Source organism: Fundulus heteroclitus, chromosome 1 (assembly GCF_011125445.2).
Source record: "Fundulus heteroclitus isolate FHET01 chromosome 1, MU-UCD_Fhet_4.1, whole genome shotgun sequence".
Lineage (NCBI taxonomy): Eukaryota > Metazoa > Chordata > Actinopteri > Cyprinodontiformes > Fundulidae > Fundulus > Fundulus heteroclitus.
Window position 1 is genome coordinate 10318827 of NC_046361.1, and position 141238 is coordinate 10460064.

The following is a 141238-nucleotide window of genomic DNA, read 5'->3' on the forward strand; positions in this document are numbered from 1 at the left end:
AATATGTGCAAAGCTGCTAGGGACAGACAGAGCTGCAGCTGTGACAGAGTGGTTCTACTAAGCATTGAGTCAAAGGCTGGAGACTAATGTGTGTCACACTGTTTAGCTTTTAATGTGTAACATTCTAAAAACCTTGTGTCATTTTCCTTTTATTAAAAAAAAACATGCACTAATTTATGTGCTTCTACAAAATAAAATAACCAAAGCTTTTGCTGATCCCACTTTACTCAATGGAACAAAGCTCGGTCAGATTAAATGAACAGCAGTTGGGTGGAGTGCAAAACAAATAGGTGTTCTGTACATGCATCACATGGCACACAAGTTCATAAATTATTTAATTCTTACAAAGGAAAGTCATTTATTATTTCAAGAAACATTTTAAAGGGCGAGTGAGTTGGCAGCCGGCTTTGTCTGGCAGCCTAACCATGCTCTAAAACCAGACCCAGTTTGTTTAGTGTCATACTGACATCTTCTGACAAATGGAAAAACTGCAGTCCTGATGGTGACGCACAGTCGGGTAACATTAACAGAAAAATAGCTCAAACGTGTGGAAAATGTTGCAAATATTTAAGGCGTATGAAATCTAATAAGTTAATAATACGTTTTAGATCATTGTGGTATGCAGTGCTGTGAAAAGTTATTTGATCCTTTTACAGATTTCTTCTGTTTTTGCCTATTTTGCTAGACTTAGATATTTCAGATCATCAAACACATTCGAGTATAACACAAAGGTAACCTGAGGAAATATAAAATGGATTACTTTATATAATTAATTGAGATGGGGAAAAAAATATCCCACAGAACCAAGCCCTATGAGAAAATAAGATTGCCCCGCCCTTGTTAAAGCTTGAATTAACTGTACTTAACCAGCTTTTCTGGAAAGCTGAGTGTGGTTTCACAAGCTACGCCCAGATTAGTGCCTGACCTGTAAAATTAAATCAAATAATTTTAACAGAACCTGTCAGACAAGAGGAAGTAGGTTAAAAGATCTAAAAAATATATATATCAAGACATTTTGCCCTGATTTAACAAAAACAGTCAGTCTGGAACGGTTGGCATTTCCAAAGCTTTTTGGACACCAGTATACCCAAATGAGAGCCGTTTTCCACAAATGGAGATTGTGTCTCAGTGTTCATGATGCAACAATATCAAGGAGGACTGAGCAAATATGGCATCCATGAGAGAATTTCAAGGCGAACACCACTGCTGACATAACGGAATGCAAATGTTTAGTATGCTTGCAATAAATATCTTGCTGAGCTGCAAACTGTTCAGGAAAATATTCTGTGGACTAACAAGACAAAGTGGAAGTTATCGGGTGATCTGATATATTCAAGACATGATTCCAGCTATCAAACATGGTGGTGGGAGTGTGATGGTCTGGGCATCAGTCTTTCTTATAACTCTTAGATGTGTCTCTGATCCAACCCATCAGAATTAAATGGATAATCTACCTCCTCAAGCATGCAGACAAGTTCTATAGAACCTTGTTTAGGATCTACTTGATTCAGATCTGCTGCAGCAGAGACACTTCTGAATGTACTGGAGTTTGACGCCCCTGGTCCAGGGCTGCCTTGCTGCATCAAGGCCTGAATAATTTGCTGTGATAGTTGGAACCATGAATACTGTGTTCTGCAAAAGGAAATCTAGTAGCACATCCGGCAATCAGCTTGGGACCTTAAGCAGAAGCACATTTAGTTTATTTAACTAAGACAAAAAAAAAATTGCAAAGAAAGAAAAAAAAATGCAAGATTGCCAATTTTTCGAAGTACTGTGCATTATAAGCTGCAGAAAGGAATATGTTTGAGGATCAAACTGTTTGAAACATCTGATTTAAAAAATAAAAAGAAATCACAAAATGCAGAGTCATGGACCATTTAATGATCTTCAGAAGTAAGTTAAACAACCATTTATGTTACAGTTTAAAATGTCCTCATGGAGGAACAGCAAAATACACTCAAAATGAAGGTTGATCAAAAGACATTTCTCATATTAATCACTGTTTTAAGACTGTTTTTTTTTTCTTTCATTTGTATATCAAAAATTATAAGTGCCTTCAACATTACCATGAGTTTTTAGCTTGCAGTTATAGAAATATTTACACCACAAAACTGCCAAGCATGGTTTTACTTTCAGCATCGGTTTCACACTCTTCATCGCCCGTCTTTTTAGACTGCTTTGTTTTGTTGCACTAAACAAAAATAAAGACCCTGAATAAAGACAACTGTAAAGTGGGGCTGTGGGTGGTGGGGGGGGGGGGGGGGGGACACAGAAGCACAAGTTAGAGACGTGGATATTTACAGCTTGGCTCAAGGAGGAAGGATGGAGGCAGGTGATCAACACGTCCGTTACCGACATAATGTCCAGCTTAAGTCACATTCTTGCCTTTGTGATCCTACCTTACAATTTAAGATTTGAAAAATAAAGCATGTCATACAACAGGTGGCGCATGACTACATTTAGAATGGAGTCTTCGAGATATGGAGGGAGTGGGTTTCAGACAGCAGGGGGCAGTACAGGACAACATGGGGATTGACAAGACAAACGCAACCTCTACAGTACAAAAGGTTCCTTCAAATGAAAACGCAGCTTCATTGTGTAAAAAGCACTGCAGTAATAGACTCATGTCAATAAACAAACAAAAAAAAAAAACATTTTAAAAATGAATCAATGTGCCCTCTGAAAAGAAAAATACAAATTTAAATATGAAAATAGGTTTAGATCACTTATCTTTTTTCAACACACGTGCACGTGATGAGCATTTGCAACAGACATTTGGCACAAAATCTTGTTTTTTTTCTGCATAACCCCCCCCCCCCCCCCCCGCAACTCACATTCTTCCCCGGTTAAAACAATAAATGATTAAAAAATAAATAAGAAAAATGGAACAGAAAAAGTATGCTTGAAGAAACAAAGAATTCACGATTTGTCTTGTAAAATAATTTGCTTGGTCTCTCCAGTTTCGCTTCAGTCTTTAAATATTTACAATATCTACAGTTTCACAATTGTCCACAATACCCTTAGGCTTACAGAAGATGCAAATGAAAAGAAAATAATTAAATAAGTCTTTTTACTGTCCCCTATTGAGGCATTGCGTGTAAAATATACAACTCTACGGGTCCCATCTGAGTTCCTTGGGGCAGGGAACACATTGTGATGGAAACTTAAGTTTCGAAATGTCACAGAAACTTGCAGAAGGTGAAGGAGGGAAAGCGTTGTGGTTGATGAAGCCGAGAAGATTTTCCTTCATTCTGTAGGCAATAACTTTCTTTGCTCTAGCACGAGAAAGACTGACAACTGGAATAAATTCATAACATGGATCAATTTATGCACAAATATGTACACAGTTCATAAAGTTTTGTCAACATAGTGCAATGGATTCTCAAGTTTGAAAAGAAAATGAAACAAAAAAAACAATCACAATCACTTTTATGAAGGTAAAAAAAACCTATTTGTAGGTCTCCATCCACAGCTTTATGTATGGTATGAATTACAAAAGGCTATGCAGAACAGGTCCAAAAAATGGCAAAGAAAATGGAAAGCTGTAATCCAAAATGATCATCAAAAATCGCTGTTCAACCCTTTGCATCCTATTTAAAAAAAGGTCTAGTTTTTGGAATTCATCATCACTGGGTGATTTAAGGACTTGGTGAAGTGAAGGAGAAAACTTGAGTCCAAGAAAAACAATTGTTTTTTTTGTTTTTTTTTCCTTTCAGGTCAAACTCATGAAGATGAGACATTTCCAGTTTCCAAAACTGGTTCAATCCAAAAGGGCTGGTGTTGGCATTGTTTTTAAAAAAAACAGAGGTAATTAAACAGAGGCTATAACAATCATGAGGTGAGGGGAAATGCTGGAGATGCTGTTGAGAAGGTCCGGAGCCAGGCGCGAGAGGTGGCTCTCCGAGAATTCACACGGTGGGAATATTTGCACCACATAAGCTGCCTGTAATTGCAGAGACGAACATAGCATGAGTAGAAAAGAAACATCATCAACAGAAGGGACATGAAAAGATGAAGAGATGCCAAACCTGATTAGAGCCAGGGTTGGGCACATTGATGATGCCAGCTGCCTGTTTGGCTTGCAGGTAGGTGATGAAGCCACTTTTCAAAGCTTGGGTTTGACCAAGGACATCTTCTTGGTCTCGACCACAAGGTAGAGCCAGGAGCAAACAGTAGTCATTTTCCATCTGCCATAAACAGGAGGTTGGCATTGGTCAACAGAATTTCTAATCTATAATTCTGGTTGATCCATGCACTTTATTCAAGCATCCATCTTCCTGGCTCTCAGCTAAAATAATAAAGTACTCACAGTCATTCTGCGTGCCACACTGTCCAACTGGGAAGCCTCGAGTCTCATCCTCTGGACAATGCGGAGAAGAGAACCTCCCTCTGGGGGTGGAAGGGAGCGCTGGGCCAGCACGGTGTTTCCAGACACAAAGTGTAACTGGACAGCCGCCTGGTCGTTCTTCAGCGCCAGGAGGCCTTGCCAAACTATAGGATATTTCTGCAAAACGTTTAACAAAACAGGAGGCAGTCGTAAGCATAGCTTCGCCTTTGCTACAGACTTGAAATTGCTTTTCATGTATGATAAGTAAAGATGCACAGGGAAGTTGGACACTAAAATCTTTTTTAAGCTCTGTGAACGCACCGTACACAAAGCTCTACCAGGTTTTTGTAACTAAGACCTTTGTAAGACTCGAAGTTAGCCATTTTCAACATCAGCGTGGTGTTTGTAAAGGACATTAGAAGGAATACAGAGATGATAAAAAGTAGTTTAAAAGGAAACTATATTTTGTACAACACATGGAGACTTGACGGTGGTTCATTCAGGCTGCGAGAGTGAGAGCGGGACTTTTAGCAGATAACAAGAAGGCTGTATGGACAACAACAAAGCTGCTCTGTTATGTGTTTTAAGAGTTCAACCTTTGTCTGCGAAGACATCTTTGATTTGGAAAAGTTGACAGCCATTAGGAAATCTTAGACATAGGGTAAAGAGAATGATGTTTCAGCAATGCTAGGCGCGCTAACCATGCCAACCTGCTCGCTGTCAGATGATAAATTCCAAATTTCAACTCAATTATTTTCCTCCTCATCTTAAGATGGTCGTAAAGATGCTGTTCTTTCTCACACAGTTTGGTGTTGCCACTGTTCCTAATATTGAAAATGATGAGAACCAACTATAGGTAGTATAGAAAAATATTTTGACTGTTGCTCCTATATCTTCTTATATTGTAGCTCTCTAATGAATATGCGGATGGTTCATAAGATTCTCTTACTTTCAAAAGCTGCACCATGTCGATTGACCGATGTAGGGAATGTTCTAGCTTGGTATCGTGTCGTGGCTGTTGTGAACTTGATGGGGGTACTGTTGGCGGAGGAGTGAGGAGGAAGGTGCGAGGGCCTTTCTGTAGAGACAGATCTGGTTTGGGAGTGAGACCCATTGGTGACATTAAGGGGGACTGGTATGATGGAGACACCGTTTCTCCTGATATTCGGGAAATGTGTGACAGCTCAGAAGAGGCTGTGTGACGAAGATGAGGGCTTTCAGGTGTGGAATCACTTCCTCCCCCGTGGGACTGAGGTACTTTTCCTCTGTTTCCCAGCTCATGCTCTGCTGGGATCTGATTAGAAAAAATCATATAACATTCAAAGATCAGTACTCAGTTGTGGTTTAACTTTGAAAGTATCCTAAGAAATTACCACTTGATAAAAATGCAGTATGTTACCTGTGTAGAAGAAATGCCTTGGTTAGCCAGATTGTGTCCTGGAAACTTGGACGGGAAGCCCCGCATTTCTCGATATACTGGGAAGGAGCTTGCTCCTCCTGGATGCATTAGCTGAACTCCATGAGGGTGAGAAGACATTAAAACAGGGCTAGATGCGTGGACTCCTCTAATTCTACTTTCATTGGGGCTCAAATGCATTAGCTTTCCTTCTGGTGATTTGAGAGGCTCTTTTGCTGAAAAGTCAATGCTCTTTACCAGTATAGGACTTCTTGAAGGTCCAGAGATATTTGTTGAAGATGTTATTGCAGTTTCCGAGTTGCGGGACTGCCTTGCTTCTACAGATGCCTGTTCTCCTAGCTGCTGGTGCATGAGTATGCGCTGGTGAATCTCTCTGTATTGGTCCATGCGAATGCCTGGGTGGAGCCCTCTGTGGTCACTGTGAACCACCATTACATCCGATTGGAGATTGGAAACTGAAGGTCTACTGTGAGCTTGGGTAAAGTGTCTTGGCTCTTCTTCACTTACACTGCTTCCACTGCCACCGGACATCGATCTTTGGGGACTTGAATGAGACTGCAAAACCATATCTCGAATGACATTAGGCTGTGGTGTATTTGAGCTTTTTGTAGATCCTGGGTGTGGCGAAGGCAGGCAGTCTCCTCGCCTTCCATAGTTTGGCATAGGAGGGTTGTTCATTCTGACGTCATGGGCCAATGACTGAGTGACACTGTGAGGCTGCATTATGACAGAGGACTGTTCTGGGTGGGAGTGATGCATGCTGGAAGGGTATGTAGACAGCGCTGGCATACCTTGACTTAAAACCACAGAAGTTCCAATAGGAGAGCTGCTTGATGGACAACTTTTGACAAAGGGTGAAGGGGAGTGACCAGCTGTTCGTGGAGAATGGGGTTCTTGCTTGAGGTGTAAAGCGGACCGATCATTTGCGTTGCCGGGGCCAGGACTCATGCGTGTTCCAGGGATAGATGGGTGGTGTGATGGGTGGTGTGGACTCATGACCGGGCTCAGGTTAGAATGCTGAACAGCTTTGCTAATGTCCATCTTCTTTGTCAATGCCTCTGTCACCAGTCCTCTTTTGCCAAGCTGCTGCTGAATTACAGCTTGATTGTACATCAAAACTTGAGGGGAACTAACCGGCGGCTGGAACATTTTCACCACACCCGATGATGTTGTATGATAGGGCGTTTCAGATTTGTCACATACAAGACCCTCTTGCTTGATACTGGAAATGACAGGTTGGGAATTGTAGGACTGATTGGTCAAAAGGACTCCTGCGTGCCCATACCCAGTTGGAGCTGAAGGAACTTTGGGATTGGGCGACTGAGATGATGAAATCACGGGGTCTTGCTTTAGTTGCGATTTGGACACAGATTGTTGAAACTCTACATCACCTGGAGGAATCTGACTAATCTTGGCTCTCATCCTGTGCGGCCCCTCTGTTTTCTGTCCAGAATAACTCAGAACTACGACTCCTTCTGATGTGTTCACCCTCAGGCCAGGACTAGAACCTGTATGGTAGGGAGTAGGCTCAACAACAGAGCGCCCTCTAGAAACATCCTCTGCCATCTCCACGGTATGGCAGCGGTTATTCTCATTGGAGTTTGATCTAAATCTTTGCTTAGGAATGGTCAGGCCAGTGTTTCGATTGCTGAGGGAAATTCGGGGCGTTTCTTCTGTGTCATAAGGCATTGGAATTCTACTTATTACTGAGGTAGTAGGAGACATGATCGTATGTGGCTTCTTTTCCCCACAATTCTGTTGGGATTCTGTGAGTGGGGATGGCTTATGGTGCAATGACTTGGGTGGTAGAGGTGGCCTATGTTCAGGATGCAACTGTCTCGAACCAAGTGCATCAGTGGGATTTTCATTCTCTGACATCCTTGAATGATCCGATATAGCAGACGTTACCATTGTAGTAGTTATAGAGTTACTATTTGATGCAGACACATATTTGGGCTCCATTAATATTTTTCTCAAGGTGCTGGAACTAGGATCAATGTCGGAGGCCTTTGTGTCAGGGGGCATTGGGGGATTTGCTGAAGGGGTTACTAGTGCAGTTGATGGCGGTTTGGAGGGAGTCACTACTGTGACGTGACAGGATGGATTAACATAGATTCTGCTTTCTTCTGATCGCTGAGGCCAGTCAGGAGAAAGAGGCGTTTTGGCAGGGCGCAACAGGGGTACACTAAGCTGGGAAACTGGTAATGAATTAGCAGGGCTGAAGGTAGGGGTACTTGATTCTGTCTTTTGGGGAGGCTTTTTAGAAGCAGAGCTGTTGCTTTTGCCTAAATGAAAGGCTGATTCCCTGGGAACAGGCTGTTCCACTTCAGGCTGCTCTGCCTCTTTGGGGTTGTCTACAGTTATAGCGCTTGTGACATCACGTCTACAAGTTGCCACGGCAGTGACCACAGAAGTCACTGACGAGACTCCAGCTGTAACAGTCACTGCTTTTGAGTCAGTTGTTTCTGGATCTTCTGGGATTGAGTCGGGTAGCTTTAGGGGCGATGGCTCTGACTGAGAGACTTCATCAGCAGTCTCCCCCTTTTTGCTAGCTGAACCTTTACGACTTCTTGACTTCTTTGGGGTTCTGGCTCTAACTTTAGTTGTCTTCTTAGGTGTATCAAGAAGAATTGGTTCTTCAGATGTCTTTAACGCCGACATTGACGCTTTTGGGCTTGAGGTTTGAGAGTCATCATCTAAGTCTCCAGCAAGAATATTGTTAATTGCCATGTGTGTTTCCGGTTCCATGATGTCATTGGAGGAGGACGAGGAGGAGATTACAGATTCAGGGGTTGGAATAAGAGCAGAGTAAGTAGGAGCCGGTGTGAAGCTTTCTGCATCCCCACAGGTTTCTTCGGCTGTTATGGAATCAATAGCAGCGGCAAGTTCTGTTTCACTTGCAGGATTTGCTCGCTTCTCCTCTTCAACTTCAGGTTCAACTATGACTGGGGGCAGTGGAGTAGGTTGCCCAGAAGGTGGTTCTTTATAAGGTCTCTGAGGCTGGTCGGCTGTAAGTTTGGCAATATTTTCAACTGCCTGCTCCAGTTCCATCTGTTGTGCTAAAAGAACAGCAGTTGGATCAGCGGGAGGTTCAGATTCTGATAGTGTGTCCTCATTTTCTTGTGTGCTAATCTCTTTGGTGTCTTTTGTGAAGTCCTTTGCCTGTGCTTCCTCATTCTCTTGTACTTCAGCCTTGCCTTTTGTAAGATTAGCTGCAAAGGTATCCGACTCAAGATCCTCAGAGCGAAGTAAACCTTTTACGTCATCAACGCTAACACGGATTTCTAGATTTTTCAGACTGTGTGATTTGTCTTCAGGTAACTGTTTAGTATTCCGTTTCAACCTTGGTGTTTTAATTTTTACATTCTTTTCAGACTGTTTTCCCCTCTCAGAGGAGCTGGTGGCTTTGTTCTCGACATCTGGATCTATAGATATTTTTTCTACAGGATCTTTTGAATCTTTTTCTTTTCTGAGCACTGGCGAGCTTGGGTTTTCTGCAATGTCTGATGGCTTGCCAACTGGTTCTGAGCTAGCTTTGGGCTTCAGCTCTAATTCATCATTGCTTGACTGATTGGCTTGTTCGGCTGAAACTAATTTGATCCCAGATGATTTGTCTATTCTACTCACTCTTCTGTTTGGAGTAGAGGATGTTAGCGGAGTTTGTTGGAGTTTTTGTATACGAGGTGAACGCCATCCCTCAGAGGCTTTCACAGCTTCTGCAGTATTCGATGCCTCTCCAGGCTCTGTGTCTGCCTCCACTGTTTTCTTCTGATCCCCTTTCACTGGTGATAAATCTGCAACTCGTTTGACACCTCTCTTGGGAGGGCGCCCACGCCTGGTATTGGTAGAAATTTGAACCTCTTGGTGTGTTTGGTCTTTGTCAGCCCCTCGTTTCCGCATGCAGCGTGGTGACTCTATTGTTTCTTTTCCAGCTTGTTCATCATCATGTAGAGTGGCATAGACAGACCTCACATTCCTTCGTCGTGTTCTCCCAACAATTAAACTCGACTCAAGGTTTTGCTCTGAATCTGATGCGTGTACGGGAGACTTCGATGTGGTTTTAGATTCACACAATAATTTAGGAGCTTCTGCTCTGGGTGATGATGCCCTTTTGAGTTTCTCTCGGTCAATCCGTTCACTTTTCCGCGTCGCAGGTTTTTCCTTGCTGATGTTGGCTGGTTGTGTCCTACGTATTACAGCGGGGGTTTTTGCCCTTTTACCCTTGGGTTGTCTGCGAGCAGGTAATCGTTTCACCTCCGCCACTAGCTCCGGCATACCTGCCTCACTATCAGTCTCAATTTTCTTGGAGTCCTCAAAGCTTTCTGTCACCTGGTTTTCAGTTTCAGTCTCTGACTTACTCCCTTCCAAGTTGTTTTCTACCTTTGAACAATCAGAGTAAACAAATTCCATTGTCTCTTTTTCAAAGGCACTTGGGGAAACAACAGGTGTGTGAGGCTTAGCTTCCACGACATGTTGTTCAACCACCAAACTATTATCACCTTCCGTTTTGGGTTCAATTAACTCTGCTTTTGTTTCAGTTTTGGTTTCTGATTCAGAAATGGCAAGTGTAGGGGTTACGGTTACTTCAGGAGCAGCTGATCTGATGTTTTCTACAGGAGGAGAATGAGATGGACATAACTCGGGCGCTGGCTCAACTTTTTCTTCTTTGACAAATGGCACTGACTGATCTGTGGATGGAGTTAAAACCTCCTTCTTCTCTGTTAGGCATGTTTCTTTGGGGGAAGGGAGAAATGACATTTTTACAGTTATAGGGGGGCTAGGTGATTTGTCACTAGCCTTCAGAGGAGGCTCAGGTTCCTTATCAGACGTCACATTATCACAACTCAGAGTTTCATCTCTTTTAATCTCCATTACCACTAGGTCACTTTCAGAGTCAGTTGGGGGATGGTCCTTATCTTTTTGTTGCTGAAGCTCCAAAAATCGACTATGGAAAAGCACTATGGGCTCTGTGGAAACACCAGCTCCTCCGGTTTCTGAATGTGTCTCTATAGCACCAGCCTTGGTAAAAGGGCTACCGCTTCCGGTTTCTAAATCTTGGTCTTTACGTTCAAGGCGCTGCAGTCGGCGTGAGTCCTGCTCAAAGATGGAGCTGTGCAAGAAGCGAGAGGCAAATAATTCCTGACGTTCCTGGTCCTGTGGCTTGAGTTCCTCCTTTTTGTCGTGCAACTTTTCTACAGAATCAGTACGGATCTTCTTCTTTTTCATGTACCAAGAAGGAATAGGTCGAGGCGCTAGCACTGCCTTGTCCTTTTCAGAGCAACTATGAGACACCGGAAAGCGTGAGGGGAGAAAAGACCAATTATCTTCCCTTGAGGAATACAAAGTCTTGGCTCTTTCAAGGAGTGCTTTTGTGTCAGGAGTTATTGTTTTGTCTAATGCAAACGAGTAAAATTTATTCTTTTCCAAAGAGGCTGTAAGCTTGAGGTCTGTCATTCGCTCATCACGATCCCTGAGAATATAGGACAAAGAGCTGCTTGATTTGGGAGAAATGTGTTTGTTGTCTCCGTCGTCGTCTGAATCCGATTGCAACTCTCCTGGTTCCAAATCCTGGCTAAGGCGTTTACAGATATTTTCCCGCTTTAGAGTATCACCTGGGAATGTCATTTCCATTCTAAGAGAATCTGACTTTATTCTCCTTTCCCAATGTTGCATTACTTCATCATCAAATCCAAGCAAGGATGTTTTTAATTTTGGGAGCATATTGTTAGAAGACTGGAATTTTCTGGTTTTCAGCCTGAAATGATTTTTTAATGATTCTGGGCGTAAATAGCTTTCATCTGCCATGGGAGAGCGTTTTTGTTCCTTTTTTGTAACGGACAGAGAAATGCGAGCAGTCTCATCATCCTCGTTTTCTGAAGACTGACCACCTCCTATGGAAGACGACATGCCATAGGTGTCTTCATTAAATTCCTGGGAACTTGAAAAGTCATGCTCTCGTTTTACTTTCAGGACTTCAAGGTCAAAGTTCTCCAGTTTCTTTCGTTTACTAGAAGAGAACTCATCATTGGCAACGTCCTGATTTAATTTACCTACATCGTGGAGGATGTAATCTTTTTCCGAATCACAAGTCTCATTGTTTGGCGACTGATCAAATCTGGCCATTTTATCAGAATCCCTAAGCTTGGTTTGCAGCCATCGACTTTGCTCAATTTGTTTTGTGCAAACATTAGACTGGTTAATGTTCACACAATGTTCATCTCCATCATAGTCTCTGCACTTTGTACTTCCATGTTCATTTTCAGCCAAAATCTGTTTCTGTTCTTTTAATTCATCCATATCAAAGCTGCCATCATCTGATATCTTTGTGAGACTGGAGCCATTTTCACTTTTTAAACCCTCCAAATCCATTCTGAGGTAGGGCGAGTTCTGTTGTGACGGAGATTCTTCAAGCAGCTCCCCAAAATGTGAGTGCCCCTCCAGAGGCGGGCCTACAGATTTGCCTTCGCAGTCCCGCCCATCTTTAGGACTGCTCACTGACACCACACACACAGATTTATCTTTGTGTAATTCTTTTTTATGTACCCCTCTTATCAGAAGGACTTTCTCCAATCCTGTCTCCTTTGCATTGTTCCACAGTTTGTAAAGTCCAGCCTTACCAGTGTCCTCTTCATTAGATCTCCTTTGTCGATCGGTTCTCCCAGATTCTTCAAAACGCCTTTTTCTTGCAGCTAAACGATCAACATCCAGAGAAATGTTGTTCTCAAATCCAAACTCTGATTTTCCGTGTTTTTTGGGTTTGATTTTACCATCCTTTTCGGCGACCTCTACTAAGCTGTGTATACTTTTTTCTCTTGGCATTTTCCCATGCTTGTCACCTTTGGATGTTTCTGAGCGGAATGAAGGACTTCTCTGGTCAGCTCCAGGCGATGCCAATTTAGGACTGTCGCTGCCAGCCCTCAATGTTTGCTTTTCTTGGACAGCATGACCAATCAATTTTCCTTCTTTTTCTTTAACACGTGTTAACTGCACCACACAGGGCAGAAGGTCTAACCTTGCTTTGCTGGAGCTTTCCTTTGATGTTTTACTGATCTTACTCCGTAGTCCAGACTCGGGGCTAACATCTTTTTCGAGTTCTGGTTCTATTTCCAATGTCTGTATCGTCGGCGATGTGACTTTAAGCTTCTTAAGTCTTTGCTTCTCACTTTTTTCTTTATCCCCTCGCTCCTTTCGTCCTGTTCTCTTCTCCTTTTCAACCAGACTTGCTCTTTCAATTTCAAAAACGCGATCCTTTTCAAGTTTATCGGTTTTGTTATATCTTTCGGCGCGCGCCTTTTCCAGTTTTTCAAATCTGGGAGGGGAGACGGAACTGCAGCTGCCACTTCTGTCAGAGGATCGGCAACAAATCCGCCGGTCTGAATCACTTGGTATTCTCTCAGAGAGTGATGGCGACGCTGTGGGGCTGACGGGACGGCGACTGGAGATGTGAGACGGGCTTTGGCTACGCTCTATGGTCCTCCTTCCGTGATCCCGACCACGATCCGTTTCAAAGCGCTCCCTCTCTCTTTCTCGTTCCCGTTGCAAGTAGCTGTATTTGCGAATGTCCTGCTCATAAGGATCAGCTCGGTATTCCCGATACTCTCTTGGGTCCTCAAAGTACTGTGGATCATAGTAATCTCCTTGATATGGGTCCCATTCAGTGTAGAACTCCCGACTCCTAGCGGGGTACTTCCGCCGTGGATCATCACTATAGGTTCCAGGTGTTCGAACGTTCTCGTAGTATTGTCTTTCTGTTTGAAACTCGTATTGGCCTCGCCGATCATCTCTGCCAGGAAAAATACCAAAATTGTTTTCATTTTGTTGCTGAAACTGTATTGAGGTCAAATTGTCCTTAAGAAAAAACCGATACAAACCTTCTTTCAGAAAGAAACTCATAAAACTCTCGAATGTCTTGCCCAGATGCCTGCATTGAACGATAAAAAGCCATCTGACTTTCCTGATTTGCAAAGTCCACCTGGAGACAAAAAAAGAGAATTCAGATGCAAAATAAGTAAACAAAGCACGAAGATTACAGGAGAGAACTCCATAATATGATTTTCAAACATGGCTTCTTCCACTTGCCTTAATTTTGTTACCCCCCATCTTCCAGCCTTTTGTGTCTTTGACGGCTGCCTGGGCATATTCAATGTTGTTGTAGAGGATAAGGGCCATTCCTTTCATTCTATCAAGTACAACCTGACAGCCACAGGGGAAACAGAACAGAGACTGGTTAGATTTAAGCACAAATGGGGCATTAGGGAACAAAAATGAATATGCTTACCTTGACAACATGCCCATAGCGGCAAAAATGACGAGTGAGAAACTGCTCTGTTGTGTTTGAAGCCAATCCATCCAACCAAACACAGGTTGTGGGCATGCTCTTTCCAAAGCCCAGCTGGGAAATAAAAGTTAAAATATCAGATTGGAACTTGGAGTGAAGCACAAATGTAATAACACTATTAAATGAAATCAGCATATGCCTCACCTTTAGTCTGTTGTTACCAAGATACTCGCCATCCATCTTTTTCATGGCTTTGCAAACACTGGCGATGTCGCAGTATTGCAGAAAAGCATACTGTGGGGCGCCATTCACCTTCTTAATGTCGATATCCTAAGGGAGCAATGAAGAAAGCCGGCATCTGTCAGTAAACCACAATTTTGCTAAGCTTGCCACTGCAACAAGCCTCGAAAACAGAAAAGAAACGTACCACTATTTCTCCAAAACGTTGAAAGATGTTTAGCAGGTCATGGTAAGTGGTGGTTTTTTCCAGGTTTCCAATAAATAATGTCCGTGTGGCTTTAGGATGAAACTCATCGATCCTCTCATCCAGTGGTCGAAATTCATTTTCGCTTTCTGTCTCTGGTAGGTGAAGATGTGTGAGCATTTGAGTTAGTTTTATTTACATTTATTTATTTATTTTGTTTGCAGAGCGGCTTAAAATGAAAACTCACCAGGGCCGTTCCAGGCCGTGACATCAATTTGCATTCCGAAAAAAAGCTTCCCCTTGGAGGCGCCGAGCGCTTTCTCTTGGTCTTCTGGTTGGCGGAAAAAGACGAGTCCATAGCGCTCCTCTGATGCGCCGTGAATTTGCACAGATGTAACTTTTCCATGTTTTTTGAATTCATGGAACAAACCGTCCTTGAGGCTTGTATCTGTGACAGGCAAATCAAATGTGACAAGTTAAAAATATCTTCCTAATTCTTGCAAATGATTTTTTTTTTTGCAATGTAAAACTATGTATTACCTGACATTCTGTATAAAAAAGGATCTTATTTATTTTAGCAGCACTACATTACCTACCTGTAGAGCGCACAGGAAGATTTTGGACCTTGATGCCAAAGCTTTTACGTGGTTCATCCTTGTCCAGGGAGGATAACGGAAGAGCTGAGGGGGCAGGGACAGCAGCAGACTGAACCGAACGGGCCGGAGAGTCGTCACTTGAGCTGCTGCTAGAATCACTGCAGCAAGGCAAGCACATGAAATAAAATGATTAAATGCAATCTTTTGCAAGATCTTCTAACAGATTTTGAACGGGACATACGAGGGAGTTTGATTCAGAATCTGTGACTGTGCTGGACTGCACTGTGAACGGGTTCAATAGAAATGAAATGCATCCACGTGTCCAGTGTGGAGACTTTGTGTGAATTAGGGTGATTCAACTAAACTGAGCTGTATTGCTTTGTTTTGTCTTTATTTTCTCAACAGATGCACAAGGAAGGCCTGTCTCGCTGTTTTTGGCTTCATTTATCCAAGGAACATTTAATGGGAATAAACATCAGCAGCGCTATGTTGCATCTAATCAATTTACACGAGTCCACTGATGCGTTAACACCCAGCGGACGGGTCTCGCAGAACATTACCGAACTCGGATGGTTTCATTAGAAGCATCAATGTTTTTTCTAAAAAAAAATAAAAAAATAAAAAATCATGCCTTGAAGTTTTATACTGTTTTATTGATTTAAAAAAGGGGCCGTCGTTTCTGACATATCTCTTTTGCTTTAGAACTTTTCGTCTTGGTTTTTATACACCAGTGAACAGACAATGCCATGACATGATTTTGTGACATTGACTCAGTGACAAAGAACAATGTTTTTTTTTCCCTCTTCAAATAATCAAAAGGATGTGAAAAAGGTAGCATACTGATATCTCTGATCAACTAAATGGATGCCTGAACGTTTTTTGCAGTGCTGTAAATTCTGATAAATGCTAATAAAAAAATAAAGCCTCCTCTTTTAAGGGGAAGCTGCACACCTTGTGAATCTTTATTTCATATTTATATGGAATATCTCGTAATCCGCGAAGGGAAAAAAAAATAAAAAGCACAAGTGGCAAATTTCTGCCTGCCTCATGCACCTACTCAAACAATTCCCATGTCTGTCTCAGCTTTCTAGGCCCTCTGCTGTTTGTTTCCTTCTCACTTTCTCCTCCTGCGCTCAGACACTCCCGGAAGTGCCGCTAACGGAGCCTGGCCTGTGGGAGTGGGCAGGCAGCCAGCAATGGCCAGAAATTTCCAGTTCCAACTGGATCTCACGGAGGGGGGGCGGCGGCGGTGGGGGTGGTTGCAATTACCCATACACAGAGGTAGGCAGTGCGAAAAATACAGCTGCCATCTCCTGATATTTCCCCCCCCCGTGGCACTTCCCAATCAAACCGCATGTGTCGCTGCTTCTCTTTCAAAGCCACGTCCAAAGGTGAGCCAAAGCATAAAGAAAATAAAGCAACCGGAGAGGAGCTAAGTAGAGTATTTTCCCATTAATGGAAACACCTGATTATTCTGATCTTAATCTTTTTATTTATGTAGAAGAACCTAAATAAAAATGTTTTTAACAACATCTTAATTGCAAAAAAAAATTTTAAAAAACTCAACAGAGCTGGATGGAAACGGCCAAATTAAGAGGTACAATCTAGACTGAAAATAATCACTCACTGCATGATGCTAGACATTTTGACTGTAACACTAAGAGCAAAATTTGGGGAGAACGACTTCATTTTATTTCGACGCTCGATGTTTGCCACACTAGCCAATCCGCTAACTGTTAAAAGAGAAATCATTTGCTGCAATGACCTCTGCCATAGATCTGCACAAAGAAAGAGCCTCAGCAAGGGCAAGAATCATTTAGTGATTTACTACAAGGAATTGCAAAGAGGACATAGTGGGTCATCGTTCATTGGTGGTGTAAAAGCCGTGGTCCGCTGCGCTACACAACAAAACCAGAGGCACACTTAAACCTTCACCCTCACACACACACACCCCCACCTCCACCCCCGTGAGCCAAGTTAAGTAAAAGCATAAACTGACCTTGCTAATCTAAGTGGACTTTAGCAGCATGCAAATATTTATGATACAAAGAGAGCGCTACTAAAATAGTTACCCACATCCTTCTTAAACAGACCACCACTTCACAACTCTAAAGACAATCTTACCGACAGCAATTTAGATTGAAGTAGCAGGATTTAAGATTTTGACTTTGCATATATGTGAATGGAAAAGTAATTTTTAAAAAAAAGGGTGTATGCATGTTGTCATAGGCGGTGTGTTTACTTGGCATGGTGCGTTTTAAGATAAAATGTTATGACATGCAGAGACACAGTTCCTGAAGTGCCGAGACCTTCACTTTTTCCTGCGTACCAGCATTTCTTATAAACACGCCAGTATGACATGTTGGTGGCACCACCCGCACACTTCTGCTGATTGACATAAAGTGGACATTGGTATGCAATGTTCCCATAAGAGCTCCTCGGAAATGATTGAAATCAGGAAACGGGAACGTTGCTATGGTTCTGAGGTCATTGTCTGACAACTTTTGGATGAGTTTGAAACGTGACTCACGATGAACAACTGTAAAATCAAGACAAAGGGATTGAATCAGAGGCACGGTTGGGTACAATTAACCTTTGCCTGGCTGTTGGTCAGAGACGTGGACTATAACCAGAGCTAAGGCAGCAAACCTGCTCATTTGGATTTCAGCCTTCGCCATGCAAGGTGTAACCAAATGTTATACAGTTTAATTTTTAGGCCCGGTAAGTGGCCTAAATGTACTTTTAAAATACAAAATAAATGTGTCTTCATTGTGTATCGCTCACTAAATACTATTTTTTTCTTTACCAAATTATGTCCAACAGAGGTATAACAATACATCCAGCCTATGAGATCAGAGGAACGAGATTTTGGTGGGCTCTTTGAGAAATCTAAAAATCTCTTCTTTTCTCGACAAGAATAAAGGATCTATGATCAGTGTAGAATAACTCAACTCACGTTGGACGGGTCACTACAGCGCAGGTTTAAGGCTTGTTAAACACCCTCTTCCTGATGCCAAAGAAGGAGCATTACAAATAGTCTAAACAGATTAAAGTTTTTATAAAGCATGGTACGCACTCTGCAAGAACCAAGACGTTTTCTCTGACATGTCTTTTAGAAAAGAATGGCAACCTTCCATTTCTCACAGTTCTCACGTTTTGTATTTTTTCATTGTTTTTATTGCTGCTTTTTGTTTTTTCGGGCTTTTGCATTGTGACGATTCACGTATAACCTGTAAGCGGGAGCCTTAAGTCTGGAGAATGTAACCTCTTGAAAAGAGCAGCCGAAAAAAAAGCATATATTTTAAATCTGGACATGTTAGTGAATACTTTCTATTTTTACAGAACCAATATACTAAAATAACACTTTACCTAATAGATCTCAAACAAAATAGGAAGGTTTTAATTATATGTCACAAAAATTTGTAAATTAATGAATTTAGTATTTTATGGTTTTTACAATAATAAATCTTAGGCAACATTCTGTTATATATGAGTCCCCACTAACCACTGGCAGGAATTACATTTTTAGACATCTTACACAAGTCTTGTTTGAAAATGTTGTGTAGACTTAAAAAAAAAAGAAACTTGCATAATTTCCTGAGGTCATTACCGCAGATGAAAGCATTTGATGAGGAAGCAGCACTGCCAGAGTCCCTATAAGATGCTTAATACAATATCTCGGTTCAGCTCCATGCTGAGAGCGTGAATTCACAAGGGACGAAAAGCTTGAGCGCGTACTTCACTCACCTGCCACTCGTACTGCTGCTGGTACTGCTGACTGAGTCTGAGCTGGAGGAGCGGCTGCGAGAGCCTGACCCACTGTGGGAGCGTGGAAGACGGGTAGTCTGAGTCACCAGTCTCTGGGGAGAGGGATTCCGCGAATGTGTTGAGTGTGGAGATCGGCTGCGACTGTGACGGTACGACCTCTCCACGCGTCGTCCCCGGTCCTCCCGGTAAAGGTCCCTGTGAACCACACTGGCCAAAGTAAACGGTTCCCTGGAACGGGACTCATAGCGAGGCTCCGGTGCCTCAAACCGACAAGGACTCCTGCTGTGGGAGCGGTAGAAGCCAACGCCGCTGGAAGTAGATCCTCCGCTTCCTCCGGTAGACGCCCCTGCTGATCCACCAGCGCCCGTGTTTGCAGAAACGGGACCAACTATAGTTCCACTGACGCCTGACGACACGGTTGTACCACTTCCACCAGCGGTACCAGACCCACTTCCAGCATTGCCAAGAGTCCTCTCTCTTGCGTCCCGGTAATAGTCTGTTTCATAGTGCCGTTGACGGTCGAAACTGCTACCGGGACGCTCATGGTGTCCATAGGTGCTGTGATCGTACGCCCGATCGCGACCTTCCGCAGTCCTAGCAAACACGAAGAGAGACCGAGTTACTTAGCAGCTTTATCTTTCAAGATCCGTGGACAATCAACATCATTATTATAAACAGTGAGAGGGTCGTCATAATTAGACACAGGGAAAGACGGAGCAAAATGTCTGAGAAGGTTTGAGAAAGATTTTTGCATTTCAAGGGGAAATCTATTACTGATCTACTGACAAAACTAAAACAAGGGTTAAATATTTGCCTGATAAGACAAGTTAGCATCAGGTCTTTCATTTCTTTCCCTTCATGCCTTAATTATAGACTAAACTAGTTTCCTCTGTCATCATATAAGCAACCAAAATGTGGTCCTTTGTACATTTCTAATGAACTTTGAGATGATACCAGAAGATTTAAGCCTATGTTCAAACTGGTGTTTAAAAACAAGTTTTTAGAATTTACAGGCTTTAGCATCAACAAAATCCTTATACGCAGCTGGAAAATATTGCATTATATAAAAAAAATGTCTCAACATATCACACTGACCTCAGATTTGTTTGTTTTTTTGCACAAGAGATATTTCTTTTCTAATTGAAGAAAATAGCCCACTGCCATGAAATATTAGATTATTTAAAAAGCAAAAATCAGATTAAGTGTTTAAAGATGATCTAGTTAAAGTGGTTTAATATCATCCAGGATCTACAAACAAGCCATTTCAACATGTTTTATCGTTCTGTTGGGGATTCGTCTTGAGCCTGCGACACACAAGTTGTTCAGTCCTAACGTTACACAATCTGACACCTTTAGTTCCTCTACAAAAAAAGAACCCTCTTCAAACCATCATTTGTCGACATCTGCATTAAAAACGGTTTCAATGAGGACACACTGTTCAAACCTGAAATGCCTCCCGTCTAAATACAGCAATCAGGATTTAAATTGGCGTTACAAGTGCTGTGTCATTACGGGAGTCGCATAAAAAAAAACTCCCCATAATGAGCGGGACAGGACAGCAATCAATGCTTTTTGAAATCAGATCAAATTATAAGCAGCAAATTAGCCACGTTGTTCCAACACAAGGCCGAAAGTGGTTCCGTCCAAAGTCACTTAATATCCTTGTTCTAGTGGGAAATCACAAAACAGACCTGTGAGTTCTAGATTTGGGTAAAACAAGAAAATGAAAAATAATAATAATAATTGAAGTAAAAATAGCGAGATTAAGGATGATTTCATTTTCAGAAGGAAACGACAGGTAAGTATCATCTTGCTATATAGAGCAGGTTTTTGTCAGAAGCAGTCTTTTTAAAGATTGAACAACACCGCAGTGAGTAGTTTGAAATATTAACTGCCTACTCTAAAAAAAAAAAATACAATTAAATTATGAAGGCATAAAAGACCATAAAACCCAACAGGGCACTAATACTTCTAACAATAACGTAGGAGCAGGTCTTCTAGAAGCTACACTATGGCAAATGTAGTATTGCAAAGCAAATGTATGCTTTCTGTGTGTTTGGAGGGTTATATCCAAAGTTGTATGCTTTAGAGATAACACACTGGAAAAAGGGAACTCAAAGTAAGTAGAATTTTCTTAAAATGTGTGTATTCTTCCTTGATTTCAGCAGGTAAATAAGACTATTTGCCAATGGAATAAGATTTTTGCACTTAAAATAAGAACTATTCATCTCCATCATCTTATTATCAAGTACAGGATGTCTAATTATCTTATTTTAGGGGTAAAAATACTCATTCCATTGGCGAATTGTCTTATTTAGCTGCTCAAATAAAGGAACAATATACTCATTTCAAGAAAATTGTACTTACTTTTAGTTCCCTTTTTGCAGTGCAGTCCAGTTGTTCTGGGACTGGATCATTTTCAGAACGTACCACTTTTGTTTCTAGACCCAATCAGTCACAAAAACTAATACAGGCACTGCCCGTTCCACAACTGTGACTGGTCCTCAGGGCGTTTACGTATAACTTTATCCTTTTTACTTTCAGCTTTGGATGAACCTACTACAGCGTTATGTCTTGAAATGCAGCATTTGTGTTAAGAACCTCGGGTTAGGCATATGCAAATTATAGGAAGGTTTAAAAATGATCCAACTTACTTAGTAACCAGCAGCTAGTTCAGAAATAAAAACAAGATGGAATTGCCTAAGTAGTGAACATGATATAAAAAGAGTCTATTTCGACCCTATTTTCTGTTTTTTTTGCACATTCTGTGTCAAAAATACAAATAGGAGTCTGGCCTATTTTTACATTTGCAGAGTGGATGCCGGTCACACTTATGGAGCGCTCTCACGCCTGCTGCAGTCGCCTGTATTGATCGCAATAGAAGTGTCACGTTGTAGCAGCTGCTCCACATGTTAAACGTTAAGTATAATTCAAGGTCGCATTTAAAAAAAAAAAAAAAAAAAAAGGATGACTTGCTTTAGGTCTTTCCATGGTAACAGGCAAAATATAAAGAATGAGAGAAAGGAATGAATTTCATCATTTTCCAAAGATGGCTCCATCCTCCTGTCCTTCCCAGCTAATTTCTCCTGTTCAGGGCTGCAGTGAGATGGAAGTAAGTCCCCTGGACAGAGTGTACACTTGCTGTTCTTTCTATCTCTACTTACAGTTTTCATCCAAAAGCTGGATTTTTTTTTTTTTTTTTGTGTGACAGGTTTTTACAGTTTTTCAACAAGAGATTTCAACAAGATGAAAACGTGGAAATGTTTAAAGGGTCATTCCAGATGGATTTGAATCAAGCAATTATTTTACCATACAGCCTCATTTAATTGTGAAGCTCTCTGCCTGCATCCTTCGAAGCTCTAGAAATCCATAGAACGGGTGATATTAAAAGGCTGATGATCTATTCCTCTAATGATGTTCTTACGCACGCATCTTCCTCGGCGTCACCGGGTATCATACGATGTAATGAAGGGGCATCTTGGTAAATGATTAGTGAGCGCTCAGCCTGGCCTTTGCACCAGACGCCTACATTTTACTGCCATTGATGAGACGACTTTGGTAGAACCTTTGCACTAAGAAAATAAATCCTTTTATGACCGCTCTTTGTACTCACACGGGCAGCCTGAAAACAAAATATTTAGGACGATAAATGCAAGCCTTGCTTAAAATAAGGAACACCGTGTGAACTTTATACACTGCCCTGGATGTTCCGTGTAATTTGCCTTAAGGAGACTAGCACCAAGTCTTTTCAGCGCGCCATACATAAAAAGTACAAGGGGTCAGGGGCAAGCTCTGCTCCAGCCTATTTGATTCGATCGTCTGCGTTCTGGATTCATGAATAACATGTATGGCACAAGGATGTCTGCTGTGAAATTGATGGATTACCCTGACCCCCAGATGCTCTCCAAAATGGTAATTTGGTGGCGCGGGCCCAGGGCTCAACAGATACCCTTCATTTTCAGGTCGCAAAAAAAAATCTGGTTTTACATTATTCATAGAGCTATTAAAAAAATATTTAAAAAATGCAATTGTTTTTTTTTTTCCTTTCTTTCTTTTTTTCCACCTTCGGACAGATTTTCCATCAGCGCGTGATTATTAGTCCACTCGGGTGCATGCTAAGCACATCAACTGTTTTGGTTCTACGTGAGCAGCATATTCATGAGGATTCATTCCTGCTGCATGATAAAAGGGACGCTTATATATGTGGGCTCAGTCATATAAGAACAATGCATTTAAAAATGATTTGAAACTGTTATACCACGTTACTGGCTAGATATTTGAACAAAAACGGGTTGATGTACTCTCTCCCCAGTTGTTCTGACACACTAAATAATAATCTACAGTGATATGATTGTAATATCCAACTACTGAGGTAAACCCTGTTGTAGTATTCTCTCAGGAAAGACACCTGAAATTGAATTTGGAAATAAACCAGCTGAAAAGAGAGTTTGTCTTTTGTGCTCATCCTGGTTATAAATCAGAGTAATCCATCAAACTGACAATTTGGTGAGTCCGGTGCTGAAATGGATGTTGTGCTCGATGACTTGCAACATTACCTTATGCCTCATAATAAAATCTGCAGCCATGGGGAAAACAGCGGGTGAAAAATTTGAAAAACCAATATGACTGAAGCTCCGCATAGCTTCAAAAGGAGGATAATGATCAACATTATACATGGGATAACCAGATTTCAGAACGTTCTTGATAGCAGCATCAGAAAATCTTTAGTTAATTTTTAATATATATATATATATATATATATATATATATATATATATATATATATATGTATATATCCTGCCTCTCGCCCTTTGACTACTGGAGATAGGCGCCAGCACCCCTTGCGACCCGACAAGGGATAGATGTGTTAGAAAATGGATATATATATATATATATATATATATATATATATATATATATATATATATATATATATATATATATATATATATATGTGTGTGTGTGTGTGTGTGTGTGTGAATATGACTATTCTTAAATTATCTTATTTTTGCTCACATGATTTTCCAAGATTTTGAATTTACCCGTCGTTCTGTAAATATTATAGCTTTTCACTAACTAATTACTAAGCGAGAGGCAAAAAAAACGCATTGTAATTCTTGAATAACTCTATGTTTATTTTTCAGAAATAATTAAAGTTAGTAATCTGCACATTGTATTATGCCTAATAAAGTTTATTTTGAGTATAGCGAAAATATTCATAACAAAAATAACTGGCATACATTCGAGTAAACACATTGAGACAGCCCTGTAGATTCTTACAATTACTTATGCTTTTTAACATTTTGACAATTAGATTTTAACGTGCAGTTACTCAAAAACACATCCTATTTAGGACAGATTCTAATTAGTGGAAAGTGTTTGTCTGATGAAGGTCTGTGAACGAAACGTTGCTTGTTAAATCTCAGGCAAGTTTAAGAGTGTGTGGGGGGAGTTTCTGGGATCGGTTTGATGTTCCACCATACAGCAGTTTCAAGAAATTAACTTTAAAAGTAGATTGGATTTACAGTGATTAAAAGAAAAGAAAAAAATCACCTAACTTTGATTTGTTAAGAATTTTGTAAAGAATTGTCAGTCTCACTAGTACATCCTTTCCTTACATCTCTTTACAAGCAATTCTGGTAGATTTTATCTGCTATATATATATATATATATATATATATATATATATATATATATATATAGTAATTATTTCGTTTTCTTTCTTTTTGTTTTTACTTAGTACTTGTCAAAACCTGCATTGATTAAGGATCCATCAGTGTCAAGAGAGCCGGGAGCCAGGAGCTGAGGGATGGGTAGATTGAGAATAGGAAGAGAAAGGAAAACAATACAAGGTACGTATTTCAAAAAGTAGTAAATCTATGCACCGGCTACTTTGGTTAGTGAGGAAAATGGAGAGAGACAGGGGTTCAAACTAGGGGGTTAGAGAGGACAGCTAAAATACACAGGGCAGGGCATACCAACCTTTTGAGAGAGTGGTAACTTGACCTATTATTCCAAATACAATTTAGGGAGATAGAACTTTGTGAGCAAAAACTGGGCAAAAAATGCTGAGTGGAGGTGGTACAACAACAAAAAAAAAAAAATCTGAAGCACAAATGTAATCCTCATTTTTAGGCCAGCCAGACTGTCCAGTTATGTTCAAATAATCCTTCGGTGATCCAATTTAGGGTTTCCTTTTTTTTTTTTAATGGTGGAAAATGTCTGAGCTCACATATCCATTTAAACGTGCTGGGGCAAAAAAAAATGTCTCGTTTTAGTCCAGTTAAATCCAGAAACCCATCTTCAGGAAGTTGACCAAATGAGTGTGTCCTGATGACTGCCCTCGATTTTTTTTGCAAGTCTTAAAATCCCCTTTGGTAGCAATGTCCATGTCAATGTCCAGTCAAGATCATTTTGCACATAAGGAAAATTTTACCAGGGCAGATTAGGAGTAAAGAAGACGTAATCCAGATTAATGTTCTTTCTTTCCACGGGTAGAGAGCACTAATAACAATCCCGGACCTCCTTGATGTTCATGACATTTCTTCCACAATTAAGAGTTTGTGTGCTCTCCAAACTTGAACTGGCTCCTTTGCAAATGTGGTCCACGGGTGCAACTTGGTCCCCTAGTTTTGTCCGATTCTTTAATTGTATCCATGGTTTGGGTATAGTTCCACAGTTAGAAGAGGAAGCGTTAATCCACAAAGGCGAGGTAGAGTTTACTCCATTAGACAGATTATTTAAACGCTCCAGTCAAAACCTCCAGCATGTCTCTTTATTCATACGATCCAAATGTAGTCCGAGCTGATCCTCAGCTTTTGCAAAAGGAAAAAAAAATAAAAAAATAAGCTCCACAAAAAAATGCTTGGGGAAAAAAAAAACCTCTTTTGCTCACTTGTTTTTGTTGTCTCTACTGTGCTGACTCATCAGTAGAGGTCTCCCAATGCTCAATTTGTAATGCCCTGATTAGGTATGATCCCAAAATGAAACGAAAAAAAAAAAAAAAAAAAAAAAAGTACACGAATAAATGGAGAAAAAGGAAAATGCAAACCGTACCTTTAGTATGAAGGCATATTCTTCACATGCCGTGCCATTGTTAATCCAACAGTAGGGAATGAATATCCTTTGTAGGGTATCCACATAACTCCAACCCACGAGAGAAGTGAGCCCCTCGGTGAGGTGAGAAACCAAATCAGACTAATCCAGACAATGGGGTCTTATACATGTAATGTGTTCTGGTGTCTTGGTTGATTTGTTACATGAAGAAAAGATGGGTGAAATTAATCCATCGAAACAGGGCAGGTAACTCCACATTTAGAGAAATCCCAGGGATGGCCGCTGGACCACTCTCTCTCTCTCTCTCTTTCTTTAACTCCCTCTCTCCCTCTTTTTTTCTCTCTCTCCAGTAATTTCCAATAATCCTGGGAAATTTTGCGGTATCCAATCTTTGCCCCGTGTTTTCCCGCAATTGATCACTCCACCTCAGAGAGATAAGCAAGATAACACACCTGATCCCCGGCAGCTGTTTTAACTCCTATCTGCTCAGGACAGCGACCGATGCGCTCACACACAAACATGCGTTCGTTTAGGAAACCGATCTGCGTCTAACCACTGAGTGTGACTCCAAGAGCTCTGGCTACGCTTTGAGAACCTTACAGATGATCCCAATAGGGTTTCATTCCTTAGCATGTGTTCTACTCTTTTTTCCCTACACAAGTAAATGAATAGGTGGTGGAAAGATGCTTGGCAGGAAAGGCGTTTACCACAAACCACGGTTCGCTCTGTCTTCGGAAGGGCGAACGTTCTCCACTTACCCGTCTAGCCTGCGTTCATAGCGTCCATCTCTGCTGTGAAGCGACGTGGGGGCCCCATACACGGCCCCCCCTGTCGCCCTTGTGAACCCTGACACATCCCGGCCACGTGAGCCTAAGGACAGACTATCGTCCAGCCCCCTCGCTGCACTAGGAATTGTTCCTGGTTCATTGTAATCTGTGCGTAGGTCTCTGTCCCCCATCTTGTTGATTGCATTGTGAGCCTTCTGAGCACTTTTAATGTCCACGAAATCCACAAAGGCTGCAACTCCACCCTCTGAACCTCGCTTGGGCAGGACCTTGACGCTCTCCACTCGTCCATATCTGAGGGGGGTGGGGGGTGGAGGGGGGAGACGACGAACAAAATGCATGTTAATCATCAAGGTTACACATCAAAATTCATTATTGCTTACAGTGAAAAAAAATATACTCAGTTTTATTTGTTTCAATAACAGTTTATTTTATGATTTTTTTTTAAATGCATGTGTATGTGTGCGTGTGTGTGTGTGAGAGAGAGAGATACAGAGAAACACAGTGGTTTGGTTAGTATTGCTTTCCGCTCGGTCCTTAGTTCTTACAAGGCAACAGTAACCCAGCAACTAGACTTGAACCTTGGAACGTTGCACGTTAATAAACACGTCGTATGCATGAAAAAATACTCAGGAACGTGTTAGACGGACAGGGAAATTGGGGAAAAAAAACACATTTCCTGAACAAAAAAAACTCTACTATGTTGCCGAAATATGTGTTGCTGATTTTAAGAAGCCTAAATATCATATTTTTAACCAACTGTAAACTCTTTCAAATCAATCCAACGCACGATTCTGAATCTTCAGCATCTCGACATATTTTGTTCTGTAGAGTGTTTTCAGCTGGAAAATAAAGAGGTCGCACAAAATATTTTGGTGTGATGCAACATTTTATGTCGATAGTTCCAAGGTTTCAAAGCATTTGAGGGTTCTCTTAAAGGGTTATAAGCAGTAAATATCTTACCCTTCCCTAGAAAACTCTCAAAGGCATCTTCATTAAGCGCAAATCCAGATTAGTTGGTCCTGTAGGCTGACACTCAGGACCAGTCCAAGAAGGTCCAAGGTCAAACATGACTTCTACCTTCTTATACCTTCTTCCCCAATTTCAAAAAGTCTTTGTGATTTATGCGAACAGTGTTTTATGAACCTTTAAGCCATTGTCACATCTGCATTGGGAAGTTGTTTACACAGAAGCTGACAATTATGGATGTAGGGGTTGGTGCCCCACCAATGATCCTTCTATGTAAAACCCATTCTGACAACAAAACATAGAAAGTGTTTCTAGACACTGTAACCACCTAATAAATAAGTGGAAGGAAAAACTGATGTTTTCTTAAAGTGATTTCTGTTCTACGCCACTTTATTTTTTATATTAGAGCTACCCTGACCAGAGATACCATATAAGTTCCCTTCAGTGCATGTCATTAACACAGGAAGATCATTAGAGGCACACCACCTCCTACTTCCTATTCTGAAACACATAGGCAGCAGCTTCTGTTTAAATAACAGTCTGATGTAAATGTGATTACGGTTTCGAGGTTCTTTAAAGAAACCACTACAATGTCTTTGAGACTGGAGTAGTTTTAAGATGACAGAAGTCCGTTTTGGTATTGGCCTTCCTCGAACTAGCCATTAGCTTAAGCATCCAAGTACTAACTTGTACTTAGACTAATGAAAGATTCATAAAAGGACATTAACTGCTTATTAACTTTTTTAAAAGCCTCACTTGAAAAATCATGCACTGACTTTTTACAATTATAATCTACTCCTGATGAATAAAGCTAAAGTTATGTTCAGAGCAGATATTTGGCCTGATCGGTAGGAGAATCTTATTGTATTGAAAGCTTTTGTAAAATACCATATTCACCTGCCATTTACACACTTACATACACACACACTATATATATATATATATATATATATATATATATATATATATATATATATATATATATATATATTATATATATATATATATATATATATATATATATATATATATATGCATACATACCCACACCCACAGGGTTTATCCCATCAAATTATAAGCCTGGCGAGCTACCAGAAGGCTACCCCCCAGCCTCCCCATCCAGTCTAAGCGTCATTTATTTGAGCGTTGTTAAAGTTCCCGCCCGGAAGACAACCTCCCAGTGGACATAGGCTAATGCGCTAGCTGTTACTAGCTCTGCACACACTCCATTCACGCTGTGCCCCTCCTTCAAGCTGCATGACGCAACTCTGTTACTTTATTAGGAGCAGCGTGTCCCTTGTTGCTTGTAAATTTAAGACAGCGATACCTCAAATTAAAGCGATGACCGGCACTACTTCATTTTCCACCGCACGACTGACCGTGTTTTTTTTTTTTGTTTGTTTGTTTGTTTTTTGTGAGCAGAAACATTTTCCACACATTTGTCTTTCTTTGGATAGAAACGTGTAAGTCTTCTCTCAGCCAGCTGACCAGCAATGTGCAGCACCCGCTGGCAGAGGGGTGGGGCTAAAGGCAGAGAAAATTCTGGACACTTCATTTTCTGACTTCCCATAAAAAAATGACTTTAATCTTTAATTAATTAGTAGTAGTTTTTTTATTATAACTTAGTAGAACCACTGTATATCTTAACACCGGTACCTAACCCATACTATAGTATTAGTTGGGTACTATGGGTGCTGGTAAATAAACATGCTGGGCAGCATCCAGTCCACCCACTTGCCTTTAATAAAACTGTGAATGAAATTAACTCTGTAAAGGGTTTAACGGATGCCAACCTTATTAAATCGTCAAGCCCATGCAACGAATGACAAAGCTTCCCTTTTTAATGGAGCGACGTCTGCTCGCAAGTAATCAGAAGTGCGTTGCTTTGCCGTTTGACCCAGTCAATCGGGTATCTATCAACGTATTGGCGTGCCGGGTTCCCAAAACAAGCGACCAGCCCCCGACGCCATTTTAGAAAGGCAGTTCACACTGCTTACTCATTGTGCCGTCCCCCATCTTCAATGACTTCTATCACACACTGGGCTGTCATGCACCTGCATACCCCGACTGACTACCTCTGGGTTAACGCAGGAGCTGAGGTGGCATTGCTGAAAAAGGACTCGCCAGCCCCCCCACACTCCGCTGCTGCTGCAATACCAAGCTGCCAGTCAAGTCACCACCATCCCCCCCTCAAAAAGGAAAAAAAAAAATCTATCTTTACGCACATCATACCAAGGGATTATGTAAATAAAACGGCATATAGAGAGGCAGCCCCCCTGACTGAGCCTTCTGCGGAGCGGGCTATAGAATCAGGCATGCAAGCTTCTCTTTCCCCTCACCGCATCAACCCATGCAGGACAAAAACAAAAGCTTTCCGACACCAAGCAGGATCGTTGCGTCGCTTTCAAATACGAGTGCACGCTATGTGTTTGGCACATATTACGCGTTTCAGTTTCATTGCATACATTTCTGTGTATACGTGTGATCCCGTCATGCGGGCGTTTGTGAGTGGGTTTTATCCGATATGGCGGCGTCTGTGAAGTCAAAACAAAACGCTACGTTTAGGTAGAGCATCATATTTTTATTTATTTTTTATTATTTTTTTTGCATGCAGTAGTCTGCTTGTTTCCAGCACATATGCGCGGAGGAGCGGGCTGCTATTTCCTTGACAGCCCAGAAAAGGGAAGCGAGAGCGCGCAGACAGACCGCGATAGCCCGCAGACACATTCATCCGCCAATTTACATGTTTTTTTTTTTGTTTTCTAGCATTGTGATTTTATTTTGTTACTCCAGTCCAGAAAAAAAAAAAAAAAGAATATGACGACAAAGAACCAAACGCGGATAAGCGTTTGAAAAGGGGGGTGTTTTGTGGTGTACCTGAGTTACAGAGAGGAGGATAAGGGGCTAATTTAAGAAAATATGGATCTGATCTGGCACGACTCGGAACACGCTGCGGGGCTGTGCGAGTCGACGGCAGCTGCTGCAGCTGCTGCTGCGGGGAAGCAACGCGCTCTTCATGTGGGGAGAGACCGACCATTTTTCCTGCGCACCAAAGTAAACACCAGGCAGCCCGATCCGCTGCCACACACTGCGCTCCGGGCGCTGCACGCCGGCGGCCGGGAGGAGGCTGCAACAAAGCTGCGGCGTGATCGGAGCGTCACTTCGGGACGGACGTTTCTGTTTGGCGGCAGAATCCGCCTTTTACGCCACGGACTCTGAGACTTTTTGTTTGTGTGCGTGTGTGTGTGTGTGCAGAGATCTGGTCGGAAGCGGTGTCTGTGGCACCGTCGCGGAGTCGAGCCAAACACGAGAACGTCGCTCCCACAGCAGAGGCACAAGATGCTGGCTGTGAAACGCGCTGCTTTTTTTTTTTATTATTATTTTATTTTTTTACAAATGCTCTCCAGACCCCCTCTCTGGAAGGCTGGTTTGTTTACATTGCCCGCCGCGTCTTTCGCTGTTGCGGGGGGGGATCGGGACCAAAGGTGGGCTCCGCTTAAAGTCAGTCAGTAACCTGGTGGGAAATGTGCACCCACCCAACACGAAGGGGGGCAAGTTATGGCAGGCAACGAGTGAGTGTTCCGTGGCCATATGTCTGCGAGTGGACGAGTCTCAACTCAAATTGCGGAGAGCTGACAGCACAGTTGCCAAATGGGACTTCGCTACAGGGGGAACCTCCTGCTTCATCCCGATTTCACACACACACACACGCACACACACGCACGCACACACAAATCTCACAGCGCAGACAGATGCTGGCCGTGCAGGGTAACATAAAAAACAATAAAATAACAATAAAAACACCTCCTAATGATGTTCGTACTCACCGCTTGAAGTGCTCGATAATTTTCTCCTCTCGGACATTTTCGGGTAAATTTCCCACCCATAAATGTCTGGTTTCCCGGACCATACTGTGTGCTCCTGCTCCCCGATCATACAGATGAGTTTGCTGTGTCAGTTCCCCCCCGTGCAAAATACAAAAGGTCTGCAGAATAAAAGCCGGGCGAGAAAAGGACCGTAGCCTGCTTGACGCAAAGCATTGACTGCTCGCTGTGACCCGATGTAAACCATTAGGCTGGATCCCCCTGCACGCTGGTTGATACTCTTCGCTGCGAGAGGCGCGAGCTTGCACTCTCCTCGCGAGCGCGCTCCGGTTCTGTTCCCGTGACTAGGCGCGTCCCTGACACCACGCGACCTTTGGGTGTCGAAAGAAAGCATGTAGCTTCCTAAAAAGATGCAGCAACTTCGCTTGTAAATGAGAGGCACACGGCGCAGGCGTGGCTTTGTGTGTGAACTTCTTTTCTCTCTCCACCCCCCCACCCCCTCCTCCTTCTTCCCGATGAGATAGTGCCATGCCCGTGCGCATGCGTGAGAAAACCCCTGGTTGAGCGATGGTGCTTTGACATCTGAGAAGCTCACAGGAGGATCCCATCACTGCCTGTTAAATACAGTAAGGCGAGGCGGGTTGAATGCAAAGTAAACGAGCCTATGTTTGATAACTCGAGGATGAGTCATTATTTTTATGAAGTTACTTGTATCCTGTGTACTACACACATCTCCACGATTTAAAAAAAAAATATGCACACGTTTTAACACGCCAACAGGGAGTTAGACTGAAGGTGTCTATCATTTGCCATTCAAAGCAAAGACAAAGCATCACTTGTTGAAGCCGGGATGAGCTCCAACTTTAGCTGAATCCGAGGGCTGGGGGAGAAAAAAGGTTGGTGCCTGCAACTGATGATCACAACCCAAAACTTAAACTTAAAGTAAGTTTCAACCCGCAAATGTTTGTCTATGTATTTTTCGCTTTTTTCTGTACAAGTTTTTTCTGACAACATAGCAAAACAGAATGATGGGTCTGGTAGATTTGCTGTACATCAAGTGGGATAATACAACCGAACTATCAAGATGAGCAGCATCTGGTCTCGGCAGCAAAAAGGGGTAGGACACGACAATTACGCAGAGACCAAAATGACTAACCTGGCCAGGCAGATTGATGACGTGTAACACTCTACGTTCTGCACATTATCAATCTGGGACTGCTCCCATCGAATCCGATTGGCGATTCAGCAGAACTCTTCGCGCTTATTGGGCAAAGCGACCTATATCGCTCACCTACCACAGGTTGCTTTTAGCCAATCATGGTATCAAATTAAAACGTCATGGGAAGCCATGAGATGGCAAACTAGCCAAGGCACCTCTTTCTGTTCTTTCAGAGATGAAATTGTGGATTCTGACAAAACAGATGTGGTTTGGCTGTGGGCTCCGCAGTTCTTGCTTAAACCACAATACTGCAACGTGATTGGCCCGAACCATCTTGCAGGCAATGTTGCAAAAATATCAAGGGGAAGAAGAATAGAAGAAAGATTAAGGTGATTTAGGGAAATTAGCTTGACTATTCTTAGTCGTATGTTAGATGATATGCCCTGGCTCGTTGTCTCCGTACTATCTCACCCCTAAGGTGCTTCATCAGCTGAAGTCAGGGCTCCATGCAGACCGGTCAAATTCCTCGACATCAAACTCACTAATTTATGTCGTTGTGAACTTCAGATCCAACTGAGCGCCTCAAAAAACTATTCCACAGAGTCAGGAGCATAATATTGTCAACAATTCATCAAGCATTCACTGAATCTAAGTGGACACCATAACCCTTCGTGTACTAAACGTTGCTGACTGCATTGCGTTAAGTGGAAATGTTGTCTTCCTGGCAACTGCCAAACCAAACTTATCCGCTGGATTGCCAGACAGAGGGGCATGCTTTGTCCCTCCAGAAAGCATGTCTCCAGTCCATTCAAAGCATACCTTACATTCCTCCATCCAACACTTTGCATTGCACCTGGTGATATAAGGTTTGGAATCAGCTGCCCAGCCATGGAAACCCATTCCACATGGTTCTATAGGCTCTAACTCTGAAGGCAACATAAAGTTTTCAGGTTCGTAGCGATTAGCCTGTCAGAAAGTTATTCCTCAGAATCCACCGACTGCCACTTCATGGCTGAGTTGTTGTTTTCGTTCTCAATTACTTCTAAGTTGTTACAGTACCACAGTTGACTGTGTGGAATATATAGTTAGGAGGAAATTTAACAACCGGACTTGCTGCACAGTGGCATGCTATCATGTTACCAAGCTAGAATTCCACTGAGTTCCCGAGAGCTACCCTTTTTTTCCCCCCCTTTTCAGAGATTTGTCTGCATTAATGAGGAAGTAAAAAGGCTCTGATCACCAGTTATCAGAGCAAGTTGAAACCTTCTAAGCCTTCAGATGTTAATGTGGAAGTTTGTTGTCCAGTTTGTCTTGTACTGTATCTGACCTGCTGCTACTATTCCAATGCAACGTGCTTACCTCTGTAACATTTTCCCTTTGGCTTTGCAAGGCTTTTTTCCCATCTTTTTGAATTTTTTGTTTGTCTTGTTCATGTACAGCTTCTTATTAATGAAAAGTGCTTTATGAATAAACTTGCCTTGCCTTCTAACTTGATGAAAAAAAAAATTAACTAATGTCTTCAACAAGTTCTGGTTTACCCTCTTTATTCTCAGCAGCAGGTGGTGTTTAGTTTTCAAGTTTTAAATGACCCCCCCCCCCCTCCCTCTCAATTCTTTTCCAAAATAAAGCATTTGTTTTGTCTCTTTTAAAACTGTTGGAAGGGGTGCGGGTCTTTCTGCACATTTTTTTTCAAACATTTGCAGTTTTTTTCATTTTGCACCAAATACTTTCAGGTATCAAAGGGGACATATCATGCAAAATCCATTCTTTTTAACCCTTAAATACATTTTCTTGTGTACTTGGAGTCTCTAGGAATGCAGAAAGTGTGAATCTAGTCTGTCAAGGAGCTGCATAGATATCTTCATATTCTGTTTGGGTCATATTTTTCAAGCTTTTCAGTTTTCGCTGTTTTCTAGAATGTTTTTTGAACAATTACGTCACAGTATTTGCTAAACAACTTCTAGCTTATCGATTGAATCCGCTATTTTTATTTCACTGAGTGATTTTGTGGTCCAAGATAAAAGATGTGGATAAGTCGCTGGTTGTTCATTACACCGTCCCCCAGCATACTCCAAAAATGACCAAAAGGGGTAAAGTGGAATGCTCTGCGACCTGAAGAGGGGCGGGGTGTGAAGTGACTTCTTCAGATTTAAAGAGACAGCACCGAAATTAGTTGTTTCAGATGCACCCTAGAACAGGATAAAAAAATTACAAGGAATTCTGACCAAAGCATTGCTGTTCCACTTTATACAGACCACAACTGAATGATTTCAATGTGCAAAAAAAAAGAACTGAAAAGCATGATGTCCTCTTTTTATGGAGCCTATACTGGCTGTGTTAACACCCAGTTTTATATTGAATATGAAACCGGATTCTGAAAAGGATTCCCAACTATAGCTTTAACATAAATAGGGTGTAATATAAAATTCTCCCAAAATAAAATGAATCTATATGTGAGATTTGAGCATTTCTGAGTGCCCGTGTCCTTAATTCATGCAGCTGAATAAAAACAAAAATAAACTGCTACTCAATGACTGAGTACATAGGTATAAAATGGTTTGTTTACACTTACAACAGGTTTGGGCGAAACGGTGTCTTGGTCTCCATAATGTCTAATGGTACAAACTCCTATAGAAAACATTGTCAATTCTTTGCTGTAAGCAACTGTATTCACGGTAGAAGAACGAGAACAGGAATCTCCTGAAGAAACTCTGAATATTGAAAAATATCCTCTCCTCGGTTGCTTGCTTCCTCATTCACAGATAGTATGTGTGCTAATTAATGATATGCATTGCAGATTAAGTGGGGCGGCAACACGCGGGTGCTTGGTGTTGCATTTCGGCTCCACTGACAGTTGAACTGTTACTGTTGCGAGTTTGATGCACTGTGCAGGAATGGAGTAGTCATAATATTTGAAGCTCATCTGACCTGCAAGTGGAGGCGGTCATGGAGCAGAGTTCACCTGCAGGAGAAGCAAACCAAGGAGAACATGCTGCTTTAGACCACCATGCTGTTACACCTCAACAAAAGGAGAGTTTTGTTGAAAGCACTTACACGGGAGGCTTTATGCTGTCTCTGTTTGGTCAGTGCAAACAAAGAGAGGCAGGCAGCAACCTTAGAACATGTGGGGTCTTTTTTTTCCCCCCAAGATTTGTGCCAAAGACATTAAAACGCCTGTGAGGCTACCTCTACTGCCCATTCAGAAGGTACAACACCTTTGTCCCAGGATTCATCTCCAAAGAGAAATGTGAGGCCTTTGTTGACGATCTATGATAAATATTGTTTAGAGTTCTGTTAAAGATAGCTAACAGTTCATCGTTGTAAGAGAGGCTGACTAAAACGTTACATGTGAACCCAGTAAATATGTCTGCGTCCATCAGGTGACTTTGGCTTAGGACATGGCATGAGAGCTGCCGAAGAAACTCTGTATTACTTTAAGGCTTCCTTTATTGTGCATTTCTAGATTTTGATCAAAATGTCTTTGGTTTAAATGTCTCTGTCTGTCTGAACTGAACCCAGCTCAACACCTGTAGAGTATTTCAGATAATGTTGCCAGAGATTTTATTTTCCCTCATTTGTTTTACCCTTTAGTTTATAATGATATATAATTATAAATGCAAAAGGTCGATGTAAATTGATTGCAGATGTAAATATGGGACCTGAAAAAACAGAGACTTATGGATGGGTGGATGGCTGGCTAGATGGATGGATGGATGCTACTTTTAGACAATTGACCAAGAAAGATGTGGAGATGCAAACATGTTTAACGGTCTCATTTGTTTCTCCATACTTGTCCAGGCGTGGGCACCCTGGATGACTGATTTGTGGGAAATCCCCCCAGTCTGTGAACTGACAAGGTAATTTAAGAGGCCAATGTTCATACTAGATTTTGTGCATTACAAAAAAGTAAATGTTTATAACACATCATCTTAAGAACTGAGGCAACAATAAAGAAAGGAATTGATATTCACAAAGAAACAAACCAGCCAAATAGTGTAGCAGAAATGCTAATAAGAGCGGTGGAACAGATTGCAGGATGGGATGCTGACCAAATCTTTTGCAGAAATATTTGAGAAGACTTGATATGTGGACCCATACCTGTCTTTAGAAAAATACATTTCTGTAGGAAATATTACTGTGATCACGTGTAAAACACAATAAAGTTGATTTAGTAAATTGTAATAAGGCTTGTTTTCATTTGGGTGTTTTCATTATGTTTCCATTGTTGTATTCCTCATTATTACGCAATACAAGGTGGCCTGCAAGACAAATAAAGCTTGGATGTTTAAATAAAGAACTTTGACCAAGTCTCAGCTGTTCCGTGTTTAATAAGTAACATGGAACTTTCTCAATGTCCAAAGGTCTAAGGCAATACAGGTCAGATGTTATAATAACATGTCGTGTATTTCCCTTAATACACAACTAATACAATATTTATGCTATTTTCGCTATAAATATTATTTTTTTTATCCAGAAATGCCCCGATTTTTATTACCCCCTTTATTGTCACGTCAGTGTATGATGCATAGAGCTCAGTCCAGGGCAGCATGAAACGGTTTTATGCAGAGGTGTTTTGAAAAAGCACTGTCTCCATGGCTCCACATCTTTTTGCTTTTGTTACTATATTAAGCATCTGAACGCGTTGTGCGCATGCGCTCGGCGTGCCTATCAGAGGCCTCAGAACAGTCTGGAACTCGCCGGAGGAGGCGTGAAGAAGACTCGCTCGACAGTCGCTCTAGCACCCTCGCTGCAATCGGTTGGGCCTGGACGTCGTCTTTCCCATACCTACTGAATGCGTCCTGATGTGGAACTTTATACCATTATAAATCCATTAAACCCATGGGAGTACAATTTACTATCTTGGTGGATCGACAAGACCACACCAAAAAGCAAATTTCGTCATCTGTGCTTTTCAGACTTGGATTACTATGGATACTGGACCGTCAGGCTCACACTGTTCCCCATGTTAATTTTTTGTATCATAATTTTTGAGAAGAAACTGGAGTGACATGTCAGAAAATCTTCTCTTTCAGAAAAGCCTCTCTTGGAATATGTCTGCCCTCAGCTCTAAATAAAGACACGTCTTCATACCGACGTCAAAATGTGGATTTCATTCGATGTGGGTGTCAGAACATAAAACACGAAAAAGACGACACGCTTTGAATATATGTTGCAAAGACGAGAACGAACTCTTAATGTCTGTTGGGCGTTAAAACAATGTTTGGTGAAATTAGCCTAACAAAAAATGTGGATTCCTTACTTGAAAAAAAAAATAATTTCCACACCAAAAATAAACAAAGCGTCTGGGGGCCTGGCTCTTTGTTCTACGCCATTTTGTGAAACTAACGACAGTAACGGTTTCGTCAGCCATTTTGCCTTTACGTTATAATGTGAAGTAACCAGCAAAACAACGCAGTTTACACGTAATGCTAAAAGCTGCTAGCAAATATAACAGTAAATAACAGTTACTGAGATGGTCAATTACGCTACTTTCTGCCTAAGACGAGTAATTTAAAGGTAATCGGCGTTTGTACGCAACAAAGATGTCAGTTTACCTATTTATATTCAGATAATTTAACGGTGGGCAGATTCCAATGACAGCGACAATAAAAAAAAACAATGAGTCCACGACGGGTTTTCTCAGTTTATATGCTCTCAGTTTCATAGTAAATGTTAGTGTATTGTGCGGCTTTAAAGTTATTTTTTTTAACTGAATACTTTTGTTACTTCACAGATTAGAAAAGTGAGACGTTTTTTTTCAACAGTGAACAACAACAGAAAAAAAGAATAATAGGGGCTTATTTGCTCTCATTTTAAAGATACTGTTAGGAGCAAATATATTTGTGTGTAGATATCTGTTTTATATTATTCTAATATAATATTATTCTAATATTTTATATTATTCTAATATAAAACAGTATATCAGAATCATTCTGAAGCAAATCACACACACCCCAAAGTTACAATAAAATATGTACAAGACTCTTTAGTCACAAGTTAAGCCATATTTCCAGAGCTGTGAGTTTTACTATAAATTCAAATACACAGTTGTCCTCACAAGTAATTTTCTGTCTTAAATTCCTACCTTCATCAATAAAAACAAAAGCACATGTTTAGAGCAGTGATTTATTGTTAGTGTTATAGAACAGCTGCATTAAATAACATAAGAATAGTTTTATGAAAAGATCCAGCAATAGGCTACAGGTCTAAAAAAAAACAAAAACAAAAAAACTGGTCAATAATCTGATGTTTGCTTATGACTTCCACAGAATAGTCCATGCTATCTTTGACGCTGCTTCTGGTGTGTTCGTGACGTTTGTCGACGCGCTGTCGTTGCATAGTTTGTAAAATCTTCTTCATCCTGTGTGTGGAGAGCACATGATAGAAAACTGCATGAAATACAAGATTAGGAGATATATTGTTTAGCTACAGATGTAGAATATTTCCCAATAAGTCTTTACATTCTAGCCATTTACAGGTAAATTTGCTTAGAATACTTAGGTTATAGCAATGCTTTAGTGAGAAAATGTAACTATATTCATAAAACTGCTGGAGACAGGCACCAGCAATCTCTGTGACCCTGCAGCTGTGGATGGATGGATGGACAAAAATGTTACTTTGACACCTACAAAAATGCGATAGCAAAAAAATGTAATTCCTTTTAATATGATAGCAGCATTTCCTGGAATACCAACTGAAGAACATTTCAACAACCAGACAATAAAAAAATGAGGGAGGAAGGGGTTAAAGGAAAGGAAAGTGGACTACAGACTAAAATTAATGATGTTTCAGTCAATAGTTCAAAAACAACAGTCAAAGGCATCTCTAAACAAGTTGGGGGTTAAAATCTTGATTTGAAACAACCCAGGGTTTCAGGATCTTTTGCAATTTTCTGGGTGTCTGCTCCCGATTAGTGGAGCATAAAAACTGAATGCTGCTGTTCCACGTTTGGTTTGATTCTGAATCTGGGAATGCAGAGTACACCTGACAAACTAAAACACCTGTGTGGTCTTGAACATTGATATGCCAGCAAGAAATCTTGAATATATTTAGGCCTTAGCCATTCAGTGGTGTATAAACTAAAAGAAATAAGGCTGTTCTCTGAGGTACTAGAGGCCAGTCTACGTATAGAACAAGGCTGATGTGCTCTACTTTCTAAGTTTTAGAGTGGGCAGAAGCGTTCTGGATCAGCTGCAACTGTCTGGCATTTTACACAATTTTGCAGCAATCAGCTCGACTGAAGATTAACACACTGTTGTGTTTTTCAAGCTCCTCATTGGGACATTAGTTCTTTAGTCTTGGAAATGTTCTTCAGGCAATAGAAGGATCACTTTGTAGTGGTCCTTATGTGTCTCTGTAAGTTCAGGTCAGAGTCCATAACGCCACCCATATGTTGGGCTTGATCAGTAGTTTCTAACTTTGCCAGTATAAGATTACCAGCACTAAGAATACCATGGTTACACAATGTAACGATATTTACACAAATTAAAAAACATGAAAAAAAAAATCCTAACACTGATCAAATTACTTTTTATTTAAAACACAAAGCAAAGAGATCTTCAACATTGTGCTAATATAGCTTAACTAGGATTGGATCAAAGAACACATAGATAAAGAGCCAGAGGTCTCTGCTCCAATCTCTGGACATACCAGGCTGATAAGAGGTGATAGCCCATGTAGAAACCAAGATCAGTCACCAGTGGAACCCTCAATTTGCATTTCATGTCACTCTAATACACCTTTAAGATGCACAATTAACACAACTTAACTGAACAGAGCAGTATTTGGCACCTGGTCTTAATGCTTATTAGTGCTGGATTAGCTCTGCTCCTGCAGTTTTAAATTCAAGATTCTTAATGTTCTAATATCATTATCCAAAATATGATTGAGGTTTGAACTTAACTAATTACTGAAATCTACTTCTTGGTATTGTCTCACTAGATTCCACTTCTTTTCCAAGTGAGCGTATTCCAAAATAGTTTGGTTTTTAACATGCTCTGTGTTACCTGGAAGGGCTTTACAAATACATCAGTTTCGTTACAGTAAAAATAGATCTGCGAAAGGATAAGTAGGCTTGTTTTTGTACAAGTTAGAGATTACTCTGACCTAAATCTGTCATGGGGCTCTTAAACCCCCCCCCCCCCCCCCCCCCTCCTGGGATAAAAGTTCGAGACGTTCTTTTCCGTCCCGGGACACAGTTTGATAAACACGTTGGTATCCTGCCCCAGTTTACTTGGTCTCCAGGGAAAAAAAAAAAAAAAAAAAAGACTGACCTGTGAGGATGCTGCATCCAGCAGATCCATGTTTGGGATGAGACAGCTGGCCTCGCCGAGGAAACATATTAGGATGTGGAGCACGTCGGCCCAGCGCCCCACAGTCAGCATCAAGACCATCAGACCCCCGAGACGCACCACGACTGCATTGAGGAGAGCTTGGCTGCTCGGCAGACGATGCTGCTCTTCTGTGGGATCAGGATTTCAAAATACTGGAATGAACAAGGAATGGGTGGCTGTACCCGGCGGCAAAAACATCAAATAACCCTAATTAATTACATATAATTAATTAACAACCCCCAAAAAAAAAAGGGAAAAAATTAATAAATAAAGCATGGATGTTTTCCTTATGCTCAAAGCCATGTTTGTGGTATCTTAACATTGGACACCTTGTAATGCAGAGTTTCAGTGATTTGACATGGCCCTCACCCTGCATGTACACCACCAACAATGTGTAGCAGATGGTCAGCGGTGTCCAGAACCTCAAGGCCTCGGTGGCAGAGAGAAACTGCTGGTTGATGATCGACACAGCTCCCAGGACGGCCACAAAGAAGGCGATGATCATGGTCCTGCAAAGCATGGGCAGCAGATGACATCCTGATGTGAGCAGGCTGATGCAAATGCCGCAGTAGCGCTGGGAGCTGTGGAGCTTATACAGAGCAACGACATGGTGCAGGAGGGCCGCTGCCTTCTTTGCCAGGTACCAGCTGAGGGCCGCTGCCAGCAGGAGGCTTAGCCAACGCTGGGACGCCCCCTCGTGGAGAAAGTGCATACTGCAGCTGATGGCGCAGCCCAGGGAGAACTGGCTTTGCACTAACAGCTGCTGCAGATACTTCCTGGTTTCCTGGGAGGGGGAGGAGAGGATATGGTAGATCAATCACACCACAGGGGCTGTTTAATTGCACGCCATAACTCAGCGTGAAAATGCTAAAACCCACCAGGACACCACTGGGATCCTGGTATATACTGTTAAGTTTAATCATATCATGTTAAACAAGTAGGCGGCTGGTGCAATGTTATGGTTTTACTCTTGGTTCGCAAAACGTTTCATTCTGTCTGATAAATACAGATACGTGTGATGTTAGCTATACACAAAAATAATCACGGTCTTTGATATTCTTGTGTGCATTAAATCGCTTCCAGTGTGTGATCTGTGTGGACGATGTCAGCATAAGTGCATCAACAACAAATAAATACACGTTTGTTCTCAGCTTTAGCTTGAGCTACACTCAGTCACACTAGGTAGGCATGCAGCCCGAAACTATCATTCAAAGGGGACTGACCGGCCAGGCAAGATGAACGTTATTATAGAAAAGCACCCAAGAGGCCAATGCTGACTCTGGAGGAGCTGCAAAGATACACAGCTCTGTCAAACCCATCTGTTGACAGAAAAGCCATCACTTCAAACTCATGCCTTTACAGAAGAGTGGCAAGATGAAAGCTATTGTTGACAGATAGCCATGTGTCGTCCTAATTCAAATTTCTCATAAGCCGAGTAGGGGACACAATGATCTTTGGGAAAAGGGACCCTAGTCAAATAAAACCAAATTTGAACTACTTGGCCTGCATGCAAGACGCTACATGAAGCAGAAATTCATCACCGAGCATTTATTACCCTGAACTCACCGTGAAATAATGGCAGTAGCAACATCATCTTTTGGATGAGCTTTACTTGAACAGGGACAGGGGAGATGAAAAAAAGTTGATAATGTGAAACACAGAGCAATCCTGGAGGCTGCAAAAGACTAGGATTGTGTGGTAAGAACTGGTGTTCACACATGCTGTCTATCCAGTCTGACTGAGCTTGAGCTATTTTTACAATGAAATAAACATGGACAAAAAGGTCACTCTCTAAGCTGGTTGGGACATACCCCCCCCCCCCCAAAAAAAAAAAATAAAAAATAAAAAAGCCACAAACAAAAGGTGATTCTGTAAAGTAGTGCATGATGGGGCCTGAATACAAAAGGTACAACACACATTTCAGATGCTATTGGTTAAAAAAAAAGTTAAAACCATGTATCATATTCCTTACAATTTTACAATTATGAACAAATTTGTGTTGTTCCATCTCATAAAACCGCAATGCACTCTTCCTGCCCCATGAAAAAAAGGAAAATGAAACAAAAAGTCTGGTTTTCCCTCTAAATGCTCCAAAAAACGAATAAGAACAGCATGAAACTATAGTTGTGTAACTGTAGAAGTCAGTGTCGCTGAACCTGAACGTCGGAGCACACTGTTGGATGGGTGCCTGCTCCAACACGCTTGATTTAAGGAATAAATCCTCACAACAATTTGCGATCAACTACAACTTAAACCTGTTTGCTGATCAAGGAAGCATGTATAACATGCAGCTCGGTGTGACCCAAGGATTAGAGCTGGGGAAATTGATATGAATAAGACAATTTGGACCGCTCATCATGAGGCCTACCAAGGATCCCAAAAACACCGAGGCAAGCAAAGCTGACAAAGTGCTGCATCTTTTGTGGGATTTCACAAAAGGATCAAATACAATCTGGGTTTGACAGACATCACTGGGTTCTGTCACTAAAGTGCTATTACCTTACCGGTCCAGCTGTAAGCAGTCCAGAGACGGCTCGCAGGCAGAATTCCAGTACCACCAGCGACACCACTCGGGACCCCACTACGGCCAGTATCCCAGTCACAAAGAAAAACTGGAGCATTCCAAAAAGTCCATGCTTAGCCCTCACCGGCTTGCTGCTTGACCTCACGCTCGACGTGCCTTCGTTGTGTCTTTCATTCCAGCTGCAAATTATAGGAAAGTTTACACAAGGGACACAAATGATCAGTAGAAAAAACAAATTCAAGCCACCGCAGAAACATGACTGCTGTATCTCAGCCAATGAACACATGACGACACTGAACAACAATGAAACCTTGCATGTGTATAAGGAAATGTTCCTCACCTCTCCTCTAACAATAGATGCACTCTCAACAGGGAGCACAGCACAGAGATCCCACATGCCCCCACCAGCCCTGCAAATAACCCAACACGTTTAAATCAAAAAGGTTGATACGTCTCTAGGAGCAGATTTAGAGATATTTTAAGCTGAAGGTAAAAGAGGCATCGGTTTGGCCTCTAGTGTTCTTATTAGTCCCTGTGTTCCAACCAACAAATGTTTTGTTTTTTTATCCAAGACCTACGGTGCTGTATTCACAAAGATCACTAGCCACACCCATGCCTCATCACTCTCTGACCTGTAGAACCCCTAATTAGAACCCGTCTGACCACCCGATGCTGGCTAAAACACATCAAAAAGCAAAATGCTGGTGAAAAAGCAACACATCACCCACGGTCCGCACAATTCAGTGGATGAGAAACAAACTCACTGACATCTATGAGTGCGGAAAGGGTTCCAGAGGCTGTTTCTGTTTCTGTCGTTCACAAAGGGAGAAAACGTGGAACGGTACTGAGCCTTCTCACGTTTACCAACAATAGAAAACATCTTGATTATCCCTCAGGAATTTTTGGGGGAAATAATCTGTGGGGCCTTTTTGGACCTCAAACTAAGTGTTTTAGATGAATAACATTATACTGACAGGCAGACATGATAGTGGTGGTGTTACGATTTGGAGATTCTTTACGATCATGTAGTAGGTCCATAGACCAAAGCACACTCCATCCATCCATCCATCCATCCATCCATCCATCCATCCATCCATCCATCCATCCATCCATCCATCCATCCATCCATCCATCCATCCATCCATCCATCCATCCATCCATCCATCTATTTTCTAACACGAGCTGTCAATGGACAAGAGGCGGGGTACACCCTGGACAGGTCGCCAGTCTGTCGCAGGGCAACACAGAGAGACAAACAGGACAGACAACCATTCACGCACACACTCACACCTAAGGAGAATTTAGAGAAGCCAATTAACAGTCATGTTTTTTGGGCTGTGGGAAGAAGCCGGAGTACCCAGAGAGAACCCACGCATGCACAGGGAGAACGTGCAAACTCCATGCAGAAAGAAGGCAAGGATAGGACTTGACTTGCTGCATGGCAACAGCGCTACCCACTGCTCCACTGTGCAGCCCAAAGCACACCATTTTATGATAAATTACCTTGCCATACTTTTAATAGCTGCATAGCTCCTACTTTGGACATTTTTTTTCGTCTGCCTCTTACGTGCTACCAACAGTAACAGCTAGTCTTTGATGTATTTCTTGAAGTACCCATATTTATTGTATGTAACACAAATTTCATAAACATCCAAATAATGACATATGTTATGTAAGCATTTACGTTATTCAATTTGTTTGCCATGGTTGTTGGGTTCCAGTTAACAGCAAAGAAAGACAATCTGCTGCAGGAAACTTTCATTAAGAATGAATTAAAACTAAATGAATGACGACCGTACCTTGAAGTAAACCGACCAGAGGATTTGTGTCCAGAATCAGCCACCCTGGTAGCAGGTAGGAAGTTGGCAAAAATGATTTGAAGAAGGAAAACATGTTTTATGAGTTTCACAGGAATACATGGATGACAAGCTTAATAAATCATTGTAGGCTCCTGAACGTATTGTTTCTCCGATCAGATTTCAGAAATGTTGGAGTAGCTGCCCTGTTCTTATTTCCTGTTGTTGCCTCAGCGTTGAGCTTTGCTCAACCCAAACCATTTTCTGTGACTTGTACCAAAGGTCGTCTGAGCGCTACTGGAGCTGTTTGAGTCACAGCAAGATAATAGAGGTTATTGCACTGTGACAAAGACTCAAGAACACTCCAAATTATTCTGACAAAGACGAGCGACTATAGGGAATTGACATATTTACAGCTTAAGTTTATCAAGATTTTAATGGCAACATGATCTTATATACTTCAAATCGCCCTCAGTTAACTGCACATTGCCTATTCTGAATTTAAAACAAGCAATGTTTACGGTAAGGTACAATATATATATATATATATATATATATATATATATATATATATATATATATATATATATATATGGGGGGGGGAGCTATTTCATTGCATATGTGGATTTTTTCTGGGCTCCAATTTTCTGCACCAATATATAATATAATATAATATATCCATCCATTTTCCGAACCGCTTTATCCCTCATGGGGTCGCGGGGGGTGCTGGTGCCTGTCTCCAGCATTCACTGGGCGAGAGGCGGGGTACACCCTGGACAGGTCGCCAGTCTGTCGCAGGGCAACACAGAGACAAACAGGACAAACAACCATTCACGCACACATTCACATCTAAGGACAATTTGGAGAAGCCAATTAACCTAACAGTCATGTATAATATAATATAATATAATATAATATAATATAATATAATATAATATAATATTCATCCATCCATTTTCCAACACGCTCATCCCTATTGGGATGGCGAGGGTTTGCTGGTGCCTATCTCCAGCTGTCAATGGGCGAGAGGCGGGGTACACCCTTGACAGGTCACCAGTCCATCACTGTATAATATAATATAATATAATATAATATAATATAATATAATACAGGGAATATATAATAAAGACAATGGTGTGGGGTGTATAAATACATTCTAATGAATTCAAAATAGTGCAAACACAACTTTAGGCAGAATATTTGTTGTTCATAACAGAATGAAATACACTATTATTTATCCCTGAAATGTCCAGGGTATCAGCAGCAAAAAACTAATCTAAAAAGTAAAAACAGCAATTCTTACTGTATAAATGTCTGGTGCGATAAAGTGTTAAAATAGTGCTTTTGATAGTGAAACAAAAACAGGCTGTGTACTACAATATGCAGATAAAACTTAAATTAGGACACCCCCCGCATTTATTTCCTCTTTAATTGGCTAAGATCTAACACAGGTGGGGCACATCAGCTGCACATTATCACTGCATCATTACTTGAGATTTTGAAGGACATTTATCCTGTTTAAACTTCAGACATTTAGTTTAGTGCTCTCCTGCAGGTTGAAGAAAGAGTCAACACCGTGGTCAGACTCTAAGGCGCTGCCTGAGTTCTGCAGAAAGAAGATTGCAGCAGTTTATAGGTCTAGGGATCTAAAGAGGTCTCAGCAGAATTTCAGACGAACCATCTCACCGTACAGAAAATGGTCTGAAAGTGGCAGATACTTACAGTAAAGGTAGCCATACTTAGGTGCAGGAAAGGAACCCCGTGCCAGTTGTAAAGCATGGAGGTGGACGCGTCATGAGAAAAAGAGATTTAAGCTGAAGCAGACCCAGACCGTGCAACAGCACAATTACCCAAAACATGTCAGCAAATCCACCAATGACTGACCAATGTCTGAGAGTTGAAACGTGGAAAGTTCTGGGCCTAGTCAAAGCCCAGCTCTTGAACCCATTGAGATGCTGCAGACGGAGGTGAAAGGGGCCGTACATGTAAGAAACCCCTCAAACATCTCCCAGCTGGTAGCGAAGAATGGATGTCAGACTGGTAGACGGTTATAAGAAGCTACTCTCTGATGTTATTTCAGCCAAAGAGATGTTAACTTTTCGTTTTTTATTATCACTCAGCTCTTTTGTTGGCAGCCTTAACAAAGAAGCCGGAGACTAGTTTTCAGAAGCCAAGGTCTAATTTATTTTGGCCACATATAAAGTTGTCCAGCGCTGGGCTCTATGTGCAGAAAGAGCACCGTCACTAGAATACAATACATGCAGTATTTTCCTTCTTGGACGAGAGCGCCCCCGTACTACAGGCTGGACTTTGGCACACAACGAGATCTAATTGGCCCTCTGCACACTTTCATTCAGGGGAATGTACTAGAAAAGTGTGCGTGTCATGTTAAAATGGTAATGTCTATCTTCAAGCCCTCAGGGTTTGATCAAAACTCCTCCGAGCAACTCATCACCTATCTGATATAGACATATATTTGTCGCTTTGCTGATTAAACGCTTGAATTTCCCCACTGAGACATAATAAAGCATGTTTCTTTTCCATTTCTCTATTCTGTGCCTTCCTTTATTTGACACTGCCGATCCCCTCCACTGACAGTATGATCAGTGGAGTCTGTTAGAAGCTGTTTTGTCCCATTCTGGTGGAGATTTGCTTCATGGCGTAGTAACAGGACAGTTAATAGATGACTAAGAAACTGTGATTATTTGAACAGCTTGTTATAAGTTTGTTCTCCAAGTGGCTTTCAAATCAAATCCCCCAGTCCTTCTGCTCTCTATTGTTTCTTTTTGGCTTATCCTTTTTAAATGACTGTGTGATCTTTAGGAAAGTGGCTGTTTAAAAAAAAAAAGAAATAGGAAAATCTATAGCCAAAGATTTTTCCAGTGGAAAAACAAATTTGTTTTGCAAATTTGTCAGCTTTAGTTATAGAGCGGATAATTCACATTGTTGTTAGAATGTTGTGCAAAGGCCTCAGATGTACAAAGCCAACAGCTTTGATATCATAAAATATTCAGAATTAAAACATGTGAGAATGTAATAATTCCCGTCTTCTTCTGTTAACAGACACCACCAATAAGCCATCATCTGTTGGAATTAAAGTTGCCTCCCATGCAAGTAAATCACCAAGAACACTGCAGCTACCTGAACGGTTTTCTAGTGCTTCAACACTTCCAAGGTGACAAGTTTAGTTGTAATGAGGGTTCTAGTAATGTCCAATCCTGCTCCCACCACTGCAGAGCTTGCACAGCACTGGCAGCAGGCGAGAGGGTTTGCATCTGCATGCACAAGAAAAAAATGTAAAAAGCCCCCTTAGTCCAGGAAAACCATTAGGGACTGACTTAGATCCTGCAGGAAGACTGCTGCACCCATTTTCTCCCTTGAACCCTCCTTTCCACAAATTGTTTTGGTTCCACCATGAGTCGGGTTAGTTGACAAACAGTCTATTTCATTTATGGGGTTTGATCTCATCCGTGTCCAAGATCATTGCCACGAATAAATTACAGGATTCTTTTTTTATTTATTTATTGCAAATCAATATTTTAGACTACCATCATGAATGATGAAATTCTAATACATCATGACTTGGCAACAAATGAAGAAATTTACATTTCTTGGACTTACCTACTGTAATCATAATAAATGCATCATGGAATTTTGTAAAGTACAACAGCGTTAAAAAAAAAAACTGTACATTTAAGTCAGACAGAACAGAACAGAACCATTTAGCACATATTGAATTGTATTCATAACACCCAAAGTTGAGTTACTATTCCACACCCACACACAAATAGGCTTTCCAACCAGCATATTTAATTCATGATTCATCAAACGGCGGCCCAATGTTTCAGTCTGATGCACAAGGCAAGATGCAGCGAGAGGAAAGCACCTCAGATATATTCCATGACGAACAGCTAACATTTCCTGACGGCGTCTCTTCGTAAGAATCAATCTTTCGCCGACAGGCTGAGATAAATATTCAGCTTATTGTGCAGCTGTCACCGACGCGCTTGCCCAGCGTGGTCTGTCGTTTCTCACTACGTTTTCTGGGCTCTCTCCTCCACGTAGAGCTGCATCTGTGAAACAAACACATATGAGGAAGAGTAAACAGTGGCACCTAAACACACGCCATGAACGACGATTTGGCAAAACAGCATCACCGGAGGCCTTTGCATGCTCTACGCATGTAAAGATCACATCGACATTTGCATCTGTTTTTCCTTTCAGCTCACTTTAACTATGTCGGACGTCATGGACTTCAGCGGAATGAGTCTCGGCTCCTTCATGTGAACTTCCTGCTCATCGGCGACAATCCATGGAAAATCCTAGAGGCAAATGGGCGAAAGCGACTAAACTCTTGAAAATGGTTGTTCTGTGTTTACATATTACAGCAGCTGACTTCCAAATGAACAATCGACACTTAGACTTAGACAACTTTATTGTCATTTTGTATGTACAGAGTGCATACAGAACGAAAAACACCCTCAGAAATATGTGGTTTGGATTTATTTGAAAAGACCCTCGGAGCCTCACAAGAGTATTTACACCCCTTAAACCTATTCACATTTGGTAACATTTCAGTTACAGTGTATTTAACTGGGATATGATGTGACAGACCAGGGGATTCACAAACATCAGGTTCAAAGGCCATAATCTGACTTCTAGATAAGGTCAAAAGTCAGGAAGAACCAGTGATGAATAAATTATTTTCATTTAATTTTGTTACAACTACAAGCAAAAGAAATGCAGCTTCAAACGCCATCGGCTTAATTTGGTATACGGTCCAAAAACTAAAGTGCATTTGTCTGTAAACTAAAAATGTTTAAAATAAAACTGGTCCTGAAGAGCAACTAAAGACTGAAACAAAAACAACAGAGGAAAAACGCAAAGATAAGCAGACAGCCACCTAATGTGAAAAATGCCACCGCTTCTCAAATTCTACCTATTTAGACAATTCCATTAACAAAGTAAACACATTTTCGAGCGTAAAAAGGGGGTTGTACTATCTGATTAATGAGGGAGGGGAAATTAACAGTTCAATAACAATAATAAAAAGAATAACTTGAAGAACCATTTATTTCAATGTTCTTGCAAAGTTCTTTATAATCTGTCAGCTAATCTATCAGTATTTTCATGATAGAAAGAATAAGCACAAATCTCAACCAGAAGTAAATAACGCATAATTTTTGTAAAGAAAAACCGTACAAACTATCTAGCTTACCCTCAGGACGCTTTTTGGGTTGTTAGTTAGTTGTGGGTTTTATTTGTTTAGTTCCGTTTTGACAGTGACTAATTTATTGCTCCCCAGAGTCCAGTTTCCAGACGGTCTTGTTTGCTCTAACAGTTAGTCGGGTTTTATAGAGCTGCTCTACTGCTCTAGCAACACTTCCCGTTTACTTCTAAAGGACTGTCTGACTGATGGTTACAAGAAGACGCACGCCTCGCCCCTCTGAGGGTCTTTGCACAGGTAAATGTTTCCTGAGGTGCTAGTTGTTACGACTTCCTCGTCAGTAACGGGATTTTATTCAGGTGCATCAGGGTAAAGGGGCTGAACAAAATAAATCCAAACCACACATTTAAGATTTTGATCCATCACAACAACAAAAAAAAATCTCAATACAACACAAGATTGTAGTTTCCAAAACAAAACGTGAAAAGGTGTAGGGGGTGTAAAGACTTCTACGGGGCGCTGTATACCCAGTGCTCACCTTAATGACTTGAACCTTCTCCATGTTGCGTGTAGCAGCATCTCTGGTGTGCACAAGCACCGTGAAAGAGCAACCTGAAGCAACAACACCACATTTCACTGTTTGTTTTTTCTGTTAGCGACCTCCTAATTCAACATCTTAGAATCACGCAATGTCATTCTAAATCTTTCTGGATTGGGATGTTATGATCGTCCTTCCTGTTACCTGGCGGGTTGTTGTTTAAAACGGCGTCACACACGCTGATCTTCAGGATGAACGCTCTCAGCAGCTGCTCCACGTGTGACAGCAAAGTGTCTGAGCTGTGACAAACAATTACCGCAGTCAGCGATCATAAACGGCCTTAGAAAGGATTTCACACCAATTAGGGCTGGTCTAAAAGGTGGTCGGAAACCTGACTGAAAGTAGAGGCGGTTGGGAGATCTCAAACACAAATCTCTCGACCGGATGATGCTCTTTGTCCATGATGACCACGACCACCTTCTCTGCATCGTTCTAGGACGTACAGATAATAAACCATAAGCGTGACCAAGTAAAGCGATCCCGTCAAGCTCTGGGCTCACCTTACCTTCTCAATGAGCGGCTTCACACAGTGTAAAGTATCTTGGATGTACTGATTCAGCTCAGGGTGACAGGACATCTAAAAAAAAAAAACATGGCAAAATCAAAACAGCAGCGTCAGACGTTTAAACAAGACCGGCGTTAAAGGTGATGTACATTCCTCCAGAAATCTCTACCTGCACAGGTACGTTGTATTTCTTTCTCTTCTGAAAGATTCCAGAGGGATAGACATCTCGCACGTACAGGATGAGGTGAATGGCAACCTCCAGGAACTCACACAAAACGTCAGCAACCACTGGAAGAGAGGAATAACCTGAATGCACTTAGAGAGGATTAGTGTGCCAACATGAACCAAACGGACATGGGAAGTTGTTCAATCACCTTACATCAGTCAAATCAACAGATCAATGAGAAAAGAAGAAAAAGCTTTGTTGGAAAATGTGAAATTATTCTAGGTTTTCAGTCCCAAAGTTGGCTCCCTTCCACCTAGAATTTCGGTGGGAAAGCAACGGCCTGACCAACAAGCACATGTAGCTGAAAATGAATGTAAATGTGACGCGTGTGTTTTTGGCAAGTATCTGCACTCTTCTGTCTCCCAGAACCAACCTGTTGGGCCTATTTCTGATGACCTTCCCTTTTAATGTGACAAATAATTCAATATATATAAAAAAAGATTGAACTACCCCTAAAAGAGTGTTGGAAGCTATTATTGTAAGCCTCCTTACCTACAGATACTCCAAAGTAACACCCAACTGAATCTGCATACATTATCCATTATAAAAAAGCAAGGATATATATATATATATATATATATATATATATATTACTATCTTGCCCCTAGTAACTGTTTTGTTTTCCAATAAATTAATAAATGTAACCTTATTCTAAATATAATTACACAATAAAAAAAGAATTGTTGTTTAACTCAAAATGTTAACTGTACTGTTATTGGCACATTAGATCATTAAAAATCCAAAAGAGAAATATTAAAAACCAAAAGATATTAGTAGGCGTTCACTTAAGTCTTTCTGATAGTTTTCTAAAGGCAGCTTTACTACAACAGTAGAATAAAATCCTGAAATTATGGCTTTTAGTTTCAGTGCCACCCCAAGAGTTTAAGTGGCTCCATCTGGGCCCCACCCCCCCCTATGAAACATTTCTGGAGGCGCCACTGCTATTAATACCTTTGCTAGGATCTGTACAGTAAACAACAGGAAAAATGAAGCCACTGTTTCAGCTCACAGCCACATGTTTATTATGTGTAATCTGTGTTTTCTTTATATCCAGACTGGACATAGAGCGCTTTCATTCAGCCCCAAACCTTTAGCCTTCAAAAAGCCAATCAAAAGTTTATTTTTAGCCAATCTGGTGTTGCTTGTAAAACAAAACAAAAAGTAAACGCCTGATCTTTCATGTATCTTTACCATTTTCTTGCTATTTGAAATAAGAATAAAACAGTTAGACGGAACTCTGTCGCTACAAACTAGCACGATGTTCTATTTGATAACTAAAGCCCTGACAGGTCTTAGCTTGATTCATGCTCAAATGGCCTTTATTTTAAAAAGTGCAAACAGCAGCTATATTTAACAAGAGCTCAGACCTACACACCTTCCAATAAACCGGTTTTATTACTGTGGCTGTCTTACCTTGTCCAAAGTTAAGGTCTTGCCTCGTCAGAGTTGTCATTTTTTTTTTTTTTTTCTTAACAAAGATCGAAGGGGAGAAGAATGTTCCTGCAGATAGCGATGCGTAAGGCGCAGCAGTTCAGTTGCTTAACATTCCGCTTTTTGTTGCTTAGTAAAAAAAAAAAAATGTCAGCTGTTAAAATGACTTCCTAAAACCGGAGAACAACAGCAGCAAGCAAACAACATAATCAACATAAACGTGTATATTGGTGCCTTTTTAATAAACAAAAGCGCGGCTAATTTGGTGCATACAGTAACAGCAGCTTCCTCGCGCGTCTGAATGACGTAGCTTATTGTTTTGGGTGGCAGCAAATAGTCCCCCAGTGATGACGTATGTTTCAGCGCTGAAGGCTCTCTTGTTTGTCTCTCGTCCTAAATTGTTATTTTAACACGCGATTCTTTGGCACAATTCTTCATTTCTTTGTTTTTTATGTCATGCAAAGTATTTTTATGCAAAGTATAAAGAGAAAAGCAAATGAATTATCTACATCTTATGTCATCGTAACCAATGCATAGCAGATTGATTTTGGTCAAAATCATTCTTAATGCTGGCTTTGCCTTTTCACTGAAAACAATCTCACACTCAGCTCACAGTGATGCGATCAAAGAGGACTTTTATTTTGAAAAGGTAACAGTGCTGATTTTGCAACCCGTTCAGAGTTGGAGGCAAAGATCACCCATAAGCCGCAACACTGTGTGAGAATTTAGACGAGCTTAGCTTCAAGCTGATCTGTCATGTCGTTATAACAATGAGGTGACGCATTCAGATGGTAAGCACTGTGGTCTTTAATTGAGAAGCTCCGCCGTGCTCCACCTAGGGACAATCTGCGTGTGAAATTTCTGTTTTTGTAAACACTTAAATTGTTCAACATAATTGAACTGAAATAAATCGTTTTACTATGAAAGTAAAACACACTTAATCAAGAGTTACTTGACTTGAAGTCTAAAAGGATTATCTGCCTACCTTGAAATGTCTAACAGACTGGAGGAATGTTCACTTTTCAACTACATTTTCACTTCTTCATTTATTAACTACCAAACAGCCGGTCATGGTGCAGTTTGCACATGAGCCGCTGTAAAAGCACTGCTGTGTATAACCTTTGTAAGGGCACTAAGAAGCAACTCGCCTTGCAGATTGTGAAGTCATGTTATTTTTGGAGTTCATAGCTGGGAGCATTTCAGGTAGGAGGACGCTTGTGAAGCAGGAAATACAGAAAGATGCCTAGACGTCTGGTGTTAAAAACGTCTCCATGTTGACGTTTGCAGGTGCAGCGGGAATTGCGTTTGGACATCCGTTGGACACAGTGAAGGTTACATGGAGCTCTGAAACCAATAAATATGTCATTATGTGAAAATCATCTTTATTATGAAACAATGTTGTTGTCTGTAGGTGCGTCTGCAAGCAAAGTCTGTGTATAAAGGCATATTTGACTGTGTGGCTAAAACATACTCGAACGAAGGAGTAGGTGACACATTTACCACTGTTTTAACATTATATTGCTGATTAAGCACAAGCCCTTTGCAGATAGGACTGTGATGATGATATTTATACCGTCTCCTCTCTATACATCAGCTCCGCGGATTCTTCAAGGGCATGTCCTTTCCGGTTCTGACCACTGGCCTCGCCAACTCCGTTGTCTTTGGCTCATACAGTAATGCTTTAAATTACATCTCTCAGTCTGATTACGATCTCCCCAGCCGCTGCAAACAAGCCTCATCAGCACAAGTCTTCACTGCGGGCTGCTTATCTGGCATCGTGCAGGTAAATTTGCTTTAGGTTTATTGGTTTTCACTCAAACATCCACTTGCAGAGCCTCAGCTGCAGTTCTATAACCTTGTTTCTGTTTGGGCATGGGCATCTGAGTGAAGATTGTTCTTTTGAAGTCCCAAAAGTCTGAAAACAAATAAAAAGCATAGCAATTGGGATATGAATCTTATTATATCTTACGATCAAGGGGAGATTATAAAGCTAGAAAGAAAAAATCCTGGAACTTCTGAGTTGCTTTAAAGGGGATATATCTAGCAAAATAATATTTTTTAGTCCTTAAATAAATTTTGTTGTGTACTCTCTAGGAGTGCGCAAAATTTGAATGTAGTCTCTCCAGGTGCTCCTTAGATTTCTTTATATTCTTCTTGGGTTTTACTTTTCAGGCCATTCAGTTTTCTCTGTTGTCTATTAGGTTTTTTATTATTATTACGTCACAGTATTTGCTGCGGAACTACTGACAAGGTCATGGACATCCTGCTTATCAGTCTCGTAAATCCGCTTTTTTATTTTTTTATTTCTCTGAGTGATTTTGTTGTCCAAGCTAAAGGATGCTGAGACGACAAGTAGAAAAGTCACCGGTTATTCATTACACCGTCCCTGAGCATATTCCAAAAATGGCTGACCGGGGTGGAGTGGAACGCTCTGCGCCCTGGAGGGAGGTGGGGTGTAAAGTGCCTCCTTTAGATTTAAAGAGACGGCACCCAAACGAGTTGCTCTCATATGAACCCAAGAACAGACCTGTTCTGAATGCCAGTGTAGCTAAATTAATGAGGAATTCAGAACAAAGCATTGCAGTTCCACTTTATATAGTCAACAACTGAAGGATTTCAATGAGAAAAGGAAGAACTTAAAAGCCTGATATATCCACTATAACACCAGGACACTGGACTTAGTTCCCTTTGGTCACATTCATCATTGCAGAGACCGGGGCAGAGCAACTTAGGAGGAAAGTCACAGTAACGCTCTACAATACTAAACCTCCTCTTTCTAGCTCGACCTTGATCAACAATTCTCAGCAGACCTCTTCATTGCCTCTCAGGTTGCAGTATCTCTGACTAATGTGTTCGTCTTCTTCTTTCCCGGTGAATGCTTTGGTGATGCTTTGCTCAATACTGAGGGATGACTTTCCCTTCCTTTCCTGGAGAGTACGGTTAGAAGTTCCTCAATCTGTCAGATCCCTGTCTGACAGACTTCTCACCCACTGGTATAGATAGCGAATAATGTATACAGTATCCAAGTTGGTTCTCCTCTAGGGGATTCTGATGATATCAAAGCTGAACAAGGATGTATTGAACAAAAACATGGGGTCAGGAAACCTCCAAAAGGAGGAAGCATCCATATTACTTAAATAAACCAACTACTGTAACTCTGTTCAGTGTGGAGGAGCAGAGGGTTCTACTCCAAGTTCCTCACCTTGTCTCAGGACTTGTCCAGGTCCTGAAAGCAGGAAGAAGTCCAAGATTATCACACTACCACCACAATGTTTGTTGATCAGTGTGATGTGTTTTTACTGAAATACAGCATCAGCTTTATACCAGATTCAACACAATGCTTACCTTACAAAAGTTTGACTTTTAGTCAGAAGCAATTTTCTCCTCAGAACTCCTCCATGGACGCCATTTTTTGCCAAGTCTCTTTCTTATTGTTGAGGCAAATGGGGCCTGCAGGGCAAATAAATGCCACTAGTGCAAAAAAAGAGGCCTGATGATCAGGGTTTTCTGTACTGGCATCGGATATGAGCTGAAAAAAGCAAAAAAAAAAAAAAAAAAAATACAAAACTGGTATTTATCTGTCCCAAATATAAAGCTTTGGTGGTCTTCATTCATAGATGCACTAAACAGCTTCGGCCACCAGAGGGTATAAATGCGATGAGTTCTCTGACACCTGCTGAGCACATTTGTGAATATTTAGCCTGATCATACAAATACTTAATCTACTCCATGTTATTTCAACCAGCCTTGTCTTCCTTTAACCAGCGAGAATTTATCCAAGATTGTTCAGCGCTCCTTGATGTTTTTGAGTTTGCCTGCAGATGGCAGCAGATGCCCAAAACTCAGCTCTTACCAGAGCAATGAGGGTTTCTTGTGTGTTTGTTTGTTTTTAGAAATCAGCGATAATTGCAGAAGATAAAACTTTATGGATACAAAGGAAAAAAGGGCTGTGCCATAGTTTCACCTGGTTTAATTTTAAGATTTTAGTGAGACAATTTAAATTCATACTAGTCACATGAAAATGTTTTGGCCAACCAACAAATTTCTTCCATTTTGCTGTTTTTTTGTTTGTTTTGTTTTTGCCAGACTCAGACATTTCAGATGACTAAACAATTTTCTTTTACAGAGATGACCAGAAGAAACACAAAAAAAACATTTTTTCTTATAATGATGAGTAAGTGTTTAAAATAACCTATGTTAAAAAGTAATTACCGCATAAACTTACAGTATTAATAGGTGTGACAAGGTAAAAGGAAGCTAAACATGTGGCTAATTACATGTCTTTTTTATTTAACAAGGGGAACGTTATACTTTCACAACAAAACAGATTGGTATGGAGGCTCTTTTTCTGTAATAAATGAAATCATAATTTGAAATCTGCCATTAGCATTTTCTCAGGATATTTTTGTCTGAGTTTTTTTGTGGGATTGTATGAGAATACTCGTTCTAAATATATTTAACAAATTATGTCTGTCCTCATTTGAGTGAATTATCCCATTAAAATGTTTTGCTTGCAGGTGCTGGTTTGTGCCCCAATTGATCTGGTGAAGGTGCGTCTGCAGGGTCAAACAGCTGCCGAGCGGTACCGTGGACCCATACACTGTGTAGCCGTCATACTGCAGGAGGAAGGTGTCAGGGGTCTGTACAGAGGAGGGGTGGCTTTGGCTCTGAGGGACGTACCCTGCTATGGACTCTATTTCCTCCCTTATGAGGTCATTCGTAAGGCCCTGACTGAGACCGGAGAAGAGCCAGGTCAGTCTTAGCTCTCTGACACAAGAGGCCAATTTGATTTTAGAATAAGTAAGAATAAAGGTTGTATTAATTTACCTAATATTCATCAAGTAAATAAAAAAAACATGTACTTGAAAAAAGTCAGATTTTGAACTGAACACTTTGACTGCTGTTGTTTGACACACAGCTGCTAATCTATCAGGGCTTCAAATATGTGAGCCAAATGTAGGAAATATAAGACAATTAACAACCAGGAACTACTCATAAATTTGAAAAGTTACCAAAGAAAAGTAGAAGGTAAGGTAAAAAAGTCAGATTCTAGGGTAGAAAATAGGCCTTATGGCCCAAACTTATATTTTGCAGGTACAGAGATATGATCTGGCTTGCATGTCCTTCCTGCACATTCAACATGAAGTACTGAATGTGCAGGAAGGACATAGCCATACTTTGTAACGTTTTCCCAGTTTATCACAAGAATACGCTGCAAGATTCAGTCAATTTTATTGAGAATTTATGGGACAGACTAACTCAAACTTTTACATATATTCAAATTAAAAGGAAAACAAATCATTGCTCTCAAAATCAAAGAAAATTATGCAGTGTATTTGCATGTGATGCTCCATCATCGTGCCTGTTCTCAAAAAATCAACCATCTCCTGCCTCAATGACAACCATCCTGTTGCTCTGACCCCCATCATCATGAAGTGCTTTGAAAGGATCCTCCTGTGAGTACATTAAGGGCTCTCTGCTGGCCCAGACAGCCTGCAGGTCACCTACAGGGAGAATCTCTCTACAGAGGATGCTGTCTCAGTAGCACTTCACTCAGCTCTGACTCACCTGCAGCATCCCAAAACCTATGTTAGGATGCTATTTGTGGACTTTAGCTCAGCCTTCAACATCATGCTCTCAGACATGCTGTCCCTGAAGCTCCACAACTTGGGGTTATCTCCACCACTCTGCTCCTGGATCAGTGACTTCCTCACCAACAGGCCCCGGTTGGTGAGGATTGGGAAACACACATCTGCGCCACTGATCATCAACATTGCACACTGCAGGCTTGTGTCCACAGCCCCCTCTCTCTTCACCCTCTTCACAACTGTTCTGCTATCCACGCCACAAACATGTCGTCAAACAAGTTTGAAATTTGCAGATGACACCACTGTGGTGGGTCTCATTTCCAACAATAATGAGACCCACCACAGAGAGGAGGTCAGCAATCTGACACAGTGGTGCTCCAGGAACAACCTCATCCTGAACACCAGTAAGACCAAGGAGGTCATAGTGGGCTATAGGATGTCCAGGAGGACTGAACACACTCCTCTCTGCATAGAGGGGGAGGTTTGTAGAACGTCTGGACATCATAAGGTTCCGGTGTATTCACATCTCCTCTGACCTCTCCTGGACTGTGAACCCCTCCCACCTGTTAATGAAGGCCCAACACGACTCGTCTTCCTCAGGAAACGGATTGGACTTTCCGCTACGCTTTGAAAAAACCTTCACAGAGCTACAATAGAAAGTGTTTTGTATTTTAGCGTACCAGTGTGGTATGGGTGCTGCACAGTGCAGGAAAAGAAGAATTTAGCACAAGTGATAAGGACAGCACAGGGGATTGTGGGATGCCGTCTACAACACCTAGACACCGTCTGCTCTGCACGAGTTCAGAAAAGGGCCAGACGAATTGCCACAGATCCCACCAACCTGCACAATGCACTGTTTGTCCCACTTCCATCATAGAAACGATTTAGGAACTTTAAATCAAAATCCAACAGACTTAAAAACAGCTTCTTTCCCAAAACGGTTAAGGCAATCGCCCCCTGCTGAGAATCAACAAACCATCAGCCCAGTTCATACTCTCTTACATGTAGCAAACTGGTTACACAAGTTTCTGATCTGATGAAAATCATTTATACTGCCTCTCACTTTCAAATGTGTAATAAAATGTGTTGCACATTATTGTAGTCTGCTGTCTGACTTCTGACTAAAAAATCACTCCATTAGCTGCTAAGGACTATATGCATGCTTCATTTCCATATTGCATGCTAAGGTTTTCTATGTCTTTAGGTACCTTTGCCATACTGATGGCAGGGGGCGTGGCAGGTGTGGTGACCTGGGCCTGTGCCACGCCCATGGACGTTGTAAAAGCTCGGCTCCAGATGTCTGGAGCTGGCGGTCGGCAGTACAGCGGGGTCCTGCACTGCATAAGCGTGAGCTTGAAGGAGGAAGGAGTCAGGGTGTTCTTCAAAGGTCTTCTACTGAACAGTGTCAGGGCATTCCCTGTCAACGCCATCACCTTCCTAGCCTACGAGAGCCTGCTGAAGATCCTCTGTGCGCCAGGGAATCAGAAGCCCTCTCTACAATAAATGCACCTTTGTTTCACAAAAGGAGGAGAGGAAGTTAACACTTCATCTGATATTTTCAAGTTTACATTGCAAAGATTGGCAAATAATAGTAAAAGGAGTTCACAAACCTTCTGTTAACTAATGTCTGCGCCGAATAGGTCAACACAGCTCAGAGATAAACTGGCCAAAGTTTGTCTTTACTTGAGTTATTGTATGATCTAATCTTGAGGACAAACAAAGATAAGCAGCTTGTCTGTACCTCAAAGTCACATTTCTTTTTTATGTAAATTCTTCCATATTGCATATGTGCAAATACTCTTACTTTCAATATAAAATACCACCTGATACTTATATATAAGCATGTGTGCTTTGTGTCATAATGGCCCATCATGCTTTAGGTGAGTGGTGACCAAACCTTTTGCCAAGAGAGACAAAATTGTGAAGTTGAAAGCATTCACTTGCCACAGTTTTCAAGTGAAAATGCTAAAATTATTTATGTTTGTTTTCTATCTGCTCACCGATGAACAAAACATGTACTATTTTAATGAAACAAGTACTGTCTCATATGTCTGCCTTGTTAAAATAAAAGCAAACAATTTACTATTTTTTAATGAACTGATTCCTGCTTTGTTAGATTATAAAAAAAAATTGGTCAATTCTCATCAATATGATTAGGACGTTGGTCACTCCTTCTTCAAAAATGCTTGCAGCATCAAGTTGAGTTTAATGAATGGGTGCACCCCAGTTTGTTTTGGGGCAAAAGTTGATCAGTTTAAGCAAAAAGGAAAACAAAACATACATGGCTAGTAAAAGTCAAAACTTGGTGTTGTAAGCAATATTTTTCTATTTTAAGAATATTTACAGTTTAAAGTTTACAAAAAAGTTTCCAGTGGCATCAACTGCTTTGTACCATTCTTTAATTGTGGGGGAGGGCCAAGTCATTTCACAAATGGTGCCCAGACCACATTTTGGACCCAGTTGCTTTAGATAAATAACATTCTGGCACCACCTTTCTAATCATCCGCTACTATAACATACATAATGAGATCTGCCGCAAAGCCAGGCTACTTGATTGATTGTTCAGGATAGCTTTGTAACTCAGAGGCACCATGTAGTGCCACACATGTGCACCCTTGCCATGAATTTAACGTGTCACTATTCAAATGTTGTGGCAAGGATTCTATGACAAGATTTCTTAATGTCATGCTACACTATGCAAACGTTCTGTCAGCATTGCTGAAGATACGCTCACTTCAGCATGTCGATTGCTTGGAGAGGCTAACGTGGCAGAAAAGTTTAGGAGTGCTCATGGATTGTGTACAGGGTATTTAACTTTCTTCCCCAGGTGGACAGGTATAAAAAGAAGAGGACGGTGCTGTCACACCAAAAGTAGCAAAATGACCCTTCATCCCAATATACGTGCACTCTACAAATCAGGGGTACATCATAACAAGATAGACCTACTTCATAGTCGTGACAGGGCTTACTGTTTTACAAAATTCACTTAATTTCTTCTTATATAAGCTCTTGCAAAATGTATTTTAGATATACCAACATACATGGTAAGATAAAACATGTGACAGAGGCTTTACAATTACTTGTTTTTACCAAATCCTTTGTTAGCTACAAACTTGAATCTTTTATGGTTTATTTTCAGATCACACATCTACCACAAAGATGCCAGTTCTCTACTCTCCCAGCAGGTTTAGACCACTCCTAATCCCAGAAATATGTTAAATCCAGGTAGTGTTGTTTTTTTACCTTACCGTTTCTTTTTAAAAGCTTTATTGTAAGCTATAAACGTGTAAGATATGAATTAACGTGTCAAACTACGTAGTTTTGACTTCGAAAGCTGATAAGATTTGATTTGAAACATGTCAGCAATATGAAACCTGTTTTTATGAACTTCCACGAATTGTTTACAGCCACTTTGTTCTGTGCCTGTATTGTTTATTTTGATTCTCTAAACTGACAAAGAAGTGTTTTCAAAAAATAACAAAACAAGCTACTGCAGATATAGGGTCTGGTTGTTGAAATGTTTCGAGTGTTTCACATCAAAAATGAAGATCTCTGCAAAAAGAAGAAATGGAGGGTTTATATGATGAGGAAATTCCTCTCTTAAAACTCACCCAAACCTGCAGCGCCTTGTAAAAGTATTCATACCCCTTGAACTTTTGTTTCATTTTGTCACACCAAGGCTGCAGACTTTGATGTGTTTTTGTTAATAGCTTATATAATAAACACGAAGTAGTGCATAATAAAGTGAAAGGGAAATGCAATTGTTCTCAATAAAAGAACTGATGCGTGACTCGCTAGTGCTTTGTGGAAGCACCTTTTGCCACAATTACAAGTGTTTTAGAGTATGTCTCTAGAAGAAATATTCGCCCACTGTGCAAATTTACTCACACTTCTCCAGTGAACATCAATTTTCCATGTCTTGCTGCAGGTTCTCAATTGGATTTATTTCTGGACTTTATACACATGAATATACATTAACGTGAAACTCTCCATTGTAGTTCTGGCTATATGTCTACAGCCATTGTTGTTGCTGAAAAATGGACCTCTGTCTTCCAACAGTCTCTGACACATCTTCCCAGTTCCTGCTCCAGAAAAGCATCCTCACAGCATGATGGTGCCAGCACCGTGTTTCACCTTGGGTTAGTTCAGGGTGATGTTCAGCGCTCATTTTAATCCACCCATGGTTTTGCATTTTGGTCCTAACCTATAATTCTGGTCTTTATCTGACATGCAATTATTATGGTCTTCTTCCTCCCAACTCTGCCATAAAGGCCAAAGTTGAAGCAAGCAAATGTTTTTTTTTCTGTCAACATTCTCCTACCTGAGCGGTGTTGCTCTGCAGCTCCCCCAGTTACTTGGTTTCTTCTCTAATTAACGCTCTAATTGAGCCCTGCTTTAAACTTCTCCATATCTTTCTCCCTGACACCTGTGTTGTGTTCCTTGGTCTTCATCCGTTTGTTCTCCAACAAACCTTTAAGCCCTTTGGAGAACAGCTGTAGTTCTACCGAGATTAAATTACACACAAGCGGATTCTGTTTAATTATGAAACTTCTGAAGGATTATATTTAAAGGAGACATATGGTTTTCAGTTCTTCCTTTTTTACATGTGAATCATCCAGTTGTGGTCTATATAAAGTGGAACTGCAATGCTTTGGTTTGAACTCCTCGTTAATTTAGGTCCACAGGTCTGAGGTTCATATGAGAGCAACCTGTTTAAGTGCTGTCTCTTTAAATGCAAAGGAGGCACTTCTCACTCTGCCTCCCTCCAGGTCGCAGAGCGTTCCACTCCACCCCGATCGGCCTTTCTTTTTGTACGCTGAGGGACTGTGTATGGTATTGAATTGTGTGGGTTAATACACTTAACAACTCAACATTTTCACTTATTCACTTGCAGCTTAAACATCCTTCAGCTTGGACTTCTAAATTGCAGCAAAAAAAATAAAAAATAAAAAAATGGTGGAATTGCAAGACTGGTAAGCCGTACATCCATGAACTTGTTTAGCAGCTCCACAGTAAATACTGAGGCGTAATTGTTCAAAAAAAACGTAATGGATAGCAGAGCAGATAGTAATGGATAACTGAACAGCTTGACACATGTGATCCAAAAGGAATATAAAGATATCTACACAACACCTGGAGAGATTACATTCAAATTTTCTGCACACCTAGAGACTCCAAGTACACAACAAAATGCATTTAAGGGCTAGAAAACTGGATTTTCCATATGACCCCTTTAAGGGCAGAGCAAAGCAGGCTGCATACACATGAACAAAACTCATATGTAATTTGCCTTTGACGATAGTCAGGTGAGAAAATAAACTTTAGGGCTCAGTAAAACAAAACAAAAAAAACAGCTTTGTGCTATCCTTTTTACCTGCACAGTCTGTGTAAACAACCTCCAAGCTGCCACAGCCAGGACTTGGTATAACCTGCTGCAGGGAGGATGAGCTTTATTTTTCTGTAGTGAACAGCATATAAAACCCTCAATGTATTTACATCCTTAGTTTTGAAAATGTGATATATACAGCTCTGTTCATTTGGGGCCAGTGGGGCCTGACACCATCAGGTGTCGCTGTGAAGCTCTATGTTCGCAATAATCAGCAGGACATGATCATTCTTTATAGAGTAATATTGTAAAAAAAGACAGATTCCCTTACTAATAAAGTTCTGTCAGAAACATTTGTGTCTATATATCCAAGTCTGCCAGAAAACTGACAAGCTCATAGGCTAAATCCTCTTGTGATGCCTTGATATTGTGGCCGGCCCACCAACGTTTGTTTAAATAATGAACATCTGAAAATGCAGAGTGCATGCCCGACACGCTCTAAGTAGACAGCCGTGGGGCACAAATCCTCTGGCCCCAAGCTTGGATCGTCCAATCAAAATCCTGGAAATGCACACGTTACGTTTAAGTTCGGTCGGATAGTGTGACCGTCTAGGCGAGGCAAATTTATTAGTCTAAGTTTATTAGGCCTGATGTGAATCTTTTCTGTTCAATAAATTAACATGAGTGAGCCTTTATTTATAATTTTATGTATAAATTAAAATACATTTAGCTTTATAAAATTCATTTTCTAGCGTGTTGGTTTATGCCATTGTATCTGTTTAATTTAACATTGATCAAAGTCAGGTTGTATGCATCACAAAAAAAAAATTGTGTTGAGTTGTTGCTAATACGTGTTGAGTTTTTGTGCCCCACTTAACTTATCATGCCAGAGACGCCACTGATACAGCTAATAATTAGCAATTTTCACCATATTTATTTAAAACAATTTAAGTTTGAAGATCACAACAAAATCATATGTCTCATAACCCACAAATGTTTCTGTGTACAATTTTGAAATTGCTCAAACTATAACAAAAAGCAGCAATGAAAAGTGAAGGTTTCTTGTGAACAAAATATTTATGCTCAAGCCAGCCTTCTCTTACTGTCAATCTGAACACAAATTAAGTTAAAGTTGCATCTTTAAACACAGAGCCTGATGAAAGAGTGTAAAAACCATGACTGATAAGAGATAAGCTGTGTACAGAAACGACAGGCAACATGACTGAGGTCAGAAAGTCCATTTACATTTTGGCTTAGTGAGAGTTATGGAAAGAAAGAAAAAAAACAAACAAAGGACAAAAAGCATTCCTAGAATGCAGATCATGGCTCTCTAATGTTTCACATTTCCTTTAAATGTGTCAAGTCAAAACACAACAAATATTCCAGGCACCAAATTCACTTTTCACACATTAACACTCCTAATAAGCTTTACTTTGCATTAGATGATGCATTCATTACCTGCAACAGCTTAAATGGTGCCGCTGCTGCACCACAGCTGAAGAACCAAGCAGCACTTCCCTGAGCTTCTCCTTTTTACCACTTCAAAAGTCGCACACAAAAAAAAAAAAAAAAAAAAAAGAAGGACTCATAAAGTGGTCATGAGGTTGCGACACATGGTAACGAAATACTGTTTTTTTTTTCTAGTTCCACAGGAATGCAGACAGCTTTGCCAAACAAACTTCATCTGCATGAAGACTGTCTTTATCTGGAATGTGCAGCGTTCGGTCCTCACTTAGCCTGCGAGGGATGAAAGTTCTGGTCCTGCAGGAGCGGTCTGCTGCTCTGCTCGGCAGCCATGGCCTGCAGGGTTTGCCTCTGGATCTGTCGCGCTTTGTTGTACAGGCAGACCCCGATGAAGACGACGACGGTGCCGACGGCGCTGAGGAGGGTGATCTGGTTGCTGAACACGATGACGCTCAGCCACACCGACAGGGCGTGCTTAACGGTGCTGGCAACACTAAGGAAGAGGGAGACTTGTCACTGGTGGGTTTTTAAACGGCGAGCACACTTACGGTATTACAGTCAGCGTGACCACCTGTACACTGTTATGTCTCGAGACTCTAAAACCACAGCTACATTTCTGCTTCAAATACCAGATTTTTTGACTATAAGACACACTTAAAATCCTTAAATTTTCTCAAAAATGTATGCTGCGCTTTATAATCCAGTGCACCTTATAAATGATTAAAGTTGTGTTTACTGACCAACTTTATGTGGCACAATGCGCTCAAAAATCTGTTCAAATGAGTAAGTACGACTTTGGTTAGCAACGAAGCCGCTCCGCTAAATGGGTATTTGGAGCATTACGGTACACCGTGTCATTACCTGATCGAACCCCTTAGCTCTCTACAAGACTGCCTGATTGTAATGTTAAAACTGGATAGCGGCCCACGCTAGCAACAATAACCCAGGTAAGTTAATTCAATATAAAAGTTATGTTTATTTTAGCCTTCTCTTAGAAACAGGGCACTGTCGATTAAAAAAATATGCGATTAAAAAAAATATCACATACGGACATTAAATCAAGCCACTAACTGATGTTTCTATGCGTTTCTGTCTAGTTACTGTTGTATTGTTGTGTGTTGACACAGTGATGTGAGCATGTCATGTTGTAACAGAAAAAAATTGCACCAACTTGTGTGGTCATTAAAAATCAGTGTAAAAGCATCTGCAGAGGTCTGGAGATGGAGAGATTAAACAAACAACCTTCTCCATTTCTTCTTTTCTTGTTTAACTGTGATAATCAGAGGCAGCAATAGCTTGCTTTCTCTTATTGTCGAGCCCAATGAGCAACACATACTTTGCTTTAGATGGAAAGTAATTCATATAATCATTTAGATTATTATATAAGAGGTGGATTAGCGAAAAAACACTGAACATAACATTATTGTTATTATTATTATTATTATTATTTAATTGTAATAATAAAATAAAAACCACAAAACCCAAAAGGTCAACAGTTTCATGATACATCAAGCTTAGGGACTGGCTAATATACAGCAGGTCAAAAAAGGCAATATTTTGGCTGCAGTGCTTGCTGTTCTCTTATGAAGAAAAGATCAACTAGTGCACTAAATTCAATAGATGGGTTGAAAATATCCAGTATAAAATAAGATAAGTGCTACAAATGTTACAACACTTTTGTTCATATGGCAGCAGAACATTAAAATAAAAGTGCTCTTTACACTACTTTTGAATTCATTCTTGGAGATTGTGCATACAATGCGATTAATCATGATTAATCAGGCAAATTATGCGATTAATCGTGATTAAAAATTTTAATCGTTGCCCAGCCCTATATAAATTATATTACTAAACATCTTTTTGGGATAAACTAACAGCAGATGGACTTGTAGCCTTTGAGTGGCCTTCAAAAAAACCATTTGACAGCTACACTGACGTAGCTTCGTTAAAACGTCACAACAGACGAAATTATCAAGTGTAGAAAAGTGAGACTTTCAGCTGCTTCCATTCACTGCTGCTTTAGTTTACACAACTACTGCACAGCTAGGTCATATAAAGTATCTTTGTGGCAGTTATCTGGACTAAAGGGAGTCAAGGTATCCAATGAGAATGGAAATGCAGATGGAGAACTGAATCACGATTTACAACATATTCCTGAACAAAAAGATTTCCACCACTGTTGTAAATCACAGGCAGAATGAGCTTGACCCTTAAATCCCTGGGTAAGATGTCAGGCCCTTAGATCTCTGATCCACTCAGGCAACTTTTCACTCGGCTCCCTCCGACTCAATGGAAACATTTCAACACAGATGTTTGCCTTTTTAACTGGCATTCGCGCTGGATACCTTGCTATCACCTCTTCCGCTAGGTTGGTTATAGTTTATTACATTGATAAGACATTAATAAATGACTGACAAATATCGGTGTTCTGAACATGTTATTAATCTTCTTCCTCAGCTGCCATGTAGCCGGTGCCATTATCACACTTTAGTTCCTTTAACCCCAGACACTAATGTTAGCTCAAGCAGAATTAAAAAAAAGAAAGGGAAATGTAAAAAAAAATGTTGATCAGGAACTTTTAAAGTGCAATCAGAAAAAAGCCTAACGTAATAATTGTTACGTTTGTGGATGTGCTGATTGTGGATGAACGATAGAGAGAAGTTGCGGACAGTCAGCAGATATGAGAGCAACAGTGACCTATCAGCACATCGTGTCTTGTAACTCAGCTGACGCGCGGTAAAATAAACCAAATTAGAAGTGAGGAAGTGGTTTCAATGGTTGCCTCCATTATCATCCCTTTATTCTGCATTTTTCAATGCCTGACATGAGAATCAGCATCAACATAGATTATCTCTCAATACATGACTATGCAGCATTTTCGTTATGAGCATGAACAGTGATAATATACCCATCAAAGATTTCTAAAGGACACGACCTGGCTTGTTTTTGCCAGAAAATGTATTATCTCCCATCTTTTGTTCTTGGAAATGAATGATCGTAACCGTTAGGCTTTTTGACAGCCTTAACAGATGGATGTTATCAGTTTTTTAAATCTTAACAAACCAGCAGAACCAGTCTTTTTTATTCCTCTCCTTCCTTCTTGTCTGGGTCATTAGGATTAAACCACAGCATAAAAATAGGAGCGCGTACATGTGAACATGCTACGTCAACAAACTGCACTTGGACTTTGCTGTGCTGGAGATAACACTGAACACTTTTCAGCGCCCGGCAGGTTTTATCCGATAAAGCTGTTTAAAACTGTTTCAAATTGAAGACAAATGAAACTTTCGGTGGATCCGGCTTGAAAACGGTCCCTGAATGAGATTTTGGGAGTTTGCGCTACCTGAAGGTGACGGGGGAAATCCTGCCCATCAGGGCGTAGGCGGTGACGCTCTGCAGGTGGAACAGACCGCCGTCAAAAAGCAGCAACAGGATAACGTCCTGACTGAGCAAGAACCTCGGCCCGTCCTTTCCTGCTGCTGGGATGTCCTGGAAACATGGAGGCAGAGCGCGACAACCATCGATGTCAAAATGCTAAAACAATTTTAATGATGTAACCATATGTGCAGCATCATCGTTATGTTTTTGTATTACAAAATCCTGCTGGTCTATCTTATCTGCTTCTCTGTAATCAGTGCAGGACTTAGAACGGCATGAGAGCGAAACAGGGCCTCTCGCCTTGTGTCGCACAAACTTTTCAGATTTTATCACATTATGACCACAAACTTCAATGCATCTATTTGAGCTTTTATCCGAGTCATTTTGAAGCGAGAAAAATAAATTACACACGGTTTAAAATTTTATTCACAAATAAAAACCTGAAAAGTGTGGCAAGCACTTCTGTTTGCTCACCTTTGCGAGGATAGCCTTAAATAAAATCAAGCTGCCTTCAGAAGTCTCCCAGTAACAAAATAGAATCCACAGGTGTGCAATTTAATCTCAGTATAAATTCATCTGATGTTGTTAGAGAACATTAGTGAACAAACTGCATCATGAAGGCTAGGGGTGGGTACAAAACGGCCGTGGGGCCACGTTGGACAAGCTTCAGCCTCATCTGTCCTCCTAACGGGATTTATAAGGTTGTACTCAACTTTTCAGAGACGCCAACCAAGACGTCTCACATGTTCGCATCGCTTACGTTCATCAACACTGTTGCCAACTCTTTAGCAACTTTTCAGAACGCTCTAGTCACTATTTTATTCAAAGAGACAAGCAATCAGTGTAGCGTCTTTTTCCGTGTTGTTTGAGAGATGTATCTATACATGTTATGCATTTATACATGTAGAAACATGTATAAATGTAGTTTGGATTCAGGTAAAATATTATTTAATACTTGAAATTATTTTATTGAGTTTTTTTTATACTTTATATACACAGTTAGACTTTATTTTGAATATTATTTTTTGTCTCGTTAATGTGGACATTTCTCTCTATAATGGTTTTATAGCTCCATTTCTATAAAAAAAAAATTCATTTTGTACTTTTATTTTGTTTGCTTTTGTTCCAAATGTTTAAAAAAATAAACCAGTCAGTGATCCTGATTTGTTTATTTTTTTACCCTTTTGTCTGATTGAAAAAAATATCGATAAGGGTACCGATAAAATACCAGATCGATAAGGAGTACCGTTAAGAGTAGTAGTATCAGTAAGTCCTTAACCATCCCCATCCCTAATGAAGACCAAGGCACCCAGCAGACGGGTCAGGGAGAATGGCCGAGTTAAACTTTAGACCTGAACCCAACTAAAAATCTGTGGTAAAGAAAAAAATGGATGCTCTCCATGCAATCTGACTGAGCTTCAGATATTCTGCAAAGATATATGTGCCGGTGGAGACACGCGTTAAAAAGACTTGCACCCATAATCTGTTCCTTATGTGATCAAATCTGGAGCTTTGAGGGTTCAAAATACGTCTGCATGACTTTAACTAGAACTACTGGCTTTAGCTTAATATGGGCTGTTAAATATTTAGTCAGCTCCAACAATAATTCATATCAAAGTAATTGATGGAGTGTGTGTTTACTCACCAGCAGGAACGCCCAGGCAGGGATCAGCATAATGACAGCTGCTGCACTGGTATAAAACTGCAGTTCTGGGGGGCTGAAATAACAACTTATTTAGTCCTGAGAACAAACTAGTGTTGTAGATTAGAAGACGCTCATCCTTCTACCTGAATCTGTACGTGTCTCCACTCAGCAGCTTCTTGGAGAAGACATTCTGCAGGCTGGGGTCAAGAAATGTGCGGTTAGTAAAAACTATGACGCCCCCCCTCGTTGTGAAGCGAGCTCTGAGCTACAGACCAGTCCATGATGTTGGTGGAGAGCGCGGCGGAGAAGCCGAGCATGTTGAAGCTGATCTCTGAAGCGGTGCAGAGGGCCAGGCCCGCCATGACAGGAAACAGGGACAGGTTTACCCAGAGGCCTGCAGGTTGGACAGCAAACAGCAACCAATGAGTCACTGCTGATGGCAAGATAAAACCAACGACTTGATTTCTCCTGGCTGCTCTGCTGGTGTGACCAGGCCTGAATGTTAAACTATTCTCAGACGTCACCATTTCTGACTCGGAGCGCTGTGTCATGAGTGATCTGGCTAACCATCTGAATTTATTTAGTTTGTTCGACTGTCCATCAATAGCGCTATGCTCCAATTTGGGGCACAGCCTGTCATACCAACATGCTAAGCCAGGCCTGGTTTAACACCATATTTATGTGGTTTCAATGGCCTTTTTGCTCTCAAATGAACCATGGCTCAGTGACAAGTGTCCAAACAAATGAAATCTGATCTGGCTCTGAATGAAAAATGAGTAATACTGCAGTCAGAGCTAAAAACAAAAACAACGGCAGGATTAGTATTTTTAGAACACGTTTGCTCACCTGTGTACTCTCCAAGGATCAGCCTGGACATGATCACAGTAAAGATGGGCGCCGAGCTCTTCACCGTCTCGGCGAACGACACCGCCACGTTCTTCAGACTCACTAATCCCAGAACCACCGTGGTGAACCTAAGAAGAGCAGAGACGACAGAGCCGCGTGACGTCTGGGCTGCATTTCTAAACGCAGCTCAACGAGGCACTCGACTTGGTGTGCGACTCAAAACTAGTCAGCCGTTTTCTGCACGGCGCGCATTCAGACGTCCTCAGAGTTTCTGAGTGTTCATGTGGCTTAAAGACAAAAGCAATCACCTCATCAGTCCAACAAACAGCATGATCATGATGAAGTTGGGCGGATATTCAGATCTGGACTTGTGCTGGTAGAGGCAGCAGGGGACGAACATCTTCAGGCAGCCTATGATGGTGGTGGACAGCATCTGAACGGCACCTAGGGGAGCGAGAGGAAACGGATAGAGCCGAGGGCAGCTACTGATTATCACAGGTTATAACACAACTGAGTAATACGACAACAGATTTATGGCCAAGAATATTATTTTTCACCGCTTGTGACGAGACACAAACAGAGTTGATGTTAGACGTTTTGGCCTAATGTTTAAGAATTCAGGCATTGCTGAAAAGAACAAAATAAATAAATAAAAGAGAACAAGAAAAGCATCATTCCTACCCAGCATGCTCGGCTCCCCCTCCAGCAGCGACAGGATGTACTTGTTGAGAAAGAGGGTGCAGAAGCTGAAGAAGTACCAGAGAGCCAGGTAGGACAGGGAGCGCCAGTTCCACACGCCGGACTCGGTCTCAATCAGCGTGGTTTCTGTCACCGTTATCTTCAGCACCTGCTCCCCCGGCAAGCTCTCGCTCCGCGTCAGGACCACCCGCTCCTGCCGGCTGCGGAACGGCGACAGGAGGTGCCATAAGGACTGCCTGCCTGCGTGGCCGTTGCCCTGCATCTCACCTGCTGACTGGGGGTGGGGGGGCCTCAGGGGCCCAGCAGTCAATGAGAGAGGAGGGAAGCAGCTGATAAATGGCTGTGACTGGTTAGTCCATCTTCTGACGAGCCCGGGGAATTAGAAGTCTCTCTGGAGTCTGCTGCCTGTAACACAGTGAAAACCAGGAAGAACTAAGTTTACATTGGAGTAGATCTGGACCCAGATGTCTCTCCTAGCACAGCTCCATCCCCACAGCTGCAGCCAGAACATTAGCACAGCGGATAGGTACGGCGGCCCAGCTGGTACTGTGACAACAAATTGTTCCGGCGCACAAAAATAATGGATGCTGGTAACTGCAGAGCCTCGCCAAACGTATTCACATCCCCTTAAATGATCCATACCTGGCTGTGATGCTGCCCCCCGGCTTTATGTGGCAGACCAACGCAAAGCAGCGTCACAATAATGTGAGGAAAAAGGACGCACATTTTTACACATATTTAACAACAGAAAATGGGAAGCGCCCTCAACACTTTGATGAAAAATCCTAGGCCCTACCTGGAGACCACTAAGGTCTTCTGGCTACAGCCTGCTCTGCATACCTAGAACCAGAACTAAACAAGGAGAAGCAGCATTTAGTTCCTATGCTCCGCTTATCTGGAACAAACTTCCAGAAAATTGTAAAGGTGCTGAAAGCCTGAGTTCCTTTAAATCAAGATTAAAAACACATTTGTTTAGGATTTCCTTTGACTGTTCTAGTTAATTGAATCACCACTTCTTTGTTCTAATTTCTATCTACATTTTATTCCTACTTGCTTTTATTCTGTTTTATTTTGCTATATTTTAATCATGTAAAGCACTTTGCATTGTCCTTGTACTGAATTGTGCTATATAAATAAATTTGCCTTGCCTTGCCTTGCCTTGGAGCTGCAGGGACACTTTATTTTTATTTTTAGGGACGCACGATGCATCAGCCTTAACATCGATATCAGTCAATGTTCGCTTATGTTGACCGGGAGGTTTTCTCTAAAAGGGGGAACTTTAATGTTTGATGTTGCTCTCAAACATCCAGGCATTTGAAATAAACGAGTAAAGCCCATTTAGCTGTGAATATAGGTTAAGGGACATAACCGCAATATTGATATCAGATTTCAATATCTGTCCTAGTTTTCATATCGGTGCATCCCTACTTTTTCTTTTTTTTATTGTTTTTAATATGACAGAGGAGCTGGTCAGAGATGAAGGGAAGATGGATGGATGTTAAACACTGGAGCAACCCTGGACAAGAACCTTCAGAGGCCATAAAAGACTTGAGACTGGCAGAGGTCGACATGAGCACAGACCCTAGACACGGTCAACACTAAGGGGAAGGATTTAGATCAACGGCCCAGTCAAAGTCCAGCTGTAATACAAAATCTGTGGCAAGACTAACAAAATGTGTGTTTCACAGAAGCTCCGCATCCAATCGGACAGAGAGTGAGGTGTTTTGTGAAGGAACATGAGCAACAATTGACACTTCTGGTCGTCCAAGGCTGGTGAAGACATCCCTGCAGCTGTAATAACACCAAGAACTGGGATTACAGAGTATCCACCTGAAGATACTTTGATACCACTGAGGAGTGAGATCAGAGGCACAGCACACTGTCACGTTAAACCCTAGAAAACACGCAGCAGTCTTGGCTGTAACCTGAACCCAATCCAGACTGGAAAGAAAGACGCGCTGGAAATCACGCTTGAAGTGTCGTGGTGGCGGCCGAGCCTCTCAGACAGACTAAAGCAGAACTTTCACTCGATCTGATTCCGGTCAGGATCACTTCCCTGCCAGATTTATTATATTGTGTTTCTACTAAATGTGTAAATCAGAATGCGATCAAACAACGAGATCCTGGCTGACTTCAGAGGCGCTGAACCAACGCGGCTCTTTGGGTCACAAAACAATTTGACAGGATTTGCACCTTTTCACATAAACCCAAAAGGTGCAGAATTATACCGAGCTCCAGGAAGTTTGGTCAAAATAAGAAAATATCATACCACTGAATGTCTTCTGGAGGTGAAGAAAAACGGCCTTAAGAAGAGAAACTCTTACCTGTGGGTTCTTCAGGTTTGCCTGGAGACAGCTGCTATGTGGAGGCTTCCCAAAGGAGGAAGCTGCCCATCAGCGTAAGCTAGCTGTGTTTGTTTTCTGCAGCGGAGGGAGTGCCTTCTGAACATAAACCACCCGCCATGTTTGTTATGCTACATGGCGGAGCGACCCAACCCCAACACGTGCCGCTCTCTGCAGGTAACAGGTAGCTGGGTGGGTCACCTTGCTTTGAGACGGAGCGGCTAGCAGACAATACAAGAAAAAAAAACCTCAGCGTCAAGCTGGTGGCAGACAGCCACGAGACAGGAAGTGACGAATAAACATTTAGATTAAGATATCTGCTCCCAATCTGAGTGCCAATTAACTTAATATTTTTTTTATGTGGCACTCGAATATATTATGTTCGGAGTGAAAATGTCAGATTTTTTTAAAAGTCAGCGAATGTAACGACGCGAATCAAGGTGCTGTTATTTGTGTGAATGAGCCAACCTGTTTCCGGTATAATTTACACCAGCTTGACTCAGCAGCAATGAAGAGCTCGCAGTTTGTCATTGTTAGTGATTTATACTCTTTTCAACAATGTCATGCGTAATTCTAAATCAAAAGTTTTATCTAAAACTAGAATTAAATCATTACATAAAAAAACTCAACGATAACAAGGATTTCGCTAACAAGCAGAGGTGCAAGTATCATATTGTAGTACTACATGTTGGCCACTAGAGGGGAGTAATGACATGCCTCCAGCTGCCCTTAAAAAGTGCCTTTTTTTAGTCCGTTTTAACTGCCTAATTTTTTGATTGTATGTTTTCTTTTAATTATCATGTTCCCCAAATCAACAGAGATGACACCCTGCAAATATAAATAATTTAAAAAGCCAAATAAATAAATAAATAAATAAATAAATAAATAAATAAATAAAACACATTGTGTGGAAAGTAAAAGTGTAAAATCGTAACGATACAGGTCAATTTCAGCCAAACATAATGGACAAGGTAATTTAATTCACAAATTAATTTCAAAACGTCAAACTCATATAACCACATAGATCGTTTGCACATTGGGTTTATTTCTGCTCATTTTAATGATCATGGTGTACAGTTAAAGAAACCTAAGGTCCAGCTTCTCAGAAAATTATTTAAAACCAATGACAAAGATTTTAAATACAGAAAAATGATGTTGTGGCCTACAGAACTATGGAGAAGACTGCAGACTTGATAGTTTTTACACAGACAATACTTGACACATGTAACAAGGGGGGTGAGCCACAAAAGGTCACATCAAGGAATATTATTGAAAAGTTGGGTGGAAAGAAAAACATTATTAGAGTTTAGGTAGGGAGGAGATCCACAAGTTTTGAGAGGTACCACGACACAGACGTAGCCACAAAATGAGGTACAACTCTCCAGAACAAGAAACAGAGTTAAAAGCATCTTGTCTGGGCTATATAGAAAATTGGACTGTTGCTTACGCACACTAAGACCTCTTTTTTGTGATAAAAGTAAATATACACAATTTCACAGGGAAAATAAAGTCCCTCAGTCCCTAACAGTCCCTAATGTAACGCACTTGGACTATAATCTCACTACGGCTGCCTTATGTTACAAAAGATGACCATTTAGCAGCATCAGAGAATGGTTCTTTAAGGAGCCTGATTTGTAAATGAAAACAAGGACACAAATATAAGATTTGAATTGAAAATATATTAAAGATTGACAACCAAATTAAGGGGAAAAACATAACAAAATAAACAATAATTTGGGGGTTCATGTAGACTACCATTCTTGTCTTAAATTTGATCAATTTGCAAAATTCCTCCCCCCAAAAAAAGTAATCCGTTTAACAGGAAGGAGGAAAGGGGATGAAATTGGCCAAGATCCACTTAATGGAAGCTGTTCAAACACAAGGAAATATAAACAGTCCCACAAATGCAACCCCCCCTCCAAGACTCCAGAGAACAATACCAACAGGTTCCATAACTAACACAGGTAGTACAGGGGAGCTCGCCACTTTCACTTGAATTGTTTCAGTCCATGAAAAAACAACAACAACAACAAAAACTGACTTCTGAAATATTGTTGCAAATGCAGAAATTATCAGAGTTTGTGATTGTTTGGTTGCCAACAGATCACTGCCACAGCCACAGTGGAGGGAGAGGGAGTGGAAGTGACACGTAACCCCATGACTTATAGGAAGCAACCTCAGAAGGAAGTTGGCCCAAAAAATTAAATTCTTTCAGGAAACATGGGTTACACTAACATCTGTTGCTGTTGGTTCTCTGAGTTTTATCAAGTCCAACTTTGGCGCCGCTGTCTCCCTAGACATTTTAAAGCCCTTCTTGTTTTCCTCTGCTGACAAACTGACCTGACCTAAATCCAGTAGCCAAACGATGGAGTATTAAGAAGAAGATGAGCGCCACCAGACCCCAAACGTGCTGAAGGGTGCTATTAAAGCGACCCGGGGTTCCTGAACGCCTCATCAGAACAGCCGACTGATGGATGCACTTCTACAAGATCAGAAATGTTGTGCTTTAAATGTCACCTCAGTGTGTCCAAATAACATAGATGTTTGATTTTGACCATTTATAAAATAACTGGCCTGGGATTTCCATTGATGTGCTAATTAAATAAAGCACAAGATCAGTGACCTGTAGCTCTTAAAAAAACATTTATTTTAGGAAATAAAGGCTAGAAAAGAGTCCCAAGGCTGCTTCGAGTTGTCAAAAAGGCTTAAAATTGGTTAACAGCTGCAGCAGTAAGTAAAAAGAGTTGTATGGCTTTTTATGTGAAGCTCACCTATCTCACTCTTAGAGTTTGAGTTTTTCAAAGGTTTTTATTGGTTCTTTCCGGGTTAAATCACAAGACAAGATGGAAAACATTACAACAATAAAACAAAGGTTCACATTATGTTTGCAAGAGTTACGTAACAAGGTTAAACAAAGATCCTACTTGAATTTGCATTCATAATATTCACAGACAACCAGGTATGCTTCTGATACTGTACACACCAGAAGCTTTCTCTCACTTTCTTTCTTTACAAAGAGAGTCTTTTAACATATAAGCTCTAACAACACTTTTAATTCCTGTCCTCTCCGGTATCTCATATTTAAAAAAAACTAAATTCCTTGCTTTCCAAAGTGAGTTTTCCATACAGCTAACTATCATCCACCAACGGTATTCATTCCTCCATCAGTTTCCCGTAAACAGGTCCTATGTTATTCTTTCAAATGTTAAGTCACCTTTGTATAACTCTTTCCACCACAGTAGCATTAAAGACCACACTCTTAAGTCAAAGCTACGTCTCCCAAACAAGTGTTCGACCATTTCGTCATCTCCACAATTTGCTCTCAGACATTGAGGGCTTCTGGTGCAATTCCTTTTTCTTCAAAAACCCTGGTAAACATTCACGCACTACTTGCAATACCAGATCTTTATGCATATTGGACAGGTATTTATTATTAACATTAATCCATGTCATTTCTGTAAGGTCTTCAGTGTCATTCTGTTCAGGGGGGAGAAACTCTTTTCCTCTCCTGGCTCAGGTAATAGTTGCTGGTGCCATATGTTGTTAACCACAGTGCAATGTTTTAAAAACTGTTTCATAAATACTTGGGTTCTGATCCGACCAGGGCGTGTTTAGACTATCCTGTTCGCCCCACATTGTCAGTATCCAAAATCTAGCAAATCCTGCTTCTGTGGGGCTGTCCACTCCAGACAATCTTTTAAAACTGGGACCACAGACGTTGCTTTAATTTAACTCCATCGTCTATCTGGAACTTCTTCAAAGGGTCTATTCATGGTCTCTCTTAGTAATTTTTCCTATTGACCTCCCCAAAGAAAATGTAACATTATTTTCCATAGCGATACCATTGCTCTGTGTGGGACTGGAAGAATGGTTGCCAAATGAGCCTGTGGAGCTATAATGGCAGATTTCAAGTCAGGGGCTTTGCCAGAAAAGGAAAGTTGTCTGTCTTTCCCCTGAAGCATCTTTCCTTGAATCTTTGGGAGATTTGCATTCCATTTTCTCATATCCATATCCTTATCTATTTGCACTCCTACGACCTTTATTAAGTCTCTTGTTTCTCTGATCTCTGTCCAATTCACTCTTACTTGCTCATGCAACGGTGCATGAAATGATTCTTCATAACACTGGCGAACCGATCAACTTCCCATGTGTACCAGTCAGTCATGGTTGAAATGTCCCACTTTTTAGTATCAGTTCTCGTATGGCCGCATTCTGCAACTTCCATATGGTTACTTTCAGTACAAAACTCACATTAGGCTGCTTGGACTGGTTTAATGGGACTACGATCACCTTTGAAAACCTAGAAAAACAAATCTGGAATATAAATGTGACCATATGTAGCAGAGTGTCTGGGTGCTTTGTAGGAATGTTGAGCCCTTAAGACACAGCCCCTCCTCATTTGCATAATCAGGCAGAAATGCATACAGAAATGTAAAAACGACAGACAGAAATGTAAAAACAACAGACAGAAATGTAAAAAGGACAGGCAGAAATAAATAACATTGAAGAAATAAATAGGGTAAATAAAATACAAAGGAAGAATAAAACAGACAAAAATATTATAACATGCACATAAATAAATACTTAAAAAATAAGTAATTAATAAATAAAGTTGAAGATTATAATGGACAATAAATAAATATGGTAATTATTACAAAGGCGATTAAATAAAGAAGCTAATTAAAAGAGATATATACATTTATGTCTCACTGTAAAATAACATTTCTACCTATATTTATTTGTTTATTGTATTTTTGCTGCCAATTAATTGTATGCTTATTTATTTATTGAGCATTTATTTATTTCTGTATTTATTAAATATGGTAGAGCTGGTCCTCCATATCTGAGCAGATCCAGAAGACAACCAGCCAGACAGATGCTTGGAGGATGAAATTGTGTGTTTTATCTCGACAAGCTTTGCTATTAAAGCAAAAATCATAATAATTGATTTCAAGTTTTTTATTAATACTGCCAACTTTACTGAAAAATCTGAAATGATAAAAAAAAGTTACAACTATTTGATTTTCATCAACGTATGATATTAAATTCCGTTTTAAATCATTTGCTTGTAATTCACCTGCACAGCCTAGCAGGGTCCTCTAGGGGGCAGCAGCTCCCCCCGGGCAGCGGAGGAAGAACAAACCCAAACAAACAAAAAAACGCGAAGAAGAGTTTATGCTGTGGATGTCAGAGGAGCGAAGCGAGCAGGAGACGCTCGGAGGTCCAAGCGGGTCGTAGGAATGTAAAGTCCGGGTTCGTCCACAGGGAAATGGACGAGACAAGGTGAGCATGTCCATCCTGCGTCTGTTTAACTCCTGGTTCCGGGCTGTCGGCCGCTTCCTGAGTAAATATCAGAGCCAAGCGGTCGCAGATATGTGCGTGTTGTTGTTGTTTATTATCTCTTATCATCAGGGGATGAGCGCTCGCCGCTGATTAGACTGACGGCGGCTCATTGATATAAGAACCGGGAGGAAGGCTGCATGTGAGAAGACAGTCTGATTAAATCGGGTTTGCTGCCAGCTGGAAAAAATCATGACTGTAGAGGGAAGGGGAGTCATGTGGAAGGGGAACTGAGCAGCAAAACTACGTTAAAACAGGTTATAAATGTCTTCTGAATGGGCGCGGAGACTGGAGCGTCTCCAGACGGTGTTCTCTGCTCTTCAATGTTGAAATGACGGGGAAGTCCAGGCTGTGTTGCAACATGTGGGGGTTTGGGAACTGGGTGTGTTACATGATGATAGAGTCATATAAAACACTGTATGATTATTGTTCTGTAAATAAGTTGTAATGATTTAATGTAATAGCAGCAATGGCACTGACTTATCTGAATCTGTTAAAGGGGAGAAGAAGTCTTTATGTTTTCATAATCTTTGATTGCTTTTTCATTTCTGTCCAGTTTTCTGCAGCTTTCAGGCGATTGTTTTGCTTTTCATACTTAATTTGCAGCCAGGAATCTTAGTTCCGTATTCTCCAGGAACATCCATCCATTTTTTTTTATTTTAAATCCTAACCTTAAAAGTAATATATGTTTAAAAATCACTGTGAACCTTTCTATTGTTGCTTAACGAGGACCCAAAATTCAACTTCTCAGAACTTAGACTATAGACATAAAAAAAATCCAACACATTTTTCTTAAACCACTAACTCAGACTTATGAGACATTCAGAAAACAGTATTTCACCTCCAGATACAGTTATCTGAAGTCCTGGCTTACGGTAGACTGTCGGGCCGTGTAACGGGGTCTGCTGGATTTTCTTTTCCTTATTTCCTGATGATGTGACTTCAAATTCAAAACTCAAAGTGCATCGAAATCTCCACTTACTCCACAGTTATCACAAAACTGTCCAGAGAGCCTCAGAGCTGTGTAGAAAAAAGTATGAGAACCAGTACTAGTTTGTAATTTTAGGCGAGTTAAAAACTCTCTTTGCTGGAAGTGTGGTTCAGGTTCCCGCGGTAATAGGCACCTTTCTGCCTCATCATCGTCTTTTCCTTATTTGTACTTCAGCGAAGGACGGTTAGTCTTTAACCTAGAGCTGCTCTGAAGTAGCCTGGCCAGCCAGACTCAGTTTCGCTTTCTCTTTGCTGTACAGTGAGCTAACTTCAGCCGTATCGAAGAGAGGCAGAAGTGAGTCTGGCTGGCCAGGCTCGCTCTGAAGGGTCTGCGGTCCATAAGGGTGTAATCAGCAAATCGGACACTCAGTCTTCCTGTTTTAGACACCTATCCAGGAGTCTTCTTTAATTCTGATGGCTCGCACTTGAGCCTCCGCTTCCCTTTGGTCTCGCCTCTCTTTACATTTGCATTAATACATCAGAGGCAGTGAACACGACCCAGCTGGAACACGACGAACCCATTTAACTCCAAACCACAGAGCGTTGCTCTGCATGTGTCCAGGAATGAAACAGCGCCGTGTTTGTTCGGTATGGAACCCACGCGGCTGTGCACCCCTATATATGTCATGAGAGAAAATAAATTTTGACGATCTGAAACTTTTAAGTCCGACAGAAAAGCAAACACAGCAGAAAGCTGTAATCTATACAATGCAACCTTCCTCCTATTGTCAATGGGTGCGACGTGACAACCTAAAATGATTGCTTAGGTTCAATATTTGTGATACTTGAAGTGCATTCAGGCCTTGGATAATTGGCTTCACCATAGCTGACCTTATTCTCATAATATTCAGCACTAATGTCTAATGATTTTCCCAACGTTGTGCAGCCTTAGTGCGAATTCATTCAAGGGATGAAGAGTTTTAAAGTTATTTGGTCTACACCTGCAATCTAAAAGAGCCATAATGTGTTGACCTTTCCAGGCCTTTGTTGGAAAACCAGCAGCACCAGAACCCAGATCTTTTGACTCCGAACCTGAGGCCGAGGCACCTGAATCTGATTCCGACACCATGCGGGCCGGTGAGCAGATCTGGCTTTACATCCACAGAGCGAACAGCCCTGCTGGGGTTCTGCTCTCCTCTGTGTCTCACACACACACACACACACACACACACACACACACACACACACACACACACACACACACACACACACACACACACACACACACACACACACACACACAAGCTCCTGCCGGCCCGTCTCAGACTCCCTGTCCCCTCCGTCCTGCAGATCAAGGCGTGGTCGGAGCTGTCCAATCTGGTCAAGCTCTACTTCTGCTTCAGCATCGTGTCCCTGCTGGCGCTGCTCGGCCTCACCGCCTCCAGCATCTACAAGCAGCGCAACAACACGGCCGTTTCCGACGAGGACAACTTCACGGTGTCCCTGGTTCAGCTGGTTGGAATAGGTGAGTGCCTGAAGCTCTTCCGCCGGCGTGGAGAGTCGCCGTGGCCGGTGGTATGAGTCCAGTTTGTTGCAACCTTATTAATTCCTCCTAAATCCGGCAGCAGTGATGCAAAGTGGGTATTTTATTTCACACACTCCAGCTCCGAGGATTGCAGCAACATGACGAGTAGGCTGTAAAACAATCAAACCTGTTTTCAGACTCTAAGAGAAACCGATAAGTTGTGACTCAGAAGCTGAAAACCCGAGTTTCCTCTTCTTCCCCTTCGCGTAAGGCTGCCCATCTTCCTCCTGCGCGGGTCACTGCCGACTCATTTCCCGATCCCCGGTTCCCTCTAGAGCGGCTAACGCGCCGTTGATTCATCCAGGACGACAGAGTTAGCGAGGCGCGGCGCCGAACGACCTCCGCCTTCACCAAGATGGCTTCCTCTTTCTTCAGTTTCTGCCATTTAGCATTCACAGTGAAACCAGAACGCACACAATGAAGGAGACTCATGCATCCTCTCAGACTGGTGGAAGCAGGCGTCCCTTCTGTTTTGTTTTTGCTGCAAAGTTGAAAGTACATATCCTTAGAGTGGCGGTGTCTAAAAGAAGTTTTAGTTCACGCTGCACCGCCATCAACACAGACTTTAAGGAAAGTAGCCGAGCTGCTGAATCATTCCCAGCTGTTCCGTTTAGTTTCGTCCTCCCAGAGAAACCTTTTGCCAAATATGAGCAGAAATTGGTTCTCACGGCGTCTCGGAAAAGTATTCACACCCACGGACGTTTTTCCACGTTTCGTCTCTTTACAGCTGAGACTTTATGCAAAAGACTGACGCAAAGTAGTTCTCCTGGTTTACAAAACAGCGTTGCTTACGTTTGGATTGAGCCCCGTTTTATCCGGTGTAATCCCAGTTCACGTCCGGCTGCTCGGTGAACGCCTCGGATGTTTGAAGCACTCGGGAAGGCCTGGGGGTAACTCTGGAGGAGCTGCAGAGATTCACAGCCCAGGCGGTGGTGCACGCCACAATCCGATCTTTACGGAGGAGAACCAAGAAGGAAGCTGTTGTTGGAAGAGGCCCAGTAGATGTGAGCGGTGCAGTTCGCGGGAGACACGTGGAAGAAGGTGTTTTTGTCCGATCAGACCCAAATTCAACTTTTTGGCCCACATGCAAAATGTTATCTGTGGAGGAAAAGCAGCCCTGTGGATCCCCATGAAGCGTGGCGTCGGCAGGGAGATCAGTGGAGCTTGCCGGGAGACACTACAACCAATGGAAGCACTTTCTGAATAGGAGTGATTATTTATAAATGGGTTGGACGTGGTGGCACTTGTCGGTTGAGCTAAAGAACCTGTCAAGCCACTAGGCTTTTGTACCTATCCCTGGCTGAGCTATCTTGCAGAGAAGAATCCAGATGTTGTGTTGGTCTGTGACATAAAACGCTGATGAAATACACTTGTGACGGTAATTTGACAAAGTGCGTATTAATAGCAGCTTTTTTCTTACAGGACGATAGCCGGAAGGTAAAGCGGAGGCGTTTTCAGCCACATCTTAAACATTAAGGCTAAATTTCAACGCCTCCATGTGAGCCTCGCCTGCTTTGCCTCCCCTCAGTGTTCTGCATCTACTACATCGGCCGCGGCGTGCTACAGGAGAACCGACAGGAGCTGGTGGCGTTCGTGCTCTGCGTGCTGGTGGTCATGGTCCGATCGGTGGTCAACTTCTCCGTGGTGGGCTCCAAGGGCAAGCAGGAGGTTCTGGTGAGTTACGCTAGCCCGGGGGGGGTTTTCTTCTCCGCTCCTCAGGACCCACCGTCCTGCATCTTCTAGGTCTTGCTTTACAGCGGGCTGCAGGGCTCTCTTCATCAGCAGGTTATCTAAGGCAGGGAAACGCCTAAAACATGCAGGACCGGGGGTCCCGAGGACATTTTTAGTATTTTGTAATAAAAAAAACAAGCCCTGAAAACGTGTTTCTGAGTAGAACGATGAAGAGCCGAGAAAAACAGCTCGGCAGAATAAAACGGCTGGAATGAAGAGGCGTTTTTTTTAAAGGTTAATCCTCTCCTGAGTCGTCTCTTAGCGCACAGTGAGAGTGCGTGAGAGAAGCAAAGAACAATAAGAAGGCCTCAGAAACAAGTCCGGATCCGTCCCAGGACTGATCCGCTAACCCGACCGTCACGTTCTGCAGCTCTGTGGACGGGCCGCTGCCAACACAAAGAGCCGCTCTGTACCTTAACGAGGTTACGTTCACACACGACACCGGATCATTCCTCTACATTAGGAGTCTCCTTCTGTCTGAATAAACGTCGGTCTAAGAAGGGTTAAAGGCCATCGATGGACGGTTACAAAGAGAAACAAACAAGAACGTTAGAAAAATCCGGAGCACTGTTGTCTTTGGCTGCTTTAAGATATTCTCAGAAATCCTGACTACAGTGATGCACTTTCCTCAGCTTGATCATCTCCACGTTGCAACGTTGCTTCTGTCTCTATGGTGCCTGATTTCAACGTCCAAGCTGTACACATAAACCTCGATCAGGCTGGAATCAGTCATGCATCTCTTTATTTCAATTTATTTCTTAAAGGTTTTCCATCTGAAGAAACCCAGCGGGTTGCACCGAGTCACTGACTTTCTCTTCATGGCTCTGATTTCAGACCGTACGTCTCATCTGGGTTTGGACCGAGCAAAACTGGCTAGTCTAAATGAGGTCTAAGCTTAGAGTTAAAACAGAAAATATAATTATTCAAATATCCTGTAGAACTCAGAGAGGCCTTCCTTTGACCCAGCGTTATGGACTGAAGAAACATCTCTATCGTCTGCTTCGCTGTGCAGACATCGTTTCAAGGTGTTTCCAATGAATAAATCTGGGATTTTACTGGTGTTTACTGGGAGTTTGTGCTCCTTAAAACTATTTAGGTTTGCCGCCTCCTTCCTCCTACATACTGTCCTGTAAAATAAATACCTCCCTCCCTACAGAGCTCTGCTGCAGATTTCCTTTTGGGCCATAAACTCATTTTAATACTGGATAAAGAGAACCTGAGTTATAAAGAAAATTCAGTTTTTCAAATAACAATAACTTGATTTATCAAGAGAAAATAAGCTTTCCACACCGACCTGGCACCTCGTGAAAACCCTTAAACCTCATAACGGATCTTTGGCAGCCATGAAGGGAAGTCGTGGTGAGTTTTCACCAACTCTTCTGTCAATAGTTGTTGTAATGAAGCTATGCAGGAGCAGAAGCAGCCCGTTTAAGCTCGTGCTACAGCTTCCAATCAGATTAAAGCATAGACTTTGACTAGACTGTGGCAAAACCATCATTATTTTTGCCCTTCAGAGGTGGACATGCTGGTGTGCGTGGGTATCACCCAGCTGGCTTCAGCTTAAGGTCACAAATCTCCTTGAGGAGTTTCTCGGGAGGAGCGGCGTTCATGGCGGCGTTCATGGAGGCGTTCACGGCGGCGCCACCGTGTACGACGCCCACACTGGGATCGCCAGATTTAACTGGACGAGACCTCCCTAACAATAATTTCATTTTCATTTGTCAGCCCACATAATACTGAGGATCATCCAGATGTTGTTTGTCTAACGTCAGACGGGCTCTCAGCTTCATAAAGCGTCCCAAAGCCTTGGAAAGGGCTTGTTAACCCTTTCTGTGCTGATAGATGTCAAAGACATGTGTAAATATAAATAGTTAGTTCATCATTCAGCTTCTGAAAACAGCTTTTTGGATTTACTCGGGTTACCCTCGTCTGATATTAAAACTTGACTCTGATGGTCAGAAACACGACTGACTGACAGAAAAACCAGAGGAAATCTGTAAATAAGGCATAAATCCTTTTTTTTTTTCACAGCGCTCTATGTGAGCCAAAGCTTTTCTTGGAGTTTTATTTTTAGACGGTAAATTCAATCAAAGCATCAACATCACGTCCTCAAGTCGACGCGCTTTAGCCTGTTGGCTTTCTTTCTACCACTAGGTGTCACCGTCGCTCCATGTGGTCACACAGATAAAGTTGAGCGTTTTTTGGAAACTTCAGGTTGACCTTTTTTTAGTCTAGACCTGCAGCAGATGAAGCTGATTCTTCCGCCTTTATCGTCTGTCCTCCACATACCTGATGGTAGTCGCAGTGATGCTGTGGTCCGATGGTACTAAACGCGCCTTCAGCTTCTTTAGAAGGAGGAAACCCGGGTTAGGAGCCGCCGTGGCTCTAGCTGGTAAATCAAAGCTGCGACGTACCTCTACACCAGTGGTGTCCAAACTTCTCGGCTATTGGGACAAAAGTGTTAAATTGAAAGCACTCGAGGGCCAAAAAATTTATATAAATTAATAACCTAACCAAAAATACTAACCTGCCCAACAAAATATCATCATTTTAAGACAAGATATTAAACTGTATTTAGCCTATTTTATAAATGAATTCCAATCTGATTTTAATGCAACACAGTTTGACATTTGAGTAAAAGTCACCTTATTTACTATGAAATTGTAAAGTGAATGTAAAAAGTGTGCTTAATAAAAGACAAATCTTTTGTGTTTTATTAAGCATCATTAACATTCAATTAAGCATCAATTAAGCATCAAATTGTAAGATTTTAAGTTGTCTATAATAAATTTACCCTAATTAAAAATGAAAAGTTTCCATCTGCAAAAAGCCACCAGCGCTGATCGGCCAAATCTCTCTTGAAATGTAGTTGAAGGGCCGCACAAAATCAGCACAGGGGCCACAGATGGCCCCCGGGCCACACGTTGGACACCCCTGCTCTACACCGAGCGTTTTGATTTTCACTTTTCACTTTTCACGTCCTTCTTTAACCGCGGTCTGTGCCGCTCCGCCGTTAGAGCCTTCGTGACAGGCAGCCGCCCTCTGTGCAGTCCTAGAGAGCTGCAGGAAACGCTGCATGCTTGGCATTTCTGGTCGAAGGGCTCAACCGGTTCGCTGCAGATTGGAAGATCTGTATCTTACAGGAATAGTTCAGATGTTTTTTTTTTTTTTTTTAAAACTAGGTCACGTAGCCTGTAATTGGCAGTCGGCCTCAGGTACAGAGCAAGGAACAAAGCAGACAGCTTGGAGAGGTGACGATATTTCTCCTCTGCAGTTTGGCACAAGCTGTGCAGAGGACGGAGCGAACACAGGGTTTTTAGTCTATTCAGCAGAGACTAAAAACTTTGTGACCCACGCACAAAACACATCATGTGGCAGAAGATGCACTGAAAACACAGGAAAACTGGGAGGTTCTCCCTCCAGCAGCCCTACACTGCAAAAACAGAACAAAAAACAAGTCAGATTGTCTTGAACTTAGTGTATTTGTCCTTGATTTGAGCGGGTAAATAAGATGATCTGACCATGGAATGAGTATTTTGACCCCTAAAATAAGATAATTGGATATACTGCACTTGAAATAATTGAGATGAGTTGTTCCTATTTCAAGCACAGAGATCTTATTTCATTGGCAAATCATCTTATTTGCATGCTCAAATCGACGACAAATACACTCATTTTAAGAAAATTCAACAAATGTTTTGCTTCGTTTGTGCAGTGTAGATTTACATCCGCACCCACAGTGGGGCATCGGAGTGGCCTAGTCAAAGTAAGGCTTGAAAACCGCTGCTCACGGATGCTCTGTGTCCATTCTGACCGAGCTTGAGCTGCTTTGCAAAGAAAATGCTGCAGCCGCGGCTCTGCAGAAGCAGCAGCTGAACACGAAATGCATCCTTCTGGATCCTTCCACCTCACCACTAAGCTGTAAAACGTACATGCCAACCTTTAAACATATCGTTGACAGAGCGGAAAAAATGTTAACGGGCTATTAACGTCTGTGTTGGATCTGCGCCTCGGACCGATTTCTCCCCCAGACAGCAGAGAGGCTCTGGGCCGTAGGAGTCTGACGGCGTGTTTGTGTTGCAGGTCCGCTTCGTGTGCACCATGTGTCTGGGCGTCGTTCACGTCTTCTGCACCACGCTGCTGCTCCGCGGGCCCAACATGATGGCGTTCCGCGTGGGCGGGGCCCTGGAGAGCCTGCAGGAGCAGTACTTCCTCCTCAACCTCTGTTTCTCCATGGTGACCTTTGACCTGCAGGCACAGGTGAGCCTGCGGGACGGACCGTCTCCTTTTTGTCTCCGCCGTGTTTATTCGCTCGGCGCCGCTCTCTTGACGTCAGCGGGACGTCAGAGGGTGCGCGTCCCTGCAGGATGAGTGCGGCCCACCTGACCGGTTGTGCGTGTGGGCCTCAGGACGCCCAGAGAAGGTTGGTGGACTCGCCACGTGTGACGCCGCTGCATTTCTGCAAAGCAAGCCGGGTCAGAGGCCCCGAAGGTGGCGACGACAACAACCTGAAATGTGGCTTTTCTGGTTCTGGGACATGGCTGTGCGGCGATGTGGACACGGCACACGTAGCCGCGTCCGAGCCTGTCCTGTGCTCTGATCCGTCACGTTGTCTGCTGAGAATAACTGTGGCCTGACATCAGTAACCGTGGCTTGTTTGATGTTTCCAGCTGTGCCTGTGCATCCTGATCACCACGTCGGACTCGGCCATGTCGGCCACCAACACCATAATCCTGGGAGTCGGGGTGTTCTGGGCCTGCCTCACCGCCGCCGTCGGAGCCGTCGCGGTGAGCGAGCGAGGACTGAAAGCACGATGAAGGCGGCGGAAAAACAGAAAACACCGATTGTCTTTTTTAACGAGCAATGATCACGGCGTGCGCTGCTCTGACAGCCGCTAAACTCTGAGAGGAACACAACGCTTCCTCGCTGCAAACGGGAAACCCCGAACCCTGCGTGCCGCGCTACGGCCACGCCGTTTACACATCAGTGCAGAAAACGGAGCCGGCAAGTACAGAGCCGTGCAAAAGGTCCCATGCTCCTCAAACTTTTTAGATTTTGTCACATTACAGCCACAAATTGTACTTCATTTCATTTAATTATATATGATAGGCCAACACAAAGTAGTGCGTAATAGTGAGGTGCAGGCTTGAAACTGAGAGCTTCTTCATCAGTACTGAGTCACATGAAGGGCTACCTGTACTGACCTTTGAACTATAAGAGTCAGAACTAACTATCAAACATTTTTTTTAATGCTCTTTTTCTTTTAAGATATTGTCATTTTTACATCTATATAAATGTAAGTGGGATTACAAAACTACTTTTGTAACAGACTAAAATAACGTTTTAGATGCAGCTCACTGGAGGGTTGTGCTAGTTTTAGAACAGGCTTGATGGCACCACATTGTCCTTGGGGGGCTACCTGGTGACCAATGTAATAATAGTAATAATAAAGTAATATCATCTTTATTGTCATTGAAACATATATTGAAACATACATTGAAACATACATTACAATGAAATGTGTTCTCTGCTTTTTAACCCATCACCCTTGGGGAGCAGTGGGATGCCATGTGCGGGGCCTGGGGAGCGTTCTGGGGTTAAGGGTCTTGCTCAGGGACCTAGAGTGCAGGCGCTGGTTATCGAACCGGGTACTTGCATCCTTCTCTGAGTGCAGGCGTGCTGCTCTAACCACTAGGCCAGCACTCCCTATAGACTTCCCCAATGGCACCGTGTCGCTGACCCCTGGTGTGGTGGAAGAAAGATGCTACCGCCTTTTGAGTCTGTTGTACAAGCACAACTCTGAAAAGTGTGGCATGGATTTGTTTTCAAGGAGAGGCCCATTGTAGCTCTGGAGGAGCTGCAGAGACCCACATCTCAGGTGGGAGAATGCGTATTGGAGGACAGGGTGGTGAGAGGAGAGCCATAGAGGAAGGCCTCTGCTGCAGCTACGCAGCATAGATGACTTTAGCAAGACAAAAGCTTCAAGACGGTCTAAATACTTTTGCAAAGGTAACGACTGCGGAAAAAACGTCAAACACTAAGTTCCCCCTTCCTGGTCCCGCCATTTTATTTTCACGTTGTGACAGAAGAAGATTAACACCCTCACTGGGGACAGACCCCAGCGGAGAACCTGCAGCCCGACCCGCTGCTTAGACCTCAAACCCTCCAGGCAGCGTCGGCTCCACACTCTTAACACTCGTTACAATTTGTGCGTGTGAGTCGAGCAGGACGCCCAGCTCAGAACCAGAACCGCAGCGCCTTATGAGACACACGCAGCGCGTTATGTTAGCATCGACACATTTAACCAATCATTTAACCAATATGTCAGGAACTCCAGAGAATCTGTCCCATCACAGCTCGTCTGTTTTTCAGGTTCTGAAAGAAGCCAAGGTCCTGGTTTGGGTCTTCATGGTGCAGAACCTTCCTCAAGTGGCCTTCTTCATTTACCTGATGTACTCGGTAGGTAGAGAGAAGCGGCGCCGGGTTCCTGTTAAAGCATCGCTCCTTTTCTGGTTAATTCACTCTGAGGTCCTCCTTTAACACTTAGTTAGAACATTGGTGTGGCTCTGCTGGCTTTTTCACAGTAAACAGGAAATGTGCATAAAAGAGGAAGGGGGGCAAGACATGCATAGCAGGTACCGGTCTCCAGAACCCCTTTTAATCTCCAGGGATCTCGCTCGTTTCCTCAGGAGTCTCTTTTTGTTTCTGCACACGTTGTGAGCAATTAAAACCGGTTTTACCTGCAGAGCTCTTCAGAAAATGTTGGCACAATCCTAGAGCGTCTGGGTGTTGATGGGAACGGCCTTCTATTTTAAAATGCAGCAATTTAGCGCTGACAGTAAATCAAAACGAAATGACAGCAAAGGACGCCGATCCAAACGGGTCCCCATCGGAGCCGCAGGCTGAAAACGCACGAAGACGCGAAGGCGCTCCAGTCGAACCTTCGACTCGTGTTCTGTTGAGATCTGAGAGCCGTGCCTCCTCCTTTCAGACCCAAACTCCTGCTGGAAAAAAAAAAAAAAACCTCTGGGTCTGTTTTATTTCCAGGTGATAGAGAAATGGTTCCAGGACCAAACGTACACCCTGGAGGCGGCCGCCGTCACCGGAGCTTTGATTTCGCTGCTGATCAAAGGGGCTTTGTTCTGGGGCCTCATCAGACTGGTGCAGAGCTTCGGCCAGGGCCTCAGAGAGAGAAGTGAGTGGAGAGCCGCAGCTCCGATCCCTTTGGCTGCTGTAACCACACTATGCTGCTATGATATTGTTGTTTTTATTCTCTTTCAAAGTGTTTGCATCCAGCTAGAGATTCCACATCGGCTGGCTGCGCATCGCGGACCTCACTGCAGCACCGGGGCACGGAGGTGGAGCTCCGGTCTGGACCCAGCGTTAACTCTACCAAAGCATCGGCCAAGCATTTCCTGTTTATTTAAATTAAGCCTGAGTGTCTGTTTACAGGAGGGGAAATCCTCTTTTCTTTTCTAAATTCAACCCTGGCATTAAAATCAGTATTTGTAATCGTTCCGAGCTTCTCTAATCCAAATTTTTGTTTTTTTTTAGCCAGATTAATCATTTAATGTCCTTTTGATTTTATTTTATTTTTTTAAGTACATTAATCAGCTCATGAATAAATGTAATGTAAATATTCCCAGGTTAGCCCAAGGCTTCCTTCTGATTGCCAAATCCTTTCGCCTAGTCTCATTAGGCGACCTCCAAAGTGACCTAAGAGCAATATTTACTTTATATTGTAATTAGGCGTCACAATTATGCCTAAACAGAACTCTGAGAGCAGAACCAGCTGCGGGTCGGACCTTTTCAGCAGCAGCTGCAGACGTCCCACCGGTCCGGTCCTGGTGGACCAATAATCGTTCAGGAGATTTCAGCTTGTACCGTCACTGTATGATAGAAAACGGATGTTGGTATATTTTTTTTGTAACGTGAATAACTTTTTCCACTGGTGATGGAGTCACTCCAATGATCCGCGTTGTTTTATGTGCGACTTTTGCTCACTGGGATTTCTTAACATTTCGCTGCACCTTAATGCACTCACTGTTTTTTATATATTCTGCGTTCTTAATAAAACTCTAAAGCATACTAATGCTCACCATTTATTTGTGTATGAAAGTTGTTTGGATGCAATTCGGGTTTGACAAACAGGCCAGGAGGGACAGACGGCTTCAGAGCCCAAATATCCAACCGCATCTCTTGTATTTAATCCTCTCGCCTTTAATCTGGCAGTAAGTTGCTCAGGAAAAATTACTTGGATCAAACCATTTCTTAGAAAAAAGGCCAAATTCCTCTTCCTAGCATCATCCATACTTTAGCTGCACTGATGATTAAGGACAGTATTGTCATGCTGAGGAGCTAACAGCCATTTAACTCAGACCAGCTGGAGCAGGGAGGAGAGCCCAGGTCTGCTCCGTCATTCATGGAGATTAATGGAAAGTTGAGTGGAAGGAAAAAGGTTCATTTAACGTGTCATTCAGAAATCATTCACAAACAATTCAGAAAATGTTGCAGAGCCTGGAGGACACAGATTCCTGAACGCCTCATCAGAACCACAGGCTGATCCCCTCCATGTCGCTGCACTGATGCAGTCGTTCATCAAAAAGGCCGGCAGAAGGATCAAGTGTATAGAAATTAACACATGAAATCGCTCTTATGTAATGTGGTTTTCTGAGAAACTGAACATTGGGTCTTAGCCGTAATCATCAAAATGACTATAGCAGAAAAACACTTGAAATAAACCTAATTTAAACTACATACGAGTTTCACTTTTAAACTCGCATTGCTGAAACAAATGAACCACTGAATTATATTTTACACACAGAAGCAGATGGTGACACCTGGAGTAGTTCAGGTTAAAAAGAAAAACCCAAGACGACCATTCCTGCATCAACTTTTTGTTTATTAAAATGTTATGGGGGCAGAAAAAAATAACTTCTTTGACACGTTTATCAAACTTGCTGATAAAAAAAAAAAAAAAAAGTTACAGGCTCTCGGTTACAAAAGTGAAAAGCACTTTAAAAGGAGAAGAGTTCAGACCAGCACTGCTGACAAACCAGCTCGTATCGTTCCTATTTAAAACTCAGACAAATCATTTGGTCCTGCAATGCGTTTCTGCCCCAAAAACTAGAACGCTCCTCGTGGACAAAATTAAACAAGTGACAAACTCACTGCTGTATAAAAAGTAGCAAATAGATTTATTTTCAACAATAATACATTGTAAACCTTGCGAAAGGAACATTACTTTACAAAACACAGCTTATTAGCGTTACATTTATATACAGGGTTAAGAGGAATGATCGATTCGTTCTTGGCCGATCTGTTTGGGTTTAAAACTGGAATCTGGACGGCAGGTCGGACAGACCCGTAACGCAGGCCACCCTAAAGTATCCGTGTAGGCTTCGCTGTGGTAAACGTAACAAGTTCGTAACAATTCCTCAACATTCACGCACAGAGCATCACAGAGCCCACAGACGTCGGTCTAAAAAAATATATATAGGTTTTTTAAAAAGGTTTGGCTGATGCTTAAAGGAAATCTTTAAAAACCAGACGGGAAGAAGACGCTTGGAGCGTCTGAGGAGACGTTTCTCTGTGTGCTTCCTATGATCCCGCAAACATGGCGCGCTCCCTTCTGCAGACAGGAAAGACAAACGTGGCGAATGTTTCCGCTAACCTCCACATATCACTTTTTATGCTGCTGATAGCAGCGTTTTAAGTTTAAGGCACGTTCTGCTCAGCTGGGGGCGACATTTATGATCCCGTTAGTTTCCTAGTTAAACATGAACCGGAGGGTGGATTTTCTTTTTCTCCGGTAAAGTGTAGTTTGGTCTTCGCCTCAGCAGAGAGAGTTGTTTTACTTTAAAAAAAAAGAAAAAGGAAAAAGCAAACCTGATAACACCAAAGGACACCTGCCAGCCACTCCACACCTTCAGTGCATTTGGGTTCAACACAAACCCAAGCATTGCTTTCCTTTTTTTTTTTTTTTTTATCGTTTTGTCCAAAACAACTGCACTTTGACTTGATTTATAAAAAGCAACAGTCCTCGAAACGCGACGGTGGGCGAACGGAGCGGCGCTCAGAACTCCTCGTCCTCCGAGCCGAGGTAGTTCTGCTTCTTCCTCACGTTCCAGTGTAAACATGTGGCCAGGCTCTCGAACCAGTCGTTCACCGGGTCACGGAAGCAGATGGAGGGAACGGGGAAGCAGGAAGTGGTGATGGTGATACTGGAATAAGGATAAAGGAAAAAATAAAAGGTTTATTCACCTGAGAGCAGAACAAGGAAATCAAAGTCCAGTAAAGAGAACAAAGGAGGGGCTGATAATGTGAAGCACAATGAGGTGGAATCCAACACATTTTTAATCAGAGGATACGGGCAGCTCTCTGCAGCAACCAGTAAGGTCATTAAATGTGGATAAGTTACATAAAGAGGGGGATTGAATGTGACTAAAGCTGCCCGAGCCAATTAAAGAGGCTGATGAGTTTATGTAACGAAGCCTGTGAGTGTTGAGGCAGCTGTCCAGAGTTAACTTCTCCCCTAAACCGTTCTGATTGCTTTACACCCGAGCCCATGAGACACACGTGGACCGACCTGTCTCCGTGGCAGATCTCCTGCCTCTTCCTCCCATCGAACGACACCCAGGCCGTGTTCCTGGCGTCCGGAGACAGCTTTATCTGAGAAGAGACGAGGGAGGAAAACATGCTCAAAGCCGCTGCAAAAGGAAGAGAGACGGGTGCAACGTTCTTTCACGACCAGAAGTTGTCGACAAGTTTAAGAACAAGAAACTGGATAAATGTAAAATATTTAGCTAGTTTTTCTCCAGAATGAAGTCCTCTACACTCTGACCCTTTCCCTGCGCAGCGATACTATGGAGATGATGTGTTTGGGGGGGACAGTGTTAGCTTTACATCACACTTAGCACCATGCTAAGTGTGATGTAACAACCTAGTAACAACCTTTTGGTTTCATCACACCACAGCGCCCTCTTATACATGCTGCTCCCCCTACAGGGCTTGGGATGAACTGCAGACAGGACTGTTTATGACTTCTTTCTTGCCCCTCTTCCATAAAAACCAGCGTTGTGGAGAGCACAGCAAGCTGCTGTCCTGCTCACAGACACTAAGGCCTGAGTAACGGATCTCTGCAGCTCCTCCAGAGTAACCATGGCTCTCTTGGCTGTTTATCTGATTAATGCTCTCCTTGCCAGCCGGTTTAGGTGGGAAGGCCATGTTACTGCGAGGTTGCAGGTGCGCCACGCTCCCTTTAAACACCGCCCAGGGACATGGCTGCGCTGGGCTTCATTCTGGGGCATCAGAGCAAAGAGCCCAAACAGAAATGAACGCTCCACATTTCACCTTTTTACTTGTTAAAACGGTTTAAAACCATTTGTGTTTTTTGTTTCACTTTACATTAACTCAGCCTGTAACTGTGCATTCATAACATACAAGGTACTGTAGTTTATGGTAAGTGATTCGGCCTACTTCCTTAATCGCTGCATTTGCCTGTATCCATTTATAGCTAATGCTTACGTTTTTGGCTATTTTTCTTTAAACCGTCTTTGACGACAGAAATTTTCCCAAAGTCTAAAAAAAGCTCTTTGAAATTTGAGCTTTTTATTTATTTATTTGTTTTACCTCTTACAAAACAATGCATTTTTTCCCCCAGAAGGACAAACTTCCTCCTGTCTCTCTCAGACAAAAGAACAATTATCTCTCCTATCCAACACGCAGAGGCGGCGCCGCTTGGTGAGTACCTTGAGCTCCACCCCGGCGGGCACCACGATGGGCCTGAAGGAGAGCGAGTGAGGGCAGATGGGGGTGATCATGATGGCCGGGACGTTGGGGTGGATCATGGACGCTCCGGCTGCCACTGCGTACGCCGTGCTGCCGGTCGGCGTGGAAACGATCAAACCTGAGGGCAGAGATGCCAAATGTTTCAGAGGAAGTGAAGGACACGGCCTACGGGCCTCATTAGCCGCGATAATCTACAATTATTTTTTAGAAGCTATGCAGCGAAACAAGGATCCGCCGACTCACCGTCTCCCTGCACTGTGGTGATGAGGTGTCCGTCCAAGAAGAGGTCCACATTAGAGAGGTAGGAGGAGGGTCCTCTGTCCACCACCACCTCGTTGAGCACCTGAAAACACAGCGGAGGGGAGTCAGCTCTGGAAAAAAAAACCTCTGCGTGTGCACGGCTGCCATGATGTCACCCTCCTGACTCAGGATCAGCAAAAACACCGATACCCAGCGTAATCCTAAAATATGCAGCTAGGGTGTCTCTTCGCTGATGTCACTCCTTGCTCACAGAGTGGATCAACAACAGGTACAAAGCCCCCAGGCAGGGTTACCTGCGGGTAACCAACCCACGCGCCGCGCTGACCTACTTCCAGCGCGGGGCGGGGGGGGAGCCAGGCGGCCGTCCGCACGTTAGACAACAACCCTCGGGTCGTGTTGCAACGCACGCCTACCTGGTACTGCATGGCTTTGCGGTTGCTCTCCACGTCCTTGTTGGTCAGGATGATGCCCTTCTCGTCCACCGTGTCCTTCTTCTCCCAGTTCTCTTTCAGCACGCGCACCTGCAGGCGGCTCCGCAGGACGATGGCGGCGTTGCCTGCGGCAGAGAGACGCGTTAACGCACGACGCCACCCGCAGACGAGAGAGAGAGGCAGGGCGGGGGAATGGTCGCTACCTTCGATGATCTGCGTGACCTGAGACTGATAGGTGTCGAACTTGAAAGGCGTCAGAAAGCCCAGAGAGCCCAGGTGGAAGGCCATGACGGGGGGGACGCTCTCCTGAAAAGGAAAGAGCGACGCATGAGGAATGCCTAAAACATGCCGTGTTTTGATCATTTTGGGGAGCGGCGGTATTTCCTGGGTGAATACCTGGAAGAGCGAAGAGGCGTAGAGCAAGGTCCCGTCTCCGCCGAGGCAGATGATGAAGTCCACACGATTGGAGATGTCGTCCAGATCTGAGAAGAGGAAGAGCATTCAATTGACTTCCACGTATGCGGACAACAGCAGCAGCAGCAGAGCGGCGCCGGTCGCTACCTTCTCTGAAAGTGCAAAATTTCTTAGTGATGGCGGCGAAAACCTCGTCGCCTGAAATGGCTGGATCGTCCAGAACCTTCTTCTCCACGTAAACAATCATGTTCTTCACCTTTGGGCGAGACGCAGGCAGACACATGAGGCGCAGGTAAAGGGAACGGTAACAGCTGGTGTGATGGGGGGGGGGGGGGCATACCTCTGTTAAGAACGTGCAGAGCTCCTTGAAGGGCTGCAGCAGACTGGGATCTCGGATCTTCTTGATGACGAGGACACTTTTGGGAGACTTGTTCCACGTCAGTCTCTGGCTGGCGGGGTCCTGGATGTGCCTGAAGGGAGAAACGGAGCTTTAGGAGACCAATTCACCCAACTCTCTCTGTCACGCACTCAATATAACAAAAATATAACAAAATCATCCGGCGACGGCCAAGAGACCCGAGCGCTGATAGAAGAGTTGTTAACCGACTGTCCAACCTATCCGGTTACAGACATCTGATTAAGGTCCAGCTCTGTTATCCTGCATCGTCTCACCTCCTCTCAACCCTACAAAGGTGAGTCGGAGACGTCCAAAGGTTGACAGCAAACTATACGACGCACCCGGGACGCTCTTCTGAAGAAAGAACGATTACTTAATATGAGAAAGCAGGTCATGAGAGTTCATTCTTGGAAAAAACGGGTTACATAAGAACGGCTGAACTACGGTCACGCTTTCTGAAAATACCCCCAAATCAAAAAGGAGCCGAGAGTCCCAATCCCAGAGTCTGGTCCCGCTGGTTAGCCTCATTAGTTACAGATGGCAGACGGCACTGCGCGCTCTTTATCTCTGATGCAACCGCTCGCCAGGGTTTTTCCTACCGCAACGATGACATCTTCATATATCAACTGTGCTCTCAGTGTCTGATCAGAGAAATCCCGCCTAGCATGGAGAATCACGGCTCCAGGCTCACAGTAAGCGGTCCGGAGCGTTTACACATTTTAGAGCCGTATACAACCAGCAGAAAAGGTTTGGTTAGTAAAATCACAGTATAAAGAGATAAAAAAAAAAATGTAAAAGCAGTTTGCTGTGCGCTGCCTGTAAGCTGGCTGAAAGACGGCGACACGCGCATACAACAACGGCAGCTTTATTGGTTCAGGACATTCATATTCAAAATTCATATTCTGCTTTTGGTTAAATCTCCGCATTAGAGCAAAAAACGACAATAAATAAATGTTACCAGTAACTTTATTACGGCTTTAATAATCCAGTTCTTATTTTAGCGGCAGTAGAAATAATCCTGCTCCTGTTATGCAGAAAAGCCACTAGGTAATGCTACATATTCTGGCTTTCTATCTTCAGTCTAAATGCCAGCTGATAAGCGAACCGCAACAATGGGGACACGAACTGGAAATACAAGCCGGCCCTCGCCAATAACATGGAGGCAGCAGCTGAAACAGCTTTGAACTGGTTGCAAAGGGATGCGGGGAAGGTGAAATCATCATCACACCAGGTATGCATGAAACGACTGCAAAGCTGATGAGAGGACTGTGACATTCCTCTGCCCTAAATGTGTGGCTTCAACTGGATGACTCGCCATAAAGACGTTTCCACTTCCTCTTTTGACGAAAAGGAAAAACTCCACGATTTAATGCAACCGAACACAAAACGTCCCCACCTGCAAAAGCCCCGAGCTGGAAAGGTTTGCAACAGGAACTAACCAAAATGTAGAGAAACGTATGAGCTGGTAGTGATAAGCGCTGCTTCTTTGGAAACCAGAGGAAACAAAGCAATCTGATCTCTTCCTGAACAACAGTTCCAGCTCAGACCTTCCCCTTTCATCCAGCCACCCGGCTCACCAAAGCACAGCCGCCCTGTGACAACACACACACCCTGGAAGCAGCAGCAGCAGCAGCAGCAGCTACCAGCATTCATCGCTGCACCTTCCACTCTTCCAGGAATCGTCAAAGACAAAACGTGACAGCTGAAGGTTCACGGCTGTGGTGTCGCCTGGGTTATATCTGACCCCCGTCTCTTTGGACCAAATCTGAATTTCTCTCACCATTTCCAGACTTTGTTCTCGCTGTGGCTCCCCTGGGTCTCCTCGGCCACGCAGTGGTTGAACTTCATGACGGCGCGCGGCCAAACTAAGGTGGCTGGGAAACGAGGCTCTGTGACGATGGGTGTCTCTGTCAGAACGCCGCGTCCATCCCGCCTCTAACAACTACCTCGACTGCTACACATTTTGAAGCTGCTACAGTAAAAAAAAAAAAAAAACAACAACAACAGGCCTGTAGATTCAGTCAGCGGCTGTCTGAGGAGCTGCTGCCAGGCCCCCCCGGGGGATCAGCTGAAAAACATTAAGAGCTGAGCTCGCAGGGGCTATAATTGTCCCAGACAGGACTTAACGCTAAAACCTCGCTGCGTTCTGCTCCTGAGGTAAAGCGCTCTCCTCTTCTTAAGGCCTTGCTGTGCGTTAGGCCCCGCCCACCCAGCTGGGCTGGCCCCGCCCACCGCAGCCAGAAGCCGTCCTTGCTGGACAGGTGTGACTCACCCAGCAGCACCAACCTCAGCTGCTGTTAACGCGTTGACTTCAACACGCAGGTATTTTTCACCTGGATGACCTCATTCAGCGTCTCGGCCGCTGACAAAGGGAACAATGAAACTCGCCCGTGTCACTAAAAGCAAGAGGTTTTATGGGAAAGTAACAGGATGCATTTAATATTCCTGATGTGCTCTGACGGTAAGGAAAGTAAGATTAGACTTATATTACGCAATCAGACACAGGAATGATTGTCTCTTACTTAAGAGCAGCATGCAGCCCAAACGCCACGCCGTGCATGATTTAAAATAAAAAAAACTGGACTATTTCCTACTTTTACAAAACTGCTTTGTTTGAGTTAAACCAAAATTTAAGGCAACCCGACGGGTAGAGAGCAGATCCGACTTCAATGAAGAGATGATTATGTTACGTTTTACATGTCAGACCAACACAAAGCAGTGCTGGCCTTTGCTTTTGATGTTTTGTTTTTTGCTGATAAAAGTGTAGCACGCATTTGTTAAAAAATGAAATGCATACATTTTTAAGAAGCGGCAGGTCAACACAGCAGCGTTTGCTGCCGTTAATGCTGCACGTCTCTGTGGACTGCATCCCACAGCGTGATGCTGCCGACATTTTCCTTACCATGGTGTGTTCAGGCTTTTTTGATTAGACTTAGTCTAATCAACCTAGAACGCTTTTTTCTGCGTCTTCTTTATGGCTCATGGCAAAACTGGACTTCTAAATAGACGTTTCTATTTTTAGTTTTTGCAATTCCTGCATAAAAGGCCAGACTTTATTATTGCAAGGCCCGTTGTTCTCCTGTCTCAACCGTCTCCCACATGAGCTTTGGAGCTCTGCAGCTCCTCCAAAGTCACCATAGGCCTCTTCACTGCTTCTCTGACCAAGTGGACAGACACATCTTATTAGGTCTGCAGTTGTGCCGTACGCTCTCTGCTTTCATATGACGGACTAACCCCGGTGTTTAAGGCCAGGAACGCCGTTTTATAACCCAACGGCCCTTTAAATCCACCACCTCGTTCTCCCCGACCTGTCCGCAGTGTTCCTTGGTCTTTGTGATGCTCATGTTGCCCTGAAACGCACAGATTTTTATCCTGTGGATTGGTTTTCCCTCCACGTCGCAGTGGCACACACCTTGATCACCCACACAGGGTGGACCCGCGGCACGCTGAAGCTTGTGGTTGTAACACAATGTGAAATACTTCACACTGTACATCATACACGTGTGGCTCAGCTCTCACTCTACCACAGCCGTCTCTCTTTGTGCGGATGCATTTCAGCAGGTGGTTTGGTAGCTTCACCGGAGCATCTCGGGTGGATCTTACAGGAGTGTGACTAAAGAGGGAGGAGGCTTTGAACGGTACGGCCTGAACTACTAACACAGGAATGCTGCCTTTTCACTTGACTGCGTCAACTGACGCAACCAGCCGTTCTGGAAACACGCGTGTGCCGCTGTGCAGGGCTGCAGGTACGAATGACTCGCCGGTGTTCTGTACAGAGCCCAAACCACGAGATAATGCAAAGCGTAGCGGTATGAAGGTTTCTCATAACAACTCCCCGGCTACCTGTTGTGTCTGTCGTCTCAAGGCTGTGTGCCACAGGCCCGGCTCACACAGATACAGGCTCAGCCAATCCATGTGAACACGGCCCCCCGGTACGATGGTCTCAGAACCAAGAGTAAAGGCTTATTTGCTCCTTTTTCTTGAGGGTAAAGTCTTCAAAATCCTCGATCCCGCTGGTAAAGCTAAACATGACATCAGGCAGTAATTAGCATGCCTGCAGCATGACCTCTTCTTTTTGTCGGCTCCTTTACATCCAGACGGCATGGTTAGTGCTTGGTTCAGCTCACATTCATGCTCAGTATTATCTCGTTTTTTTGTCTGTTTTAATCGTTCTAATCATGAGTTATTCTGTGGCCATCCGTTTGGGGGAGGTGTTAATGAAACCCGTGATTAAAAACGCTCCAATCGGTTAAACCGCGGTTTCAGTCGGACCTTTTAGTTTTATAATAAAGCGGCCCTGAGGGAACCCTTTGTTGTGATTTACTGCTGATATAAAACTGAAGTAAACCCTGGCACAACTGGAGCTCTGATCATCTGCTCCGGGTTCCTTTTTTAGCGACGCATCTTGTCTTTTGGGCGAACTACAATGCCAGACTCTGTAAGACGCTTCAGAAACGTCTTAGAATTTGTTCGCCGTCAAGCCTGAAATCAGGAGGAGAATCTGGTGGAGAGGCGTGGAGGTCATTAATGCGAGAAGATAAGGGGAGCAATAAAATAAACTGCACTTTGTTTAAATTCACCAAGTAAAGCCTGGTTCCATTTAAAGCTGAAAGAAAGTATTTAAAAAATGGGAGAAAACAAAAACAGGTATTTGAGTGTGATACAAGAAAAGAGTAAAACACAAAAGTAGACACTCATTCCAGCAATAACGACCCGGAGCAACAGCACCAAAACAAAGCTGCGGATCTCCTACCTGGACCTGTAGCACAGCCTCACCCAGCAGGACACGCCTCCAGAAGTCTTCAGCGCTAAAACCTTGCTTTATGTCTGCCGTGCCTAATCAACCTTTCCGACGTGAATTGCCTCAGCTGGTCTTTCCCAAAAGCGCTTCCACCCAGCCATTGTTCGAGACCAAGATAGCCTGGTTTTACTGCTTTTAACCCGTCGAGCAGCTTTAAGGATGCTAATCCTGATACCGAGCGAGCGAGCGGCCAAACAAACAGCGACAGAGGCGAACGCTGACGTGATGGAGCGTGTCAGTAGGTCAGCAGTCAGTCCGGGCATTGGCTAAAAACAACAAAACGTCAGGAGGCTTTCATAACAAAAAAAAAGGACTTTAAATAATCTCCTAACGACAATTAAAGATCAGCGCAGCTTCGTTTGGAGAATAATGAGTCAGGGTGGAACAAAAACATCCGTGTGTGACAAAACCGCGTTGATATTTGCGTTATACAATAAAAACATGGAGATGTTTGTTGGGTCGGTCCATATCATCGTGTCTGGAATAGAGCAAAGATAGGAAATGACCGCGTGGCACCACTACAGCCCAAAAAACATGTTGCAGATTCACCAATAAAGTGTCTGAGCTCTGTCTGTTTTTGGCTTGATCAAACCTGGCCAGGAACCGGTTTAATAAAAACAAAAAACAGTTCTTCTACCAGCAGGGGGCCCAAATAATAGCCAAAGTCTTCAATGAAGTCGCCCCGAGCTTAGAGGATTCCAGTGAATGAAGGCCAGCAGTGCTGTGATGTCCTAAAATAAAACCTTGTGACCAGTAAAGGCACCATGTCTAGGCACCAACAGGTCTGTGATTCTTCTCATGGTTGTTAAAGTTACAGTGACTACCTCCCGATGGGCACCAACAGGTCTGTGATTCTTCTCATGGTTGTTAAAGTTACGGCGACTACCTCCCGATGGGGACCACAGGTCTGTGATCGCAGACTCTGAAAGGGGCAAGCAACACTCTTCGGTGCGGAAGTTGTCACAGAGGGAGACTTAAAGTGAGCTGTTCTCATTTTCATGGAGATGTTTAGATATAAAAAAAGTCAGAAGAAACACAGATTTAAGCCTTGACAGGGAACAGTTTTTCTCTACGTTGCCGAACATGTCTGCGGCACATTCAGGCTGCGAGAGAGCAAGAGAGAGCAAGACTTTTGAAAGACCACAAGAAAGCCAGACGCTTTACAGTAAAGTTGCTCTGTTTTCTCCTCCTATGATGGATTCAGTCTTGATGGCCGCCCGTTTTGGAAATTCCAGACGTTGGGTGAGAACATGCTGTACGCTCTCCAGGGAACACACTACTGCTGTGTCCCACAGTAGTACGTTGCCTATGGTTCTTATTTCAATATTTAAAGATTCCTCACAGCAGCAGGGCGAGAAAAAAATACATTGGATGCTAACTTTAGAAAGTTCTTAAAGAGACATCGGCTGAAACCAGCATTGGCGGGGTCAAACATCCAGAAGCAAAACAAACGCTTTTCAGCTGCTGCAGTAAACCTCTGAAATCTTGCAAGAGTTGCCTAAAAAATTGGTTTATGTTTGGTCGCTCCCGGGCTGCATTACTGATGGCAGAGCCAAGGGAAAACGCCTGAATGCATGAGATCCATCACATCGCATAGCATAGCCGAGATTCTTGGTTTCCATGCCCTTACATAAAGAGTTCAGGCCGGTTATGAGACAGTGACACAGTTTCCTCTGACCTCCTGCAGACGATGCATCCAGCCTCATCACATCATGAGGAGATACGCCATTATCTGACTGTTCAGTTTCTTCTTCACTTGCATTTCCATCAGTTAGCTGCTCCTATCAGCCGATCTGACGACAGCAGACATGCTGGACGCGATTCCAGGGAGGACTGCTGCCTAATAGCTCAGAGCCTCCAGCATAGACCAGATTAGCTCCTGATAAAAGCCAGGCTAAGCCCAGAGACGTCTCGCCAAGCCTGCGACTGTGCATTTAAAGAACAAAACCTAAACTGAGGCGCTGTTAGTTCAAGTTTTCATTCGCTGCCTGCTTCATCGCATGAAGGACTATCTTTGACAATAAACAGCCTTTTGCTGGGAAATCTCTCATTTAGGGGTTTCCACCTTTTTGGTTCACGCTTCACGAGTTACACAAGAGGACGTGGAGACACTTGAGTGAAATAATCTTGAGGTTAGCCGCTTCTAGAAGACACATTTGAGCAGAAATACTCAGGAAATGTGTGACGGATGCGTTTTGCTTGCCCTTCCACTGAAGGTCCAGAAAATACTAACTAATGTCTCCTTTAAAGGATTAACGTGCGGCAGCGTGGGCTGGTATATTTAGAGACGACAGAAGAACCCTTTCTTTATTTGGACATTTCTTGCATACTTCGGCCTTGTGGTTAATTAGCACACGGTGTTCCTGCAAGTTTGTTACATCTCCAAAAATAAAACTAACCGATATGGAAATTAAAAATGTCGACGGATCAATCCTTCTACTGTGAAGAACGACTTGCTTGTTTACTTTTTTTTTTACCCACATTTACAGATCTTTTTGTTCCCCCACTCATCTTTGAAGCAGCTTTAAGGTGCAATTAGAAAAATGGCAAATATGTGCCTCTGTGTGCAGACTGCGAGTTTTCTGCAGGTGATGCAGCTCCTCCCAGAGTCCAAAAACAAGAGTGTTAGTGTTCCTGCTGATCGCAGCCGTGAATGTGAGCGCGCTCATTTACTCAGCGCTTTATTCCAATCATACGACGCCGTCTCGTTATAATGCATGTGGCTCTCTGAAGAAACACAAAACAGGTGCAGAAGAAGAATGCAGAGCTGGGTAATAAGCACAGAATAATCACTCGACACGTGGCGTCAATTAAAGCCTTTCAATGACAGATGAAAGGGCGTGTACAAAAATGTTGGAGACAAACAGTGTCCTCACGTTATTCAAATTAAAGCGTCTGTTTTCACCTTTATTGGTGACCGTTTCACATCGTCTCACCGAGTTTTCATCAGATGTTGTCAGAGATGTTAAACAAGTTCTTCCTTCCAAGTCAGGTTTCAAGGTGAACTCTCTTATCTGATTTAGGTCATGTAATCTTTTTGTAACATTGCATTATGAATTCAAATCATCCACTGCTGTGTGTTTAAATTTGGAGTTTTTGGTTGTTTAAATTCAGGACATGCCGTTCAGCAAGTGAAATTATGTGAACTCTTGTGTTTTATTGTGATTATTAAGAAATCAGTCGTACCTCCTTAGAAATATAAATATGTATAAAGGAAAAACAGACTGAAAAAGAAACTAAAAGCTACTGATATCAATATTTCTAAATGAATTAAACAAAAAGTATTTTGAGGAAGCATAATTTGGAATGCACACAGTGACCACCGCTCCAGAGCCTTTTCCACCTTGTAAATTCTTTGTTTTTAATCCCTAACGCCATACCTTGACTGGTAACCCTAATCAGGAACCACATTAATAAGCCATCTAATAATTACTTGGTGCAGCTGTGAGTCCAAGGTTTGCCTTTTTTATATGCCAACCAGAAACAACGGCACACACAAAGTGGAAAGGGTTTAAGAATGTGGGGCCGTCGAGAGTCTGATTGGTGACTCTTCTCCTAAACTGATTTAATGCCTGGTCTTTCAGGAAGGAGTGGAGGAAAAAAAATCTGCCTTCAAAATAGTAAATGTCTAATGGTTAAACAAACGCTGGAGCAAAGGTCATTAACTCTCCCACCAAAGGACTCCTGTTAGAGATGTTAGGAGTCATGTTGTGAGCTGCCTGCATCAGGGAGCCTATTTCCCTGTTACATTAGTTAATAAGGAGGAAAAAAAAGTGTTTCTCGTCCAACTTACATCACAGTATGAGGGTTCTGGAGCATGCATGCCTTCGGGCCAAAGGTGGTGACGGGACTTGGTCCGTGAAGCGACTGATTCCTCCTGGAAGAGACGAACAAGCATCCAGGTTTAAAAACAGAAACGAAGGAGGCAACTGGCCAGCAAATCCAGAGGCGTACGTTTCTTTGGCTACCATTTATAAAACATCCCGTCTTTTTTTTGTTTTGTTTTTTTTTAATGAGCCATCTGGTGCAGGATCAGGGTCCCGAAGACCCCTGCATCACATTTCATGAAACAAATTCTACTTTTCTTCTGAGACTTCATGAAATCCCCTGGGCTGCACAGTCACAAATCTCGTTTTGTTTGTCCGCCGTCAGCTGACACGCTGAGATTTCTGCACCGACTCTGGAACGACAAGCCTTTAGGGTCATGGCTGTGAGGTGAGCGACGGTTCATGTGGTGCCTCTAATGTGCAGTAACGTCTTGTACAATACCTAAAAACAAACACCGTTATCTCTCATAGCTGTAGCACAAGAAGCGTAAGTCAATATTTACTGATCACAAACACACAACCCCTTTTTTTTTTAAGTAGTTTGTTACAAAGCAGCTTTCTTAACATGGGAAAAATAAATCTTACGACATTCGGCTTTGTTAAAATAGTCTAATTGTATCAGGGGCCGTGCAGCCTTCGTGCTGCATCACTTTACTGAGCCAACAAATCCTCTTAATCGGATTCACAGAGTTCAGCTTCAGGTATTTACTAATCTTTTTTTATTTAGATCACTGAAATAAATAATGTATAATAAAGAAAAATACCCAGAAGCCTTAAAACGAACTGTTATTGGCGGGTATAATGAAACTTGCAGCTCTCCTGAGCTGCTTGCATTCATTTTGAAGGTTTTTAATCATCTGAGCAGGAGCGAGAAATGAGGATCCTGCAAGATGACAAAGACAGGGAACAGTTTTTTTTTTTTTTTTTTTAAACAGGCACAAGAGGCTCTGACCCGTCTGCCAGCTTGTCCTGGAACCGCTGGCACTACTTGAGAAAAGGGGAGCTTTAGAAAGAAATAATACTAATACTAATAATAATAATAATAATAATAATAATAATAATAATAATAATAATAATAATAATAATAATAATAAATCACATTTAACAAATGAAAAGAAAGAAAGAAAAAACTTGTGTGGGTAGAAAAGAGGAGGCAACAGACCCGCGCACCGTTTCAACATCTTGGAGATTTTTCACTCTTTGAGTAGTGACTTCCCGTTGTGAGTTACCTCATCACAGAGCAGAAACTAACCACTGACCACATCAACAGGGAACCAAACACGTCCAGCTTAAGGAGCTGCGCCTGCATGAAGCCGGTTCTGTAACAACGCAGGCGCATTTCTTAAAAGAGTTTGTGTAACAGGTAATGTCACAAGGTCGTTTCCCAAAACAGAAGCTGTTCCGACACCGGCTTGTTGGCACACCGTGGCCACCAGGAGCATCTCCACGCTGACGCGTCTGCGCTACACGCGCTCCCTCTGCTGGTGAACGTGCGTCATGTGCGTCATGTGCTTCATGCTCCCGTGAACCAGGAGTGGTGGGGGTGGACACAAGAGGCTCCAGGCCTCCTCCTACTGCTGCTTGTTAGGGATTTCTGCCTCTGATGCTGTTTTTGTTTGGTTTCTCCCATTTGCATGCTTTTGATGTCGGTTGCCATGGTTACACAAAGGACACCAGACCCTACAGCTCCTTTTCTCTGCGAGTTGCCTCTCCTCCTCCTCTGGTGGATTTTGGCCAGCTAATCAGTGTTGGTTCTTTAGTATGTTAAGTGCGTTCACGTGTTTCTGTTCTTATATTGTTTAAAAATAAATAAATAAAAGAAGTAGTAATAAAAGTTTAACTAAAAAAATGAAATAATGAGAACAACTTTGGTTGAAAAAGCAATCATTGGCGAGGATCCTGCCGGAGGGGGGAAAGCAACAGCTACCAAACCCAGCACAGAAACGGATACAGGGTCTGAAATTTTAGAAAGACTTACGGCTACAAATGATCGATTTAGTGGTTTGTTGTTTTCAGTAGCGGACAGAAACACATCTGGGTGATGAAGTAAAATACAAGAAATAATAAAAAAAATGCTAATTCAGCTTTGCGTGCGTCACGGTCAGTGATGTCACAAGACACCCTGATCAGCTGGCCTTAGCCAACATGGTGGCAGATGAGCAACTCTTGACAAATTCTGAGGTCTTCAAGCTGCATTTGGGTCACAAGAGCCTCAGCCCTCCTGGGCTTTGATGGGCGACGCTGCAGATGGTGAAGCTGTTCGTATCGCAGCTTTGCAGCTTTGCACCTTTTCACCCAGCTGGCTCTCATTCACGCTGCATTCTGCCGGCCTACAGACGCCACAGCGCTGGCGCTGAGCGCAGTCTGACCTGGGTATGGGAGGCCGAGTCGTGCTCCGGCTGCACCAGGCCGTGCCGCGGACCTTAGCAGTCCTGGAGATGTGTTTGGGTTCATGGTTATTTTTGTTTTTCTCTGAGGTGGACTCTATGATATTTAGCAGCAAATCAGAGGTGGAATCTCGATATCTGCTCCTTGATCCAACCACTCCTGACTGGAAGGGTCAGTGATCCTTTCTCCAACGCAACCAGAACAAGAAACCAGGATCAGGGGTCTGTCGTCTCAGCACTCCAGACCCGGGACGTCCCCTGATCTCTACTGACCTGTGTTCCGAGTAGGCGGAGGCTGAGGAGGTGCTCAGGCTGCGGCTCTTGAAGCGCTGAGCAGAGCGGTGGCCTGGCGTTGGCGCTCCCTCACATGTGGAGCAGCAGAAGGCGGGGGCCTCCATTTGCACCTCCGATCCACCGTCCATCTCTGGCAGCGGAGCTTCAAACTGGGGGGTAAGACAACACGGATGAGCCTCTGTTCATGAGCGCTTTACCCCACAAACGCCTCCCCCCCCTCCCCCGGAGCTCTGCCGGCCATGTCTGGGAGGAAGACCCTGGAGATGTGGAGCAGATCTCCTCGGCAGGGGAGGGGTGAACTTGCCCGCCTCTGAATGAGGAGACATCTAAAGAAAGCAGGAAGGCTTGCAGTGTTGAACTTGTCTTTAGCAGGTTGAGCTGCTGAAAGGCCTCCAGACTGACCGTGATTTGCCTTTAACAGGAAGGCGAGCAGCAGTCACGGTTTCAGGTGTAGAGTACAACCTGCTGAGCAACTTCGCTTTATGTAATGTCCAGTGTTTCTCCATGCTGCTGGTAGTTAGCAGGCCAACATTCCCCAATTATGTAAGCCTTCAGTACGAGGTAAAAAAAAAATAAAATAAAATAAAAGAGGCGGTTTTGTTGTTTATAGCGGCTTTCTCAGCAAACTACGACTCAAAGAAAGGCTAAAAACTCTGCGTTTGCAGCGAAGGGAAGAATAATCGATGGTTAGGAGAAGCTGTGAAGGAGGCAGAATGTTCCAGCTAAACTAGTGAGTTAGCCAAGCTAGGCTCCCGGTAAGTCGCGTCAGACCCGGCGTGGCGGTGTTTTCCACGGTGTAACGTTACCTTTCAGCAGCGGACCTTACAGCGGGGGGACTCGGCCGGAGCTCAGGCGGCTGGCGGGCGATTACTGCTCCGGGTGACAGCGTTTCACCATCTTTCGTTAACTGGAGAGCTGTCAACAGTCGGCTCACCCGCTTCCTGATGCGGACTGGCCAATCAGGCGCTCTCAAGCAGGTGACGTCATATAGCAAGTTCTCGCTGCCTTGCCCAAAAAAAAAAAGTACAAATATGTTTTCACATGGATATATAAGAAGAATAAAGTTTTTGAAAAGGGCGCAATGAAGAAGTATTGAGGAATATTCACATATGTATATATGCATACACATGTATATACACTACCACACACACACACCACACACACACACACATATATATATATATATATATATATATATATATATATATATATATATATATATATATATACATATATATAGACATATATATATATACATATATACATATATACATATATATATAGACATATATACATATATATATAGACATATATACATATATATATAGACATATATATATATATATATATATATATATATATATATATATATATATATATATATATATACATGATGAATACTGTCATTAAACAGAGGAACAACCACAAGAAAAATAATCATAATAATATAGACATATCTATATACACCATATATAGGATTAATAACGGGTACAATTCAAAGTTGCTGTTCGATACTCTTTCAAAACTCACCCTGAGCAATCCGGATGTCCGCTGTCTCAACTGACAGCACAAGATTTTTTTTTTTTTTTTTTTTGTTTTATAATAACAGGTTGAGGAAATCAGACAGGAAATTCCTCGGGTTCCACGCAGTGACATACTACTCGCTGCTGCTGCTTCTCCTATTAGTAGTGGACAATGTTTCCTTGATTTTGAGCTCTCTTTCTTTATCTGATCTGTCCAAGATTGTTGTTGTTATGGACTGGGTACCAGCTCACCCTCACATTCCAGACCAATCTCAAACACTGCTTTTTTTAACCAAGGTGTTTGAGAAAGTGCTCTCAAAGGAGCTCGTCCAGAATTTAATAGCAAATTATTTATTGGAGCCCTTTCAGTCGTCTTTTAGGGCAAATCACTCCATTGAGATGCCACTGGAAAAAGTAGTTAATGACTTGTTAAATATGGACTCTGATCGTGCTTCAGTTCTCTTGTTGCTGGACCTTAGTGCTGCCTTTGATACGGTGGTTCGTTGTATCTTAATCTTAATTGAGAGACTTCAACATTATTTCTGCATCTCAGACAAGGGGACGAAGTGGTTGCAGTTTTATTTGTCTGACAAAATTAAATTTTGAGTAAGAATGTTCTGTCTGAGCCTTGTGCAGCCAGGCTTGGGGTCCCCACCTTTTCTCTGTCTATCTTACTCCACTTCGACAATAATTAAACTGTTTTGGAATTGGTTATGCCGATTATTTACAAGTATATGTGTCTGCAACTTGAATATGGATCTGCTTTGTCCAAACTTCAGGTTTGTCTTTCAGCTGTTAGGAATAGTTTTTTTTTTGAGAATTTCTTGTTCCTTGCTTGTATTTTGACCAAAGCGGGGAAATATGAGCATATTACTCTGGTACTGGCCTCTCGTCACTGGCTTCTTTGTCAGGTTCAATATAACTTTAAGGTGTTCTTGTTAACCCATACAATTCTTCATGGACTTGCCCCTTCCTGTTTAAATGATCTTGTCAACCTTTTTCTCTGTGCCCTCCATTTTCATGGAATTGGCCTTCTGATTGCCTGAAGTCAGGAAAAAGACTGTTGTTGAGCGAGCTTTTTCATTTCAGGCACCTAAGCTTTGGAACAGTCTTCCTCTGGATGTCAGACAGACACGTTCTGTAAATGTTTTTAAAGCAAAGCTAAAGACCTACCTGTTTTTCCTTTGGTATGTGTCATGACTTGTACTTAACTGTTTTAACTAGTGTTGTGCCGATGCCATTTTTTGGCCCCGATACCGATACCCGATACCTGGCTGTACCATACCGATACCATCTGTTTGAAACTGATGTGTGTGTGTATATATGAAGAACTGCACACTACTTAGGGTAGTAGAACTTTTTATTGCCTACCTGGAATGGGTGACAATAGTTGAATAAACTTTTGGCTCTCAAAGGCCATAATAGTGCAACTTTCATGAACTTATATAACATGTATAATAGTAGTCGGGAGAGAGAAGGCTGCGTTCAAGTGACATACAAACATCAAAAAGGTATCTGTGCCCTAACTGTTGGTACTCGCCGATACTGATACCATAATTTTTGTGCGGTTCGGTGTCCCGTCTGATACTGGTATCGGTGCAACACTAGTTTTAACTTTTTATCTTATTTTTCATTTCTTATTTATTATATATATATATATATATATATATATATATATATATATATATATATATATATATATATATATATATTTATTTTATTTTTAATGTCTTTTTTTACCTGCATGTACAAAACTGTGATTTAAAGTACTTTAAAAATAAAGTTATTATTACTATTATAAATAGCATTATTATAAACACACAGAATACACACAAAGAATTAACAAAATCTTTTTTGACTTTTCCCTTTGAGGGGTCGCCACAGCAAGTCATCTCTCTCCATCTATCTTCTATACCTTCGTCTCTCACACCAACTTCAACATCCTTCTACCGATTTACTCACCATCCCTCCTCTAAACCTGTCCAAACCATCTCAGTCTGGTCTCTCTGGCTTCATCTCCTAAACAGCTAACATGAACCGTTCCTCTGATGAACTCATTCATCATCACTCCCAGAGAGAACCTCTACATCTTCATCTCTGCTACCCTCCACCTCTACCTCAGTGCCACTGTCTCTAAACCAGACAGCATTGCTGGTCTCACCACCATCTTGTACACTTTTATTCTCGCTGATTCTCGCCAACCATCACCTTGCAGTCACTGCATTTCTTCAGGTTACATCATCTACACAAGATCTATAAACCACCTGTGTGCTCCTAACGCTGCTCTTTACAGTCACCCTGTCTTCCTCCCCCTTCTGGAAGAAAGTGTTCACTACAGCCATTTCCACCCTCTTTGCAAAGTCAACCACCATCTGGCCGTTCTGCATTCCTGTTCTGGATACCAAACCTGCCTGTCCTCTGTTTCCTGCTCCAACATGTCCATTGAAACCTGCACCATCACAACACTCTCATTTTTGGGGATATTCTGCATCTCTTCATCTAACTCACTCCAAAACGTCTCCTTCTCCTCTAACTCACACCCCACCCGTTGAACATCACACCTTCAGTTTCTAGCTTCAGACTCATCACCCTGTCTGACACTTTTTTCACCCCCAGAACATTCCCAACCAACTCAACCTTCTAGATAACTCCTAAACCAGAGGGGTCCTCAATCCCGGTCCTCAAGGTCCGGTGTCCTTCAGCTTTTAGATGTGTCCCAGGTCCAACACACCTGAGTCAAATAGCTGGATTAGCTCGTCAGAATGCAGTCAAGTTCTTCAGAGACCTGCTAGTGAGCTGATTATTTGATTGAGTTTTTAAAAAGTTAAGTTCAGTTTCACTGACCACGTCCAGATCTGAGCACTGCCTTATTCCGTATTGGATAACAATCATTTTTACCGTTAAAAGTCTACACCAGCTATGCCATAACAACAATGGTAAAGGTAAAGTTTTTTGCATTTATGCAAATTTATTAAAACAAAACAAAAATAAAGTATCCAAAGCCTTCACCGTGACACTCAAACTAAAGCTCAGGTGCGTCCATCCCATTTCCACGGCTCATCCTTCGGGTGTTCCTACGAGTTGATTGGGCTCCAGCTTTGGTGAATTCCCTTTAGTGAACAGAATATGAAAAGCACAGGCTTGACTACATCAGTCTCTCAGTTGAAGATGGATATCAAAGCAGAAACCAAGCGATGAAGTCAAAGGAACTGTCTGCCAATCTCACATTGTGTTAAAACTCAAATCCGGGTAGGGACACACAGACCTTTGGCAGCGTTGAACATCCTGAAAAGCACTGTGGTCTCTGTAATTTCAAAATGAAAGGAGTCTGAAACCTTCCCTGTGATGTACTGCCGACCTGCCCAGGATTTAACGCGCTTCTTGGCCGCTGGAGATGGCGCCTTCAGAAATAAGCTGGTAGGTTTTCCAAGATGGCGGCGTAGCAAGCGGTCGATTCTGTTGAACTGCGCACCATATATTCTATATTTGAGCAGAATACCACCCTCTTACTAAGACTTTTCAACTAAATGTAGTAATATGAAAGCTGATAAACGCTCCTACGACTCACTCCAGCAAAATGCCGCCCGAAATCCTGAAGAAAACCAATAAGATGTAGAAACTCAACTGGCTGGCACAGGTAACATGGCTAACATGGAGCTAACTGCTGAGCTGCCAGCGGCTGGTGGGGCCACCACACTCAATCCTGCTCTTCGCCAAGTTATTGAGGAAATCTCTGGGAATATTTCATCAGTTATCTACCACAAAGTAGACATTCTGACTGAAATGATTAAAAGCCAGGCCATAGTGGAAAGGATTCGATGTAGTAAAGTGAAGGCAGGCATCCAGTACTCCCTTCTTTACCCGCCCAGGTTGAGGATTAAACGTGATGGGGAAGCAAAGATTTTTTATTTCGCTGGATAAAGCAATGGAGTATATGCTGAAATAACGGCAGTGGAAGATTATGGAGGCAAACGCTCTGGACCGGACGGTGTGAGGGGTCTGATCTCTAAGTATGTTCTGATTTTTTTTTGTTCCCCTCTTCACGCATAAGGACAAGTGATGTGAGTAAGTATGATTATGACTCTTTTCAGTCTGATCTGCTCAGCTGTACTTTCTTGTGATTTTTAGTGGTGCGCGGCAACGATGGCTATGTGATGGACTTTCTCTTTTGGGTTTGTTTTTAACTGTGTGTGTCTTCATCAGGGAGATGAAACACACATGCTTGGTTGAGGAAGTCTTTTAATCAAGTTGTGGAAGCCTTTGGAGTAGGGAAAAAGAACCTCTTCCAGCTAAGAGACTTTATTCAAAAAGAAACAACTCCACTCGGGCACACTGAAAAACAGTTTTTCGGAACTCGTGAAGTGTCACTCAGTATGTGCTACAAAACATTAAAATGTCATAAGCGTCATTATCAACCCCAGCCCAATCCTGGGGAGGAGAGCTGAATATCGAGATTACTGATGAAAAAATTACTATGTGTAATCGCTCCTGGGCGTTTCAACTTAAATTACTACATAGAGCTCATTTGGCCCAAAATCGGGTGTCTAAGTTTAAACCAGGATCCTCTTTACTGTGCCCTAAATGCAAAATACATGAAGGGAGCCCCACACACTGTCTTTGGTCAGGCCCCAAGATCCAGATATAGTGGGAATCTATTCTGGGTGAGACTAGGAAAATTATCAAAACTAATATCGATCTCGATCCAGTGTCTCTTCTCCTTGGTCTACCAAATAAACATATCCAAAATCAAAACAAGAGTATGTTGTATAATGTCCTAATTTTCTGTGCTCAAAAGAATATTTTGTTACAACGGATTTCTAATAAATCTCCTATTTTTGGGTAAAAAAGAAGCTTATTTTGGAACATATCCCTCTCGACTGTCTAACATGCCTCCATGTCCACTCTAAGACTGACATTTTTGGACGCATATGGAAGCCCTTCTTGGACTATGCTGAAGGACAGGTGTCTACTATTCTGTCTCTAGCATTCATAAATGCTTAGATGTGGACTGTATAATGATGGAATTATGTATGCCCCCCCATCTTATCTTTCCTTTTGTCTGCACTGCTGAGCTTTTGTTTTGTGTTATAACAAACAAACAAAAAAATAATCTATATAAAAAAATAAATACGCTGGTAAAGACAATGGATGGATAGAGAAATCCTCCTTAGACCTGACCTCAGGAAAGAAAGGCCATGGTGACCAAGAACCCAACGGCCACCATATGAAGCTCCATTGTTCTTTTGTGGAGACAGAAGAACCACCCAGTAGATGAACCATTGCCTGGTGGAGTGGCTCTCCCTCACTCTGGTCTTTATTTTATTTTATTTACGAGTGGGTACATGCACACAACAGCAAAAGGGAGAGAAAAAAAAAAAAAAAAAAGTCACCTTTGAGATTGATGAAAGACAACATTCTCTGGTCTAATGAGACTAGAACAGAGCTCCAGGCCAGGACTCAATAAATTAACAATAAATTACCCTATGTTGGACTGCTGATGAATTTTGATTTGCATATTCACAGAACTTTAGCAATTTTTTTTTAAATAATCATCTAAGAAGGATTAGAGATTTCTGCAAAGTCATTGGCTTGATCGGCTTTTACCAAATGCCACCAATACAATCCAAGTGAGTTTGACTCTTCTGTTGTGAACAGCGGCATTAAAAAGGGCGAGCAAAGCTCAACATGCTTATAACAGCCTTTATTTCCATTTAAACAAAAAAGCACTGGGACTACTGCCCATTGCATTTCAAATCAAAACGAAGAGTCTGCATTTGTTCTTAGACTGCAGAAAGTGAAGAAATGGGAATGTTAGGCTGATCAAACATAGCAGCTTGGGATTTTACTTTACAAACACTCTTCAAACTGTAAATCACAACATTTCGTTATACAACCAGTTTATGGGAACTTCTGCATGTCTGGAGGAAACAGTGGAGCAGCTTTTTTGGCACCTTGGAACAGGTAAGATTGTTCTTCCGCATTTCTTGATAATGCCTCAGAAACTATGCCACCCTGCAAGTATTTACAGTAGGCCGTGTTGGCACAGCCCATTTAGTCTTAAAGTTACCTCCTGGTGTGTTTGAGGTTTCCCGTTCAGTTTAAGGAAACAGGACCTCTTAAAGTATTTGGTGCATCAAATTGATGATTCCTGGTATACGACAGATAGGCCTGACAATTTGGTACTAGAATCATCCCCAGAAAATGACGCTGTAGCCACTGTGCTTTAAAGTGTATTTTTAATTTAATTTAGTGATCATCTGACAAACTCTGCGGCACCTTAAAAACAAAAACACTCCTGTTTTCATAACTCCCATCAAATAATTCTCCATTACTCTTTAGGTCAATGTATTACCTTTTTTTTTTTTTGGAAATTGCATTTTTTCCAAATATACACAGATTGAGACTGATATTGACTGCTACTACTTTGAACAGAACTGCATTTCTAGATAGAACATGAAATGGACCCAATCTGTCCTTGGTCATATTTGTTAATTTTGGGTTTAAGCTGAACTCACTAATGCAAAGAATGTGTACGTTTAAAAGAATACATTTTATTGGCATTTATTAACTACTATGGATAGTATGGATTAATTCAACAAAGTTAGCTGTTCACATGCATGCTGTCGTCTGAAAAAAAAAGCTTAAAAAACCCAAACTTTTACTTTTTGTCCAGTAGAGGGCAGTAAAATCTTGCAAATGTTTCCTCCAAAAAGTTGTCACAATACATTTTTTTTTTTGTAAACATTAAAAACAGCCTTGTAGGAGCATCTGTTCCTTGGCAGGTTCCTTTAAGTAAATGACTGATAAAGATAGTTTTGTGAACGTCACCTTCCTGGAAACCTAGACTGGACCTGAGACCATAAGAGATACGGGGTAAAGGATTTACCGCTTAGACGGCGTTTAGAAAAGTCAACCTTCAAACCGTACAGATGAGCCAGGCTGATTCAACGGTGGATAAGAAATTTTTTTTATTTGACTTGAACATAATTACAAGGAAACCAAAACAGTCTGCAACATTCTAGCTTCAGTGGGAATCGCTCTAAGTGAATCACACTCAACACAGTAGGTCATCTCAAACTGCTTTTTATTACATCTTAAATAACAGTACATTTTAATATAGTTTCTATCTTGCATCCAGCTTTCGGTTGTACACTGACTGACTTTTAAAATTAAATACAAAAGGTGAAGAAGGGGGGGGGGGGGGGGACAGGGGGGGGGGGGGGGGAGAGCTCTACAGTTATTTGATGGAGAAAGAGAAAAGGAAAAAAAAAGGAATTTAATTAATTTTTAATGTTTTTATTTGTTTTATTTTTGCCAACTCCAGGCCTAACGCACAATTACAGCACATTTTTTTTTGTACAGAATGTCGCAGAGAGAAAGAAACAGATTGGAAAATAAAAGTTACTACTGCTAAAGAAAAAGCGTATTGTTTACAAGGAGAAGAGGAACAACAGAAAGTTCTGCCATTCAAATGCTGCAAGATTTTTTTTTCTCATTTTCTATTAAAGGTCAAAAAAAAAAACTGTTATAAAATGTTTCTGTAAATGGAATTTTGTGTTGCTACAGAAGGAATGAAAATTGATTTGTTCCATTTGGACTGTATGCGTTTAGGTGAATGAATGCATGTAAGCATGTGTGTACAATTTAAGCATTTATGTTACTTCTAAAATTTGTGGAATCCCTCCCAAGAATGGACCGAGTAACCGTTTTATGTTGCGAGGGGTTTGCTTCTCAAGTGCATAGCTTTGACATTTCAGTTGAATCATGTATGCACAGAGTAGCAAAAAAAAAAAAAAAAAAAAAAAAAAAAAGGAAGAATAGAAAGAAAAATATAAATACCATTGTCTTGATATATTCAACAGGTTATTTTCTTAAAGAAAAACATCAAAAGGACTTAATTCCATATGCACCTTTTAAGCAATTCTACAGCATGCGATTCTAAGAGATAACCCACCCATGGCAGACAACCAAAATCTTTTTTTTTTCTCGTTTTTAACTTAAAAAGTTTCAATATCATTATTTTCAAACATTGATTTATACAACATGTCATTCACAGAGTAGTAACTGCATTTCCAAGCACGGAATGGGCACCTCTGTTAAAAACAAACGTCCGGATCGCAACCAGGCTAAAGTGGAGGTAGTCCCTACTCAACCAAATCACATCACCGGTCCCGACCACGGGCAACAGAAACCGGGGGGGACTAAACTAAAAGTTGGGTAGGGGGGGGCAAAGGAACAAAAAGAGGGGCGGGGCAGGGTGGATTATGATCCGATGGGTTAATCTTCATTTAATTATTCTACACTGTTGCCAGACAGAAAGGTGTAAGAATGGTTAAGATGTGTTTTTTTTTTTTTGTTGTTTTTCTTTTTTTCCATTTTAAAAACAAGCATTCATTATCATAAACAGCATGTGCTTGGTTAGTTAACTTTTTTTTTCTTTAGACATTATCCTATATATGCAACGTTTAATTTTTGTGCAAACAAAGATCTGTGGACTACACTGGAGGAAGAAGAAAAAAAAAAAAAAAAAAAAAAAAAGAACCATTAAAGTATCATGGAGCTAAATATACAGAAGGGTGAGATGTGGCTTGAGGACTCCCTGTTGAAGCTGGATTCTCTCACTTTGTTCTCCAGTGGGATAAAGCTGGACTTAACGATGACGCGGTCGCGAGGTTTGTTTGCTTTTCTGCCTAAAAACATTCTCGGGGAAAAAAAGAAAAAAGAAAAAAAAAAAAAACGTGTCAAGACTAGGAAATAAAACAAAGCTTTGATCCTCATTTTAAACATTAAGCGACAGTTCGCTGATCTACCTCTCTTCGACAAAGTATAACGATGAACAGAGGAACAAAACATGGTCAAAAAGCTATGAAGAGATGGACCGCGGCCACGCCCTAGCCTTCACTCTGACCCGTGCATGGAGACGATGCAGGACACACTGGTGGTGAGGTGCAGCAGTGGCGGGGTTTTCGGTTTTTTCCCCCAGTTACTACAATACCAGACCAGCGAAGGAGACGTTTCCCCCCAGCAGCCCACTTTGAAATCACTAAATTCCTCAAGCTTTTTTTTTTGTGTTTTTTCATAGTTTTTTTTTTTCGAAGCTGAATGAGTGAAAGACAATTGTGCTCTTTTAAATGAGAAGGAGAGAGAGAAGGAGATAATTTTTGCCCTTGATAGTTTTTGTTGAGGGGTGTTTGGAGTCAGTATTATGGTGTTTTGTTTGTTTGTTTGTTTGTTTTCTTTCAAAAAAGATTGGATATGCAATAAAAATGAACATTGTGATGTTGGAATGGTCTTGCACTCAAATTTGGAGTCCGGATGCCGTCTGGAAAAAAAACAGCAAACACCAAATTAGATCAGGTATTTCTTATTACACAGATGTGTCATTAATAATGCAGCCACTGTAACTAATTCAAATGAAACAATCACAAGATGTGAAGCAGAGGTATGGTTTTGTTTGACATGTTGCAGTTTCACTCCCAACACACAGGTGGCAGCAAATCCAGAGCCAGTCAGAAGTTTACACACATGCAGACATGCAGATAGACTAAACCCAGAGCTTTTCTGATGGTTTTGAAATAAATATTTTGTTCAAGGTTGGAATGATTATACAACAAACGGCTTTAATGAATCTTAACAACTAAGAACTTAAATATATACATACACACCTGCTAATATTGGGATAAATCTATCTCGGGAAGTTTTCATAGCCATTAACAAGCTTCTGATATTATGATCCAATCTTTCACTTTGCTAGGCACAAATGGCAGAGTTGATTTCACTACGTTGTTTTCTTACAGAGGACTTCATGTACACAGCTACCCAGAAACTCAACATGTGTCTGTTTTATCTGCACTAAATCCAGCTTTGATGCACATTTGGGATCATCGCCGAGCTCGGGGATGTCCTAACTTTGTCACATGGGCCAAATTGTCAAGTTGAAATTACTCGAGGGCCAATAAATAAATAACATAATAAACAAAAAATTATAGTGATTTTTTTTAACCTGCTGCACAAAATATAAACATGTAATATTTTAATTAAACAAATTAGTAAAATTTTCTGAGGGATAGGGATGTGTATGTCATTGTAGGTACAACACTTTAGCGTTTTGCACATTTGTCTCATTAAAAGTTCGTCTAGTCGGCTAATTTATTTTGGGCTTGACTGAAAAGGTTGTCGTCTGGTCTCAGCAGTAACAACAGGATTTGGGTCGGCCTTTTGTTGAAAATGCTGTATTTGGCCTCTTTGACTAGAGGAATTAAAATCAAAGTCTGCATTTGAATAAAATTGCATAGATGTGGTCCCATTTACCATAAAACTATAGAGAATGTAAAAAGTGTTAATAAAAGACAAATAATTGGTGTTATACCTAACATTTTAAAGGGGAAAAATATTTTAACTTGTCTGTAATAAGTTTGCCGTAATAAAAAAACATGTCTACATCTGCATCAACATGTGCTGGTGGGTCAAATCATTTCTGAATTGCAGTTGGGAGGACGCAAAAAAAAAAAAAAAAAAAAAAAAAACAGTCCAAGGGCTGGAAATGGCCCCCGGACCAGAGTTTGGACACCCCTGGTCTAACTGGACCAGCCAACTGTGTTAACATTTCAACCATCTGATCAAAAGCGTCCCCTTAGACAAAAGATTATTGAGCTGGATTTTCAGAAACAACTCAGAAACGATCAAGGCTTAAAGATGCATAGCCACGTTATTTCATTTTTCTTTTTAAATGTATACGTCAGTAGATTACTCTGGTTGCATACAAAGTTTGAAAGATTATCACGTCCTGCTGGCATATTAGCTGTTATTTTGGCATTTTACTCTTTGTTTTTCCTCTGTTTGTAAATAAAGCTTTTCGTGTTTATTTTTAATAACAGAGGAAGTACATCACTGCGTATGTTCAGCAGGGAATAAAACAAGGAAGTGGCTAACGGCTATTAGCATCTCCCAGCGAAACAATGCAGAAAGGTCCAAGATCCAGTGAAGAAAAAAAAAAAGCTAAATAAATATGATTCCAAGAGGGAAAAGAACATTGTAGGGTGGGCGTGGGTGCACATTTGAGCCTGTATTCATGATCCAGACAGGTTGGAAATTAAATGCAAAGTTGTGCTTCCAGCTGTTTTTAAATCCAATAGGTTATTTGTTATGTTATTAACCAACTAAAATGATTAATATAAGTTAATAAAGCCAAGGATTAAGATAAAATTCACGCCAATGTTGAGTGCATGTAAGCTTCTGTCTGGCCCTCTGTGTGGTTTCATTGAATGAAGCTTCCTTTGGGAGAGCTCACCTTCGGACTCTAGTTCCAGATCTTGAGGAAGCTGTCCCAGGACCCTGTTGCCACTGCCATGCCGTCGTCGGTCACTCCCAAGCAGCTCACCCGGTTATCGTGACCGGCCAGGACACCTGCAGGCACACAGAAGACAGAACGTGTCACTGTGGGGAAACTGTAAAACGAGCCCAAAGAGGCTTAGAGCAGCGTTCAGGTTCCAGGAATGGAGCAGGGACAGAAATCGCCTGGAGAATTATTTTACGTAGAAAATTACAACATCTGCTACTTCTGCTACTAACAGTGATACTAATCCTCCAATTCACAGCCCAGATAAATAAAAGAATAAAGAAAAAAGTCATCCAGAACAACTGTGTGATGTTCAGAACAACTGAAGGTTTTTGGGATGAAGGGTCCAGCCTGATCATGAAATCAACGGTTTTAAATGTGTACAAAAGCGACCGTAGAATGTGACTGAAAGCCTCCATCAACAAGTGTTGAAGCAGAAGCGCAGAAATCATTAATGACCAAGTTGATTATTTCTTTACCGTCTGATTCAAAAAAGGGCTGGATTTAAAGAAATCTTCCTCCTTTGATCCTTTAACCTGATTTACAGTAATATTTTTAGAGCCTTTATATCCACATGCTCGTTTCTTAAAATTTAGACGCAGACCAAAAATACAAACGGACATAAACAAGCTCTAATAAACTCATCTTGGTTTTAGCTCCTTTAAAACACTTAATCCAGCAAAAAGGCGTCAATCACGGCAGGGATGCAACAACTAAACACACGCAGCAGAGCGTGGCCATTTAAAACCCTCCTGTTAGCACGATGTCTCATTTCTCCGATGACTAAATATAGTTGGGAAAACGGGACTCTTCCACTCAAAACTAATTTTAGTTTCCTGAATGCAAGTTAGCAGTCAGAAGGCACCAACTGCAGGCTTTAGATGAAACATAGGCGCCTACAATAAATGCCTGTATAGTTTCTGTATTTGAGGAGTACGTCTGAATAAAGAATATTAAAGAACTGCAAATGCTGGGCCAAACAGCTTTGCCACACTTTTTGCTAGACAAATAACCGAGTAGCTAAAAATAAATTCTATGTTTGGACTTTTAGCCTATAAAAGACGAAGGTAAGCCTGATGGGAAACAGCACCGTCTCAGAACCTACTGCTGAATATTAAGGAGCACATGTGGGCTGAAGGCTCTGCTTCGGCCGTGGACGGTTTATGGTCTGTTTATGTGAGAAGGAGCAGATCTCAGCTCTTGCTAAGGTACCGCCTAATGTCCCATGATGCATTTTTCCTCCATGCCAAAAACCTTCAGTCTGAGGCTGCAACACTACTATATCCAGCAGCGGTAAAAAAAAAACTTTGCTTCTGATGAACACACACCTCGCGGCTTTGCTGTAAGTGGAGAGCTGTCGCACGGCAGCAGGTGATTATGTGCTGTATTTCAGAAGGAGTAAAGCTAATCAACTAAAACCAGAGCCTTTAAGATGGCCGTAGACCTCCAGCTAGTTGTCCTAAATCCCAGAGACGAAGTGGGGTGTCGGGACACTGGAAGGGTTTCAGTAACAGGAGAGGCAGTGCTTTTAACAGGCCTGCATAGTCATTTATTTCTCTGAATAGTCCTTCACGGCTTTGTTTGGACATGCTGACAAGTGGCTGAACAATGAGCCGTGAGTCTCTCCAGATATGATTGTGTAAAGCTGCGGTATTTACATTATTTGTGAAGCTTTAGTCACCCCGCTGAACTATTTTACTAAAAGCCGACGGTTTGTAAGGGAGTACGAACTCTAAGCTAAACTGCGGGTCCATTTTGGATCTGAGCTGAGAAAAGCCGACCAACACGGCTCAGCGTTACCGACTGAAACAGGTTCCTACACTTTTTCACCTCTAAGCTCCAGACTTCTTCAGACTCAAAACTTTTCAGTGTTTCTCTCACGGTTTTTATAACATTTGAGTTCAAGATCTTAAGCTCTGACCTCCTTGACTAGAGTAATGTTTGTGTTAAACAATGCAATGATAGAATGAGCTTTAGTGGGTTATTTCACCACTTTTGTGGCGTCTGGATTAACCTGGTGTTCAACTTTAGTTTCAATCTGTAACTCTTGAATCTGTTAAAAGAAGCAACGGATTATTCTGAACTACAAAAACAGATTTAAAGAACTCTTTCAAATTTGGTACCCTATTTTTTTTTTTTTTTGCTAAATTTACTAACAACTGCATTTATTTTTGTCATTTTAGACCGTTTAACTACATATCCGGTTTAAACAGAATTTAATGTCAACTTGAGACCAAACAAATAGTGAAACTGTTTTCTACTTTTAATGTCTCTATTTAGTCATATGGTCAAAAAAACAGAATATTAATAGGCTAAAATGTTAAAGTCAAGGTGTGATGTAGCAAAGTGCCCTAATTTAACAAATCAATAGCAAACGATTACATTCATTAAGCATCATGAGACTTGTCTTTTCAAAGGACAAAAAGGGGAGAAAATCAAACCATTTCTCGTTTTTTCTAAGACTACGTAGGAACCCCGCTTTAACTTCCAGATTAGGCTTTTGGAGAGAGGCATAAATGAGATATTCAGTAAGTCCAGGGATGCTTTCTTCAAAGCTCATACAGTTTAAGGAATGCTTTACCGTTACCCAATGAGAAACTACTGGGGTTCAGTAGTGTCCATATGTTTTCACCCCCTTTGTTTTGAAGGCCATAAAAATTCCTGGTGCAACTAATTACCTGCCAACGTCCTATAATTAGTGAAATGAAGTCTGTCACATAACCTGTCAGTATTTTTGAAAGGCCCCAACCAGCAAGAGGCATCACAGCATGAAGACCAAGGAGCTCTACAAACAAGTCAGGGACAAAGTTGGTGAGAAGTACAAGTCAGGGTGGGGTTCTAAATAAATATTGGAGTTCCCATAGAAAGCCATCTGACCCATCGTTTTCAAAGGGGAAGCACGTGGTACCACAACAAACCTGCCAGGAGAGAGAGTCACCCACCAAAACTCCCAGACTGCACAAGGAGGGCATTAATTAGTGAGGAAGCACAGAGACCAAAGGTCACCCTGAAGGAGCTGCAGAGGTCCACAGCAGAGACAGGAGGGTCTGTCCGTAGGACCACAATAAGCTGTGCAGTCCATAAAGCTGGACTTTGTTGAAGAGTGGCCAGAAAAAAAGTCAATACTTAGTGTTAAAGATAAGAAGGCACGTGGGCAACTTCCCAAATGTATAGAGGAGCTTTTCCCCCACCAAGGAAAATGCTGTCTGGAGCAAACCCAACATCCCTTCCTCGCATGAACAGCATCCCCACAGTGACACATGGTGGTGGCAGAATCATGCTGTGGGAATGTTTGTCAGCAGCAGGGCCTGGGAAACTGGTCTGAGTTGAGGGAAAGCTGGACGGTGCCAAATGCATTATTGATAATCTTGAGATCTGAGAATGGAGCAGAGGTTCACCTTCCAGCAGGACAATGACCCGAAGCATCCTGCTAAAGCAACACTGCAGTGGTTGAAGAGGAAACATTTAAATGTGTTTGAATGGCCTAGTCAAAGTCCAGACCTCAATCCAATGTAGAATCTGTGTCTGGACTTGAAGATCGCTCTTCACAAGAGAAACCCATCGAACATGAAGGAGCTGGAGCAGTTTAGCTCACAGAGACTGATCCAAAGACACTTGCAGCTGAGGTGGTAGTGCTGAACAGTTATGAAGCTGAAGTTAATCAGACTTTCACACCATAGGGCTCCCAGCTACTCAGGCTTACATCGCGCTGGTTCTGAGTGAACCTTTTATCCTTCGTGGTCGAGCGTACATGTTGCCTACATTTGTTGTGACAAATTCGCACACTTGATGCAGTCTACAAAACACGTAATGGTTGATGGTGGGTTCTGAGTATTGAAATCCCTGTTTTCAAACTATACTGTGGCACATAGGGAAGAAAACTGCATCCAAAAAATATAAACATTGGACTAAAAGGATTACGTCAACTTAAGCATTAAAACACATCTTTAACCTTTAAACTCAAACAAGGCAAGGCAAATTTATTTATATAGCACAATTGGATGTTGATGTGTTTAAAGACCAAATATAGTGGGAATTCTCAGTTTTGATGCTTTAAAGCAGAGAACAATAAAATGATATGAGCACATCTATATAAAATATACTATGGATCGAAGACGCAACTAAACATGTTTTAGGGCCTAGTAAGAAAATCTGGGTCCATTTATGACTCTTTTTCAGACCTTACAGGAACGGTTTCAGACATGTTCTTCCACCCGACAACATTTCATTTCATCATTTATCTGTTGGAGCGAGGCTAACCTGCGCGGTCGCCCTTCAAAGTGTCCCAGACGTTGCAGTTGAAGTCATCGTAACCAGCCAGCAGTAAGCGGCCGCTCTTAGAGAATGCTACGGAGGTGATGCCGCAGATGATGTTGTCGTGTGAGTAAACCATCAGCTCCTGGTCGGCGCGCAGGTCGAACAGCCGGCAGGTGGCGTCGTCTGAGCCCGTGGCGAAGGCGTTGCCGTTGGGGAAGAACTGCAAGAGGAGAGCAAACGATGGGTACTCATGTCTCCGTGTTAAATAAACACATCCGGATGGATTTTGCATTCATTTCTCTGCAGTAGATAATATTTCTGACATTCAGAGTCAGAACTGAGAGCAGTTCAGTGTAACAATCCAATATCAACAAATTTAACACAATTGTTTTTAAAGAAGTTGTAGCAAGTTGATTCCAGGGTACTGTACCGCGCTACAGGCCATTTTGCTCCCATAATCCATGAACCTGTGTACATAAATCAGTTTCTGGATAGGAATGTATTTGTTTAGTTGGATGGACTGTTTCTGCCCTCAGTGCCTTTAGTTTATATATATAACATTCATTTAGCATAGTTTAATACCACTTTTATACATTTAATAAAAAAATTAAGGTTTTGAATTCTTAGTAGCGTACTTTGGTCAGTTAGATTACTTTCCGGGTCCAAAATGGCTCAACCAGTTTTGAATCACTTTGCTGAATATGAGCTCTCTCATTGGGCCGTTGGCGTCTCCTCTGACCTCCACCCAGACACGAGGGGCCGTGCTGTGCCACGACGCTAAGCTCCAACAATCAAACCGGCATCAGTGACTGTGCCGTCCAGATTAAAGGGTGTAAGCACACAGCTAAGACCGGTCCGTTGACACCGTGACAAAATACGCGTGTAAGTTTTTGTGTGTTTGTGTGCTCTCCGTACACAGATGGCGTTGATGTCTGACTCGTGGCCGGTGAAGGTCTGTCGGCACATTCCTTCTCTGATGTCCCAGAGCTTGGCTGAGGCATCGCAGGCTCCAGACACAAACAGTCTGCTGTCCGGCGCCAGCGAGAGACTCATCACGTCACCGGTGTGACCAGCAAATGTAGTTGTCTGCTGACCAGTTTCAATGTCCCACAGAGCACTGTTAAAAAAAAGAAACAAAAAATGAATGTATATATTAACAAAAAACAAAAAAAACAGTCAAGACATTCCCTACAAAACTGTTATTCAATGCATAAATAAATCAGCAACAATGAGCTACCTGAAAGCAAATAAACTATTTAAAAAAATAAATAAAGATTTGGGAGGTTAAGAGAAATCAATAATGACTGAAATGTCCATGATTAATCTTCCCAGGATGACTTTCGCCAATTACCATCAAAAGTTGACTTAATTTGACCGTACTGTTTAATAAATTGCATCTAGTTGAACTATAGCTAACTGAATCGGATCACAGCTGAGGCGTGAACAGGGGGGATTTTTATTATTATTGTATTATGTATGACTGAACATGAATTGGACCGGTTTGTAAGGAAAAGTGAAATAAAATGTATTGTAAACTGATGGCATAAAAATAAATTGACTTAATTTTAAAGGACCAATACAAAAAAAAACTGATGCACTGATACTAAAAGCAGATTAGGTGGTTTCACAATGTTTAAATTACGATGAGATCTAATTTAAGGTCTGCTTTTTAAAATGATTTTGCGATATAATTGACGCAGTACCGCTACTCACCAGGTGGTGTCTCCAGAGCTTGTGACAATCTGGTTGTCGTCCAGGAAGCGACAGCAGGACAAGTAACCTGAACAAAAATCAAACACACAGGTTCATTTATTATGTACTCTTAACTTTTAAAGGCAGAAAGATCTCATTTTGCTTTTGTTTGCAGGAAATATCCTGATCCCAAACAGAATCACAGCCACAGAGAAGCCTATGTGGGTTGTATATTGGGGGGGTGGTGGGGGGGGGGGATGAATCGACTAATTCTCCACAAAAACAAAAAGCACTCTAGGGCATCTCCTGGTTCATGACTTGCTTCCATAATTCATCCAGTACTGGTTGGCAGAGTGCGTTCACCCCTCCCTGTAGTGAAGGAACTGGAACTAAAATGCTGACACACTTCCTGCGTCATGTGACACTGATCAGATGAATGCTCCTTGCTCAAGCGCTCAACACTTTCATTAGCTCGTGTTGATACAACTGATTTAAAAAAAAAACCAAAAAGATCCGACCGACACCTTTCAGGCACGGTGATCGGTGTCGCTGACAACACGGGCTTTAAAGAAGAAAACAGCTCCGTTCACAAACACTGAGAAACTTTTAAATGCTGTCTTTGGACCAAAGCCTGTTGGAGAACCACAGGACCGGCTTAAAGTCTTCTGGTCGCTAACTCTAGCCAGAAATAAAAGCTGTCTTCTGATATTTGTGTTCTTATTTCCTGGTGCTGTCAGCAACTCCATGAGTTGGACTGAAACTTAAGTTGATGTGGCAAATTACAGGTAAGGGGCAACGCTGACCAGTGAAAAATGTACAATTCAGTCAAATTTTCAAAACAATTGTTTTTGATTTTATAGCTGGTGGAAAAAGGAACGTCTAGGGGCTCAAACTATTTAATGTGAACAGTTTCGCCCCGCCCCCATATTCATCCAGACTTGTAAAATGATCTAATTAAAGTCGAGGCGTGAAATATTCAATCTGACAGCTCCACTGCTGGAAATGGAAGAAACTGAAGCATATAAATCAAGGTCACTTTAGCCAAACCTGACAAAACGCTGATTGATATACTCTGCTCTAAAACAAAGAGGTAGATTACAACGCTGAGGTCAAATGGTCAGCATCTGAAAATGCAGCGATCAGTGATTGGTTGAGAGCCATGAAGCTTTTATGCAGAGGTATTCTCTGATGGAAGAACAAAGCCAGGCAGCTGCTTGCTAATGACCCAGCACTTTACATCAACTCTAAACTTATAAAACTATACATGATGGTGTCAAACTTTGTATATGTTACTAGAGATCAGCAGAGGCTGTTGACACCATGGCTGCTTTACTTTAAGACCTCAGAGTAAAGTACAAGATTTATGTACTTTTCCATCTTTAGCACACAAACATGAAAGCGATCACAACTAAAATATTTGATTGGTGCCAAAAATGCCTTTTTTTTTTAAATTGCTTTGCATTACGGTAAAAACATAGCGTAAAGGTAAATCTGAGTGACCAGCAGCAGCAGTGAAGCCAGACGGATGGATCCGGAGTGGAGGCGTCTACCTGTGTGTCCGGCCAGCTCGCGGCTGACGCGCACGTTTCCTTCACGGGTCTTCAGGTTGTAGATGGAGCAGATGTTGTCCAGGCCACCGCAGGCAACGTAGTTCCCAGAAGGGGCATAGGCGCACGTCATCACCCAGGAGGAGCGCAGCGGGATGGCGTGGACCTGGAGGGGAGGGGGGGGGTTTAATATTAGACGGTACGCAGAGACAGATGGAAGAGAGGGAGAGAGAGGGGGCTATGTGACAAAGTCTGTCTGCACTATTAACCTTTCAAGGGCACAAAGCCCACTACACTCATTTTGCTGGCCTCTACAAACGCCACGCAGTCACAGCTTTGCCGATTTAAATAAGATAAGGAGGCAATTCTTATAGTTTCAATAAAGTAAAGAGGATTTTACCTCAGAGTCATCTAACATACTCAATAATTTAGACGTCAGTTTCACGTCATATTTCCAAATTTGATCATGATTAAAACACCTAAATTCATGACTGTGCTGTGATGTTATGAACCAACCTTTGGAGGCTCCACTACCCTCTATAGAATAGGGAATACTTGGGTTTCTAACATATTCAATGAAAAAAAAAACTTTCTAACAGTTTCTGCTTAAAATTCATCATCAAAATTGAACCAATTTGGGCGTTTTCCCACTCGTTTCTTTTTCTAAGTTGACAGAACCTCTAATCGCAAACTGCAAGCGGGTTTCTTCTGAAAGCAAAGCACATGCGACCAGTTTTATTTCCTTAAATACAGCCTTGGCTCTGTATGGGGCTGTGTAGGAACGAGCTGTAATTAGCTGCGTTTATGTGACATCAGAGAGACCGCTGGCTGTTCCTCACGTTCTCCTGCGATGATTTGAGCGGAGCCAGCCGTGTCCAAATAAACTTCTAGAAGTGCAGCATGGCTGTTTACCTTGTTCGTGGTGTAGCTGTCCCAAATGATGAGCTTGCCATCCTGGGAGGCGCTGACCAAAAGCCTTGAAGAAGAAAGAGAAGATAACTTAAGATGCACAACTTTAAATAAGCAGCTTGTATTTCCTGTACAATGAACCTGCTGACAAATGTGACAAAACAACATATTGTGAAACTCAAGTATCTTAAACGAATCAAATATTTGAATACGTTTTATTATTAGGCCAAAGTTACAACACAGCCAATCAGCCACCACTCGGTCAGTTTCTTTAACAACTTATTTTCCAGATTTGTGGTCTGGTAACTAATAACGTTACTCTACACAATTAGCAGAAAATATTGAGGAAAAATGTGCTGAACATTTTCTCTGCGCTTGAAACTAAATGTATTTACTCTGAACCCTGACTCCTGTTTTGATGACAGAGCTTTGTTAAAAACAGCTTTAATCTAAAGGCCCTCTCAGGTCCCCTCTGCGGACGCCTCACGCTATCTGGGTGAATCGGGCAAGAGTAACCACAGCGACGGTCCCAAAGCAGGTTGGTGCAGGAGAACGGTGAACACAGCCAGGGCTGCAGGGACCGTGCCGGTCTTAACTACAGTGTGGCGGTAATGAGATCACATGAAGACAACGCAGCACGCCGTGGGCTTACCTAACCACCATAAACCTGAATATGTTACCTGAACACTGGGTGTGTGAGATGGATGGTAGCGGTGCAACAGGAGCAACATCAGGCAAAGAGTTAATTGTGCTCACTTTCCTTTGAGATTTCTCTCTATTCTAATTATTATTACTCCATTTTCACTGCTTCCATCAAAGCACATGCAGGTTAACAGGAACGCTGTTTCCATTTAATGTGGAGAAGAGATGAGGAGATATTTAGGATTTATCTAAATACACTTAGATCACTTTGTTCCATTTACCAAAATCACTTTGCAGCCATAATAATCTGGTATAAGGTATTTTTTAACACTTAAAACTTGTTTTAAAAAGGCTCAAAACGTCCTTTTTCTTTTACAGTGATTCACATTAGGACCACAAAAGCTGACGTCTCCCTAATTTGCATGGTGCTAAATGTCAAACATTTGACGTGGGACACGCTGGGCGCAGGGGGTCGGGGACTTTCTCACATTATTCAACACCTTTGCCCGTTTAAGCTCGACCAGCAGCTCGTGTCCAGAGAAAACATCTTAGAGTATGTTCGGCTTCTGCGCGGCCTAATCTCAGCGCCACTCCACTGCAGCGGGTTTTCTAAGCCATGATGGGGCGACCACTTTGCCGTATTATCTGCCGACTACAGCAACAAAGACACGCATTGCTGGCTGGACAGTGTAAACGTCTAAGGGGAAAGGGCTTTAAAGCGGGAGAGCTTGATGGTTCATCTGCCTTGGTGATCAACCTCAGTGCTTTAAGAGAGGGTTGACTCCATTTTGAGTATTTTCCCTACCCTCATGCCACATCCCAGTGCACACAAACATGGCAGAGCAAGACACCAAACAGCAGACACTCTAGATCTGAGCACATGTCCAACGAGCGTCCACACCACCGAATGCTTTACTATTCTCTCTACGCACAAATAAGTGCAGCGTTAATACAACGTTTGGCTGTTGATCACAACTGACTGAAGGAAGTTATAGTGGAGTGATTTCACACTGAGGGGAAAGCGACTCCCTTTTTGGTTCATTTCCTGGAAACGGAGCAGGAAGAGCGGCTCAGTGAGAACCAGGAGGACCGACTGAGCTTACCTTGAGTCAGTTCCCCAGTGCATGGCGTAGATTTTAGCCAAATGCCCCCTCAGTGTCCGTCTGGTGCGCATCTGAATTCGGCCAACGGGGTCGATGTTGACTGTCATCTGAGGAGGATCACAGAGAGAAAGGTCGCCTCATAAACCCAGCGTTTGATAAAGCTGCTTTCCACTAAGAGCAGAAGAGAAGTTTCTTACCTGGGACAGGGTAGCATCCGCACACGCTTTCCTGGCATCCTGAAACAAAAGCACAGCGTTGACTACAACCAAGTATAAAAAGGAAACGTTTGAACTCAGCAAACTTAATTTAAAGTTGTCAACTGGAGCAATATAAAAGCTTTAACGTTAAACTGCAGCCAGTTCTGAGAGCAGCTCAAAAAAACCTCCAGAGGAATGAGCGGCTACACGACAAGCAGAAGGCTGAGGTCAAACTTTGGTGGGTCTGGGTTTGTAACATGAGGGAAAGTGAACAAGGTGGGAGAGAAAGAGACTTACTCTGATCTGGTTCTTGAGCTGCTCAGCCTCCTGGCGTAGCTGATCCAGTTCACTCATTTTCCTCTGCTAATGGTCTGCTTCGCTCCGCCGCCTGGACTCTTGCTGATCTAGAGAAAACAAGAAATGACAAACCTAGCATCAATACACCAAACTGCTTCCTTTTCAGCTGGATGAACACAGGAAAGTTGACTTTTAATGACGCCGGTCGGTCTAATTTTAGTTCCCAAGTTGCATGTATTTGGCAGTAATTGGTATTATTGGGCTTTTTTTTTTCTTTTCTCCTGTTGCTCTGAATTTACGGACACGGGTACATCCACAAAGCGCAGTTTCACATGTATGCCTTCTGTGGGGCTCAAACAAAGTGGATGTGAATCACTTTTGAGACAGCTCAAGACTTGTCCTTGCCAGCTTGAAACCGTTACCTAGCAACAAGCACAAGGCAGCTACTTAAGGCTGAAGATAACAAATTTGAGGAGGATGTTGGATTCGCTCATTCTTCACCCAAACAGAGGCCAACAACCTGGGAGAACGAGTGGCCATTATTAGTCCTTGAATGCCAAGGGGTCGGGGGTTGTGTAAAAAATAAAATAAATAAATAAATTCCACGTGGATATAAGGCCAAAACGTACTCTGAAGATGAAGGATTTACGTGTCCAGCTGTATAAAAAAAAGGCAGAGCACCCTGGGTTTCCCTGCACCAGTGCAGCCGCAGGTGAAAGCCGCCGACGCTCTGGCCCGTAGACTCTAAACTGTCCTCCAATGTCATTCCTGTAATCCCGGGACACCGTTGATTCAGCTCCTCCAGCCAAATCCGGTTAAGACAAAACCTGCTGATGATCCTAAAAACAGTGGCCATCCCCGCTGACCCCAATCCCATGGTTGACCCTCTTAACACCCTTACTTTCACTGTCCATTAAAAACAAATATAGAAAGTCAAACTTGGAAAAAGGTACCGCTGGACTTTGGTCCAGGTGCTTGAGCGTTACGGATCCCGGGGCGCAGAAACCAGACACTGAAACATTTCCATTGACACCTCCAGTTCCATCATTTATAACTCAGTCGAGACTCTCAGGTCCAAACAAGACACAAATATATGAACATATATATATAAAACGTCATTTTCCATTATTTAACTACCATGTGCATAACATGGAGCTTCATTTAATATCAAAAGAAAGAAGAAACCCTCTGGGGTTAAACGCCAACACAAGCCGTCTACAGTCCTATCTGCGCTCCAAGCTTACCTCGCTGCGTCTCTCGCTTTGGCTCTATGTCCTTTGTCCTGGAGGCTGAGGAGACGTTCTGAATGAACACCTTATCCTACGTGCGCCTGAGACTTTATCTGTCAGCTGATTGGACAACGCTTCTAAACGGGTCTCTACCTAAGCAAGGTGCCTTAGCCTCCTAATCTTCACGGCGAAAAGGTCTCATGATAATATCGGTGCGTTATGCTCAGCTTGTCGGCGAACGGGCCTCTGGATGACGGTGGAGGGAAGAGCGCTGTTGGCTGCAACGCCGCGTCTGCCATGTTTAGAACCAGAACTCTTATGGTTCCTTTTAAAAAGACAAGGCTTTATTCTGCTGCTTGACAAAGTTCAGAAACATTTCCATGGACGCTTCCACTGAAAACGGTTTCCTTTTAGGTTTAACTAATGAAGAAAAAAAATGTCCAGAACTCAAAACAATTTCTATAGTCAGAATATTGTTAAAACGAGGGCCAACTCATGAACATGTGTCAGGGCCGTCCCGTTAGATTCACAGCTTCATAAACGGACTATTGTACCCATTTCTGTAGTGGATCGAGCTGGACGGTACAGACCATGGACAGAACATAAGACAACCCATCTAAGGAGCGCCGCGTCTCGCTGAAAACCGCTCTTTAGTGTGGAAGTAGCTACTGTGTGAAGAAAACTCATTTAGCCATTATCAGCACCGGTGAGGTGTTTGAAATGAAGTCAGAGGAGGCACGGCCATTATTTCCACAAACACGGCGGCCCGTCGCTTGACAGACCAAACATCTTTAGACTCTGGAGAGCGTCGGTTTTGTCCTTTTGCAGTTTTGCAATCAACAACGAAACCCTAGAAAGCTCACGTCGTTGGATCGTTTCACTGTCATGATAAACCCGTCTGCTGCTTCTTTAAAAAAAAAAATCAATACTTTGCCGGAAGTGACTTACATTTTCTAAAGCTTTTAAAAAAAAACAGGGTAAAATCAATCCCATTCATTTTGGGTTATTTTCCTATTGACCAGGTGTAGCTTATTCATTAAACGCTTACTCTGAGAAAATGTGCCACCTTTGGAGAATGTCACATTCATTAAAAAAGTAACCAACAGAATATGGGGGATTTACACATGTATGGCATATTGTTGCATCTTTGAACACATTGTAGCACTATGAATTCAAGACTACAGACTTTTTAGTAAAGAATGTTTAATTGTAATGCTTGTTTTTTTTTTTGCAACCAAGACAAATATTACACACTGGTACAGATGCTGTTCCCCTGAAGGAAGATGATGTAAATTTCCACCCAGAGAGCCACAACATCCAGGAAGTCTATTTGTACTCTCCTTGGGAACGTTTTTGTTAAACAGGCAAAAGGGGCGATTTGACCCAAAGCTGACTTCCCCAGACAGGACGGATGAAAGGAGAGCAGCAAAGCTTTCTGAGCTTCTAGCCTCTGCCCCTGAAGATGCAGGCCGACCGTCAGAGACCTCAGGGTTCAGGTAAGGAGCCGATTCTCCAGGAAATTCCCAGGCGGTGATGCTAATGGTGCTAACAGCGTCTTTAAGAGGCTAAAGAATGTTTAAAATATCCACTCTAATAATCTGGTTGTTGACGTCACCTCGGCTTCAGGTATGAACTAAAATGATTGCTCAGAACACCAAAGCAAAAAAAATTCAAGTTAAAAAATTTAATGCTATAAGTTATTGTTCTTAGAAGGTCAAGAAGTCTTAATACTGCCACTAACATGTTGCATTATGAGTACAGAACTATAGTCACTTCAAAGTCACTTCTAATGACAACGTAACCCACAAATGTTAAACAAACTTATAGTAAAAGCCTTAATCAGCTTTATATGATCAATGTTTGCATCGGGACTGAAGCAGGTTTTGATGGCGTGTGAATTTACAGCCGTCTAAGCCTGCTCCCCTTCGGTTCTCGTGGTCAAAGCAAGCGAACATTAACATATCGCTGACCCGTGCGCAGCATCAGGTGTTAATGGGTTAAACAAGAGAAACGCGCTCCGTTGGCTGAGGTCAGGTGATCGATGCAACTTATCAGGAACATTCCAGGGTTTTAACCTTTTCCTCAAACAACTATTAAAAGACGGCGCTTAAGGAGACATCCGTCTGGTAAGCAAATGGCCGGTTAGGTTTTGCAGCTCTCACTCTTTAGACTTTGTGCTCCAAGATAACGCCGCCGCCGCCGCCCGGAGCAGAAAAGCCCCCAAAACAGGGCAGCTTAAACATGTTAAAATGCAGAGTACTTAAAGACGAGGCAGAACCGCTCCACCGGTGATCAGCTTTTTAGCACAAGTGGCGTGATTCACAGGAATCTCTTTTTCCCCATTTTGCTAGTGGTGGGAGTGCAGAAACCACTGGCAGAGCAACAGATAGAGCCTCGACTTTGCTGCCTTCTCTTTCTGCAGCTATTTTTAGTTAGGCGGTGGGGGAGGAGAGAGAGAGAGAAAGAGAGAGAGAGGACGAGGAGGAGGAGGAGGAGGGGAGCAGACTTCACATTTTCCAGCCACTCCTATCAGCTCCCACATCTCGAGTGCAACGGTGACAAGGAGAGAGGAAGTGTAATTTGATTCCATACAGACACAGAGTTCATTGTTATTTCTTCCTCCCAAACAGCACTCATTACATATGCACAGCTCATTTTCACACCATCCTGATTTATACGCCCTCGCTTATTTTTTTTTGTGTGTGTATTTAAAAAAGGCCAGGTTGAAAATAACTAAACAACAACAAGTTATTGCTAGAAAACACAAGTAGCGACGATTTATGGTGTTTCAACAGAAATATTCTTTATTGTCCCTCAGTGGGCAAATTGAGGCGTACCAGCAGCATGAAAAGGTAAAAATATAAAAATAGAAACAATATGAGGCTGTACAGTGAGTAAATTTACAGCATAAGATATTTTTTTAATTATTTCACTTGGATTCAAGGGAGTATCTGACTAAGTAGGGTGATTTGAAATTTTTTTAGTGTCCATGTTAGGACCTGAATAGGTAGATTTAAACCAACAACCACCACAAGGAAGACCTTTGCTCCACTTTGGGTTTCTCCCCCCACCCTTTTAAAAATCAGAAGGCTGGAGCATAACTTCATTTGATTCTCCGTTAAAGCCAAACAACAGCACCAGTGTAGTGTGTGTGTGCGGGGATGTGAATCAGAAGATGCTATAAATGGGGTTTGGCAGCAGTTTCTTTGGAGTAGACAAGAGTTGTCACCCTGATGACATAAGGAGAGGAGGGGGTAGAGAGATGTTCTGGCGCACAAGAGGATAGAGGTAAGAGAGGCAAGCTGGAGGACACAGCCAGATTAAACTAATGAGAGTGAACAAGCAGAGGACAATTGGGAGAGGAGCTGCTAATTAACCCCTTGGTAGAGGGGAGCCAGGCTTGTAAGCTTCCCAACGTTTAAGTCTGACCGCGGCGGGGCTAGACACCGTTACGGCTTTCACGGCCTCTCTGCCTAACGCCGGCAACATGCAGAGCGACGCACCTGCACCAAACACCAATCGCGGTGGAAAGGTAAAATAGCCCGTTGCCCAGCGGAGCTCCACACCCATTGGCTGACGCGGTCTGACGCGCTCGTCCACTCCCAAGGTGCAGCTGCAAGTGGAAGTTCCCAAAAACGCTGCCGTGTGTAGATTTACGCCGTTAGCATGACGCTGGAATAAATGGCCTTCCTGTTACTGGAGTCAGTTTGACGGCATAAGCTTTATTCAAATGATTTCCCCATTTAACATATTTCTTTATCAGCGTGTGCGAGCTGACCGTCCTGCTTATATAATGTCCAAGTCTATGACGTGTGTGCTCGTTTTGCCAGCTCCCAGACAGAATCTGGGTACAAAGTGGTGCTGTGAAGGAGCAGTGAAGACGGTGAGCGTAATAATTTAGACCCCCCCCCCCCTTGTTGTGTACTAGCTGCCCCGCCCTGTGCCTCCTCTTGAACGACTGCGTCCAGTCCTGCCTGCCTGATTCTTCCTGTCAGCTTTCCCCGGTGCAACGCGGCGCGCCCCACGATGCCAGTTGGGTTGCGGTTGATCTTTGAACTGCGGCGCGGTATCGGGTGGTTCCTCAGCCGACTCTGGTTGCCTGAAGAAACCATCGGCGCTCTGCCTCCACACCTTAACACACCAACAAGGCATTTATGAGCAGGCACTTCCTTCTCATGGGTGTTCCCTAGCCGTGTTCATCTCTCTTCCCTTTGTCAAAACATTCAGCGGATGTGGCAACACAGCACTCGCTCGCACACACACACACACACACACACACACACACACACACACACACTTGGTAGTTTCTATCGCTGCTGCTTGACTTGCCTGTGTCCACCCAGGACCTGAATCAGGCTGTGCAATCAGCTGCATTACGGTAACAGGTTACACTCAACATCCTGAGGGGCAGGCTTAAAGAAACAGACCAATCACAGGGAGCAATCAAAAACAGACAAAAGTGGCTTCCACGGCACAGAGCAGGAACTTCTACCTGGCTTCAGTTTTTTTTTTTATATATATATATAAATCTGGACTTTATGAACGCTTCCATCCATTATAAACCCACTCCTAAGTGAAATATCTTCTTCCTCGTTTTTATATTTTCAGCGTCGGCACCAACGAGCTTACGCCATCGCTTCCAATGAATTGTCAAGTTTTGATTTTCTCCTCTGCCAACAAAAACACCAGAGAACGATGGAAAAAAAAAAAAAAAAAAAAACACATTAGTGACTGCATCACCAAACTAAATTATGGATGTATCAAGTGATTTCATAATGTAAAAAAAAAAACAAACCATAATCTAAATGTTTTGATCCATCCAATCTAGACTGAAAGCTGCTTTTCTCAAGTCAACACGGCTTCTTATAATGGGAGAACTTCTGATCAATAAATGGCACAACCTACACTGTATCGATTTATCTAATATAGCCTTAAGTGAAACAAAGAGTTCTGTGCAACTCGTACATTTACGATTGTACATTTGGCCGGTTTGCACAAATATATAACAAGCAATATGATGCCTTAAGTGGCTGTGTCCCCCCCCCCCCCCTCTCTTGCGGTCCAGTCGGTGGATGAGAGTCCATCTAAGTGCTGTGGTGAAGTGATGCATGGTAAATGCAGCTGAAACACAACCAGGCCACAAAGAAAGCAGGGACAACAGGGCTGATGATGCAGTGGGAGAAGACAGAAGGGAATGCTTCTGGACATTTTTTTTTTTTTTTTTTTAAAAGCCCTGTCCAATCCTGCTCTGCTATCTTCCACATCGCACACATTCCTTCTCTTTGAGATGCCGTTTCCTGCTCCTCGCCCGATGCAAGACAACTGCAGCACAATAAAGCGGAAGGTGACTGTCGACTCCTTGAAAAGCTTGGAGCAGAACAAACTAATTCACTTTATGAAGAAACTAGAAAAAAATAAAATAAATTACAGATCTATTTATTTATCTATCTAGAGGTGCTTTATTCGACACATCTGAAATTTTCAGTTTTCTGTCCAGCTTCTAAATTAGCTTTTGTATGTCTGACTTTTGCATAAAGGTTTTTTTTGGCTCATCTTCACTACTTTACTAGTTCTCATATCAGCTGGTAAAGACAACAGACCATTGGTTTCCAACATTGCTGAAACTTTCACCTCACAAGACCACGTGAATATCCAAAATAGCTGCTTAAAAAAGAAGAATGGCTGAATTAAACATTAAAGGCTTTGGGGCCCATAACCCATTTTGGTCCGCTGAAAGTGGAGCATAATCCTAGGGCTACAAGTCAGTATGCATATGCTGGCACAGTGCTGATGATGTTCCACTCCGTCTAGGTGCAGATTTCTGAATAAACAAGGACAACAAACTAAAGGAAGCAATAGATAAAGCAACTACCTGCTTTTCTGTACGATAGGGGAGGATCTTTTTAAAGTAAAGTGAGGGATATGAGAAGACCTATATTGGTATTCAGCCATGCAGAAAAGCATCAACTGTATGAATTGCGTCCGCATTTGTGTTGAGATATTAAAAGGCAGTGACTAAACAGATCTGAAGCCGGTCAACAAATTTTCCACTTTATGCCATTTGCCAACAAATAACACACAAAAAGTGTGGCAGACTGAAAGAGGAAAGTTGGTAAAGCCCTTTGTACAAATTAAAGGGGACATATCATGCTTTTCAGTTTGTCCTTTTTACATTGAAATCATTCAGTAGTGGTCTATACAACATGGACCTGAAATGATTTGGGCTGAATTCCTCGTTAGTTTACCTCCCTAGGCCCTCAAAACAGGATGTTCTGAGGTGTGTCTGAGAGCAACTCGTTCTGGTGCCGTCTCTTTAAATCTAAAGGAGGCGCTTCTCACCCCGCCTTGCCCCCCCCCAGGTCTCAGAGCATTCTACTCCTCCCTGTTCGACCATTTTTTCCTAGTATGCTGGAGGACGGTGTAATGAACTGATGATGTAGCTACTCGTAACTTCTGCATCTTTCAGCTTGGACTACAAAAATCACTTAGGGAAATAAAAATGGCTGACTCGCAAAACTGGTGAGCTGGAAGTCTATAGATAGCAAACACTGACGTAATTGTTTGAAAATCATATTAGAGAATAAAACCAAAATACACAATTTCTCTGCAGCTCCTGGAGACTCATTTTAATTTGTTGCATTCCTAGAAACTGCAAATATATAACAAATGTATTTAAGGGCCAAAAACAAAGTGGCTTTTGCGTGATATGTGCCCTTTAAAGTTAAAAGGGTACTGTGTTAGTGAAGCCCATTTTCAACGTATGCCCGAAATAGACGGCAAAATTAAATAAACAGAAGTCCCCACGTATTGTCCAAATATCACTGGACAGAAAACAATTTAATGGGTCATTACAAAAGGTAAATAATGCACTTCTTGTCAGCATTTTAGTCAAATTCCCAGAAAATCTGGAAAACTTTTCAGATTTAAAATTGTATTGTGTGTAAACACAACTTATAGATTCTTTGTACAATAACAAATAGCTTTGGCTATGTTGTTTCTTCTTGTAAAAGAAACTGTTGTCCTGTTTTTATTGTTCTTTTTAGAAGAATATTGTATAAAGAGGCATATGAAAGGAAGGGGGTAGGGTCAGGTACGTATTTACGTCTACTTACCAACCAAACAAATCATATGAATATCTCTAATGGTGTTTGAATGTGAAAGTTAATATGTTTGAAATAAATAAACCCCATCAGTAACCTCTCTACAGCAAAGGAACATTTGTACTGTGGTACAGAAGTCAGAACAAGTGAGTGATTGTACTGAGGATTCAATTTTGTTAGTTATTAACTGATTGGAGATTTTGAACAGATTTTTAAATATTTTAAAAACGACATAACTGGGTCCAGCCCCTGACTCGGTAGATGGATGGAATACTCAACAAATCCACTTGACAAGGGTCAATGATGTTGTTTAGCAATTTTTAATAAAACTGTACAGAAACGTCCACCTACAGAAGATTAAAAGTCACTTTTTAAACCTGGCAATCCAGTGTATGAGATGTACATGAATGACATCTATGAGGAAATCCCCTGTGGTTAGAGAGGCCCATCGTAGGTACAATGCTCTACTTGTTTTGTACATATGTGTAAGAAACAGACAGGGCTGTACCAGATATTTTCAGTATGAATACATGCACCTTTACAGCCCCACCAATTACTGTTCACTTTCAAACCTCTCTTAGTATCTCACAATGGGAACCGCCTTCAGGACCGACCAATCATGGAAGCTCCAAGAGAACCGTGTCTTTTCAGAAAACTGAATTTTATTGTTTATTGTTTGAAATTTCGCAGTGGTCCATTTCTCGCATTGTTCCGGAGCTCAATTTTAATATTTGGATCATGTCTC

The 141238-nt window shown here is 42.2% G+C and overlaps 9 protein-coding genes across 18 annotated transcripts in view; 2 read left to right on the plus strand and 7 right to left on the minus strand.

Annotated features, from left to right (window-relative positions):
* Positions 1-2960: 2960 nt before the first annotated feature.
* spen (spen family transcriptional repressor) lies at positions 2961-24933 on the minus strand. 2 transcript variants are annotated; one of them, XM_036132307.1, is made up of 14 exons: positions 24793-24933; positions 18790-19404; positions 15043-15200; positions 14694-14894; positions 14450-14601; positions 14227-14352; positions 14023-14136; positions 13824-13937; positions 13616-13716; positions 5727-13527; positions 5277-5621; positions 4310-4504; positions 4029-4187; positions 2961-3943 (listed from the first exon to the last, which is right to left on the minus strand). In XM_036132307.1, the coding sequence occupies exons 4-14, from the start codon at positions 14725-14727 to the stop codon at positions 3812-3814; spliced, it is 9273 nt and encodes a 3090-aa protein (XP_035988200.1). In that variant the 5' UTR covers positions 14728-14894; positions 15043-15200; positions 18790-19404; positions 24793-24933; the 3' UTR covers positions 2961-3811. The 2 variants fall into 2 exon arrangements, with proteins under 2 accessions (XP_035988200.1, XP_021171782.2); XM_021316107.2 differs by lacking the exons at positions 5727-13527; positions 13616-13716; positions 13824-13937; ... (5 more) ...; positions 18790-19404; positions 24793-24933 and having other exon boundaries at positions 5277-5717.
* A 534-nt stretch (positions 24934-25467) lies between these two features.
* LOC118560868 (msx2-interacting protein-like) lies at positions 25468-31945 on the minus strand. The gene is made up of 2 exons (XM_036132401.1): positions 31448-31945; positions 25468-26945 (listed from the first exon to the last, which is right to left on the minus strand). Exons 1-2 carry the CDS (start codon positions 31528-31530, stop codon positions 26621-26623), a joined length of 408 nt encoding a protein of 135 aa, XP_035988294.1. The 5' UTR covers positions 31531-31945; the 3' UTR covers positions 25468-26620.
* Positions 31946-38713: 6768 nt separating this feature from the next.
* tmem82 (transmembrane protein 82) lies at positions 38714-45592 on the minus strand. Its single transcript, XM_021316118.2, has 6 exons — positions 45260-45592; positions 43801-43870; positions 43441-43639; positions 41306-41720; positions 40877-41064; positions 38714-38964 (listed from the first exon to the last, which is right to left on the minus strand). The coding sequence occupies exons 1-6, from the start codon at positions 45351-45353 to the stop codon at positions 38884-38886; spliced, it is 1047 nt and encodes a 348-aa protein (XP_021171793.2). The 5' UTR covers positions 45354-45592; the 3' UTR covers positions 38714-38883.
* Positions 45593-48761: 3169 nt separating this feature from the next.
* On the minus strand, positions 48762-53496 carry mad2l2 (mitotic arrest deficient 2 like 2). The gene is made up of 8 exons (XM_012862019.3): positions 53166-53496; positions 51696-51814; positions 51527-51598; positions 51353-51453; positions 51166-51260; positions 50962-51035; positions 49486-49578; positions 48762-49329 (listed from the first exon to the last, which is right to left on the minus strand). Exons 1-8 carry the CDS (start codon positions 53203-53205, stop codon positions 49291-49293), a joined length of 633 nt encoding a protein of 210 aa, XP_012717473.2. The 5' UTR covers positions 53206-53496; the 3' UTR covers positions 48762-49290.
* A 224-nt stretch (positions 53497-53720) lies between these two features.
* On the plus strand, positions 53721-62518 carry LOC105925841 (solute carrier family 25 member 45). Of its 4 annotated transcripts, none has more exons than XM_036132544.1 (8): positions 53721-53974; positions 54186-54386; positions 54471-54514; positions 54595-54666; positions 54778-54966; positions 57701-57935; positions 59976-60270; positions 61911-62518. In XM_036132544.1, the coding sequence occupies exons 2-8, from the start codon at positions 54350-54352 to the stop codon at positions 61960-61962; spliced, it is 924 nt and encodes a 307-aa protein (XP_035988437.1). In that variant the 5' UTR covers positions 53721-53974; positions 54186-54349; the 3' UTR covers positions 61963-62518. The 4 variants fall into 4 exon arrangements, with proteins under 4 accessions (XP_035988437.1, XP_012717337.2, XP_021171755.2 ...); XM_012861883.3 differs by having other exon boundaries at positions 54339-54386; XM_021316080.2 differs by having other exon boundaries at positions 53721-54386.
* A 2481-nt stretch (positions 62519-64999) lies between these two features.
* On the minus strand, positions 65000-74746 carry LOC105925908 (solute carrier family 35 member E2A). 2 transcript variants are annotated; one of them, XM_021316119.2, is made up of 9 exons: positions 74454-74746; positions 72112-72527; positions 71739-71874; positions 71431-71558; positions 70858-70978; positions 70728-70781; positions 70585-70657; positions 68905-69050; positions 65000-66054 (listed from the first exon to the last, which is right to left on the minus strand). In XM_021316119.2, exons 2-9 carry the CDS (start codon positions 72389-72391, stop codon positions 65826-65828), a joined length of 1167 nt encoding a protein of 388 aa, XP_021171794.2. In that variant the 5' UTR covers positions 72392-72527; positions 74454-74746; the 3' UTR covers positions 65000-65825. The 2 variants fall into 2 exon arrangements, with proteins under 2 accessions (XP_021171794.2, XP_035988746.1); XM_036132853.1 differs by having other exon boundaries at positions 72112-72534.
* A 4870-nt stretch (positions 74747-79616) lies between these two features.
* On the plus strand, positions 79617-92145 carry LOC105925912. The gene is made up of 9 exons (XM_012862015.3): positions 79617-79754; positions 81782-81878; positions 82092-82266; positions 83855-84000; positions 88141-88317; positions 88728-88844; positions 90430-90516; positions 91105-91252; positions 91341-92145. Exons 1-9 carry the CDS (start codon positions 79741-79743, stop codon positions 91355-91357), a joined length of 978 nt encoding a protein of 325 aa, XP_012717469.2. The 5' UTR covers positions 79617-79740; the 3' UTR covers positions 91358-92145.
* Positions 92146-94027: 1882 nt separating this feature from the next.
* Positions 94028-109609, minus strand: nadka (NAD kinase a). 2 transcript variants are annotated; one of them, XM_012861992.3, is made up of 12 exons: positions 109466-109609; positions 108639-108808; positions 105945-106028; positions 97294-97423; positions 97101-97209; positions 96936-97021; positions 96743-96845; positions 96522-96664; positions 96091-96190; positions 95808-95965; positions 94646-94728; positions 94028-94280 (listed from the first exon to the last, which is right to left on the minus strand). In XM_012861992.3, exons 2-12 carry the CDS (start codon positions 108785-108787, stop codon positions 94133-94135), a joined length of 1293 nt encoding a protein of 430 aa, XP_012717446.2. In that variant the 5' UTR covers positions 108788-108808; positions 109466-109609; the 3' UTR covers positions 94028-94132. The 2 variants fall into 2 exon arrangements, with proteins under 2 accessions (XP_012717446.2, XP_012717447.2); XM_012861993.3 differs by lacking the exons at positions 105945-106028; positions 108639-108808; positions 109466-109609 and adding an exon at positions 99131-99512.
* A 7523-nt stretch (positions 109610-117132) lies between these two features.
* gnb1a (guanine nucleotide binding protein (G protein), beta polypeptide 1a) overlaps positions 117133-141238 on the minus strand; it is a 38452-nt gene continuing 14346 nt past the window's right edge. Inside the window, exons 1-11 of one of the 4 annotated variants that reach the window (XM_036133155.1) lie at positions 133409-133508; positions 132165-132271; positions 131868-131906; positions 131671-131777; positions 129929-129992; positions 129020-129182; positions 127491-127557; positions 126693-126894; positions 125781-125997; positions 121473-121588; positions 117133-119504 (exon numbers count right to left, since the gene is read on the minus strand). In XM_036133155.1, coding sequence (XP_035989048.1) covers positions 121482-121588; positions 125781-125997; positions 126693-126894; positions 127491-127557; positions 129020-129182; positions 129929-129992; positions 131671-131777; positions 131868-131906; positions 132165-132221 — 1023 coding nt within the window. In that variant the 5' untranslated portion in view covers positions 132222-132271; positions 133409-133508 and the 3' untranslated portion in view covers positions 117133-119504; positions 121473-121481. Of the gene's footprint in view, positions 119505-121472; positions 121589-125775; positions 125998-126692; positions 126895-127490; positions 127558-129019; positions 129183-129928; positions 129993-131670; positions 131778-131867; positions 131907-132164; positions 132272-132793; positions 132901-133408; positions 133509-141238 lie in introns of those variants that run through there. The other 3 variants (XM_036133206.1, XM_012861935.3, XM_036133251.1) reach the window with 3 other exon arrangements.

Excerpts from the sequence above, each read along its gene's own strand:
- nadka (XM_012861992.3), bottom strand. The coding sequence starts at position 108,787 with ATGGACGGTGGATCGGAGGTGCAAATGGAGGCCCCCGCCTTCTGCTGC. Across the intron at positions 97,424-105,944 it reads CAGAACCCTCATACTGTGAT|GCACATCCAGGACCCCGCCA; the intron begins GTAAGTTGGACG and ends TTCTCCCTTCAG. Across the intron at positions 97,022-97,100 it reads ATTTTGCACTTTCAGAGAAG|ATCTGGACGACATCTCCAAT; the intron begins GTAGCGACCGGC and ends TCCTCTTCTCAG.
- tmem82 (XM_021316118.2), bottom strand. The coding sequence starts at position 45,353 with ATGTTTTCCTTCTTCAAATCATTTTTGCCAACTTCCTACCTGCTACCA. Across the intron at positions 41,065-41,305 it reads GTTGGTGGTGTACATGCAGG|AAGAGCAGCATCGTCTGCCG; the intron begins GTGAGGGCCATG and ends CTGATCCCACAG. Across the intron at positions 38,965-40,876 it reads TGGATGCAGCATCCTCACAG|GATGAAGAAGATTTTACAAA; the intron begins GTCAGTCTTTTT and ends CTCCACACACAG.
- LOC118560868 (XM_036132401.1), bottom strand. The coding sequence starts at position 31,530 with ATGGTCCGGGAAACCAGACATTTATGGGTGGGAAATTTACCCGAAAAT. Across the intron at positions 26,946-31,447 it reads ATTATCGAGCACTTCAAGCG|ATATGGACGAGTGGAGAGCG; the intron begins GTGAGTACGAAC and ends CACCCCCCTCAG.
- LOC105925908 (XM_021316119.2), bottom strand. The coding sequence starts at position 72,391 with ATGCAGGGCAACGGCCACGCAGGCAGGCAGTCCTTATGGCACCTCCTG. Across the intron at positions 71,875-72,111 it reads GGGGGAGCCGAGCATGCTGG|GTGCCGTTCAGATGCTGTCC; the intron begins GTAGGAATGATG and ends TCGCTCCCCTAG. Across the intron at positions 70,782-70,857 it reads TCCACCAACATCATGGACTG|CCTGCAGAATGTCTTCTCCA; the intron begins GTCTGTAGCTCA and ends TCTTGACCCCAG.
- spen (XM_036132307.1), bottom strand. The coding sequence starts at position 14,727 with ATGCAAATTGATGTCACGGCCTGGAACGGCCCTG. Across the intron at positions 14,602-14,693 it reads CACGGCCTGGAACGGCCCTG|AGACAGAAAGCGAAAATGAA; the intron begins GTGAGTTTTCAT and ends TTCACCTACCAG. Across the intron at positions 13,717-13,823 it reads TGGGGGGTAACAAAATTAAG|GTGGACTTTGCAAATCAGGA; the intron begins GCAAGTGGAAGA and ends TTTTGTCTCCAG.
- mad2l2 (XM_012862019.3), bottom strand. The coding sequence starts at position 53,205 with ATGACAACTCTGACGAGGCAAGACCTTAACTTTGGACAAG. Across the intron at positions 51,815-53,165 it reads AGACCTTAACTTTGGACAAG|TGGTTGCTGACGTTTTGTGT; the intron begins GTAAGACAGCCA and ends CCTCTCTTCCAG. Across the intron at positions 49,579-50,961 it reads AGAAGGTTCAAGTCATTAAG|GATTTTCCATGGATTGTCGC; the intron begins GTGAGCACTGGG and ends ATTTGCCTCTAG.
- LOC105925841 (XM_021316080.2), top strand. The coding sequence starts at position 54,350 with ATGTTATTTTTGGAGTTCATAGCTGGGAGCATTTCAG. Across the intron at positions 54,387-54,470 it reads CATAGCTGGGAGCATTTCAG|GTGCAGCGGGAATTGCGTTT; the intron begins GTAGGAGGACGC and ends TGACGTTTGCAG. Across the intron at positions 57,936-59,975 it reads TGAGACCGGAGAAGAGCCAG|GTACCTTTGCCATACTGATG; the intron begins GTCAGTCTTAGC and ends CTATGTCTTTAG.
- LOC105925912 (XM_012862015.3), top strand. Across the intron at positions 84,001-88,140 it reads AGGGCAAGCAGGAGGTTCTG|GTCCGCTTCGTGTGCACCAT; the intron begins GTGAGTTACGCT and ends TTTGTGTTGCAG. Across the intron at positions 90,517-91,104 it reads TCATTTACCTGATGTACTCG|GTGATAGAGAAATGGTTCCA; the intron begins GTAGGTAGAGAG and ends TTTTATTTCCAG.